Raw genomic sequence first — 144179 nt, forward strand, 5'->3', positions numbered from 1 at the left:
ATCCCATTTGCATTCATTTAATTGATTATTATAAATTCTCGGAATGGGGCTGCCTAAATATATGTTGTAAAATACAGAGATGGAGAATTCCCAATCCCATGAGTACATAGAAAAAAAACACTGATTTTGATATCCAAGGCATTGCCTGAGGAAGAAGTCTATCTCCACTAGAGAGAAAACTTGGCCTTAGCATCTCCTCTGACAATTATCCATTAAATCATCCCATGGAGTTGTTGGCCTTAGGCTATTTTCTTTCAAGGTTGTGTTTTTTTTTAATAGTTTCCCTTGCAGTATAAAAGTTTGCTTCCTATGTAAATGATGTCATTCAAATCCATCTTTCCAACTATAAAGGACTTTAAAAGTTGATTTAAGGTATTAGCAAAAAGAATCAATTCTTTTCCAAATGCTTCATGCATATCAAATGGGCAAGGTCTAGATAACCTTCACATGGTGAAGTTGCTTGGAAGAACTTTGATGTTTATCGCTGAATATGTTTCCATTCAATAGCACCAGGAAGCAATTCATGAATAACTTGTTCCCTCTGGGCAATACTATGTAAGATAAGTGGACTGAAAATTGTTTAGCTACCTCAGAAAGGAGACATCTTCGAGAAATATCTGCACACATGTAACACATGAGCACATGTATTTCCTTCAGTAGTAATTCTGACAGACTTTACAGCTAAGAACTTGTCCCTATCTGGTAATTCTTACAGACTTTAAGCAATGAAACATATTTGCTCTTAGCTCTATTCATATCCAAGTTTTCTTGGGGGAAGACTTAGGATACATTCAGTGTGGAAAAGCTCCATTTTTGTAACAAAAAATTTTGTTTACTTACTGAGAAGAGATATAGGGAAAAAACTCTCAAAAGAATTCCTGAAAGCTTAGAAATACAGTTTACTCTTTTGCAAGGGCACATAAAATATGAATTGGACTCAAAGCAAGTATTCATTTAAAACATCTGTCCCAAAAAACAATAACCCCTTTAAAAGGCACTTTGGAAATTATCTGAGAGGAAAATGTATCCATGGCTATGAAAATGCAAATGCACTGTAAATTTCTGTTTTGTTGGATTCCTCTCTTCCCAGGTCCAGATTCCTTGGTCCACTTACTGATAAATCAATCAATTGATCAATCAGTTTTATTCACTGAGTGCTTACTGATTGGAGAGCACTGTATTAAGCACTCAATATGACAGAATTGATAGACACATTCCCTGTCCACAAAGAGCTTATAGTCCAGTGGGGCCTCTCAGCCACCTCTTCTAAAAGAAATAAGCAACTGTAAAACATCTAGCATTGTGCCACTCTGCTTTAGAATGTGAAGGCAAAACATACCACGGATTGCACCTTCAGGGAAATGGATTTAGTGCTATTATAAAATCCCAGACACGTTTTATGGATTTCAGAGTGGATAATGACTGCAAAACATGGGGTTATGAAGTTGTGCTTTTTCCCTTAAAGGAGGGCAAATTAGGGTTGATTTTCCATAATGTCAAATTATTCAACTGCTAGCCCCTAACTTGTAACAATAATAACTGTGGGGAGCCCATAACAAGCTGCCTTGTTAGTAACTGTTTGTGATCCTGCTAACAACAAGGAACAGACTTGGAAAGGCACAGATGGGGTCTACCTGAGACAGGTGATTGCTGGTCTTTCGGGGTGGAGCATAGAGGGAGGTGTAACCTCTCCCTGTTCTACCCGGTAATAGGCCTGGACCAATCAATGACTGCTTCTTAGAGCCAGAGTTGTGACTCCTAAGGCAGATAAAAGTGGTCATTTTGAATTGTGAGGAGCCATGTGGTGGGTACAGAGAAGGCAGCACTGGGGTAGAAACACACAGAGAAGCAAGCATGATGAGAGAACTACTCAAAAGTAGCAGAAAGCAGCAGCACTTAAAAGCAGAAAGAAGAAGCATTAGCAGGTTGGACTCCTTTGACCACAGACTGGTATTGGACCTTGGTGGAGTAAGTGAGTATGTGTACATGTCACTCTGTTGCATGCTGGTAAAACTAAGTAAAAAAACTTTTAACAGTATTTTTGGTGATCAGAGATGTGGTTTGACTTCTACTATGAGTCACTGAGGCTCCCCTGGTCCAGGAAGGTCCTGCTTGGTACGAACCAAGGGCTCGTGATGATAAGAGTGCGACAGTAAGAGTGCAGAGATAAATCTGAATTCCAAGAATCACTAGATTTTATTCTACCTTTTGTTTCTGTAAAGGCAGACTGGACACAGACTTTTCCTGAGTGGCTCCTCTTGGGTTTTCTAGGTGGCAGGGTGTCTTAGAAATCTTCCTGGGACATTAATAATAATGCTGGCATTTGTTAAGTGCTTATTATGTGCAAAGCACTGTTCTAAGCTCTGGGTGGGGGGGTGCAAGGTGATTAGTTTGAATCACATGGCACTCACAGTCTTAATCCCCATTTTACAGATGAGGTAATTGAGGCACAGAGAAGTCAAGTGACTTGCCCAAAGTTGCACAGCAGACAAGTGATGGAGCTGGGATTAGAACCCATGCCCTCTGACTCCCAAACCCGGGCTCTTTCCACCAAGTCACGCTACATTAAGCAACCACCATAGCAACCCCTCTTTAAGAAAAGTTCCTCACATTTGGTAACAGAGGGAGGATTTCTGAACCATATTTTCTAAGTTCTTGAGGGCAGTCATAGACTTGCTTATTAATAGAGTGAGCTGACAAAGTGACATGAAAGTGGTGATGCCCAGAAAAACATTTTGGTTTTGCCTTTGCCTAGGTAATATTTTCCTGAAACCCAGCAAAACTAGAAAGGAAAATGAGCTACAGTCTCAACAAATAACCCAAACTAACACATTGGATTGTGAATGCAGTCAAAGAAGAAATGGGGACAGTTTCAACTACAAGCTGGCTAAGATGACTAGAATAGAATTGTTCAGTTGGACTGTCATGCCAGCTATGATTTATAGCCTACAGTATTAGCTGAAGAGGAAAACAGGCTGGCAGAAAGAACACTGTCTGAAAGTCTCACTTCATCATCATATTTGAAATATAAATATAATTCCACTTTCCACTTGACAAATGTCCAAATCAAGCACATTAACATTATAAGTATCTTGAACATATAAATATAAATCCATGGGTATAATATTTAATGTTCAAGATACTTATAATGTTAATGTGCTTGATTTGGACATTTGTCAACCCCCAAATGGAAATGGGATAAACATCTACTAAAAGGATCCTCCCACCCTAATTGATTCTTGTAGCAAATGGACAAGAAAAACTGGATCAAATTTTGAACACAGGATATTTTGGAGACCAAATTTATCAACTAGATGCAAACAACTCACACGATTGGATGTCAAGTACCTCCAGCCCCATTCCCAGTACAAGTTACAAACTGCATAATTCATCCATTTAGTAATGACTTATATGGAATAATAATAGTAGTTGCCAAGCACTTACTATCAATCAGTGATGAGTACTTAATATATGCAGAACACTATACTAAGTGCTTGGGAGAGTATGATCCAATAAAGTTGGCAAAAACTTTCCCTGTCTATTGGAAGCTCATATTGTAGTAGGGGAGACAGATATTAAATTATGGATACGTACATAAGTACTGCAGGATTGAGGGACAGGTGAATATTCAATGGTTAAAGGGTACAGATACAGGTGTTTAGGTGTTGCAGAAAGAAGGAATAAAATAAGGTGTTGCAGAAAATAAGGCTTAGTTGTGCAGAGTCTTGGAGGAGATGGGATTTTAGTGAGGTTTTGAAGGCGGAGAGAGTGGTGGTCTGTCCTATATGATGGGGGAAGGGGGAAATTCAAGACCAGAGAAAGGCAGTGGCAGGGGTCATCACCAAGATAGATGATAAAATAGATCAGGCACAGTCCCTGTCCCATAGATGTCTCATAGTCTAAAAGGGAGGGAGAATAGACATTTAATTCCCATTGTGCAGGTAAGGAAACTGAGGCCCAGAGCATTAAATGATTTGCTCAAGATCACATACTAGACAACGGTCCAAGTCGGGATTAGAATCCAAGTTTTCTGACTTTCTGGTATATGCTTTTTTCCATCAGGTGAGTGCCCACTGTTTGAAGGGCATTGCATTAGACATCTGGGAAATCACACCACAGAACAGTCATACCTTGCCTCGCTTCTCTCCTAAATTAGTGAGTTCTGACCTTGACCAAAGCCATTCAGCTGAATCTGGGAAAATTGGATGGACTCCAAATGTTGTAAGATGTCCAAAATCATTATTTTAATCCAAAAAACCCGAACTGCAATAAATATCCATCCATCAATCAATAGCATTTAGTATTTACTGGATGCCTATTTGTGCCTAGCATTCATTGATAGCAGTTCTCGTAGGGTTATTTGAGTAATTCCACATGCCCAAAACTATGGCTATTATTCATGAAATACCTTAGAAACAAAACATATAGGTATAAATCCAGGGAGAAAACATTCATCAAGGATTCCACAATGTGTCCCAGCAGGCATAAATGATTATAAATGTAAGCAGAACCAGGGCTCCAAACACCCTCACAATACATAAAATCTGAAGATATGTCATCTCTAGACTGCATGGTGGTTGGCACATAGCAAGTCTCAATAAATATCATTAATTGATTGATGGATTAAATACTGATAGACTCACAAACCCATACTGTACAATTATAGTCAATCTCTACGAGGAATTCATTTCAAATTAGTGACACCCAAATGATCCACCTACCGTACACAGCATCCAGTGCCAAGGAGGAAGCTGCTATTTCCCCAGGATTCCACCACCATCCACATCACTGTTACTATTGAAATCTGACTGCTAATATGGCCAAATCAAGCATGCTCTTCTTGAGCCTTGTCCTAGCACTATACTCATTGTGGGCAGGGAATGTGTCTTATATTGTTGAACTCTCCCAAGTGCTTAGTACAAAGCTTTGCACACAGTAAGTGTTCAATAAATATGCTTGAATGTTCTGCATACAGTAAGCATAGAACTTGGTGTTAGGTAGAAGACCTGGGTTCTAGTCCCCGATCCTCCACTAACCTCTGTGTGACCTTGGGCTAGTCACTAATCTCTCTGTGCCTTAGTTTATTAATTTATAAAATGGGAATTAAATATCTGCTTTCCCCAGAGGAAACTGAGGCACAGAGAGATTAAGGGACTGTCTCATGTCACACAGCAATCAAGTTCTGGAGCTGGAACTAAAACTCAGATCCTCTGATTTCCACTCCTGTTCTCTTTCCACTAATGGTATTACTTCTCAGGCTTTGTGTCTAATTTAATTATATTCTATCTACCCCAATTCTTGACACATAGTAGGCATTTAACACATTATTATTATCATCATCACTGTTAGCTAGCCAAGGTGGAAGCAAAAGCTGTTTGTATGAGCAAAGTTCAAAAAAGAAAATTGCTGTAACATGGTGTTGGAAACATAGGAGTAGGAAGGGAAGTTTTAGGTTGTAGGTAGCAGAAAAGTCCCAGGAACAAGGGAGAGAGAGAAATATGGGTGAAAGTCAACAGGGAATGATTTACAGTATAATTTTATTAGCATCAACAGTGGTACTTACTGAGTGCTTACTGTGTTCAAGCTACTGTAATAAGCTCTTGGGAAATTACAATTCAACAGAGTTGGTAGACACATTCTGTGCCCACAGTGAGTTACTAACCTATGTGGTCAAGGGTATTTCTATTTCTATGTAAGGGCTAGTGCTGCGGTGGAACCTAAAAAATATACCCTAAAATACAGCCCTTCATGATACATTAAGATTCTTGGGTGCAGGGTGGGGATGCCTAAGCAGCATCATGGAAGGTTCTTGAAGTCAAGCTTGTTCCTTAGCTAAATACATTCTGAGCATGTGTGCTCACAAATATATACCCCATCAAGAAGGAAAAGCGAGTACCTACCAGGGTCCCTTCTTGAATTTAAAGAGCCTCATTTGACTTGTTTATTGGTGCTCATTCCCAGGTGACTGTGGGAAATATAGGACCCCGACTGAGTCGTGAAAATAATTTTTCTTATTCTCATTAAGCCCTGACTTTACTTTCTTTCCCATTAGGAGCTGACATCTTCACAATTGTGCTCTGCCAATAAGATCTGGATTAAACAGTTGTGCCTCAAATACCTTATCTACAAAGTGGAGATTAGGAGCCCCATGTGAGACATGGACCATGTCCAACCTGATTACCTTGAATCCATCCCAGTGCTTAGTACAGTGCCTAGCATGTAGTAAATGCTTAATAAATAACAAAAAAACCCCAAAATGTTATTTTATTCTGAGATTGTTTTCCTCAATCATATTTATGGGTGTGCAGTGAAATGTGTGGCTGGGTTGTAGGTGAGGTGAGGTAGGAGGGGGAAAGATGATTGATTGCTTTAAAGCTGATGGTAAGAAGCTTCTTTTTGATGTGCAGCTGGATCATAACCACTGGAGGTCCTTGAGGAGGGGGGAAAAATGGACTAAATGTTTTTATAGAAAAATGGTCTGGGCAGCAGAGTGGGGAGAGACGAGACTCAAAGGTCAATGAGGAGACTGATAGAGTAGTTAAGGTGGGATAAGCAGTTGGCTTAGTGGAAAGAGCATGAGCTTGGGAGTCAGAGGTCATGTGTTCTAATCCTGGATCCACAACCTGTCAACAGTGTGAGTTTGGGCAAGTCACTTAACTTCTCTGAGCCTCAGTTACCTTATCTGTAAAATGGGGAGTAAGACTGTGAGCCCCACGAGGGACAACCTGATCACCTTGTATCCCCTCCAGCATTTAGAACAGTCCATCTCACTTAGTAAGCACTTAACAAATGCCATCATTATAATTATTATTATATGATAAATGATTGGATTAATAAAATAAGCAGTTTGTATGAGAACGAAAGGACAGATTTTAGCGATGTTGTGAAGGTGGAACAAAAAGATTTAGCGATTGAATGTGTGGGTGAATGAGAGAGAGGAGTCAAGAGTAATGCCAAGGTTTTGGGCTTGCCAGACAGGAAGGATGGTGGTAAGGTCAGGAGGAGGACAGGGTTTGGGTGGGAAGATAAGTCTTGTTCTGGGTATGTAAATTTTGAGGTGATGGCAGGCTATCCAAGTAGACATGTTTTGAAAGCAGGAGGAGATGCAGAACTGCAGTGAAGGGGAGAGATCAGGGCTGGAGATGTTGATTTAGGAATCATCTACATAGAGGTGGTAGTTGAAGCCATGTGAGCTAAAAAGTTCTGCAAGAGAGTGGGTGTAGATGGAGAATGAAAGGGAACCCAGAACTGAACCTTGAGGGCTGCCTACAGAAGGAGATGGAAGGCAGAGCCTAGGGGTGGAAGGCAGAGTAAAGAGACTGAGAATGAGCATTTGGGGAGATAGGAGGAGAATCAGGAGAGGACAATGTCAGTGAAACTGAGGTTGAATTAATGTTTCCAGGAGAAGGGGGTGGTGGACAGAACTGAAGGCAGCTGAGAGACTGAGGAGGATTAAGATGGAATAGAGGCCATTGGATTTGGCAAAATGGAGATGATTCCTGACCTTTGAAAGGGCAGTTTCTGTGGAGTGAAGGGGGTGGAAGTCAGATTGGCAGGGATCAAAGAGAGAACTGAAAGAGAGGAACTTGAGATTGAGGGTGTAAGCACCATCTCAAGGAGTTTGGAGAGGAATAGTAGAAGGGAGATGGAGCAGTAAGGGAGAGGGTGATGTAAACTCTGGTTTTCACTGCACTATCTGCTTCCAGGGAATGCAGCTAATAGAAGTCTGCTTGACCTGTTCTTCAGCGTGGAATTGCAGCGTGATGGTGGTAATAGCTGGGGCATAGGGCACCTTTGGAAGCTAGAGGTAAGGTTCATTGATCTGCCAACAATTTCTTTTTTTTTCTGGTCTAGGTCCAGCAACTTTTGAGCCTGATGTCACCATCAGTACCCCAGCAATGTTCTGTTAGTCCGTTCTTTAATGATTGTGTTTTCAGCACAAACCCTTCAATAGTTATGGTATTTAATGTTTACTATGGGCTATATACCTGTGCTCCCAGATTATTTTATCCTTACTTTACATCTGAGGAAACATAGCATAGAGAGGTGCAGTGACTTATGTCAGAGCAAGCCAGTCAGAGCAGGCTTGGACTAGTTCTGGGCTTTCATGACAAACAGGTTGTTTTGTTTTTTTTCACTAGGCCTCTGTTTATCCTCTCTTCTAAGATTGTAAATTGCTTGAGATCATTATCATTTCTCTCTCAATTTAGTGCTATATACCTGTGGCCTGCAATAACTACATGTAGATTGAACAGTGAGTTAGCCTTAAAGTCAACTTCATTCCTCATTTCTACTCATTTTCTTTTGTCTTTTTTCTTTTGTTTTTTTTCTGATCTTTTCTGTCACTACATCCTCGATGCTCTATCTTTCTGTTTTTGCCCTATCATACATGCACACACGCATAAGTACACTCACCCCTCTCTATTCTTTGGTCCCACCTGCTATCTGGGTTAACAAAGCAGCAATGGGAGGAAGCTGGTAGAATAGAGTAATATGGAAAAAAAGTTTATTATTAATAGTAATAATAATGGTGATGGTATTCATTAAGCACTTACTATGTTCTGAGCACTGTTGTAAGTGCTGGGGTAGATTCAAGGTAATCAGGTTGTCCCACATGGGGCTCACAGGCTTAATTCCCATTTTACAGATGAGTTTACTGAGGCACAGAGAGAAATTAAGTGACTTGCCCTAGGTCACACAGATAAGTGGCAGAACTGGGATTAGAACTCATGTCCTCATTCTCTTCCCACTAGGCCATGATGCTTCATGGAATGTTTCCTTAAGAATCTGTGTAAGAGCTCCAGCATCTTCAATGTTTTCTTGAGCGGAGTGGAACTACCACTCCTGTTCTTCAATGGCCTCTTACCCACCTTGCCATGCCCTGGATGGCCATAAAGGGAGCTTTGCCATCAATGGATATGTCAGTGCCAAAGCTACTGAGAGATGTCGTCTCTGGGCATAGCTGCCGTAGCGGGAGCAGGGTAGGGAAAGGAAAGAGGAAACAACAATTGCAGAAGCATGTAGAATATATATTTGCATTCTATTTTAAAACATATAATTTTCAATTAACTAAATGCTAATTCCCGTTAAGTACCACTGACATCTTCTTATGAAGAAGAATCCATAGTCCTGGAACATTTAATTGGACCTGAGCTATCAACATCTGCCCATTTCACATAAAGTACAAATTACAAGTTGTATTTTGACTGTAACAGTCCTGAGGTTCCATGTAATTTATTCCATCATTAAAAGGAAAACATCTTGCAATCTTAAACTGTTCGGCCCATACTCTTTTTTCCCCCCATTTCTTCCTGTTTCAGAGTTTATATTACTGGTTTTGCATCTGAAGAATCATCAGTGAAAATAAAATTATTATTTAAATGCTTATTTCATCCCCTATTCTCTGATGTCAAAACTGTTGTTATAATTTTAGGAGTAATAGAAATTATGTCTTGAGATGAATTTCCTGACATGCATGGTGTTTTTTCATTCTGAATGAAATGTGTGTTGTATTAAAATTTTTTCATTCTCATTCAAGTAGAATGGATATTTAATCTTTAATGAATATTGGAAGTGAAATACATATACATTTTAAATGTCAGAAGCGTAATTTAGCATCCTATGTGTAAATGCCCTGTCTAGAAAATAAAGGTTAAAGCAAAAATAGATCATTTTTAATGCTATTCAAGTTAAATCCTGTTACTCCATGTGGAGTTACCCAAAGTTCAGTAAAGCCTCATAGGGAAGCAACAATGGGAAAAGTGTCATCCAGCTTCCTACCCCCTTATTATCTGTTTAAAGCAACCTCATTTCTGTTTTAAGGCACAAACAGGCCAAGCAGGTGCCATATCCTTGTTACCACCTCAATGCACCCAGTTTCCTTGAGTCATCTGTGAGATATATTGGCAAGGATAAATGGCATGGCCACTAAACTCTCAGGTTTGTCCTGCTTGCCTTAAACAGCCTCCTATGGGACCCAGCACATTTTCTCTGCAAGAACGCTCTTGCAGAATGGGAATTCTTTTGCAAACTCTTTGAGGGTAGGAAATAGGTGTTTTGTTTCTGGTCCAAACACTTAGTAAATATTGCTGATTGATGTTAATGGATTGTGGTGTTTCTACCATGCAACTCAGGTGGATTGGAATAGAATGCTCCAGGATCTGTCAAGCATCTAATGAGTAAGACCCCAGGCAACCAAAATACTATATGCCAAAAGATAGCAATGGTCACCCTGATTCCCTTCCCAGAGAAGTAGGAGGATGAAAAGCTGTTAGAAATTCTCTGGGGTCGGGAAGAGTAGAGATTGGATTTGTGGGATAATAGAAGGGACCCTAGGACCCATATCGGAAGAGTCAGGGAGGTTGCAAGCAGGGTGCCCCTAACTGAGGTGAGTTGGGGGTCAGAGAGTTCACCAGTTTAAGGCATCACTTAATTTTCTCCTTCTTGAACCTCACGTCTGTTAGTTTTTCAGAGAGATGGGATGGTAGATTATTCATTCATTTATTTAGTAATATTTATTGAGCACTTACTGTGTGCAGAGCACTTTACTAAATAGACATGTTCTCTGTCCACAATGACCTTACAGTCTAGAAGTATTTGTTAGGCACTTACTATGTGCAAGTCACTGTTACAAGCGCTGGGGTAGATATAAGACAATTGGATTGGACACAGTCCCTGCCCAACCTAGGGCTCATAGTAGATTAGAGGAGTGGTTTCCAAGTTGTAAATTCACCATTTAGATCTGAAAAGCAGCGTGGCTTAGTGGAAAGAGCACAGACTTAGGAGTCAGAGGTCATGTGTTCTAATCCTAGCTCCACCTCTTGTCTGCTGTGTGACCTTGGGCAAGTCACTTAACTTCTCAGTGACTCACCTCAGTTGTAAAATGGGGAATAAGACTGAGTCCCACATGGGACAACCTGATTACCTTGTATCTACCCCAGTGCTTAGAACAGTGCTTGGCACATAGTAAGCGCTTAACAAATATATTTTTACTTTTGTTATTATCCTTGGAGTGAACTAGTAAAAATACACTTAAGCAGCAGGTTAGTCCTATTTGGGACTCCTTCCCTTTTCCCCTCACCTCTCTTAATATACTGTCAGACTGTTTTCTGACACTGTTTTCCCTCTGTCCTGAAACTCTCTTACCCTTCATATCCAACAGACCCCCACTCTCTCCTTATTCAAAGTCCAACAAAATTCCTTCTAAAATCATATCTACTCCAAGAGGCCGCCTGACTAACCCCACCCCATTTGCCCTTCCTCCCTCATCACCAGTTCATTTGGGTTGGTACCCCATAAGTTCTTCGATACCCACTCCAGCTAAATGCACTTATGTATATATCTTTTTACTCTGCCTTTCCTCTCTCAGGGTTGCATCTGGAGAGTTTCCTGTATTCTTTCAGGCTAGACTATAGGAGGGAGAGTCAAGCAGAGGCATATCCATTCCATTCCTAGCTTTGCCAGTGTCTAGCGAGTGGAAGGCAATTTGCTTCAAGTCAAAATTCCCCTTTGCTTGGCAACAGTGGCATGGAAGAGAGTCAGAGGTGGAGACTCAAGTTTACTGCATGGAAGGAGGCAATGGTAAATCACTTCCATATTTTTACCAAGGAAACACTATGGATACACTACCAGAATGATAACTGATGGAAGTGGGGCATTCTGGGAGAGATGTGTCAATAGTATCGCTATGGATCAGAGATGACTCGACGGAATAAGACGACTCTGCCTTTTCACCTTTCTGTAATTTATTTTAAAGTCTGTCTCCATCTCTAGATTATAAGCTTCTGTGGGAGGGATTGTGTTACCCATTCCATTGTATTGTACTCTCCCATGCACTTAGTACAAGGCTCTACTCACAGTAATCACTCCATACATACCAATGACTGATCTGACACAATTCTATCTTCCCTCTTATTCTTCTCCACAGTTCAACAGTATAGGTTATATTTTTCAAATATATGAAGTTAATAAAGACAGAATTATTTAATTTTCCCTTTTTAAAATTTTATGATTTTTTTAAGTACTTACGTGGAAAACACTGTTCTAAGAATTCTGGAAGGTTCTAGGTAATCAGGTTAGACACAGTCTGTGTCCCACTTGGGGCTCAGCCATAATCATTCATTCATTCATTCATTCATTCATTCAAGCAATCATATTTATTAAGCGCTTACTGTATGCAGACCATTGTACTAAGCACTGGGGAAAGTACATTATAACAATAAACAGACACATCCCTACCCACAACAAGCTTACAGTCTACAAAGATCTAATCCAGCTCTGCCACTTGCCTATGGCATCTTGGGCAAGTCACTTCACTTCTCTGTGGTTGTGTTACCTCATCTGTAAAAAGAGGATTGAGACTGTGAACCCCACATGGAACAGGGCCTGTGTCCAGCCCAATTTGCATGGCTTAGTGGAAAGAGCAAGGGCTTAGGAATTAGCGGTCGTGGGTTCTAATCCTGGCCCCACTTATCTGCTGTGTGACTTTGGGCAAATCACTTCACTTCTCTGTGCCTCAGTTCCCTCATCTGTAAAATGGGGATTAAGCCTGTGAGCCCCATGTGGGACAACCTGATGACCTTTTATCTACCCCATTGCTTAGAACAGTGCTTAGCACATAGTAAGCACTTAAGAAGTACCATTATTATCATTATTATTGTATCCACCCCAGTGCTTAGTACAGTGCCTGGCACATAGTAAGCACTTAACCAATACTATAATAATAAGTAATTCCCATTTACAGATGAGGTAACTGAGGCCCAGAAAAGTGAAGTGATTTGCCCAAGGTCATACAGCAGACAAGTGGAGAGCGGGGACTAGAATCCAGGTCCTCCTTACTCTCAGGCCTATGTTGTATCCACTAAGCCGTGCTGCTTCTATTCCTATGACTATAGTTTATCTTTTGTAAAGAGGATTTTGGCCCCCTTCAGCCCCTATCTTTTACTCCTTGCTGTCAGCCAGCCAACTAGTTTCCAATCTGGTTCTTTCTTTCTTACCATGTTCTTGCAATTCCAGCTTTCCCTTTTATTGTAGCCACCCAACCTCTGATTCAAGTGGACCATAATATGTCTATAGATAGAATCAGCAAAATGCCATTATAGTATCAAACTAATGATCCATCCAGCCCAGAATCACATCTTCTACCACTGCAATAAATTGCTCAGAGAAATTGGTGATGGCTAGCCTTTCCAACACCCACTCCAATGTTTAGAGATCTGTCACTTTAACATTCCTCACCTTTCTATCCAAATTCTAAACTCTCTACCTGGTTCCACATTTTGGAACACTCATACATGGGTTTATGAAAGGTCATCTTGAAGCCTCTATTTTCAGCTTGAATGAATTCCTCTGGAAATAAATCTACTGTATTTAGTGTGTGAAGAAGTGGTATTTTTATTTTTTTGGAACGAATCCCTTTCAAATATCAATTGGTGCCTTCATATCCTATTATAGAATTTTGTGATCAATTTCACATTTACCCATATACACCCTTAATTCTATTTTGTATACTTAATTATACCCATTCTGAGTTTTATCTCTCCATACTAAAATGTCCTAATCTTTTTCTATGATCATACAGGAGCCTGACCATGCCCATGATCATTTTAGTTGCTCTTCTATGTACTTTCTTCAGCTGAGTTACATCCTAAACATCTCTGAGATGTTTTTAAGTTTTGAATGCATAATATACATTGGAAACATGTTACAGTGTGAGAATCTTTGAGAATCAGTGTGATCTAGAAGAAAGAGTCCTTGCCTTGGGGTCAGGACCTGGGATCTAATCCCAACTCTGTCACTTGCCTGTTTGATTTTTGTGCAAGTCACTAATTATCTCTGTGGCTCAGTGTAATCATCAGTAAAAAGGGAATGAATCAATCAGTGGAATTTACTGAGTGATTACTATGTGCAGAGCAGCTTATTAAGAGAATGAGAGAATGCAAAACGAAAGAGTAACAGAAATGTTCCCTGCACAAAATAAGCACTGTTCTCCCTCTCTTACTCTGTGAAACCCATGCTGGGAATGGGGACTGTGTTTGACCTGATTATCTTGTAACTAGAACAGTGTTTGGAACAAATACCTCAGTTGCTATTACTATTACTGTTATCATAATAATCATTATTATTATTATTAATCTTATGGGTGGTGAAAAGATGTGTCCCTTCTTATGATGAATGTCTTCAAGCAGGAAATGTCATGCTCATGAGAAGGAGAGAGGGGAGGAGCAGCAGAAAGACAAGAGGTAGACGGAGGAACAACAGGAGGGGAGGCAAGTGGGGCAGCAGGAAGGAGAAACCCCAAGGACCCAGGAAACCTAAGCCATGGTAGAGACTGCCTCCCTTTCCTCTGCACCAAGTCTCTCCTTGACCCACTCATATCTGGCTTCCTCCCCCTTCACTCCACTGAAACTGCCCTCAAGGCTCAGTTCTGGGTCCCTTCTATTCTCCATCTACACCCATTCCCTTAGAGAATTTACTCACTCCCATGGCTTCAACTTGATGATGTCCAAATCTGCCTTTCCAGCTCTGATCTTTCTCTGTAGTCTCGTATTTCCTTCTACTTTTAAGCCATCCCTTCGTAGATGTCACACTGACACCTCAAACTTAACATGTCCGAAATAGAACTCTTCATATTCACACCCAAATCCATTCCTTCCACTGACTTTCCCATTACTTTCTCATTTCCCATCTAGACTGTAAGCTCGTTATGGGCTGGGAACATGTCTGATACTTCTCTTGCATTGTGCTCTCCCAAACACTTAGTACAGTGCTCTGTACACAGTAAGTGCTTAATGAATACTATTGATCCATTTGCACATAGTAAAAGCATGCAATAAGATATCAGTGATGCAATGATTGACTGATTACTGTAGAGAGAGCCACCATCCTCCCTGTCTCACAAGTCCATAACCTTAGCATTATACTCAACTCATCTTTCTCATTCAACCCACATATTCAATCTGTCACCAAATCCTTTTGGTACAACCTTCACAACATCACTAAAATCTGCCCTTTCCTTTCCATCCAAACTGCTACCTTGTTAATCCAAGCATTTATCCTAAACCACCTTAATCACTGCATCAGTCTTCTTACTGACCTCCCTGGCTCCTCTCTCTCCACATTTCAGTCCGTACTTCACTCTGCTTCCGGATCATTTTTCTACAACACCATTCAGTCCATGTTTCCCCACTCCTCCTACCCTTCCACCTCTAGATTAAACAGAAACTTCTTACCATAGGTTTTGAAGCACTCAATCACCTTGGGTCCTTCCTACCTTACCTTGCTGATTTCCTACTACAACCTCTGAGTTTGCTCCTCTAATGCCAGTGTACTTACTGTTCCTCAGTCTTATCTATCTCACCAATGACCCCTCGCTCACGTGCTGCCTTGGCCTAGAACTTCCTCCCTCTTCATATCTGACAGATGGTCACTTTCCCCACCTTCAAAGACATTAAAAGCACATCTCTGCCAAGAGGTCTTCCCTGTGCAGGCCTTCATTTTCTTTTCTCCCATGTGCCAAACTTGATGGAGGAATTTGCACCTCCATCAGCCCCATTGTACTTATGTTCATATCCATAATTTAATATTCCCATGAATATAAATATCTGTCTACCCCTCTAGACTGTAAGATCACTGTTAACAGAGAACATTTCTACCAATTCTGTTAAATTATACTCTCCCTAGTTCTTAGGGTGCTCTGCACACAGTAGATGCTCAGTAAATACAATTCATTGATTGACTGATAAAAAGAAGATCTTCCTAAGGGAGGATTTTAACTGAGTGATGGCATGTTGAGATTAGGCAACAACTAATAAGAATGAGAGTGATGTCACACAAGATAGCTAGAGGCAGTATGCAAGATAAAAAAGGAGTGAAATGAGCTTTTAAAGAAACTGCTAAGAAAGGCTGAGCTAAAGCTTAAAGCAAGAGCAAAGAACAAACAGATTGGTGTTTTTGATTCTCAGGAGAGGGTGGAGCTCCTAAAATTCAATCTAGGGGAATCTTGCCTCTCTGGATCATTCAATGGTCAAGACAATTTTAAACTTTGGCCAATTTGGAAGGGAATTCAGAAGAATAGCACTAGTGTGATGGAAGGGTAAGGAGCTAAAGAAGATATTCTGTAATTGATAAAAAAGGATATGAGACCTTCTTCAGTTTTTCCAAGACCAAATGAAAGAAATTTGAAAGGGGATCAGTGGGAGAGTTAAAGCTAGGAGATCTTGTTAAAACATCTTGTTAAATAAAATATATAGAAGCAACAGACTAGACCATCCCAAACTGACATATTCAAGGTAAATTCCATTCTGATCCTCCCATCTCTCCCATTTTCTCTACAACTTTTCAAACTTTCTCATTATCCATTTCCTCTCACATTCCATGCAGGAATCATGTTCTAGTCCCAGATCTTCCCACTTGTCCACTCACCAACCATATTATCCCCCAAAATCTTCTCTTGATCTTAGCAGATGGATTAAGGCCACACCATAATTACTCCTTTTCCAATAGAGAAACTCATTGCCCTTCCTTTTTATCCCTCCCCCATATTGAAAATATTGCCCTGTCAATATTAGGGTGAGACTCAGAATGTACTAGAAATGCTCAAAGGGAGGTTGTTCTGGAAAATGGAAGATGGGGTAAGAATAATGGGAAAGGCAATGCAGGAAGGGCAGAAAAGTCAAATAAAGTAAGGGAAGTCAGCTGTGCATTTAAAAGACCATTAAATGTACCATTGCATGTGATCAATTTAATAGATTGAATTTTTTAACTCGGTACTCCAAGAAAAAAATATTTGAGAGATCTTGTTTCTGATGTCAGTCAACCATTCTGCTGTCCATTTCGTGCCCCTGTTTTTCCCTTTTCTTGCCGTTCTTTTTGCATCCCTCCTCTGCCTGTTCTCCTCCTGCCTTTTCTCTCTTCTGCCTGGGACAACCACTCTGTCCACAATCTGTTGTGAGTTCTCTGCTTGACATCTGGGAGAGGATGAGCAAATTATCCTTCAAGGAAAAGGGGGAGAAAGTTTTCTTTCTACCTCCTTTCCAGCTCCATCCCTGAATTTGGCAGTCTTCTAGATTATTCTTATATGCAGGTTGTGGTTTTTGAGGCAGTCTTCCCATGGTGCAGGTGGAAGAGGGAGAGATGGAGAAGGAGAAAAGGGAGGGAAAAAGAAGCATGATAATATACTACAATTCTTTGTGTGATTATGGGGGCACTGGTGGCCTCTTGCCAGCTTCACCTGATCATAACTTGGTCAGTTGAAGGTTAACTTTCCCTCCTCTGTTGAGCAGCAGTTGTGGGCATGGGGCCAAGGCAAACAGAACTGATCCAGAAGGAGGATTGTGGGTGAGAGGAATGAGGCCTGTGTGGTCACAGGAACGATGTGGTCTTCCCATCCCCCAACTTCAGACCTTTTAAAACTAAGGGAAGTAAAATAATGAATGGTTGCATACATTAAAATGAATTTGATTTCTTTTTTTATCAATTCCATATTTGTCCTGCATATTAAAGACATAGGCTAGGCAAGAAAAAATGGTGCAGTAATATTATTCATGGACAGTTTTCCACTAAATTAGAAGGAAAAACATTTTGAAGGACTTTCCATGGTCACTGTTGCTATGGAAACTGCTTCCAAGATATGTCAATTTTTCATCATTTCTTCCTTTCTGGATTTTTCCCAATTAGGAATATGCTTTAGGTTGAAAAGATATCCCCATAAAAGTTAACCCAGTCAAAATATTATACACACATTAATAACTTCCTCCAGACTTTCTAAAAAGACTGATAGAACAAACAGTACAGGGAGAAAATTCCAGGAGTGACTTCTAAGTGCTGGCCACTCTTAGAGAATAAAAAAGAGAATGGGAGGAAGGACAGCATGGTAGAACAGCTTCAGTATAATCTCCACCCAAGGGGTAGGAGCAGGTTGAGCATATGCTCCTCTATAAAAACTGAATGCCACAAAGCAGAAGCCACATAGCATCGAGAAGTGTGGAGAAAGCCATTTACCCAAAAGGATTAATTCTTAACTCTCAGTTTTGTAATATCCCCTGGGCTGCTCAGTAGGTGGATCTACATGATGAAAGCATTAAGGTCTGGTTGGTGTAACCATCCATTATTTTGCTTCCTGAGGCTTTTAAAAAATAAAGTACACCCCTTAGCGATGCCGTGGACATATCTCTCCCAGAACTCCCCACTTATATCTGTAATCATAATAATAATAATAGTAGTATTTGTTAAGCACTTACTACATGTCAAGCACTGTTCTAAGTGCTGGGAGGGATACAAGGTCATCAGGTTGTCCCACGTGGGGCTCACAGTCTTCATCCCCCTTTTTACAGATGAGGTACCTGAGGCACAGAGAGGTTAAATGACTTGCCCAAAGTCACACAACTGACAAGCGGTGGAGCTGGGATTAGAACTCATGACATCTGACTCCCAAGCCCATGCTCTTTTCACTGAGCCATGACCGGCAGTGGATCCATAGAGTTTTCTTGGTAAAAATACAGAAGTGGTTTACCATTGTCTCCTTCTGTGCAGTAAACGAGTCTCTGCCCTCGACTCTCTCCCGTGCTGCTGTTGCCCAACAGAGGTGAGTTTTGACTTGTAGCAGATGGCCTTCCACTCCCTAGCCACTAGCCAAGCTAGGAATGGAATGGACAGGCCTCTGCTCAACTCTCCCTTCTGTAGTCGACTGGTAGAGTACTGGAAACTCTCCAGGTGTGACCCTGAGAGTGTTACATTATCATAACTTAGCACGAATTAAGACTTCTGTACATACTATGCATAATCATGACAAATGAAAAACTGGACTTATTTGCATAGCTGAAAGATCAAAGTGACCTTCTCGATCTGGTTGGTAATGTGAACAGGATTAATTTATTGATTTGAGTATTCAGGGTGGACTCATTTGCCCACCCTAAGGGACAAATTCCCCACCCCTACTTCTTTTGTTCAATGCCATCACTTTTATACTGGACATGCATGCTTACAACATTCTTTATGAGGTCACCATATCACCATATCACTACATGATATGTGACTGAGTACCATCTGGGTAATGTAATAATGTCATACAGAAGTTGTTCACTACTCTGATCCCAGAGCATTTTTCTTAGGAGAGAGGCCTGGCTCCTCAGTAACCAAAGAATGCCAGGTGTATGATGGCAGGGACAGGAGAATTCTTTAAAACCACTCTGCTGCCACTTCCCTAGCTATAGACTTGGCTGCCAATCAATCATGTGAGCACCTGAGTGTGAGGAACTATACTGATAATATGTTTCTACCTCAGTGCTTAGCACAGTGCTTTGGCATGTAAGAAGTTCTTAATAAATACAATAGATCATTAGTTACTGTTATTATTATTCCTCAACTCTTGGGAAAGTACACCAGAGACAAGACACATGTTTCCTGTCCTCAGGGACTGTACAATCTATTTAGGGAGACAAACGTTAGACAAACGTTATTTACAGAATACAAAAGCCAGAGGGAGAACAAGGATAAAGCAGGAAGTGGTAGAGACAAGTTAGAATAAAGCAGTCAAAAAATATTGTGCAGATTAGTAGATTCATTATATGCAAACAAATACAAAAATACACATGTAACATCAGTGCTGAAGACGAGATTAAAGGATCAAAGTACACAAATTCTAAAGATAGGTGCCTGGGAGAATTAATCAGGGAAGACTTCCCTGTGGGAGGTGTGATTTTAGGAAGGCTTTAAAAAAAAGGGAAGAACTGCAGTCTGATGGATCTGGAAAAAGAGACAGTTCTAAGTTTGAGCTATTGTACCTACTAAGCAGAAACTGTTCATTTTACCCCTCTCCATTTATAAGAATTTCATGCTCATGCTCTGGCAGAGACAATTTCAACTTTAAACTTTAGTCTTACCTTTATGAATGCTTTATTCCCAAGCACTGACATAAAGACACGCTGAAGAACCTACTCTGGAAATATTCTGACAATATGAAGTTATACAAGTGTTGCGAAATAAAACCATGACATTTTTCCACTGGTTTAACTTTAGTAAGCAAAAAAGCTTTCAGTGGTTTGACTTGACATTTAATGCTTTTAAACATGATGTCTTTCTGAATTATTTTAGGGTATGGCACAAGAGAATCTAGATCACAAAAAGTGGGGAAAGCAGTTATGAAGCATCCTATCTACGACATCAATGTCGTGGCTTTGTTCTCCCCAGAACCTATATATAGGTGTTGGGGAGAATATATATATATATGTATATGCACATGCACACACACACAAAATATTCATTCATTCAATCATATTTATTGAGCACTTACACTGTGCAGAGCACTGTACTAAGCACTTGGAATGTACAATTTGGCAACAGAGATAATCCCAACAACGGGCTCACAGTCTAAAAGGAGGAGACAGCAAAACAAAACAAGTAGGCATCAATACCTTCAAAATAGATAAATAGAATCATAGATATATACATATCATTAATAAAGTAAATAGAATAATAAATAATATATACAAACATATACAAGTACTGTGGGGTGGGGAAGGGGTATAGCAGAAGGAGGGAGTAGGGGAATGGGGAGGGAAGGAAGGGCAAAGGGAAAGGGAGGGCTCAATCTGGGAAAGCCTCCTGGAGGAGGTGAGCTCATATTTTGTGTGTGTGTGTATATTCACAAACATACATTTACATCCACACTCACATATACATATGTATGTACACACACACATCTGTATATGCACACATATTCACACACACATACACGTATATAGAATATATTATATCCATATGTAAATACATATATGCACACAGTCACACACATATATAAGTATGTATATGTACACATATATATTACACATATGTAATATATAATTATAATCTCTGGTAATTATGTGCTTAGAGAGGCAACTAACTTTCTGTTTATGAGGGTTATTCTTTTTTCAGTGCAGTTACAAGAAATGGAAGAAGTAGCCCAAAATAATTTATAATGCTTTCTAAGTATCTAACATAATATGAGAATAAATTTAGCAGAGTGGAAAGTCTGGGCCATTGTATTTGAATACAAAATAGTAGTAATAATAATAATACCATGATATTTGTTAAATGCTTACCATGTGCCAAGCACTGGCCTAACTGCTGGGGTAGGCACCATGAAAACAGATTGGTCTTTGTCCCTGTCCCACGTGGGTGCTAACAGACTAGAAAGAGGAAAGTGGGTATTCAATCCCCAGTTCATAGATGAACAAACTGAATCACACAGTGAAGCGAAGGGACTTGACTTGGCCAAGGTCACACAGCAAAATGGGGGAGCTGGAATTAGAACCCATGTGTCCTGGCTCCCAGCCCTGTGCTATGGCTGTGGTATTTACTGAGAACTCACTGTGACATGAAATCAATGAAGAGGCAGTTGGGGAAGATGTACTGTGGGGTAGATGTGAGATTAATCAGGTAAGACCTCCTAGAGAAGATGTGATTTATAATGACTTTTAAGATGGGAAGAGCAGGCAGAGGGAGGTCCAGGCATAAGGAAAGACACAAGCAAGAAGTCGCCAGTGGGACTGATGAGAATGAAGCTTAGTGAGTAGTAGAACAAAGCGTGACTACTGGTAAGTATTGGGAGAAATACAAGACAAGTAGAGGAGGAGAGTGCTGATGAAGTGCCTTAAAGTCAGTGAATAGGGTTTCCTGTTTCATGAGACAAGCAGTGGGGAACGAAAGTTGTACGTGAAATAGGGCAATGTGCACTGAACAATGCTTAAGAAAAATGTTTCGACCAGCAGTGTGAAGTATGGACTGGAGAGGGTGGAGGCAAGCAGTCAGGAAGGAGATAGATTCAGTAGTTAAATTAGTCAATCAATAGTATTTAATAATGTTGGTATTTGTTAAGCACTTACTATGTGCAGAGCACTGTTCTAAGCGCTGGGGTAGATACAGAGTAATCAGGTTGTCCGATGTGAGGCTCGCAGTCTTAATCCCCATTTTACAGATGAGATGACTGAGCCACAGAGAAGTTAAGTGACTTGCCCACAGTCACATAGCTGACAAGTGGCAGAGCCGGGATTCAAACCCATGACCTCTGACTCCCAAGCCCGGTCTCTTTCCACTGAGCCAGGCTGCTTGCTATGTGCTGAACACTGTATTAAGCTTTTGGGAGAATACAGTGAATAAGACACGTTCCCAGTGAGCATATTCAGTGTAGAGGAGGAGACAAACATTAAAATAAATTATGGACATGCACATAAGTGCTGTGGGGTTGAGGGTGGGGTGAAATCATCGGCTTAAAGGATATGGATACAAATGCATAGGTGAAATAGAGAAGCAGTAAGGACTAGTGGCAAGAGCATAGGTTTGGGATTAAGAGACTATGGTTTCTAATTCCAGCTCTGCCACTTGTCTGCTGTGTGACCTTGCACAAGTCATTTAACTTCTATGTGCCTCACTTACCTCATCTGTAAAATGGGGATTGAGACTGTGAACCCCACGTGGGGCAACCTGATAATCTTGTATCTACCCCAATGTTTAGGACAGTGCTTGGCACATAGTAAGCACTTAACAAACGATCATAATTTTTATTATTATTATTATTGGAGTAGGGGAGATGAAAGCTTAGGGAAGTCCTCTAATGGGCATGTCCTTCTAATTTCCCATTCCCCTATCAGCAATTTATTTTAATGTCCGTCTTCCTTTCTTGACCGTCATTTCCTTTGGGCAATGGATGGGCCTATCAATTTTACTGTATCATTTTCTCCCAAGCAGCTAGTACAGTGCTTGGAATCCAGTAAGTGATCAGTAAATGCCACTGATCGATTCATTCATGATCCAGGGAATTCATTACAAAGCAAATGAGTCCTTAAATTATTTTCTATTCCACTGCAGAAATTGGTCCATGAAATTACTAAGAAAATGACCCTTTGACATAATTCATTACTATGTGTTGCTGAAGTGTTTTAGGTGCATTTGCCCCCTTGGTTTTATGATTTTATTGAATGTATTCAAAGCAGAAAATCTGGAAACTCAAACTGTGTACCACTGTAAAAAAAAAAAAGATGATACTATATATTGGGTGATGTCATAAAAATCCACCATAAGTAATCTATCCATAAGTAACATATTCAAGTTGATGAATTAATGCCATGTAAAAAATAACATATCTAAACTTCATTTTCTCAAAATTTTCTCCAAGAATGCTTTTGGGTCCATAAGCAAGTTGTATGTGTCTAAAACTAATACTGCTCATGATTAAGACTGGGAAGACAGTATTAGAGTGAGTCAGTGGAGCAGTACAAGAAAGCAAATAAAAAGCCAACCAAATAAACACCTTTTAGATCCGAGTCATCTGGGGGGCAGAGAAGGGAGTATAGATTCCAGGGATTGGTTAGCACCAGACACCTACATTTCTGGTCTCCCTCTACTCCTAATGCCCATCTGATCTTTGCCATACTCCCCTAAAAAAGACAACTATGGATAGAAGCATGCAGACACTCAATATATTCTCACCTGTGCTCCTTCCTCCACTGAGTACTGCTCATTCACCCTCCACACCTCATCCCCCAAATCCCATTTTCCCAAACAACCAAAAACATTAAAACTATAACTTACTCAAACTTCAGCAACATTTTGTGCCTCCCCAGGAAGTAACAGAACTCTACCATGGAGGAGGCCAATGGTGTAATAAACCATTCAAAGATAATAATAATAATGATGGTGTTTGTTAAGGGCTTACTATGTGCCAAGCACTGTTCTAAGCACTAGGGTAGATACAAGGTAATCGGGGTGTCCCATGTAGGGCTCATGGTCTTAATCCCCATTTTACAGATGGGGTTACTGAGACAGAGAGAATTTAAGTGACTTGTCCAAAGTCACACAGCTAATAAGTGGTGGAGCTAGGATTAGAACCCATGACCTCTGACTCCAAAGCCCACGCTCTTTCCAATCAATCAGTCAGTGATATTTCTTGAGTTCCTACTGTATGCCAAGTACTGCACTAGATAACAGGGAGTGAAAATACAGTAGTTTATAGACACGAGCCCTGCCCACAAAGAACTCATAGTCTGGCAGGGAGGGTTGAGACAGACTTAAATGATTCTTAGAGAAATGGAGAGTGCAAGCATATGTACATAAGTGCCAGCTCTGCACTTGCTTGCTGGGTGGCCTTGGGTCGGTCACTTCTCTTGGGTTCAGTTTCCTCATCTGTAGAATGGGGATTCATACCTCTTTCCTCTCCTAATTAGACTGTGAGCTCCATGTGAAAGAGGAACTGTGAACAATCTGCTTATATTGTATCAACCCCAGGGCTTAGCACAGTCCTGGTCACATAGTAAGTGCATAACAAATATAATGATGAAAATAATAATAATAAATCATATTTATTGAGCACTTACTGTGTGCAGAGCTCTGTAATAAGTGCTTGAGAGACTACAACACAGTAAACACATTCCCTTCACACAATGACCTTACAGTGCTGTTCCTTCTGCTTGCCACTGCAAGATCTGCTAATTAAATAAATATTAAATAATATTAATTTAATACCTGTTTCACTAAGAGCTCTATCTCACTCCCCCTTTTCAAATACCTACTTTGAGTGTTTCCCCCTTTCCCCCTCATTCCCCAACACTCCCATTCCCAGTCAAAATTAATTTGGCTCTCACAGGGAGAAGCAAGCCTGTTTCCCTGCCTTTGGGTGGCTTCTTTGCTAAATATATTTTCATCTTGCAGTTTTCCCCAGAGCCAGATCTAGCCATGTGCTTGGCTGGTGTACTGCCTGGTCTTAGTTGTTCAGCAAAACACATAACCAGGACAAAACACCCCTGAGGGATCAGCCTAAATTCTAAACAGAAGGAGCCCATCAACACTTGGAAAATGCCTAGAGACCCTGGTTAGGTCCCCCAGAGGGGTATCTGGCTTTGCTAAATCATGGGAGGAGGCAGGTTCCACTCGGCTTTCGTTTTCTGTGAAACATTCATTGTCTGCTCAGAATTTCATATCTGTGTTGGGTATTTTTTTTAGGTACAAGTGCCTGGCCACCAGAATAAATTTGTCCTGCCCTCCAGGCACAGCACCAGTGTTTCCAACCAGTTATCTTTAACTCCTTCTAGGAAAACCCAGCTGTGAAGGAAAAATTGGGGAAACCTTCTTTCTGAGTACTACTTCAGTTGGGAAACAGATGTTCTAACACATTCTCTCTATAGCTATATCTCCACTATGGGAGGTGACAGATTTATCATTGTACCACCCATATGAAACTAAGCTTACTGCCGAAGTAGGTAGGTACTGCCCCAAGGACACTGAAGCTCCACTGATGGGAGAAGAGGGAATCCCAAGCTATCTAGTTTTACTTTTTTTTTCACTGCCATAAGCAGTGTGGTCTAGTGGAAAAAGCACAGTTCTGGGAGTAAGAGGATCTGGATTCTAATCCCTGCTTCTCCACTTGTCTATGTGACCTTGTGCAGGTCATTTGACTCTCAGTGCCTCAGTTGTCTCATCTGTGAAATAGGGATTAAATCTCATACCTGCAACTAAGACCATGAGACCCATATGGCACAGGGACGGTGGCCAACCTTATTATCTACCACAGGGCTTAGAACAGAGTATGACACATAACAACTGATTAACAAATACCATAATGATTATTAATTATTACCATAATTATTAAGTGCTATGGGGCTAAAGCTGGTGTGAGTATCAAAGTGCTTAAGGGGAACTCACCCAAGTGCTTAGGTCATGCAAAAGAGACAGGGCAGTTAGAGGAAATGAGGGTCAATTCAGGGACAAAGTCTTGGAGGAGATATGATTTAATAGTTCTTAAAAATATGGAAGGTTTCACAAATCTGTAGATAAATAAGTGCACAAAAGATAAATAAAGAAATAGAAAACAGGATCACAAGGGTCAATGTATCATTTGGGATATTGAGAGGCAGGGTATAGTAGTAACAACCACCCACCAGAATCCCTGCCTAATCTATAAAGCGGTAATGATGCAACCTTCTAGATGGCTATAAGATCTGTGCTAGCACAGAACAGTTCCCGGCATTATGAACAACTTTGCAGTGAGGTTCTCTGCTCTGTCCTCCATGTTCTTTGAACCTGCTGTCAAATCTCTTTGGAGAATAAGTGTGAACAAGGCTTGAGACAGGACTGGTGTGACAGAAATGGGGTAAGCAGGGTGGGACAATTTGTTTTCAGGGTTTACTGGTGGGGATCAGCACTGCGGGGATATCAGGGGTAGGTAACATGTCCTCCAATGTGGGGTGGAGGATGGAAACACATGTTTAAAGGAGTCATGGGTAGGGGAGAGGGAACAGGACTAGGAAAGAAAGGAAAAAGACTCATTTGACAGCAGCTGGCCACAACTGATTAATTTCCAGGGCCATGGATCTGATACCAAATGAAGCCACTCCTCTGGTATGGTATCCTTTCAAAGAAGAAAAATATGTGTTTTTTTTTTTTTTTTCCTCTCAGGAAGGAAATGTTCTTTTGAGAAGAACCAAGATAGCAAAATGAATATTAGAGGAAATAGACAATGATATTTGTATTCATTTGCACCATATCAATTACTAATTACACTTAGGGAAGCAGCATGGCTCAGGGGAACGAGCACGGGCTTGGGAGTCAGTGGTCATGGGTTCGAATCCTGGCTCTGCCACTTGTTAGCTGTGTGAATGTGGGCAAGTCACTTAACTTCTCTGTGCCTCAGTTCCCTCATCTGTAAAATGGGGATTAAGACTATGAGCCTCATGTGGGACAACCTGATTACCCTGTATCTACCCCAGTGCTTAGAACAGTGCTCTGCACATAGTAAGCGCTTAACAAATACCAACATTATTATTATTAATGCAAATGACCTTTCAGACTCTCAGTGGAAGCTAATTGCACACTTTGAGTTTTTCAACATTCCCATTTCTGAAGAAAAAAGGGGGAAGTAGGAGAGATTTAAATCTCTGCCGTTACCCACAGGTAGTAGCTGTCAATATTGAAGGCTCCTGGACCATAGGTACCACACATTCAAGTACCTGACCTTTAGGAGAGACCCTGTCCATGTGCCCTCAACCTAACACTTTTCAGTCACTGTATGCTGAATTCTAATAAAAAATAAAATATTAGTCCCCTAATGTTTGCTGATAAGCAAGATAGATTTAATTAAGCTCCTCAGGAATAATACTAATAATAATTGTGGTATTTGTTAAGCCATTACTATGTGCCAGGCACTATTCTAAGTGCTGGGGTAGATACAAGAAAATCAGGTTGGACACAGTCTATGTCCCACATGGGGCTCACAGGCTTATGCCTCATTTTACAGATGAGGTATTTAAGGCACAGAGAAGTGAAGTAATTTGCCCAAGGTTACAGAGCAGACAAATGGCAAAGCTGGAATTATAATACATTACCTTCTAACTCCTAGGCCCGTGCTCTATCCACTACTGCAGTGCTCAGTAGAAAGAGCATGGGCTTGGGAATGAGAGGTCATGGGTTTTAATCCTGGCTCCACCATTTGTCAGCTTTGTGACTTCGGGCAAGTCACTTAATTTCTCTGTGCCTCAGTTACCTCATCTGGAAAATGGGGATTAAGACTGTGAGCCCGATGTGGGACAACCTGATTACTTTATATCCCCCCCAGTTCTTAGAACAGTGACTAACAAATACCATCAGCATTATTATTATTATTATTATATTAAATATTGAACCTATGAACTACTTAAACGTCCCCCTGAAATCTGCCAAGCGAGCACACTTCCCCCCTTCAAAGCAGTACTGAGAGCTCACTTCCTCCAGAAGGTCTTCCTGGAGTAAACCCCTTTTTTCCTCAGCTCGCCCTCCCCTCCCCATCACCCCCACTCACTCCCTCTGCTCTACCCTCCTCACCACCCCTCAGCACTTGTGTGTATATATGTACATATTAATAATTCTATTTATTTTATTAATAATGTGTATATATTTACTTGTTTTGATATCTGTCTCCCTGCTTCTAGACTGTGAGCCGGTTGCTGACAGGGATTGTCCCTATTTGTCGCTGAATTGTGCTGTAAAAGCACTTAGTACAGTGCTCTGCACACAGTAACTGCTCAATAAATATGAATGAATGAATTAGTTTTTTCTTCTTTAATTAAGTTTGCCTCATATACTCATGGCCAATATCTGACTTTGTGAAAGCCGTCTGCTCTGTTTCTTGGTTTCCTAATTGGATGGGGGGAAAATTATTAAAAATGGTTGAATTCCATTAGAATGTAAAATAATGACAACTCTGAACATCTATGGGACTTCAAACTCAAAACAAGGTGAAAACAAATATATAAATAGTTTGATCTCTATCCCTGAAATAACATATCTTTCATTTAGCAAGCTTACAACCTGTTAAAGACAGCTTGAAGTTGAGCAGATGATATGAAAATAAAATAAAAATATAATAAACCATACATAGGAGAGATAGAAAGCAATTTGTGTTAAAAGACCCTCAAATGATATTTTAATTTTTGAGGAGCATAGACTTCGTTTTCTAAACTGGGATGATTCAATTATGTATATAATAGTCAAACCTCCTTCAGAAATAGCCTCTTAAAAACTATTCCTGTGGTTTCCCATACAATTATGTGTAACCTTTAGTTAAAAATATATCTACTAAATGATTAAACTTTTGCCCCTTAAGAATGAATTCACACAAATTCTTAGGATGTGTTTAACCTTTCTAAAAGTAAACCACAGTCAAAATATGAACATATAAAATATTTTTCTACTTTATCACATATCTCTACAACAGGATTATACAGAGAAGCAGTTGACTATCACTGTTACACCACTGAGTCCACCAAGCCCTTAACAATAATAATAATAACTGTGGTATTCGTTAAATTCTCCATATACACTTACTGGGGTGGATACAAGCAAATCGGGTTCGACACAATCCCTGTTCCATGTGGGGCTCATAGCCTCAATATCCATTTTACGGATGAGGTAACCGAGGCCCAGAGAAGTGAAGTGATTGGCTGTAATCACTCATCAGAAACGTGGAGGAGCAGGGATTAAAACCCACAACCTTCTGACTCCCAGGCCAGGAGTTTAATGTTTAGAACTGGGAGGTGGACATTAAAATAAATTACAGAAATGTATAAATATTCTGTGGAATTTAGGAAGGGTATAACTCAAATGCTCATAAACATACACATTCAAGATCATAGGCATCCCAAAAGGGAGAGGAAGTATGGAAAGTGAGAGCTTAGTTGGGAAAGGCCAGTTGAGGACACATGATTTTTTAGTAAGGTTTGAAGGTGGCAAGAGTGGTATTTGTCAGAGATGAAGGGGAACGGAGTTCCAAGCTAGAAGGAGGATGTGGACAAGGTGTTCACAGTGAGTTAAGTGAGGTGAAGTTCGGGCTGGGTTGTAGTAGATAATCTGGGAGTTCAGGTAGGAGGGGATTGCTCATCTTTGTTCAAATCACTCAAATTTCTCCTTGTCCTATGCTCCCTCCCTCCCATATTCCTCTAAACAGGCTCAAACTTTGGCATCCGGGGGCCATGGCGATGACAAGAACTTCTTAGACCTTATTCACTCTGGTTGAAAACCTATCTCAGTTTTGTTTTTTTGTGATGGGGCAGAGGGTAACAATGAGAAGGTTGTTTGAAGTAATTAAAGCTGTTGTTGTTGTCTCATTGCTTCTACTTCATTCAAAATTACTCTTTTTGACCTTCTACCATCTGGATTTCATCTTCTTCACTCTGCAAAGTATGACCTGGCTAAGGACTCAATAATCTATTTTTATCTAGATCCAATAACCTGTTTATTCTCTTGATACTTCTGCAAGCTATAAACTTACAGGCCAACAAACTTTACTATCTCCAGCTGTAGGCAGACACTGATTGTGGAAACATTCAGGCCCCTATTGGAGGCAGAGTTAAGGTCAAAGGGGAAGTAGAAGATTGGTGCCATCTGTACTTGGAACGACATCACCCAATGGCATACACTGCCCAGAACAAAATAGTCAAGTTTAATCTCATGGGGGAGAGTTGAGGAGTGAAGTGGAGTGAGAAAACATTTTCTGCCAACAGGCTAAATAATCTGCTACAAGGTGATAAAACAGTGAGTTAATTTCAATAGATCTTGAAAGTTTATGTGGTTATTTTTGTAACTATTGAAGATTGCTTGTATATCTGTAGCAGTCTGTGCATTGAAACCTATATAGTGTGAAAGGCTTTGAATCCAGCCTGCTTTTTCTTTTTTTAATCTCCTGATCTTGAATGAAATTTCTGTCTGAATCTTGAACTTTGGGTGACTCAAAGGATGGTAAAGAAGGGCCATGACTTCTTCTCTAGTCTTTCCACTTCTAATCCTGGCTATCTCATCCCCTACACTCAGAGGAAGAAATGAGATCCCTTGTGTATTGTTGGGCTAAGACTGTTATTAAACAGAAGAAGGAAGTCGCTGTTGAAGAGGGTGCCTGGATCCAAAACTAAGGTGTCACGTTGATGAGCTATGACTCCCTTCTGATACACAAGTTGGAAAGGATTTTTCAGTAAGGATTATGAGCTCTTGCCCCAACAACAACAGGTGAGGCTGGAAATGTACCACTTGCTTCACAGGTGGCAATGTTTGAAGAAAAGATCCCCGGTGAAAACTGATCTCCTTTCTACCCTGAAGTAATAGAGGCAGTGTGGCTTAATGGAACAAGCCTGAGGCTGATAGTAAGGGAACCTGAGTTCTAATCCCACTCTACCATTTACCTGCTGTGTGACCCTGGGCTAGTCACTTAACTGCTCTGTGTCCAGGTTACTTCATATGTAAAATGGGTTTTCAATACCTGTTCTTCCTCGTACTTAAAATGTGAACCCTGACTGGAGCAGGGACTGTTCCTGACCTGAATACCTTGTATCTACTTAAGCACTTAATACAATGCTTGGCACATAGTAAACACTTAAAATACTGTTATTATTATTATCATTAATTATATGTTGGCATGCTGATTTCCTCAATCTGAAGAAGGTTAGGGTCTGGAACTTTCTTTTCCTTCTGCTGCCTAGCCATCCTCATCCATCCTCCCATGCTGCACCAGAGTTAAAGGAAAGTCTGAAAGCCACCCTGAACTTCTGCAACCCAACTACCACTATCCAAGTGAGAATAGTAGAGAGACCCTCTGAACAGCTTCATTTCCACCTAGGTCGTTCACTCTCCCAGTGGTTTGGACCTCTGGCAAAGTCCTTCACATTACTCCTGGGAGGCAATCCTGACTCCAGCCCAGCCAACTAAATACAGCCATTTTTTAAAAATGGCATTTGTTAAGTGTTTACTATATGCCAGGCACTTTACTAAGCTCTGGGGTAAATACAAGCTGATCAGGTTGTTTGAGGTCCACATCCCACATAGAGCTTACAATCTTAATCTCCATTTTACAAATAAGGTAACTGAGTCACTGAGACCTGCCCAAAGTCACACAACAGACAAAATGGAGGAGTTGGGATTAGAACTCATGTCCTTCTGACTCCCAGGGCAGTGCTTCCCATGCTTTTTGCCCCTTGCTATTATGAAGGTAGGAGCCAGTTTGACTTCCAGTCCATTATTAGAAGGTGGGTCCATTCTACTCTGAATGGACATACAAAAATGCAGCGAACTCATTGTGCACCTCTGGAAAGTTCTTGTGGTTTCTTGAAGTTGGCATCTGACAAGTTGAGTGGACCACCCAAGAGATTTTCAGCACTATATGAGGGTTTGGGATGATAACTTCAAATTATACCACATCCTCTGCAATGGTAATGTGGGAATTACATCATCTACAAAAATTTATGGTGAGTAGAATTATCCAGACTATCTGGGTATTCAGATTGTCTTTGATCATGTACATATATTGAAAAGTCAATACACTTAAAGTAATGAGCTTACCAAAGTGGGGTTGTTTTTTTAGTTTTTTATTTCCTAAAGTAAATGAAAAGAACAGATTTTGGGTGAAGTGTAGGAGGAACTCCTAATTAGTCTGTGCTAGGGGAAACTACATAATAGAACAGATTTTGTAAATGTAAAAATCTTCAAGTATGTAAGAACTGTAGTTTGCTAGGTTCAAATATAAAAAAACAAGTTGCTCAGTAGTTTATTATTAGAATAGGTTATTCTGTGTTCCTAGAATGTTGTTAAGATAACGAAAAAGCCCATATAATTCTCTAATTTAAACAGTGAACATTCATTTCTGTCAAGTAATAACTATACTTTTTTTTTGGTAGAAACTAGTAAATCTATGCCCCAACACAATTAACTTGACAAGAAAATGAATAGCTCAACTTACAACAGTTCTATTTGGCACCTTTTTTTTTATTTAAATTTGAGAAAAAAGAATGGGCTGAGTAGGGCCCCTTAAATATGCCATCCTATGAAAAAACCCTGTTTAAATTCTTAAACATTTCCTGATTATTTTTTTATTTATGGAATATGGGTAGTAATGGATATTTATTTTACTACCAAACTACTGAAACAATACAAATGAAATGTTTTTATAAAGAAGTTTAAATGGGCTTCATAGTTGTCTACTCCAACTTCTAGCAAAAGACATTTATTTTCTTAAACAGTACTTTAAAAGATATACTCAGAGGAAGATCATTTTGTTCCTCTAAAGTCCTAAAAGTCTGATTACCTTACTGCTTCATAAATTCTTCAGCAGCTTAGTTTAACATGGTCTTACATGTCCAAAACAGAACTTCTTATCTTCCTACCCAAACCCTGTCTTCCCTCTGAATTTTCCCATCGCTATAGATAGCAGCACTATCTTCTTGGGTCACAGGCCTATAATCTTAGTGTTATCCTTAACTCATATCTCTCATTTAACCCACATATTCAATGTTACCAAACCATGTAGGTTCAAACCTTCGCAACATGGCTAAAATCTGTCCTTTCATTTCCATTCAAACTGCTACCACACTAATCCAATTACTTGTCCTATTCTGCCTTGATTACTGTATCAGCCTCCTAGTTGACCTTCCTGCCTCATGTTTCTCCCCACTTAAGCCTATTCGTCACTCTGCCACTGAGATCATTTGACTCTAAGCTATTTAGTTCATGATTCCCAACTCCTCAAGAACCCAAGGGAAGCACACTGGCCTCTTCATTCTCAACAACCGGAGGACCTACACACAATTTAAAAATCTCCTCAAGGAATCTCCAATCCATACTTCACTCTGCTGACTCAGATCATTATTCTACAAAAACATCCAGGACGTGTCACCACATTCCTCAAAAAACTCCAGTGATTGCCCACTCACCTCCATATCAAACAAAAACTCACCATTGGCTTTAAAGCCCTCCACCACCTTGCCCCCTCCTACTTCACCTCATTTTTCTCCTTCTACAACCCAGCTTACACACTTCGTTCCTCTAGTGCTAACCATCTCACTGTGCCTTGATCTTACCTATCTGACTGTCGACCCCTCTCCCATATCCTGCCTCTGGCCGGGAATGCCCTCCCTCCTCAAATCTGACAGTCTATTTCTCTCCCCCCCCCACCCTCCTAAAGCCTTATTGAAGGCACATCTTCTCCAAGCGACCTTCCCAGACTAAACCCCACTTTTTCTCTTATCCCATTCCCTTCTGAGTCACTCTAACTTGCACTATTTGCTCTTCCCACCTCTCAGGCCCACAGCACTTATATACATATCTGTAATTTCATTTGTATCGTTGTCTGTCTCCCCATCTCTAGACTGTAAGCTTGTTGTGGGCAGGGAATATGTCTGTTCATTGTTGTATTGTACTCTCTCAAGTGCTTAGTTCAGTGCTCTGCACGCAGTAAACATTCAATAAATATGATTGAATGACTACTGTCCCTGTGCCCCCCTCATCCCCCTCCCTCTGTCAATTCAATACAATTGTATTTATTGAGCACTTACTGTGTGCAAAGCATTGTACTAAGCACTAGGAGACTACAGTATAACAATAAACAGACACATTCCCTGCCCACAACAAGCTTACAGTCTAGAGAAGGAGACAGACATTGATATAAATAAATGTTACAGATATGTACATAAGTACTGTGGGACTGGGAGGGGCAATGAAATCCCTCTATGTGACCACACAGCTCCTCCCGACAAATCTGTCCTGTTCCTCCACAGAGACTTCCGATCTTTTGACCCCATCAAATTTTCTCAGGTCATCAAGCCATATTTAACCTCTACACAAACTACCTTCCCCTGAGAAGCAGCATGGCTCAGGGGAAAGAGCACGGGCTTTGGAGTCAGAGGTCATGGGTTCGAATCCCGGCTCTGCCACTTGTCAGCTGTGTGACTGTGGGCAAGTCACCTAACTACTCTGTGCCTCAGTTACCTCATCTGTAAAATGGGGATTAAGACTGTGAGCCCCACGTGGGGCAACCAGATTCCCCTGTGTCTACCCCAGTGCTTAGAACAGTGCTCTGCACATAGTAAGCGCTTAACAAATACCAACTTTATTATTATTATTATTATTGATAACCAAAGTGATGCTCTCAACATCACCCTCTCTACTGAACTCAACTCATTACTCTCCTATCCCTTCATCAGTCTCATGCCCCTGAACTACAGTGCCTGGATTGCCTCCAGAGCCCATCTCCTTTGTTCTTGTGCACAAGCTATAGCGCGCTGCTGGTGGAAATCTAGATATCAGATCATCCTTGTCCATTTCAAATTTATCCTTGTTTTATTTAAATTTTCCCCCTCCTCTGCCTGCCAAAATTTATTTATCCATCCTTGTTGACACTAATGCCCATTGTTATCACCAGTTGTTCTATGATGTTGGTATTTGTTAAGCGCTTACTATGTGCCGAGCACTGTTCTAAGCGCTGGGGTAGACAGGGGAATCAGGTTGTCCCACGTGGGGCTCACAGTCTTAATCCCCATTTTACAGATGAGATAACTGAGGCACCGAGAAGTGAAGTGACTTGCCCAAAGTCACACAGCTGACAAGTGTCCAAGCTGGAATTCGAACCCATGATCTCTGACTCCAAAGCCCGGGCTCTTTCCACTGAGCCACGCTGCTTCTCGTTCTAGACAGTTGACTCCTTCCTCCAACCCCCTGTCTCCCCACCTCCCCCATCCCTTGCCCATAATGACCTGGCCACCTACTTTATTTAGAAAATTGCAACTATCAATTCTCCCAGCCCCTCCCTAGTCCCCCTATGTTTCTCTTTCAACACTCACATCTTTCCCAGCAGTATCTCAAAAGGAGAACTCTTACCTTTTCTCAAAATCCACCACACCCCCACCTGCCAACTGACACCATCTCTTCACACCTTACCAAAACTTGTGCCCCCTCCCTTCTTCCCTCCTTAACTGCCAACTTCAACCTTTCACTCTCCAATGGCTTCTTTCAAACATGCTCATGACTCCCTTAGTCTAGAAAACTCCTCCCTTAACCCCATGGCTACCTCCAGTTATTGCACCATCTCCTCCTATCACTCCTCTCCTAACTCTTTGAGCGAGTTGTCTACACCTGCTGTCTCATGTTCCTCTCCTCCAATTCTCTCCTTCACCCCCTTCAGTCTGGATTCCTTCCCCTTCATACCACAGAAACCTCTTTTTCAAAGATCAGGAATGATCTCCTTTTTGCTAAATCCAATGGCCTCTATTCCATCCTAATCCTTCTCAACCTCTCAGCTGCCTTCTACAATTTCAACCATCCCCTTCCCCTGGAACAATTATCCAACCTCGGCTTTAATGACACTACCCTCTCTTGGTTCTCCTCATCTCGCTGTTCATTCATTCTCTGTCTCTTTTCTGGGCTCCTCTGCCACCCACCACCTACCTGTGGGTGAACCTCATGGTTCAGTTCTGGGTCCCCTTCCATTCTTCATTAAATCCACTCCCTTGGAGAACTCATTTGCTCACATGGCTTCAACTACCATCTCTAAGCAAATCATTCCCAAATTTACATCTCCGGCCCTGTTGTGTCCCCTCTGCAGTGTCTCATTTCCCCCTACCTTCAGGACAATTCTACTTGGTTGTCCTGCCACCACCTCAAACTTCATATGTCTAAAACAGAACTCCTTTTCATCCCACCCAAACCCTGTCTTTCCCCTGACTTTTCCATCATTATAAATGGCACCAGCATCCTTCCTGTCTCACAAGTCTGTACCTTTGACATTATCCTTGACTCCTCTATCTCATTCAACCCACATATTCAATCCATCACAAAAAATGATTTTTTTCAATCTATCACAAAAAATAGAAGCAATCTGCTCTTTCCTCTTTATCTAAACTGCTACCACATTAATTCAAGGACTTATCATATCCCAAATTGATTAGGGTATCAGCCTTCTTGCTTCCCTCCATGTTTCTTGTTTCTCCCCAATCCAGTCCATACTTCACTCTGCTGCCTAGATTATTTTCCTACAAAAACGTTCAAACCATGTTTACCCACTACTCAAGAACCACCTGTGGTTGCCAATCCACATTTGCACCAAACAGAAACTCCTTACCATTGACTTTAAACCACTCAACCACCTTGCTCCCACCTATCTCACCTCACAACTTTCCTACTACAACCCAGCCTATACATGTCACTCCTCTAATGCCAACCTACTCACTGTACCTCGATCTCATCGTTTTTGCTGTCAACCTCTTGCCTCTGGTGTAAAACACTCTTCCTCTTCACAAACAGTAGACAATTACTCTCCCCACCTTCAAAGTCTTATTGAAGCCACATATCTTCTAAGAGGCTTTTCCCTTACTGAGCCCTCTTTCCTCTTTTTTCACTCCCTCTGTGCCACCTTGACTTGTTCAATTCATTAATCGTCCTCCCCCCTAGCCCCACCGCACTTATGAACATATCTGTAGTTTCATTTATTGATATTAATATGTCTCCCCTCTAGATTGTAAACTCACTGTGGGCAGGGAATGTGTTATTGTTATACTGTACTCTCCTAAGTGATCTGCACACAGTGCAGTGATCTGCACACAGTAGGCACTGAATAAATTAACTGATTTACCATCTGCTTTAAGGCACTCAAACTCCTTGGCCACTCCTACCACACCTCACAGCTCTCTTACTACGACCCAGCCTGCACACTTCGCTCATCCCATGCCAATCTACTCACTGTACCTCAATCTCCAGTCCTGATCTCTGTCCCTCCCGGGACACTTCCATTACCTCCTGCCTTCAAGATATCTCTATTTGGATGCCCTCCCGTTACCTCAAACTTAATAGGGCTAAAATTGAAGTTCTTACCTTCCCTCCCAAGCCCTGTCCTCCAGCTCACTTTCTCATCACTGTTGATGGCACCACCATCCTTTATGACTCAAAGATGCATATAACCTCAGTGTTATCCTTGACTTCTCTCTGTCATTCAACCAACATATTCAAGTCGTCACTAAAGCCATCAGTTATACCTTCATAACATCACTAAAATCTGCCCCTTCCCTCTCCAACCAAACTGCTATCACGTTAATACAAGCACTTACCATATCCTGCCTTGATTATTATATTAGCCGCCTTGTTGACCTCCTTGCTACCTCTCTCTCCCCATTCCAATCCATACTTTACTCTGCTGCCCGGATCATTTTACTTCAAAAACGTTCAGATCACATTCCCCAACTCCTTGAGAAACTCTGGTGGTTGCCCATCCACCTTCACATCAAACAAAAACTCCTCACCATTGGTTTTAAAGCACTCAATCACCTTGCCCCCTCCTACCACACCTCACTATTCTCCTACTACAATTTAGCCCTTTCACTTGGCTCTTCTAATCCTAAACTTCTCACTATGCCTCGATCTCATCTATCTCCCCACCAACCTCTCAACCACATCCTGCCTCTGGCATGAAAACTCTCTCTCCTCATATCAGCCAGATAATTTCTCTCCCCCATTTCAAAGCCTTATTGAAGACATATCTCCTCCAAGAAGCCTTCCCTGACTTCCTGTCTTCTCCCACTCCTTTCTTCATCTCCCTGATTTGCTCCCTTCATTCCCAGCCCCACAGAATATATTCATATATCTGTAATTTATTCATGTATTACTCATGCATATGAATATCTGTCCTTCTAGACTGTAAGCTCGCAGTGGGCAGCAAATGTGGCCGTTGTTTTATTGTACTCTCCCAAATACTTAATACAGTGCTTTGCACACAGCCCTTTAAAAATTAAGATTGAATGAATAAATCCCATCTATCTTGCTGCCAACCACTAGTCCACATTCTGCCTATGGCCTGGAATGCCCTTCTTCTTCATATTCAATAGACAATTATTTTCCCCAGCTTCAAAGCCTTATTGAAAGCACATCTCTTCCAAGAGGCCTTCTCTGACTAAGCCCTCATTTATTCTTCTCCCATTCCCTTCTGTGCTGCCTTGACTTGCTCTCTTTATTTATTCCCTCATTCGAGCCCCAGAGCATTCATGTACATATTTATAATTTTATTTAATCATAACATTGTCTATCTCCCCCTCTAGACTGTAAGCTCAATGTGGACAGGGAATATGTCTGTTATATTGAACTCTCCCAAGTGCTAAGTACAGTGCTCTGCACATAATCATCACTCAAATATGATTGACTGACTGATTTACCATCAACTTTAAGACACTCAATCTACCTTCCTACCACACAACTCACCAATCTCCTATTACAACCCAGCCTGCACACTTTGCTCCTCTAATGCTAACTTACTCACTGTACCACCATCTCACCACCTGTTGACTTGTTGCCCACATCTTATCTCTGTCTTGAAACACATCTCCTTCATAAGGCCTTTCCTGACAACTCTCATTTCCTCTTTTCCCCCTTTCCTGTCTTCTAGTTGCCCTGATTTGTTCTCTTTATTCATTCCTCCCTCAGCCTAACAACACTTATAAATAAATTATGGAAAGGTGCATATTAAGGTCTTGTCTCCTCACTGTAGGCATGTAATATGTCTAACTCTGTTATAATCTCCCAAGCATTTAGCACAGTGCTTTGCTCACAGTAAGCACTCAAATGCACTTGTTTGATATTTTGTCAATCCTAACACCTCAAATTATCTTTGTGTAAAGTAACATAGCCTAGTGAGAAGAAGAATGGTCTAGTAGATAAAGAATGGGCTTGAGAATCATAAAGACCTAGGTTCTAATTCCAGCTCCACAATTTGTAGGCTGAGTAATCTCTGTGTTTTAGTTTCCTTAGCGGTAAAATGGGGATTAGGATTGTGAATCCTATGTGGGACATGGACTGTGCCCAACCTGGTTAGCTTGTATCTACCCCAACTCTTAATAATAATGTTGGTATTTGTCAAGAGCTTACTATGAGCAGAGCACTGTTCTAAGTGCTGGGGGAGATACAGGGTAATCAGGTTGTCCCACGTGAGGCTCAAAGTTAATCCCCATTTTACAGATGAGGGAACTGAGTCACAGAGAAGTGAAGTGACTTGCCCACAGTCACACAGCTGACAAGTGGCAGAGCCGGGAGTCAAACCCATGACCTCTGACTCCGAAGCCCAGGCTCTTTCCACTGAGCCACGCTGCGCCTGGCCCATACTAAAAACTTAAATAATCTCAAATATTTCAGTATTCTTAGTTTTGAGTTTAACTGTGCAGTGTATTGCTGAATATAGCAATAAATAATGCAGAAATAAGGTCCATGTTTGCATTGTGATTTTTGGAAAAAAGCCTGTGAGACCCATTCTTACCCAGGATTGCACCATGGATTAGACAGGAGGTCAGGAGCACTTTAAGTAGTCTTACATGAACTTCTGATTGAAGTTGAAACATTATTTGCAATTTCTACTTTTTTTTTCCTCAAACTGAACTTTACCATTCTTGTCTAGCAACAATAACTCATGTACTGGTCTTTTAATCTGCACTCCTTTCTCTAAATAAAATTAAGTCAATAAATTCTCTGCAGATACCCATGGAAATGAATTAATGAACAATTAGAATTCCATGAGGTTTGGCATTTTAACGATTGGAGTTGGGAGCATCAGTAATTGAAGAATTGTTCAACTTAGACATTCTTTTCTTTGGTTTGGCTTTTTTTTTTTAAAAAAAAAAAGCAACCACAAAAAAGTCCTTTAAATTTGAGAACTTCAAGTCTTAGGAAGGTAGTGACTCTACATTGGAAGCTGAAGGGAATTTAATTTTACTCATTACAGACATTTTTCTCCTACTGCTTCTTCCATGTCACCCTTATACTTGGATTTGTATCCTTTATTCACCCCCACTCCATCCCACAGCACATATGGGCCATAATTTGTTTTACTGTCTGTCTCCCCTTTTGATGGTAAGCTCCTTGGGTCAGGGAACATGTTTAGCAACTCTGTTATATCTTATTATCCCAAGTGCTTAATACAGTGCTCTGCACACAGTAAGCATTCAATAAATATTAGTAAAAAAAAACCCAAATCTCTTGTCCCTGAGGTGCTCATTTTCAGTGTTTCCTGAGGAAGATCTGAAATCAATTGATCAATCAGTAGTGGCAGTAATATTAAGCACTCCTATATATATAGCACTGTACTAAAAACTTAGAGAATAGTTTAAAACAAGAGAATTGGTTGACATGATCACTCTATCAAGGATCTTACAATCTATTTTAATGTCTGTCTGGACTCACTAAAATACAGATAGAGAAAGTGACAGAGTGGGGCATCAAAGTGCTTAGGAGATACAGATCCAAGTTCCTAGGCAAAGCTAATGGGAGGGTGAATGGAGTGGGGAAACTAGGATTTGGGAAAGCCTCTTTTAGGAGATGTGATTTTAGAAGGGTTTTGATGGTGGGAAGAACAGTCATCTGTTGCATCTGAAGATGGGAGAAAGATCCAGGACATGTCCCATGTGGGCTTGGGGTTGGCAGAAAGACAAGCAAGAATAAGGATCAGTGAAAAGGTTGATATTAGAGGAGTGAAGTGTGGAGGATGCTGGGTTATAGTAGGAGATGTAGGAGGTGGGGGGCTGATTGCATGCCTTATAGATGATGGTGAATAGTTCCCGCTTGATGGATGTGCAAACACTGGAAGTATTTGAGGAGTGGGGCGATGTGCACAAAATGTGTTTTCATAAAAATGATCCAGGCAGCCTAGTGAATTATGGACTGGAGTGGGGAAAGAATGGAGGCATGGAGCTCAGTGAGAGACTAATGCAGTACTTGAGGCAGGATAAGTGCCTGGGTGAGTGCAGTAACAGTTTGGGTGGAGAGGAAAGAATTCATTTTAGAGATGCTATGAAGGTTAAACTGACAGGCTTTAGTGACAGATTGAGAGTGTGGGTTGAATGAGAGAGATGAGTCAAGGATAATGCCAAGGTTTCAGATTTATGAGATATGAAGGATGGTGGTGTATACAGTGATGTGGAAGGTTAGGGAGTGGGGATGAGAATTTGGTTGGGAAGATGAGTATGAGTTGTCAGTGGGACATCCAAGTGAGTTGTTCTGAAAGCAGGAGGAAATGCAAGACTGCAGAGAAGGAGAGTGGTAGCACTGAAGAGTAGCTTCAGGAATCATCAATATAGAGATGGCAGTTGAAGCTGTGCAAGTTAGTTCTCTAAGGGAGTGTGTGTAGCAGAGAATCGGAGGGGCTTCAGAACTGAATCTTGAAGGACTCCCAAAGGAAGAGGATGGGAAGCAGAGGAAGGGATGGGGACAAACAATTTTGTGGATGTTGAATTGGGCATAGAACAATGAGCAGCCAAGTGAAAGATTAGAGGCTCACAAATTCACTTGATAGAATAAAAGAAGGGAGATAGAAAGCAGGATAATGCCAAAGTTATGGATTTATGAGACAGGAAGGATGGTGGTGTTGTGTGCAGTGTGTGGCTTAGTGGAAAGAGCATGCTTGGGAGTCAGAGGTTGTGGGTTCTAATCCCAGCTCTGCCCCTTCTCAGCTGTGTGACTTTGGTCAAGTCACTTCACTTCTCTGGGCCTCATTTACCTCATCTGTAAAAAGGGAATTAAGACTATGAGCCCCACGTGGGACACCCTGATTACCTTGTATCTACTCCAGAGCTTAGAACAGTGTTTGGCAAATAGTAAGTGCTTAACAAATACCACCATTATCATTATTATCCAGATGACATAGAAAGATGGGGACAAAGAGAAGAAATGAGATGACAGTGTCATTGAAGCCAAGGTTAGACAATGTTTCCAGGGAAAGGGTGTGGTGCACAGTATCAAAGGCAGATGAGAGGTCTAACAGGATTAGGAAGGAGTAGAGGCCATTAAATTTGGTAAGACGGTGATCAGTAGTGACCTTTCTGAGAAGGCAGTTTCAGTGGAGTGGAAGCCAGAATTTTAGATTGTAAAGCCCATGAAGGACATAGACTGTGCTTAATTCCCACCTGCATATTCTCTCAGGGCTTAGTACAGTGTTCTGCAAACAGTATGCATTAATAAATACTATTAGTACTACAGCTAAATTGCAGGCAGTCAAGGAGAAAGAACTGGAGAAGTGTAGGCAGCAGAAAATCAATTTTGTCCTTTATGATCACTTCTGTTCACATGACTCATAGAAAACTTTAGAAGTCATCTAGGTTGGTTATCAGCTTTCGTAAGCAATTCTTTTGTAGGAGTAAAACTGGAAATCATAATGTTATGACTGAACTAGTAAATTCTCCAGTTTTTTCTGCAATCAAGGAATAACGCAGCGAGAAGACACAAAAATAAGGGTCTGTTTTACGGCCTCTTGTCAATCTGCATTCACTTCTGGAACAATGCACATTGTTGTTTTGTGTTTTTTGTATAGAATGTGACTGCAGAATTAGGTAACAATATAGGTCTGAATGCAGCATTTTGTGGTGGAAAGAAGAAACGTTTGTGTCAAGCACATGCTTTCAGCTTATTATTTCCCACCAGGCAGGCAATGTTTTTGAACGCTGACTGTATGTATGCACTACATACAATAGAAAAAGGCATAATACTAGTCCTCAAAGAATTTGTAAGGACTAACACTCATCAACTTGGAGTCTTAAATAGAATATCCTGTACTCTCTGGTGCCTGTCTACCACTGGAACTAAACTTATTGTGGAAGGAAGCTTTCTGGTCAATTCATTTCCCTTTCTTAGTGGTGAATTGGAGACTACAGATGATGGAGTGTGAAGGTGGTGTGTGTTTCCATGGCAGGATGACCTGGACTAGACCACATGCTGCTAGGGCTGCTTAGTCTTTCTCCCCTGTCTTGCTCTGGCAAGGCGCATTGGTGGTCTCTGGGTGCTGAGAGCCTCGGGTGGTGTAGCTTGGAGGTCCAGTGAACAGTGACAGTTTACCATCTCCAAATTCACTAAATCATCTCTTTCTTCCTTGCTCCGTTGAAAATAAACTCAAGTCTTTTCACACTTCCTAAGACCTCCTTTTGAAAACTTTAATTCTTCCTTTTGCTCTTCCACTAAAGCTAAAACAAGGTAATCACTTTCCTTCAAAACCTTTCCCTGGCTCGCTATTGCTTTCCCTGTCAAATTGCCATTATTTTAGAGTTCGAATTGCTCCACTATTCCACTTCTGCCTTCATATTCTCTGTCCTACCTCTGCTTTCTTATATCCTAACTCTGCTTTCTTATACTTGTCTGCTCATTATTTACATCAAACCCCATTTCAACATCCACAAAAATGGTTCCCTCCCCTAATTTAAGATCCAGCAATACTTTATCAAGAGACTTCCCCAGTTAAAATATAGGCTGAAATAAAAACACCCATCTGTACTTGAAGAAATACAACCAAAACAAGATGAAAAATCAAAATGACCATCCAGTTTCTTCCCATATATCCCATTAAGCCTATCCTTTTTCTTTCCTCTTTATTTTTAATCTAGCTCCTCTCAGGATATAGCAAACTAGCCAACTAGGGTATAACCTAACCTGGCTTCAGACAGTAATTGAAGTACACTATTGCTTTGGCACAGTAGAGAGTCTTCTGAGCCTCCGAAGACAGCAATCATTTGGAATCCTCCAAGATGGCGCCAATCCCAGTTGATATCAATATGGCTGTTCTGCATGTGCATAAAACCCTGTTATTCCTCACTCCTTCCAATGCTACTCATGAGTGATGTATATCTACCTCTCCCCTACCATCCCCTAAAATACTGTCCTCCTCTTCTGCCCCAAATTCCATGACTGTAGGAGCCACTCCTTTCTCTCCTCCTGCTTCTAAACTGTCCCTTGAAATAGTCTCTACAAAAGTTTGTAGTTGTATTTTATTCAGTGAATTCTCTCCTCCCTCTTTCTCCCTCACATTCCAGAGGGGCTGAGGGGATGGTTTTCTGCAGAGCTCTGAAAGGGAAAGCATGGTGCCTGCCACCCAGCCCTCTGTACCTGGGAGAGAAGCTGTGTTGAAAAGAAAATGGGTGCTGATCTGTGGTTAAACAGCACCAACCAAGCTCCCAACACCCTTATTGCTGCATCCCAGAAATGCTACATCACAACCCACACTCCCTGGGGTCTAATAGCTCCTCATCTTTCCAGGGTCCAGTGGGTTTGTCCAGGCCTGACCCAATGGCTCAGGTCAACTAGCAGGAACCCCATAGAGTGGTCCCTGCTGGTACAAACAGCCAGTGCAATGTGATGTCATTATGTGGTAAGCACTGCATGATGTGACTACATGAGGTCACATTAGGGATGGCCTGCTAAGGTCTAAGCAGCGTGGCTTAATGGAAAGAGCATGGGCTTGGGGGTCAGGGGTCGTGGGTTCTAATCTCAGCCTTGCCATTTGGCAGCTGTGTGACTGTGGGCAAGTCACTTAACTTCTCTGGGCCTCAGTTACCTCATCTGTAAAATGAGGATTTACTGTGAGCCCCACGTGGGACAACCTGATTACCCTGTATCTACCCCAGTGCTTAGAACAGTGCTCTGCACATAGTAAGTGCTTAACAAATACCAACATTATTATTATTCTCTGGGCCCCTTACCTCATCTGTAAAATGGGGATGAAGAATGTGAGCCCCAAGTGGGACAACCTGATTACCTTGTAGCTATCCCAGCACTTAGAACAGTGTTCGGCATCTACTAAGTGCTTAACAAATACCATAATTATTCTTTTTCCTTCAAGGCATGCTTCATCCTGGAGCCAATCCTGTGTATAATAATTATAATAATAGTGTTTGTTAAGCGCTTATTATGTATCAAGCACTGTTCTAAGCTCTGGGTAGATACAAGATAATCAGGTTGTCCCACATGGGGCTCACAATCTTAATCCCAATTTTTCAGATGAGGTAACTGAGGCCCAGAGAAGTTAAGTGACTTGCCCAAGGTCATATAGACAAGTGGCAGATCTGGAAATAGAATCCAGATCCTTTTGCCTCCCTGGCCTGTGTTCTGTCCACTAGGTCATGCTGCTTCCCTTATGATGGACTGGTTCCCCAAATAATAATAGTTACGGTATTTGTTAAGCACTTACTATGTGCCAACCAATGTTTTGGGGTAGATACAAGGTGATCAGCTTGTCCCACGTGGGGCTGACAGTTTCAATCTCCATTTTACAGATGAGGTAACTGAGGCACAAAGAAGTTAAGTGACTTGCCCAAGGTCACACAGAAAACAAGTGGTGGAGGCAGGATTAGAATCCACAACCTCTGACTCCCAAGCCCGTGCTCTTGCCATTAGGCCATGCATATAGACTCCATATGGGTAGGAATCAAGGAAGTACTAGAGTGGAATGACCACACTTGCTGATTTGTCAATCTGAGCCACCTAATGCCAAGCTATTTGGGCTCCTTAGGGTCCCCAAACATTTTGACACTTAAGAATTTTATCTTAGATAGTGAACATCATGTAGACAGGCATTTTTTTCTGATCTAATGATTCAGTAAATACCCTGGTGCTTTGCATAGAATACACCTATAGTAGATGTCTTAATGAACTGATTAATAAATTCAAGACCACTTCTTCCTGGACTTAAAGTTTACTTATCCAAACTTCAGATTTGAGACACTGAGACATACAAAGAGATCTCATTCAACTTCTTGCATGACTATTCAGCGTCAGTTGGCAAAATAAGATCACAAGCAGTGGGTTCTTGGGACATAGTCCACCAGAATGGAGACAATGAGAGAAGCAGTGTGACTCAGTGGAAAGAACCCAGGCTTAGGAGTCAGAGGTCATGGGTTCTAATCCAGGCTCCGCCACCTGTCAGCTGTGTGACTTTGGGTGAGTCACTTAATTTCTCAGTGCCTCAGTTACCTCATCTGTAAAATGGGGATTAAGACTGTGACCCTCACGTGGGACAACCTGATTACCTTGTATCTACCCCAGCGCTTACAATATTCAGCACATAGTAGGTGCTTAACAAATACCAACATTATTATTAATATTAATATTGCACCTCCCAGAAAGATGAGATGATTATACAATTAATTCATTCAATCGTATTTATTGAGCTCTTACTGTGTGCAAAGCACTACATTAAGTGTTTGGGGGAGTACCCTATAGCAATTAACAGAAGTATTCCCAGACCACAATGAGTTCCCAATCTGGAAGCACAGAGGCAACAACTGCACCTCCCAGCAAAGGTATGATGAGATGAGTTTGGAGAATGGATCTAAGTAGGCTCCCCAAATATCTGATTTAGGGTGTAATGGCATAAACATGAAGAGGGAAGACAAGATAATTGTTTCATAATCCAAAGGAACAAAAACTCAAAACAGTGTGTCATAACTATGAATATTTGACAGTGGTTGAGGCAGTGGCTTTTACCAGACTTTGCTCCTCAAGTCACAATGCTCTATCCCTCTTGTATATATCACTGTCATGGTTTTTATTTCATAAAATTCATTGTGATATCGAAGTTCTTCTGGTATGCCAATCACTCTACTAATTGCTGGGGTTGTTACACCGTAAGCACATTGGATACAGTCCCTGCTCCACATGGAATCTCAGTCTAAAGAAGAACAGGCTTCTATTACCCATTTTAATAGAGGAGGAAACTGAGGTACAGAAAAGTTAAATGACTAGTCCAAGATCACACAAGAGGCAGGTGTCAGAGCCAGGATTTAATCAATCAATCGATGGAATTTTTTGATCACTTACTGCGTGTTAAGCACTTGAGCCCAGGATGAGGACCCAGGTTTTGACTTTCAGGCCTGTGCCCTTTCCACTAGGCCATGCTGTTCCATCCTTCCTTATGTTTGCCAGCTGTTACCTTTCTACTGTCCTTTTCCATGTTTTTAGAATTGTGAGCTCCTTGAGGGATAGGGACCCTGCCCAATTTCTGCCTGACTATTTTTCCCATCAATTTTATAGTCAGGTGATTGTATTTGAGTGCTTACTGTGTGCAGAGCACTATACTAAGCACTTGGGAGAGTATAATATAACAGACATATTCCCGGCCCACAATGAGTTTATAGTCTAGTACAGTGCTCTGCACCAAGTAAATTCTTAAGGAAGACTTTATTACTACTTTAATACTCAGAATGAGACAGGATTGTCAAGACATGATTGAAATTAGAAATAGAATGACTATTTTCTAACAGAAACTTTGAGAAAAGTATAATTCACAGGAGAAAGGAAAATGGTACCAAGCACTGCAGATAGCAAATGCAAGTTGCAGTCATCACAGTCACAAAAGTGCTTAATACAATGTTTTGCATGCAGTAAGCACTCAATAAATACAGTTGAATGAATTAATGTAAAAGGGATGCTTAGTCATCCATTGATCTTATATCACACCTGTATAAATTTACAATGGAAAAATTAAACACAATATATTAAATATTGAATTCATGTTGATTTCCAAGTGTAGTACATCTTTGTCTATTTTGAAAACTGATCAATGTCAATTTAGGTTTAACAGCAAAAACACATGGATTATAGAAATACAAAACTTTGAAATGGCTAATCATGCTCTTGGGCACATTTTATCTAGGGTAGAAATGTTGAATCAATAGTTTCCAAAGCTTTTTTTTTCTCTCTCCCACCTGTTCTAAAAGTGATGTATACTGGGTTGAGGAATAGAAGGAATTTATTTTGCTTCAGGTTTTTACTACTGAAAATTGGGGGTGTATAATGGATGAGGCTTTCAACCTTAAGTTTAATGGCCCTAAAGGACCTCTTTAACAAATCTGTTTGCTCGAAACCCTGAAGACAAAAATTGCAGATCACAAGTAAGAAGGATGAAAAAGTACTAACAGGTGCACAGTCTTCTATGCTCAGTGGTATCTACTGAACACTTTTTTTGAGAGCATAATAGAGTTGATAGGCATGATCCCAACCCCCAAGGAATTTGCATCCAAGTGGAGGAGTTGACAGTGAGATTGAGGAAATATCTTCCCAAGTTCTGAGGGTCTGATTCTTACCACAAAGCATTGTAGCCTAGAGCTTAAACCAGTGTTCTTCAACTAGGGTACTCTGTTTCCTTGTGAAAATCAGACCCTCAGAACCAGGGCTGGATTCCAATCCAGGATCAGCCACTTCCCTGCAGTGTGACCTTGGACAGGTCACTTAATTTCTCAGTGCCTCGATTTCCTCATCTGTGAAATGGGGTTTAAATACCTTTTCTCCCTCCTACTAAGCCCCTGTCCCACGTGGAGCTTACAGTCTATGTCACCCAGTGCTTAGCATAGTATTGCCAATAGTAATTAGATAATTAGAGAAGCAGTGTGGCTCAGTGGAAAGAGCATGGGCTTGGGAGTCAAAGGTCATAGGTTCTAATCCAGGCTCTGCCACTTGTCAGCTGTGTGACTTTGGACCAGTCACTTAACTTCTCTGTGCTTCAGTTCTGTCATCTGTAAAATGGGGATTAAGACCCTGAGCCCCTGTGGGACAATCTGATCACCTTGTATACCCCGCAGCCCTTAGAACAGTGTGTTGCATATAGTAAGTGCTTAACAAATGCCATTATTATTATAATTATTAACATTTTTTCTTCATCTTCTTATGCATATTCATCTTCTTATTCTCCCACCAGCAAACTAGGGTTCTGTGTGGAACTTTCCACCTCAGCAAATAGAACAGTCTAAAGCACTTTTCTTCTCATCCCACAGCCATTTTAGTTCTCTCAGTGCTTTATAGGGGTAGGGCTGGAGAAGAGTACACATTCCAAAGGGGCCTCCAGACCAATTTGGAGGCCACTTGGAGGAAAGCATTTCCATTTGGCAGTATCTACTGCTCGAAGAATCCTAGACCTGGAATTTCTGTGGTCTGGGACCACTCAGATTCATGAGACAATTCCTTTGAATGGACTCAAATGACATTGAAGAACGTTAGATCAGTGTAGAACTAATTAGGACTAAGTGATATCAGTGTTCTAAAAGAATGCATGACCTTTCCTGGGAACAGGATCTGTCCATATGGTGGCTAGAGACACCTTGGAGAATTAAGGTCCTATAAAAAGAGGTGTCACTAAACTGATAGGAATTGGGATTTGTAACTAAAGCAATTATGCATATACAGACATCTTTGGGTCTTATGTTTCAACGTTTATTTTTCCAGACCATTAGTATTACCAATTGCAACTCTTATTTTCTTCATGGTCATGTATGTGTATGATTTTATGTTTTAGATTGTAAAATTATCTCTATCAATCATTTATAGAGTGCTTGCTGTTGGCAGAGAACTGTACTAAGTGCTTGGGAGAAAACAATGTAAGAATGGGTAGTCACGTTCCCTGCCCAAAACAACCTCTCTGCCATTGTATGTCTTCAACTTTTACTTGTGCACTTAGGATAAATGTGTTCTGCATATAGTAGGGCCTCAAAAAATATTGCTGAGTAAATAATGTATTACAATTTTAAGTCATTTCCCTCTCAGTAAGAGTGTCTACTATTAGTCTGCATTAAGTATAGGAAGTCAGACCTCCACAGTCCATTAATACAACATTATTTAATAGCTCCCACAATCACCCTATTCCATCCTATTGAACACAAGTTCCAACAGTTAATCCAGAACCCCTTGGAGGTGAGTTCTTAGGGTCACCGAGTCTAATGGATTGGAAACACCACCAGACTGGACCTTCCTTTAAGTTTAATTCAGGAACTTCAAATCAGGGTCCATCAGATAGCATCCTCAGCCCCAGTGTCAACTATGAGGCATAACACATACACTGAGAAGAGTTGCTATTATGTCTTCTAGAATGTAAGCCTGTTGAGGGCAGAAAACATGTCTTCCAATTCTGTGACAATGTACTCTCCCAAGTGCTCGATATAGTGCTCTGGACACAGTAAGGGCTTAAAATTATGACTGATTGATTGTCCCAACTGCAAGGAATGCTAGCAAAGACCAGACCTATTTAGATACACTCAGACAACTGGGCAATAGCTCCCACAGCAGTAGATTGATCACCCTTTTAGGCTCCACTCTTGATCTTTAGTTCTGTACTTGTTTCCATCCACACTGTTCCAGACTGGATTGGGATTTAAGAACTGTTAAGTTAACAATAATAATAATAATAATGTTGGTATTTGTTAAACGCTTACAATGTGCAGAGCACTGTTCTAAGCGCTGGGGTAGATACAGGGTAATCAGGTTGTCCCACGTGAGGCTCACAGTTAATCCCCATTTTACAGATGAGGTAACTGAGGCACAGAGAAGTTAAGTGACTTGCCCACGGTCATACAGCTGACAAGTGGCAGAGCCTGGATTCGAACCCATGACCTCTGACTCCCAAGCCCGGGCTCTTTCCACTGAGCCATGCTGAGGAGGGAAACGGTTAACCTGTGTAGAGTCAGGGTTTGGGGAAGAGATGTTCCCTCTCCAGGCATGGCAGGGGGAATGGTCACCAATGATTAGGACTGAGACCAGTCAGGAACAATAGGAGCAAACCGCGTGTTCAGTCTTTTACCAAATCTGTAGGTTCTACTTTGTCAGCATCCAAGCTGCAACCATCCTGATGCAAGCACTTATGATTTGCTGCCTTGACTACTGCATCAGATTCCTCACTGACCTCTCTGCGTCCTGTCTCTCCCACACTCCAGTCCATACTTCATTCTGCTTTCTCATACCTCCCCTCTTCTCAAAAACCTCCAATGTTTGCCCATCCATCTCACAACAGATAGAAACTCTGCATTGGTGGCTTTTAAACACGTAATCTGGTCTCCCTGCCCATATTAGCTAGCTGATTTCCCATCCCAGGCCCAAAGCACTTATGTACATTTCTGTAATTTGTTTATATTAATGTCTATATATATTATGAACTTACGGTTCATCTAGACGCTGAGCTAATGATAGGCAGGGACTGTTTCTCTTCCTTGTTGTAGTCTACCAAGTGCTTTGCACACAGTAAGTGCTCAATAAGTATGAATGAATAATAATAATTGTGGTGTTGAAGTACTTACTATGTGCCAAGCCCTGTTCTAAGTGTTAAGTCCCTGTGCCCATAGAAATCATTTTTCATGGTCTCATATCCCCCCATACAACCTAAAAATCTACTCTGCAATTTCACTCAACAGGTGACTTAGAAATACCCTCAAATTTAAGTAAAACTCTTGGTGAGTTATTTCTTCATAAAGCTCTGCACCTCCTTCCTTTATCCTCTTTTGAAAAAGCATTCACAGTTAGATGCAATTTTTGCTCAGCAAGGCAAAATTGATGTTTCCCAATACCTCAGGCTTTTAAGCATACATTTCCTATTCAATCGAAATAGCAGTTGTTTCAAGAGAAGACATAGAGTTTTGCAGGTGTCTTACCTACTGTTTGATAGGCCTAGCAGGTTTTAACAAAAGTATGAGGTTTTCCTTTGTTGTCTTGGTGCCATGATTACACGTTTTTTCCTTTCTTTTCTCCAAAGGTCAAATCACTACATCTCCTAAAACTTGTTCCGTAAACATGCTATATCTCTATTCTTATTTCAACCAAAGAACCACTCATACTCCTAAAATACCCAACTCTTATACCCAGTTTTAATTTTCAAATGCTTCCAGAATGTGTTACACAACTCAGAGGTACTGTTTTCCAGAGAATCCATCAAATCCTAAGCTCACTGAGGGTAGGAACCCTCTTACTGCTATTAGACTGTTCCAAGTACTGAATACAGTGGATCCTACATGAGCAAGGTGGCAATCATGTAAGTTAATCAGTAGTTATTTATTGCACCTACTGTGCACCAAACACCATATCAACTGTTTGGAAGTGTACAGTAGCATCTATGATAGCTCCCTTCAAGGAGTATACGGTGTAGCGGGAGAGAAACACTACTGTAATTTAGAGATAATAGAAAAAAGGAAAATTGGGTAGATAATAATGCTGGTATTTGTTAAGCGCTTACTGTGTGCAGAGCACTGTTCTAAGCACTGGGGTAGATACAGGGTAATCAGGTTGTCCCACATGAGGCTCACAGTCTTCATCCCCATTTTACAGATGAGGTAACTGAGGCACAGAGAAGTTAAGTGACTTGCCCACAGTCACACAGTTGACAAGTGGCAGAGCTGGGATTCAAACCCATGATCTCTGACTCCCAAGCCCAGTCTCTTTCCACTGAGCCAGGTTGTAAGGGGTAGCGTTTAAATCAATAAAGAAGATATGGAAAGCTATGTACCAAAATTCTGTATGTGTTTGTGAGCCCACGAGTTTGTTGTTGGAATAGTAAGTGCTCAATACTTATCATTGACTGAAGTGCTAATGTGACAGTTGATTAAGGAAAGATATAACTTGTAGGCAGCAGAAATTAACTTGGAAAACTCTGTGATATGGGATTTTCAATAGAGATTGGAAAATGGGGAGAAAGGTTGTCCATTAGATTTGAAGAGGGAGAGAGAGAGAGAGTTCCAGGTAGGAGAGAAGGAATGTGCAAAGGGCCAAAGTCAAAAATGATGAAGCACAGTGAGTAGACAAGATTGAGATGAATGGAGAGTGCAAGTTGGAGCCAGTAGAAGCTGAGTGGATAGGTTTATGATGGGGTGTCTCTCTTAAGGAAAGTACTTTTATGGCCCACCCCTAACCCCATAGCACTTATATATCCTTCTACTCTGTCACTTTTGTTGTCTGTAATCTATTTTAATTATTCTGTCTTCTCTAAACTGTAAACTCCTTGTGTCATGGAACATGTCTACCAACTCTGTTGTATTATACTCTCCCAAGTTCTCAGTAAAGAATTCTGCACACAGTAAGTCCTCTGAAAATACCACCGATTGATTAATTGAAAGATGAATCTTACTCCCAAAAGGCATGACTGAAAACTTATAGAGAGGAATTGGTCATAGTGTTACTGACTCTTGCAATGCCACTCTCATTCCTACTTAAGCATGTTTCTGCTGGGGTACCAAGGGCAAGAGAGAAAGAAGAAATACAACACAGGGTAAAATGCATATGTAGTCTTTGTCCATATTAACCTGTTATAGGCAGAAGTTGGACTAAGGATCAAAAGATTCTCTTTCCTATGAAGATGTTCGATACACTGGACCAACCGCAGGGCAGAATGAATTAGTAGAAGGGAAGAGTTGACTAAGTGCTTAAAAGTTAATGGTCAGAAGATTCTTCTTGTTATGGAGAAGCATGGGCAACCATTAAAAGTTTTTGAGTAGTGGAGAGATGTGCAGAATTAGGCAGCAGAATGAAGTTTGGCCTGGCAAGAGGATAATATGGTGTTTAAGGAGACCAGTGAGGAGGAGGTGACAGTAGTAAATCCTGGAATATGATAAATGTCTTGAAAGGTGGGCTAGCTATTTTGATAGACAGGAAGGAATGGATCCTGGAAATGCTGGGGAGGAAAAACCAACAGAATGTAGCAACAGATGGAACGTAAGGTTGAATGAGGGAGGTGTAAAGGATATAGGTAGGCTGTCTGTGTCATCTGTGATGTTGTCAACTGTGGTGGAAAAGTTAAATGGAGGAATGGCTTGAGGAAGGAAGATGAAGCATTGAGGGTTAGACATATTGAGCTTCTCTGTTCTTATTCAATTAATTTACCTGGGAAGAAGCCCCATCCATCCTTCCTAGCCCAGTCCTTCTGGACTCACTCACTAGCCTCCTCTGTTCTAGGTTTATTTTCCTAACTTCTTGTTTTTTGGGTCTACTGGGTGGCTCTCACTGCTGTTGTTGCTACTGTTGCCATTATCCTTTAGGGGAGACAAAATCAGGGGGTGGAAGCCAAGGCATGGGGCATGCATGGCTTAGGGATAGTAGGCAGTGGAGGAGGAGGGGAGGATTTAGAAATGGAGAGGAGAGAAGAGGGCTAGGCAGTGAATATTTGAGGCTCCTTTATGCCACCAACACCACCTGCTCTTCCTTGGGACTTCCTGTCCAGTCTCCCAGACTTCACAGTCTTATGGTGGGTGACCAAGGTGTTCAGTTTGGCCTCAGTGAAGGAGGTCATTGCAATCGAGTTGTGGAGAGAACAATAGAATGGATTTGGAATGGAAGGGGGCATGAAGAAATTGTGGGGTGTGGGCATTGGGTTGGGGGTTAGTAAATGTCTCTTTATTGTTATATTGTACTTTCCCTAGTGCTTAGTACAGTGCTCTGCACACAGTAAACATTCAATAAATAAGATTGAATGAATGGATTAATTTAGCATGCAAAAAAACCATGAACCCTAGAGCAGATGAAGGGACTGGAACACTATAGGTTCAAAACCCACCTGGAAAGTAATCAGAGAGAATTATTTGGAGACTCTTAAAACAGAAAAAATTGAACCTCCAATAGGAAATTGTAAAATATCATGTATGTAGTAGGCACTTGATTTTTATTCCTTGATTCTGGAAAATCAGCCAGATGCACCTAGGTCTGGTGAATTTGAAAAAAAGGAGCTCCAGGTAGGAGAAGATTAGAAGCAGATGAGAAAAAATAAAAATAAAACACAATGGGAAGGTATGTTTGGGGTAAAATTGGGAAAAGACTGGATACATAGGGGAGAAATAATTCATTGTTTATCTTAAAGCTCATGATAAAGTCTGTCTGCTTGATGTGAAGAGGATTGAGCAACCATTGGAGCCTACTGAAGAGATGTATGCACAGTGCTTAGAAATAAATGACCTGGAGAGGAGAGACACTGATGGAGTCAAAGTCAATATGCTGGCAGTTTGCGTGGAGAGAAGGGACACTTTCTGGCAGTGTTGGGAAGGATTTGGTGACAGGCTATTATGGGGGTGAGGTGGGGAAGTGGAGTGAAAGACAGGGGTGGAAGGATGAAGTTCAAGGTTAAGAGCCTGAGAGACAGGGAGGAGGTAGTTGTGTTGACTGTGATAGGAAAGTTAAGTGGGTAAGATTTGGGAGGTGGAAATTTTTCAGGGAGTGCTTTCTGGAATATTTTTAAAAGAAGTGCTTCTAAAAATAATAGTATGTGTTAAACACTTGATCTGTGCCAAAAGCTGCAGTAAGGTCTGGAGTAGGTGCAAAATAATCAGGTTGGTTACAGTCTCCATCCCGGAGATCAATAATTTAATCGGTTTTATAAGTGAGGAAACTGAGGCACAGAACAGTTAAGTGACTTGCTCAAGTTGAACAGCAGGCAGGTGGCAGAGCTGGAATTAGAACCCAGTCCCACTGACTTCCAGGACTGTTCTCGTACCACTAGATGAGGCTGCTCCTCAGCTTTTGCAGATTTCTCTTTTCGTGGCTCCTAGAACTGTGTTAATACCTTCTCAGGCCTCCCTTGAACGCTTCCTTGAAGTCTGTTTATGTCTCTTCTAGACTGTAAGATTGTTGTGGGTGGGCACTGTGTCAACAGAGAAGCAACATGGCTTAGTGGAAAGAGCATGGGTTTAGGAGTCAGGGGTCATGTGTTCTAATCCCAACTCTGCCACCTGTCAGCGGTGTGACTTTGGGCAAGTCACTTAACTTCTCGGTGCCTCAGTCACCTCATCTGTAAAATGAGGATTAAGACTGTGAGCCTCACGTGAGACAACCTAATTACCTTGTATCTACCCCAGTGCTTAGATCAGTGCTTGGCACATAGTAAGCACTTAACAAATACCAGCATTATCATTATTATTATTATTATTTATCATGGTATTGTAGTCTCTGAAACACTTTCAACTGAATGAATGAATGAATTTCCAGGAAGTAATCATTTTCTATATGGCTTTAGCAATCAATCAATGGTATTTATTGAGTTCATATTGTGTGCAGAGCACTGTACTAAGCCTTTGGAATAGTACAATGGACACATTTGGTAGAAACATGTCCTGCCCACAAGGAATTTACAGTCTAGAGGTGAAGACAAAATTTAAAATAAATTACAGATATGTGCATAAGTGCTTTGAGGCTTTGAGTCATATGAATATCAAGTGCCCAAAGGCTGTAGTCTTCACAACCTTTTGGTTGCTTTGGTTTGTGAGCTCGAATGGAGACTAGAGAGTCAGAGACTGCACTAATTGCAGAATAGCTTAGGTGGATTGAACTGCCCCATCACTTCTGGGCATGTTCCCAAATGGCTGAGCACTGATGGCAGTTATGTGCCACATTCCTATGCTCTGAGCAGGGTGGGCATGCATCCCCTGTGGACATGCATCCTCTGGGATCAGGAGACAAGAGATCTGTCACTTTCCTCCTGTGTATCTTGGGCAAATCGCTTAATTTCTCCATTCTTCACTTTCCTCATCTGTAAAATGAGGGTGATACTTCTTCTCCTTCTCCCTCAAACTGTGGGACATGGACTGTGTCTGATCTGTTTATATTCATTCATTCAAATGTATTTATTGAATGCTTACTGTGTGTAGGCCACTGCATTAAGCACTGGGAAAATACAATTCAGCAGTAGAGACAATCCCTGCCCACACCCGGTTTACAGTCTAGAAGCGGGGAGACAGACATGGAAACAAGTAAACAGGCATCAATATAAATAGAAATACATATTGTATTTACGTATGTGTATATATATGTATATATCGAAATATATATATATATATATATATATATATATCAAAACAGGCATCAATATAAATAAATAGAATTATAGCTATGTACATATATAAGTGTTGTGGGGAAGGGGGTAGAACAAACGGAGGGGTTGGGGCAATCCAGAGGGGAGGGAGAGCTGAGAAAAAGGGGGACTTAGTCTGGGAAGGCTTCTTGGAGGAGGTGAGCTTTCATTAAGACTTCAAAGAGATGAAGTGTGATTGGTGGATTTGAGGAGGGAGGGCATTCCAAGCCAGAGGTAGGATATGGGCCAGGGTTCGATGGCACACAGGCAAGAACAAGGCACAGTGAGAAGGTTAGCACCAGAGTGGAAGTGTGTGGGCTGGGATGTAGAAGGAGAGAAGGGAGGTGAGGTAAGAAGGAGCCAGGTGATGGAGAGCTTTGATGCCAATATTGAGGAGTTTTTGTTTGCACTAATTGTTAATAGGAGGTTAATAGGCAACCACTAGAGATTTTTGAGGAAGGGGGGTGACATGCCCAGAATGCTTCTGTAGAAAGATTATCTGGGCAGCAGAGTGAAGTATGGACTGAAGTGGGGAGAGGGAGGAGATTGGGAGATCAGAAAGGAGGCTGATGCAATAATCCAGTGGGATAGAATGAGTGATTGTATCAACATGGTAGCGGTTTGGATGGAGAGGAAAGGGCAGATCTTGGCGATGTTGTGAAGGTGAGGCCAACAGGTTTTGGTGACAGTTTTGTTTTGTTGTCTGTCTCCCTCGTTTAGATGTTGAGCTCATTGTTGGGCAGGGATTGTCTCTGTTGCCAAATTGTACATTCCAAACACTTAGTACAGTGCTCTGTACATGGTAAACACTCCATAAATATGATTGAGTGAATGAACGGATGAATTGGATGCGTGAGGAGAATGAGAGCAGAGTCAAGGGTGACACCAAAGTTGCAGACTTGTGAGATGGTAAGGTTAATAATGTTGGTATTTGCTAAGTGCTTACTATGTGCAGATCACTGTTCTAAGCACTGGTGTAGATACAGCATAATAAGGTTGTCCCATGTGAGACTCACAGTCTTAATCCCCATTTTACAGATGAGGGAACTGAGGCCCAGAGAAGTGAAGTGACTTGCCCACAGTCACACAGCTGACGAGTGGCAGAGCCGGGATTCAAACCCATGACCTCTGACTCCCAAACCTGGGCTCTTTCCACTGAGCCACGCTGCTTCTCTAAGAATGATAGTGCCATCCACAGTGATGGGGAAAGTCAAGGAGGGGACAGGGTTTGGGAAGGAAGATAAGGAGCTCTATCTTGGATATATTGATTTTTAGGTGGTAGGAGAACATCCCAGTAGAGATGTCCTAAAGCCAGTAGGAGATACAAGCTTGGAGGCAGGGAGAGATAACAGGGGAGGAGATATAGATTTGGATGTCATCTGCATAGAGGTAATAGTTGAAGCTGTGGAAGCGGATGAGTTCAACAAGAGATGGAGAGTAGAAAGGGACCAACAACTGACCCTTGAGGGGCCCCTACAGTTAGGGGATGGGAGGTGGAGGAGGAGCACATGAAGGAGACCGAGAATGAACGGCCAGAGAGATAAGAGGAGAACCAGGAGAGGATGGAGTCAGTGAAGTCAAGTTTGGATAATGTGTTGAGAGAAAGGGGTTAGTTGACAGTGCCAGAGGCAGCTGAGAGGTCAAGGAGGATTAGGTTAGAGTAAGAGCCTTTGTATTTGACAAGAAAGGAGATCATTGGTGACCTTTGAAAGGACAGTTTCAGTAGAGTGAAGCCAGATTGGAGGGGGTCCAGTAGTGATTTGGAGGAGAGGAATTTGAGGCAGCTAGTTTAGATGACCTGTTCCGAGAGTTTGGAAAGGAAGGGTAGGAGGGAGATGGGGAGATCACTGGAGGGGCTGTGGGGTCATGGGATGATTTATCTGCACCTGTAGTAGGAATATAGTATGCCATTAACAGATATCACAATTATTATTATTATTCTCCTTAATCCCCTGCCTACCATTCCTATAGCCAGAAATAGGCTCGGTGACTTCAAAAAAAAAAATAATAGGATCATGGATGAAAAGGACTTTAAGGAATGATTTAGTCCATTCCCTTGCTTTCATTTCCACCACTTCACTTTGATTAAGGAGATAGGCAAATGCATTTTAAGATTGCATATTTCACTACAAATTTGTTTCATTAATTCCCTTGATGATGATAATGATGGTATTTAAGTGCTTACTACGAATCAAGCACAGTTCTAAACACTGGGATAGATACAAATTAATCAGGTTGGCACACTCTCTGTCCCACATGGGGCATATACTCTTAATTCCCATTTTCTAGATGAGATAACTGAGGCCCAGAGAAGTTAAGTGACTTGCCCAAGGTCATACAACCGGCAAGTGGCAGATCTGGATTAGAATCCAGGTCCTTCTAATTCCCTGGCCCATACTTTAGTTATAGTGTAGTCTCCCAAGGGCTTAGTACAGCACTCTGCTCACAGTTAAAACGATTGAATTATTCAGAAGGAAGACTAAACACCACAGGAGTAGTTAAGTCTTCATGGTCCTGGCCACCCAGGCTTTAATAATAATAATAATAATAACGTTGGTATTTGTTAAGCTCTTACTGTGTGCAGAGCACTGTTGCAAGCGCTGGGGTAGATACAGGGTAATCAGGTTGTCCCATGTGAGGCTCACGGTTAATCCCCACTTTACAGATGAGGTAACTGAGGCACAGAGAAGTGAAGCGACTTGCCCACAGTTACACAGCTGACAAGCGGTAGGGCCAGAATTCGAACCCATGACCTCTGACTCCCAAGCTCAGGTTCTTTCCGCTGAGCTACGCTGCTTCTCATCTATTCAAAGTGGAAAAGTCCTTAACCACAACTCCAAAGCCACAGATAATAAAACTTTCAGAAAAACTAGGACTGTGGCGATCCCTGTGACGTGCACATTCGGTCATTGGTGCAAATGAATGGTAGCTGCAATGGGTCATTGGTGCAAATGAATGGTAGCTGCAATGGGCTTCCGGGCAGGGAATAGGCTTCCTTCCAGGATCCAAGGAACCACTGCCAGAAGAGGCAGCTGAAGGGTGGTCTCTGGGCCTGTTGAGTCAGGGTTGGACCCTGAGACCTGGCAGCTTTTACTCAAGAATCCCCTGTTGAATGATGGGCTGGCTGGCTGGCTGTGGCAGAGAAGGGACCAAAGGTGCTATCAGGCCCAAAATGGCCAATTTGGTACCTGAGATTATATTAGAGGGTTCGTGTGATGGGGCCCACGAGGGAATGGTCACCAACCTTGGTCTGAAACTGGATATTTTAATATAAGCACGCAGTCAACAGAAAATAAAAAAAGGTTCATCTATAGCAGCAAATAACAGCCCCTGTCTAAATCAAGCATAAAGTTCTCCTGCCAAGAGATGTTCAGGTCCTTAACCTGAACCTCTGCTCCCCCTCCACCCTTTGCTCCCTCTCCCTCCCCCCTTCATCTCCCCTCAGCTAAACCCACTTTCCCTCTGCTCCTCTCCCTCTTCCTTCCCCTCCCCTCAGCACTGTGCTCATTTGTATATGTTTTTATTACCTTATTTATTTTGTTAATGAGGTGTACATCCCCTTGATTCTATTTATCGTGATTACGTTGTCTTGTTTTTGTCCGTCTGTTTCCCCCGATTAGACTGTAAACCCGTCATTGGGCAGGGATTGTCTCTATCTGTTGCCGAATTGTACATTCCCAGCGCTTAGTATAGTGCTCTGCACATAGTAAGCGCTCAATAAATACTATTGAATGTATGAATGAATGAACGAGTAGGACCGGCCCGGCAATCAAGCTTTATACTAAATTTGTTACGGTTACATTGAGCTTCTTCGGAGTAATGGCCCTAATCTACTAATTATCGTTCCATTGTCTTCTGCTCTTAGAAGATAAACCGCCCGGCCCCCGAGGGTGTGTCAAAATTTAGTCTTTGCTTAGAGCCTTTCGGTCTGGCCCACCTGTGATCACAGGAAGCAATAAACCTAAGGTCTTTAAGTTTAACAAGGTGTTTGTTTACTCGAGGTGAAAACCGCAGGCTTCAAGTGGCTGAAAGTAAACCCAAAGTCCCACTCTGCCCCGACTCCTTTTTTTTTAATGGCATTTGTAAACGCTTACTATGTGCCAAGCACTGTTCTAAACCCTGAGGTAGATACAGGTTAATCCAGTTGTCCCACGTGGGGCCACACTTTTAATCCCCATTTTCCAGATGAGGTAACTGAGGCACAGAGAAGTTAAATGACTTGCCCAAAGTCACACAGCAGGCAAGTGGCAGAACTGGGATTAGCACCCACGTCCTCTGACTCTCAAGTGCGTGCTCTTTCCACTAATTCAAGCTGCTTCACTAGCAGTGCTGAATAATAAAGTTGGTATTTGTTAAGCGCTTACTATGTGCAGAGCACTGTTCTAAACGCTGGGGTAGATACAGGGTAAGCAGGTTGTTCCACGGGAGGCTCACAGTTAATCCCCATTTTCCAGATGAGGTAACTGAGGCACAGAGAAGGCACAGATAGACTTGCCCACAGTCACACAGCTGACAAGTGGCAGAGCCGAGATTCAAACCCATGACCTCTGTCTCCCAAGCCCGTGCTCTTTCCCCTGAACCACACTGCTTACATCAGCCTTAGTTCACTGGAAAAACTGGCCAGTCAATTTGATAAGCCTCCTCAAACGGCGAAATTTTAAGGATTTCTCCAAGCAGAGGGATGACTGTCCCTAAAGTCAGAGTTGCTTCATGGTAGCAAAGTGATTACCTTCTTGGGCTCGGCTCTGCTGTGTTTAGGGAATAAAACCCATAGGATGTGATTTAGACAGTTACGCCAGTTTTAACTAGGGCAATAAAACCAAGCATTGTTAGCACTGTTTGCAAGAATATCTGAAGGCTGAAACCCCGGTTTGGGGAGATTTTGGGTTTTTTTTTTGTTTGTTTTGTTTTGTTTTTCTCATATGCTCCCGAGGCAAGGCTGTTTGGAACCCCAGTGGTCCTCAACCTCCCTACAACACAGCACAGAGTGGCAGCATGGCCTAGCAGAAAGAGTTTAGGTATGGGAGTCAGATTATCTGAGTTTTAACACCAATCCTGCCACTTTCCTGCTGTGTGATATTGGGTGAGTCACTTAACTTTTCTGGGCCTCTGTTTCCTAATCTGTAAAATGGAGATGAAAAAACTGTTCTCCTTCTTACTTAGGCTGTGAGTCCAATATGGGATAAGCACTATATCCAACCTGACAAACTTGTTTCTATCTGGCACAGGGCTTGACACTTAGTAAATGCTTAATAAATAACATAATCCTTATTAATTATTTTAAGGCACTAACCATAGTCTAAGTACCAGGGCACAGAACATGAACACTTAATTTTTCAATAGTTTTAAATCAGGCATATTCCCCTGTAGTCAGATCTATCACATGACACTTCTCAGCTTTGTTCTAGAAACTTTTCTTTGATGATTTTATCAAAGATTATTATTTGGTTTCAAAAAGAACCTTGGTAAAACCAAGGCCAAAATACGTCAAATTAGCAATACTCTTCAGAGTTATTTCTTCAACAGTACATTGGGCTCACTTGACTTAGTACTTTCATTAGGAAGAGGGTATTCTTTCATTTGTTTATATTGGTTTTTCAATATACAATTTGACACTGAAATGGTTAAGGGCAATACAATAGGTCATCTCTTAGGAAAATTTGACTTCCATCATATTCTTCTTCCATTTGATTTTATTTAGTTTATGAAATGTATTCTTTTTTTCCATTTTATCCCCTCTAGATTTTAAGGTCCTTGTGCACATGAAACGTGTCTACCAACTCTGTTGTACTCTCCCAAGCTCTTAATACAATGCTCTGCACACAGTAAGGGCTCAATAAATACCATTAATTATTCCAGGATTCCTAATAACCACTGAGTGCACTGAAATAAGGGTTGAGAGCAAATTAACAAGTGATTATTCAGTCATTAAAATGTTCCCATATCTTCAAAATAGTAATATTAAATACTTAACTTGTAAAGCACCTTACACAGATTGGGAAATAATAGACAGGTGAGAATTAGACCCACACCTTGGTCTTCAAGAGGTTCACAATCTGAGACCATGCAATAGATTGCTTTAGGTGAAAATACTAGACAGAAATGATTTTATATCTTAGGGATCATCTCCATATTGCCTTAAAACCTCAAGTAAAACTTAAGGTAGGTATTCCCTTACATTTCAAAATGAATCCAAAGATTGTTTAATGGTTAGTGTCAGTGCACTGAGTAGTGAGTTAACATGGACTGAACAGTTTTGTAGAAAAATGATTTGGGTGATAGGCTGCAGTAAGCAGAGCAGGTGTTCAGAAAAGAAGCTGATAGAGTAATCAAGGCTGGATAGGATAAGTGCTTGGATTAAGGTGGTAGCAATTTGGATGAAGAGGAAAAGGTGGATTTTAGTGATGTGAAGGTTGAACCAATATGATTTGGTGACAGATTGAATGTGTGGGTTGAATGAGAGAGATGAGTCGAGGTTATGGGCTTTTGAGATAGAGAGAATAGGATATTTCTTAGAACCTCCATGATTGAGCTCAATAAAATTGGAGCATTACATACTTTTTTTTTAGTCATTCATGGGGTCATTTATTCAGTCATTAGTATCTATTGAGTACTCTGTTGCAGCTATTAGACACCTAGGCACGCCATTTGATGTCAAGGCAGTATTTGAGGAGCTATTTTTCAAAAGCATATCAGTGGCCACATACTAATGTGGAGAGTTGAGAGCACATAATAATAATGGTATTTAAGTGCTTACTATGTGCTGAGCACTGTTCTAAGCACTGGGGTAGTTACAGGTAATCAGATTGTCCCATGTTGGGCTCACATTTTTTAATATCCATTTATACAGATGAGGTAACTGAGGCACAGAGAAGTTAAGTGACTTGCCCAAGGTCACACAGCAGACAAGTGGCAGGGTCAGGATTAGATCTCACTCCCAAGCCCGTACTCTTTCCACTAAGCCACACTACTTCTCACTTCTCCGTGGTTCAAAATGGTTCAAAATGTTCTAATGCCCAAGACAGAAAATAGAATGCAGGAAGAAACAGTTGGTGTGTGGTGGGAGTACATTATAAATTATGTTGGGCAGTTGCTAAAGTGTAGACATGACATTTAGACATTGGTGAGTTTTCATCACTCAGGAGAGAGAGATGTTTAGGGCCAAGTGGTAGGGTGCTTGGGCTCACTTGACCAATTTAGAGACAGTTCCTAGATGGCTTATTGTATACCACTTTGGGTGTATTGTACTCTTCAAAGGGCTTAGTGCAGTGCTCTGCACATATTAAGTGCTCAATGAATACCATTTATGATGATGATTAAATATTAAAATTGTAAAAAGAAAGTTTAAAGTATATTGTGTCTTTTGGGAGATTGACAGAGTATGGTGACAATTGAGGATCAAAGTCCACACCTAAAAACAGGTATACAAGACCATAATCAATTAATTGTATATATGTCCTTCTCCTGACTTTCCCATATCAGTAAACACTGCTATCCTCTCTTTCACAAACCCATAACCTTGGCATTGTTCTATAGACTGTGTGAACTCAATATGGGACAAGGACTTTGTCCAACTTGATTAATTCATGTCTACCCCAGTGCCTAGAACAGTGATTGATACATAGTAAACACTTAACAAATAGCATGGTAATAATAATCCTCAACTCCCTCTCATTCAAATCACATATGAAATCTGATATAAAATTCTTTCAGTTCTACCTTTACAACATCTCTAGAATCTGTGATTTGTCTCTCTAACCAAATCCTACCATGCTGATCCAAGGACTTCTCTCCCTCACTTCACTTTCTCTCTCTCCCTCTACCTCAGTTATGTACTTGGATCTGTACACTTTAAGCACTTTCATTCAATAGTATTGAGCGCTTACTATGTGCAGAGCACTGTACTAAGCGCTTGGAATGAACAAGTCGGCAACAGATAGACAGTCCCTGCCGTTTGACGGGCTTACAGTCTAATTGGGAGAGACAGACAGACAAGAACAATGGCAATAAATAGAGTCAAGGGGAGAACATCTCATAAAAACAATGGCAACTAAATAGAATCAAGGTGATGTACATTTCATTAACAAAATAAATAGGGTAATGAAAATATATACAGTTGAGCAGACGAGTACATTGCTGAGGGGATGGGAAGGTAGAGGGGGAGGAGCAGAGGGAAATGGGGGGAAAAGAGGGTTAAGCTGCAGAGAGGTGAAGGGGGGGGGCGGTAGAGGGAGTAGAGGGAGAAGGGGAGCTCAGTCTGGGAAGGCCTCTTGGAGGAGGTGAGTTTTAAGTAGGGTTTTGAAGAGGGGAAGAAAATCAGTTTGGTGGAGGTGAGGAGGGAGGGCGTTCCAGGACCGCGGGAGGACGTGGCCCAGGGGTCGACGGCGGGATAGGCGAGACCGAGGGAGGGTGAGAAGGTGGATGGCAGAGGAGCGGAGCGTGCAGGGTGGGCAGTAGAAAGAGAGAAGGGAGGAGAGGTGGGAAGGGGCAAAGTGATGGAGAGCCTTGAAGCCTAGAGTGAGGAGTTTTTGTTTGGAGCGGAGGTTGATGGGCAACCACTGGAGGTGTTTAAGAAGGGGAGTGACAGGCCCAGAACATTTCTGCAGGAAGATGAGCCAGGCAGCGGAGTGAAGAATAGACTAGAGCGGGGCGAGAGAGGAGGAAGGAAGATCAGAGAGAAGGCTGACAAGGTAGTGTAGCCGGGATATTACGAGAGCCTGTAGCAGTAAGGTAGCCGTTTGGGTGGAGAGGAAAGGGCAAATCTTGGCGATATTGTAAAGGAGAAACCGACAGGTCTCGGTAACGGATAGGATGTGTGGGGTGAACGAGAGAGACGAGTCAAGGATGACACCGAGATTGCGGGCCTGAGAGACGGGAAGGATGGTCGTGCCATCAACGGTGATAGAGAAGTCTGGGAGAGGACCGGGTTTGGGAGGGAAGATGAGGAGCTCAGTCTTGCTCATGTTGAGTTTTAGGTGGCAGGCCGATATCCAGGTGGAGACGTCCTGGAGGCAGGAGGAGATGCAAGCCTGAAGGGAGGGGGAGAGGATGGGCAGAGATGTAGATCTGTGTGTCATCTGAGTAGAGATGGTAGTCAAAGCCATGAGAGAGAATGAGTTCACCAAGGAAGTGAGTGTAAATGGAGAACAGAAGAGGGCCAAGAACTGACCCTTGAGGAACTCCAACAGTTAAAGGATGGGAGGGGGAGGAGGCGCCTGCGAAGGAGACCGAGAATGACCGGCCAGAGAGATAAGAGGAGAACCAGGAGAGGATGGAGTCCGTGAAGCCAAGGTGAGATAAGGTATGGAGGAGGAGGGGATGGTCGACAGTGTCAAAGGCAGCAGAGAGGTCAAGGAGGATCAGAATGGAGTAGGAGCCATTGGATTTGGCAAGAAGGAGGTCACGGGTGACCTTAGAGAGAGCAGTCTCGGTAGAGTGGAGGGAACGGAAGCCAGATTGGAGGGGGTCCAGGAGAGAATGGGAGTTATGGAATTCTAAGCAGCGATTGTAGACAACTCGTTCTAGGATTTTGGAAAGGAAGGGTAGTAGGGAGATAGGGCGATAACTGGAGGGGGAAGTGGGGTCACGAGCGGGCTTTTTTAGGATGGGGGAGACGTGGGCATGTTTGAAGGCAGAGGGGAAGGAGCCATTGGAGATTGAGTGGTTAAAAATAGAAGTCAAGGAAGGGAGGAGGGCTGGGGCGATGTTTTTAATAAGGTGAGAGGGAATGGAGTCCGAGGCGCAGGTGGAGGGGGTGGCACTTGCGAGGAGGGAGGAGATCTCCTCTGATGTTAATGCAGGGAAGGATGGAAAAGTAGGGGAGATGGTTGGTGGGGGTAGGGGAGAGGCGGAGGGGTGACTTTGGGGAGCTCAGACCTGATTGTGTTGATTTTTGTGATGAAGTAGGTGGCCAGATCATTGGGGGTGAGAGATGGGGGAGGGGGAGGAACAGGGGGCCTAAGGAGAGAGTTAAAGGTCCGGAACAATTAGCGGGGGTGACGGGCATGGGTGTCGATGCGGGAGGAGAAGAAGTTTTGCCTGGCGGAGGAGAGGGCAGAGTTAAGGCAGGAAAGGATAAATTTGAAGTGTGTGAGATCGGCTTGGTGCTTGGACTTTCACCAGCAGCTCTCAGCAGCTCGAGCATAGGAGCGTGGGAGGCGGACAGAGGAGGTGATCCAGGGCTGTGGGTTAGTGGAGTGAGAGCGGCGGAGGGAAAGGGGGGCGAGAGAGTTGAAATGAGTAAAGAGGGTGGAGTTGAGAGCGGAGACCTGATCATTGAGAGTGAGAAGTGAGGACAGGGCGGCAAGGTGAGGAGAGATGCTTTTGGAAAGATGGATGGGATCAAGAGAGCGGAGGTCTCTGTGGGGCAGCAGTGAAGATTTGCAGGGGGAGGGAGTGTGAGAGATGAGGCAGGTGAGAAGGTTTTCGTCAGAGAGAGGGATTTCAGAGTTGGTGAGGGAGGAGATAGTGCGGCGGTAAGGAGATGACGAGATTGCTATTCATGTCCCCTTCAGCCTCATGGCACTTATGCATATACTCCTTTACCTTCTCATTTCCCCTATCTGTAACTTAATTTACTGTCTCCCCCAGTAGATTGCAAACTCCTTGTGGGCAGGGATCATGTCTCCCAATTCTACTGCACTGTACTTTCCCAAGGGCTTAGAGCAGTGGCTTCACATAGTAAATACTCAATAAGAAGCAGAGATTGATCGACAAGTAAGGAAAATGAATGAAGGTAGGATAGCTAAGTAGCTGCTATATAGTGAGTTGAAGTATGAGAAATGCAACAAGAAAGAGCCAAGTAAATATTCAGGATAGTGAAACACAGTCTCAGAAAGGTGGTTCAGCAGTGTAGGAATGAAATGCAGCAAACGTGTTCTACAATATAGTGGTCAGATGTGGTTGTCTGTCTGAGAGGGGTTGTTCTGCCTTGTGACGATGATGAGACCAAGAAGATGATAATAATAATAATAATAATAGTAATATTTGTTAACTACTTACTATGTGCCAGACACCATACTTAAGTGCTGGGGTAGATACAAGAAAATTGGATTGGTCACGTCCTTGTTCCATATGGGGCTCAGGTCTCAATACCCATTTTACATAGGAAACTGAGGCACAAAAAAGTGAAGTGGCTTGCCCAGGGTCACAACACAGATACTGGCAGAGCTGGGATTGGAAGTCAGGTACTTCGGACTCCCAAGTCCATTGCTATCCACTGGGCAATGCTGCTTCCCAACTACCCTTGACTAAGTGAAAGATGTGGCAAATGACACTTCTTTTGCAAAGGACAATATTTAAATGCACAAAGTGAAATGTGGACTAAAATCCATTTATTAGTATTTTCATCCACATACTCTCATTTGAATAACTTCATTAAAAATGGAGAACTTTATACATGTCTAGATATATTTTGACAATGCCACAATTTGTTTATTAAGAATAGGAAATTCAGAGGAATAGGCCTAGAATAGGGCACTTACCAAATACAGAATATCAATTAGCTGTAAACTTTATTTTGGAATTTTTCAGATTACAGTCAATCAGTCAATTGCATTTGAGTGCTTACTGTGTGCAGAGTATCGTAATAAATGCTTGGGAGAGTACTATGTAACAGAATTGATAGACACATTCCCTGCCCATAAAGAATTTATAGAAAAATCTACTGAAACCTAAAAGTTAGATCTAATTTACATTTTACTTATGTCTGGAATTAACTGAGGCTGTTTGAATCCATTTAATCTCACATCATGTTCTTTTCTAAAGGTAACAGAGTCTGTTAATATCCTTTTCCTCTGTTAGTTTAAAATAAAATTTTAAAATGTTCTTTTTAGAATGGATGTCAATGCTTATAGTTTATCACTTTGATTCAAGTGTTTTATCAATTTAAAAGTTCAATCCAATGTAGAAATGGTTGAAGAATTACATTTTTATATTATGCATATTAGATCTGGAAGCAGGGATGAATACCAATCATGCTTCATTTATCTTTGAATATTTAAAAATATCTTAGAATTGAACATGTTTAATTGTTTGGAACGTTAAACTATAATTCACAACTGACCATTTCTTGTATTAAAATGCACATTTCAATTAGATATGCTTTTCATAACACTGGTATATAACACTATATGAATTTTAATTATTTTTCCAATGAAAATTAAACATCTCGTGGTTCTTCTGTCAGTGAATTCTCACAGCATGGGGTCTCTCTAAATAAACCCTTTGAGAGATGTGTTGGCAAGTTGCAGTAGGAAGCGCTTAAATTAATGAACGCTTTGCCACAATTTTACTCTCTTAAAGGTTTAAATTCATTATTTTCCAAAAATTCCTTTATTGCACAGGAATCCATCATTAGAATGTCCCTGATATGCTAAAAAGGTACTGTAGGAGCAAGGGAATCTGGTCATTTAGTCCTGGAAAACTTCAGCTGCTTTCAAATGGCAAAAATAATTATCGAAAAATCCAACTAAAAAAAGTATTCCAAAACTCTTGAAGTAAAATTCAGTTCTGTCAAGTGGTTGAATTGCCAAAATGTTGAGTGCTTGGATTCTAGAGGACTGGAGTGTGCTTGGCTGGGTTCTACATTCTAAGAAAAGGGAGTGAAATGGACCAAGCCTGAACCTCTTGAGGGCAGAAACCCTGTCCAAGCACGGGGATGGATGCAAGCAAATCTGGTTGGACACAGTCTATGTCCTACATGGGGCTCACATTCTTATTCCCCATTTTAGCAATGGGTTACTGAGGTACAGAGAAGTTGTGACATGCCCAAGGTCACACAGCAATCACTTATGTACATAACTGTAATTTATTTTTTTACATTAATGTCTGTCTCCCCCTCTAGACTGTAAACTAGTTGTGGGCAGGGGATGCACCTGTTTATTGTTATTTTGTACTTTCCCAAGTGCTTGGTACAGTGCTCTACACACAGTAAGTGCTCAATAAATGCAGGTAAATGAATGAATTAATCGATCAAGTGATAGAGCCTGGATTAGAACACAGGGCCTTTGACCTCCAGGCCCAAGCTCTTTCCGCTAGTCCTAGCTTCATCACAGTTTCCCATGAACCCAGAAAAGTTCTCTGTACACCAGGTGTTTGGTAAAAGCAGTTTCTGATGATATTTGAAATGAAAGGGTGACACTGTGTTCCTTCAGGGAACCTACAGTCCCTATCTTTTATACCACTACTTTAATTTGAGCCTGACTTTCCTCATCCCATTGCAAAGACCTTCTAGTCTCCTGCTTATTCCATTCACTCCGTGATGACTTCTCCACCCCATCCTGATTTCTCCTGAATGGTTGAAATCTGGACATTTCCAACCGACTGGAAGAGATCTAGGGATGGGTGATTGCTGCCTTTACTAAAGGAAACAGCCTACATTTGGTACTGTGAGCCTGCTGTGGGCAGGGATTGTCTCTATCTGTTGCTGAACCATACTTTCCAAGCACTTAATACAGTGCTCTGCACACAGTAAGTGCTCAATAAATACAATTGAATGAATCTAGCAATGTGAAATTTACTGAATCTATAAAGAATCCAAATCTCAAACCTAGGGTCCCAGGTTTCCAAAGATAATAAAAACAGAAAATAGACTAAATTAAAGATGAAATGACAGATAGTGATGATGTGAGACCACAGAAAATTTGGGAGGAGAGGACAAAAAAAAAAAAAAGAGGATAGTTGCAGGGAATAGGGTGGGGAAATGTGTGGAATTTTGGAAAATAAGTGGCTGTAAAAAAGGTAGGGTTAATTAACAGTCAGATTCTGGGTATGGGCTAAACAGTTGTGGTTTCACAGTCATTGATTGGTTTGAGTAACCTTGCCATTTGCCTTCAAACTTTCAGGTTATATTTTTCAGCTGACTGTTAAATTAGGTGCTGCTTTTTCATAGACATATTGCAGATTTGTTCAGAAATGGCTTTAGCACAAGATGAGGTGTTAACTACACCCAGGAGACACTGCTAGGATACATAAAGCAATTACCTAAAGATAATAATAGACCCCTGACAAGCACACAGAGCTTCTGTTTGTTACTTCCTCAGGCTTGGGCTCCAAGGCAGAAAGGTGAGCCCCAGGCTGTTGTCACCATGGAACTGACACTGGACCCTGCTCCCTACCTTTCTATCATTATGTGTTGTGTTGCTTCCCTCAAAGCCTACACTCTCCCTGGGTTACTTCAGAGCCCTGTGCATATAACTTTTACTGCTGCAGGATTTCCCTAGGCTGCTGCATGATTTTCCTCATTCCTTCTTCTGCCACTCCAAACAACAGACTGAGGTGAGCTCCACACCACTTCTTCAGCTCTGGGATGTTGAGAAGGAAGTCTGAGTCACATTGTCATTCTTGCAGTCTGAGATGAGCCCTGCAGCACAAAGCAGTTTTGCTTAGTGGAAAGAGCCTGGTTCTGGGAGTCAGAAGGACCTGCACTCTCATCCTGGCTCTGCTACTTGTTTGCTGTATGGCCTTGGGCAAGTCACTTCTCTGTGCCTCAGTTCCTTCATCTGTAAAATGGGGATTAAGACTGTGAGCCTCATGTAGGACAGGAACTGTGTCAGCACTTAGAACAGCACTTAGTAAGTGCTTAATGCACACCACAGGTAATATCATTATTATGATTATGTGGTTTCAAGCTGCTTCCACAGTGTCAACACCACTCCCTCTTCGTCATCCCCTCTCCCATGCAGTATAACCCAAAGGACTGAGCCCTGCCGCTGCTGCGGAACACCTCCGTGGTACGTTGGTACCTCCATACCCACATGCTGCACTGCCCACTAGGCATCCACTGTTGGATGTCACTCCCTATCCCCTCACACCTTGATGACAAGGTACAGTGGTGTGTCCCTCAGACTCTGCCCCAGAGCGCAGCAGAACCCTCCAAACTCTGCCCCATCATAGCTTGCAATTGACCCTAGCACCCCGCGTTTCCCAAATTCCTTGGTGTTTTGGGAGTGCCTCCTTGACTCCCCTCCCCTTTGTGTCAGTGTGACTCCAAGATGCAGGTCGGGTCACAGGGAGGAGATAGAGAGACCATTGGAGGAGGGTTCGAGCGCAATGAACAGGCCAACTTCCTGCTCAAAGTGAATAACCAAGGAATCCAACTGACAGCCTTAAGACTAATGATGTTTTGTGCTAGAAGGGGATTATCTTTAGGATAATAATAATATTGATGGCATTTGTTAAGCGCTTACTATGTACAAAGCACTGTTCTAAGCACTGGAGTGATACAAGGTGATCAAGGTGTCCCACATGGGGCTCACAGTCTTGATCCCCATTTTACAGATCAGGTAACTGAGGCTCAGAGAAGTTAAGTGACTTGCCCAAAGTCACACAGCTGTCAAGTGGTGGAGCTGGGGTTAGAACCTGTGACCTCTGACTCCCAAGCCTGGACTCTTTCCACTCAGCCACGCTGCTTCTCTAATGACCAAGGGAAACTGTGTCAGCTAAAGGTGGGCTTATACAAATAGACAGATGTGTTAAAACTCTGTGTGGAAGCAGCCTATTCTCAGTACCTGGAGGGGTGGCCACTTTGAGTCCTCCTGTGAAGTGGGATTAAAATTGTCCAACTTGGAGCAACCTACTATCTCGGCAATCCCTGCACTATACCTCTCTGGGAGCGGAAACACTGTTCTTAACAATTTTTCCAGAAAATAATTCACAATATTTTCCATTCTCCATACACCTTATCTCCCATACACCTCTTTAGCTCACCTACTTTTCCTCTACCTCTCTTTTTTCTTCATTTCTCTGACTCTCTCCTTTCCTATATTACTGCCTGTCTTTCAACCCTTCCTCTTCGACCTGCAGCTATTGTCCTTTTGGTTTTCCTGATCCTCCCTCTATTCCCTTGGATAGTCCTCATTCTGACTCACCCAATATGTACCAATTTCCATTCTCCCCTTCCCTCTTCCAATCAGTCAGTCAGTGAACTCAGTGAGCACTGAAGTTTTCCCTGTCTTTTGTAACCGATTCTTCTAATCTGCATGACCCTTTCTTTCTCAACTCATTTCCCTTATTCATTCATTTGTATTTATTGAGTGCTTACTATATGCAAAGCACTGTACTTATTTCTCCCCGTACAGATACTCTTCCTTTCCATACTTACTTTCACCTACCCCAACCCTAGATCCACTTCTCACTCTTTTCCACTCTACCACTACCACCACTCTCCACTCCTGCTCCTGCCAAATAATTTCTTTTAGGCTATGTTTGTGTTTTCTTGTGAAGGGAGGACAATATTTGCAAATTCCAGTTCCAATATCTTGAATAATGACACTTAATAAGTGCTTAACAATTCCACAGAAAAAAATTTAAAAAAATCTCCAAATCCACTGCCTCCAGTGTTTTCCAAATATTTTGGAATATATTTTACCCTTGTAAAAACTGGATGCAAGCACATGATACATACTGAGAATGGAGTCAGATCATAGGAATATCTGAAAAAGAGTCTTGGAAAAAAATGTATCCCCTGAAAGGTCCTCAGTTTTGGTACTAGATCTTTATAAGAGATTATCTGACTTCCTATGTGATAGAAGTGGAGCAAACCCTTGTCAAATTTCTTGAAATTAAAAAAAAAAAACACCTTGGTCTATCTGGTCTACATTTTCTAGAGTTCAAATGCTTAAGTGCAGTTCATAGTTCTCTAGAGCATCATTTAATGGCAGACACCAACATAAACTCTGGAATTTTCCCTTTCAGGAGGGGTCACTCTCTAGGCCATGAATGACAGTAATCCCATGGGACATTAATAGAGGCCTCATTGTTATTCACCTTTCTGTTTGACAATGAATAATACTAAAAAGAAATGTGATATACTGAAAATGCAGAAGTAGAATTCAGTTATCTTGCATAAGATCATGCAAGATGCTTGAATTCTAGGGTGCCTCATCTCCCTCTCAAAAATAGAAGTAACAATATTTTGTCCTGACCTACTATATGTAAAATGATTTGTAGGTGATTGAGGTGAGATTTACATAATGTTGAGACCTGGAACTTTTATGCAGAATACTCAGAAAAATCATGAAATTTAAACACTTGCACCATTTATGTAAATGGATTTATTGTCTTGGGAGAGCCTAACTTCCATCACAATATCTTAGAAATGAAGCAAAATCCTATCACATTTGCATCAAGACTGGAAATAATAGAATTACTATCTGGCAGGAAAGATTTTAACGATGTACCAATATCTTAAAAGTTTTGACTACCCCATTATGAAGTACTTAATAACAATAATAAAAATTATGACATTTGTTGAGCACTTACTATGTGCCAGGCACTGTTTTAAGCCCTGGGATGGATACAAGCAAGTGAGATTGGGCACAGTCCCTGTCCCACGTGAGTCTCAAAGTTTCAATGCCCATTTTACAAATGAGGTCACTGAGGCACAGAAAAATAAAGTGACTTGCCCAAGATCACACAGCAAACAACTGATGGAGCAGGGATTAGAACCCAGGTCCTTCTGACTACCAGGCCAATGCCCTATTTACTAGGCCACATTATTTCTGAATTTTTATTTTATCAAATAAGTATTCAAATGGATTTAACTACCAAAGGAGTAGGGTTAACCAGGTTTTGCCATGACGATTGGCTTTTTTTTTTTTACACCAAATCCACAAGAATCTAAAAAAACAAATAGTGAGAAAAAAGTAAGGCGAAAACACCATTCAAATTCTTAAATTTTGTGAAGAATCTGAAGTTCAGAGGCTTTGAACTGAATTTCATCATGTTTCCTCTGACTGTTAAAATGGATCCCTTTTCGTCACACTGTGAAGACAGAAACCTCTTCATTATTAGACATTCTTTCATATTCATAATTTAGAGGAGGAGACAAGTTCCACTAGTGAAAAAGATCAAGAAAGAATTGACAGGATGAAAAAACAGTAAGTAGAGTGCAAAAGTTCAAGATGCCAGTCGTCACATAGTAAATGCACAGACGTACAACTCAGGGGATTCTCATATATTTGCAATAACTCTAACTTATTGGATTCTTTTATTTTATAGATTTTATGAACATGGCCATATCAGTGTGAGCAAGGTGGCATCTCAGGGCACAGAGCTGAGTGGGAAGAAATATTGGCAGCCTGAGGTTGTTGGATGGATTTGAAATTAACTGACTTCTCTGGCAATAACTCCTACTAAGAACTGAGAGCAGGACAAGGAGCAAGTTCAAAGAACAGATTATAGCAGAGGCAAGGAGCTATGCACTCTATCCAATAATAATAATGATTATGGTATTTAAGGGCTTATTATGTGCTAGGCACTGTACTAAGTGCTGGGGTGGATACAATCAAATGAGGTTGAACACATTCCCTGTGCCACATGGGGCTCACAGTCTCAATCCCCATTTTACAGATGAGGTAACTGAGGTTCAGAGAAGTGAAGTGATTTGCCCAAGGTCCCACAGCAGACAAGTGGAGGATAAGGATTAGAATCCATGACCTTCTGACTTCCAGGCCCATGCTCTCTATCCATTACATCATCCTTGGCCTGCCATGTCAGTTCCCAGGTACCATCAAACTGCTTTTATGGCCTCTTAAACAGGCACAATGGATGCACATTTTCTATGTTGCCTCTAGCAAAAAGATGCTTAATTAAGGCCTTCCTGTTTAAAAATCAGTATAAACGGCAGTGCTTCTTTATCTCCCATTCCAGGTGATCAACTTTGGCATTTTTCTGTATTTTCTTGAGCTACAGCTATACTTTCCTAGAAACCTAAACGTCTCAACCAGCGTCCACATGAGCACATTAGTACTTTCAAGGGAGAACAGATGGTGTGTGTGGGTGTAGGTGGTACATTTATTTGCTGAAGAACTTGTCTAGTCACCTTGTTTCAGTGAAACATTCTGTAGAAATCAGTTCATCCAATCACAGCGTGGGTAGTAGTTGCAGTTTCTCTTTGTTCAAAATCTGCTTTGATTATTGAACCTGCACAACTTTGATTGATTGTCAGTTTGAGAAGGCAGGGAGCAAGGAGATGTGAATTAAGGTACAGTTAATGAACCTGAAAAGAAAAATGGCAGAGAAAGGACAGTAAAAGACAGGCAGCAATGTAGAGATCCCGGGTGCAAAAATTACCCAAATAAATCAAAATTTCCAGAGACAAAACAGACTGTACGGCCTCAGTGGAGAGAGAGGTTGCTTCCTAGAGCAGAAGCTATGTGGAAATACCAGAAGAAGGAGGTTCTCTTTGCAGGAAATACATTAATACAGTTAGAAATGCACTTTAAAAATGTGTAAATGAGTAATGGATTTTCAGTTGTCGATTAGTTTTTTTTTTTCAATAAAAATGGCAAAATCCTATCCGGGCTTAAAGGTTTGAATGAAAACAAAGAACAGAAAGAATGTTGGTGTTTGCAAATTATGTTCTTGGCTATTTGTGCAAATATATATTTTGCCAAGTGCTTACAAGGAGGAAAAAAAAAATGATTTCAAGTCCTAGTGATCAGCGCAATATAACAGTGTTCTGTTGGGACTCTGCCAAGGCATATAGACCAGCCTGATGGGTAGCAATCAAAAAAGTGGTTGCTCTCAGGAAAATGTTTTGCAAATACTGGGATGCCAAGTGGCAGATCTCAACTGTTGGCCTAGCAGAGAGCAAACACATTAGCACAGCAAAGATTCATCTTTACTTATAAACAATGTGGGAAAGACTGTGTCATTGGCTTTATATCCACACTCAGATATTAGATTTGGATGTCATGGTCATTTGTCATTTCCAATTATTTAATTTATATTACACTGTATACTAAATGCTTAGGTGTGTTAAACGCTGTCCCACACAGGAATCACAATCTAGAAGTATGGAGGACAGAAATATTATCCCCAATTTACATTCAAGCAGTTTTTACAGTGCTCTGCACACAGTAAATGCTCAATAAGTACGACTGAATGAATATGAGAAAACTGAGGTACAGGGAGATCAATTTAATCAAAGTCATGTAACTGACCAGGGTCAGAGCTTGGATAAAACCCAGGTACTCTGTCTCCCAGTACAGTGCTCTTTTCTTTCTGCCATTTCTTTTATTTTAGTGTTTGTCTTCCCCTATAGACAGGACCATGCTGCCTCCATAAAAAATGAAAGAAATATACACATATACAATGCATATGTATTTCACTTTTTCCTTAAGTTTTCATTTGAATTATTAGGTTGCTTTATTTCCCCTATTAGTTTGAGTATACTCTTCTTCTGTAGCTCCTAGTAATAATAATGATGATGATGACATTTGTTAAGCGCTTACTTTGTGCCAAGCACTCTTCTAAGCACTGGGGTAGATACAAAGTCATCAGGTTATCCCACCTGGTATAATGCTCGACAATACTGGCTAATCAAGATATTTATTTTTTGATTGGCTGATATTTAGAAAACTGGGATTTATCTAAATAACACTTCACATATTTATTGAGCACTTATGGGTGCGGAACACTGTATTAAGTGCTTGGGAGAGTACATTATATCAGAGTTGAGAGGCACATTCCCTGTCCACAAGGAGCTTAAAGTCTAGAGTATGAAAAAGATAGATATTAAAATAAATCACAGAAATGTACATAAGTGCTGTGAAGCTGAGGGTGGGTTGGACAAATGTTACAAATCCAAATATGGGGGCTATACAGAAAGGAGCAAGGATAGTGAAAACGAAGCCTTCTCAGGAAATGTCTCTTGGAGGAGATGTGATTTTAATAAACACTGGATAACCCAGTTTAGGTAGTAAAACAAATATTCCATTCAACTATAGTTGTTCCTTGATTCCATTTCATTGTATACTAAAACTGTTGTAGTATCCAGTTTTCCATCAGGTTGCGAGACCTAGATCATCAGATGGCACATCCAACTTCTTAAGACATTCTATCAACAATGCTTTTATGCCAAATTCAACTTCAACATAGCATTTCTAATGATGAGAGAAGCTTCAATAAATGGAGAGTCCCATTCCAACAGACCACCACTCTCCCCATCAACAAAGCCCAACTAAAATCACATCTCCTCCAAGAGGCCTTCCTTTTCTAACCACCCCCATATCTGCCCTTCATGCACACATTTGGGTGCGTATCCCTTAAACACTTTGATATTTACCCCACAGCACTTACATATGTATTTTCATACTCTGCCATTTCTTTTATTTTAGTGTTTGTTTCCCCCTATAGACAGTAAATTCTCTGTAGTCTAGGTTCATCTCCATCAACTCAATTGCATTTTCCTGAATGCTTAGTGAGCACTGTACGTGCTCAGTAAATACCACTGATTGATTAATTGATTGGTCTCACTTTACCGTAGAGGAATGAGCACAGGAATCGGAGACCAAGACCTATGTTCTAATCCCTGATTTTCCACTTGTCCATAGTGTAATCTCAAGTAAGTCACTCCACCTCTCAGTGCTTCAGCCTCTGAAAATGGAGAGATTAGTACCTGCATTTCTGTAACTTACAGGGATGTTGGGAGTGTAAAATGAGATAGGTGATGTGGAATTTCTTGGAAAATGCTAATCAGTGTACAACTCAAGGTATAATTACTTTCCTTAATTGAGTCTTCCCCTTTGCATCTATCAATCAATTAATCAGTGGTATTTAATGATTGCTTATTACATGAAGAGCACTGTTTTATGTGCTTGAGAGTAGAGTACAGCAAAATTAGCAGACATACTCCTGCCCATAATGAGTTTACAGTCTAGAGAGGAAGACACACCTTATTATAATTATAATGTATAATTGAAAGATATGTATGTAAGGGTTGAGGGGTTGGGGGTGGCGTGAATATCAAATGTCCAAAGGACACAGATCCAAGTATGTAGATGAAGCAGAAGGGAGATAGCTAGACTGTAAGCTTATTGTGGGCAGGGAATGTATCTACTAACTCTGTTGTTTTATGCTAACCCAAATGCTTAGTACAGTGTTCTGAACCCAGTAAGTGCTCAATAAATACCACTAGGTTGATGATGAACTGACCATCTATTCCACAATGTGTACCTGTAAATTTGGCCATTTTTCCCCACCTTCAACTTCACTCACTGTTTTCAAGGTTGCCTTTTGGTCACTAATTTTCTCAAAGTTTTTGAACAAGAAAAGCAAAACCCCTTCATGATTGATGTGCTCCAGCTGTTATATGAGCTGTTGTTATATCCCTATAGTTTGTTAAACTGTCTTGTTTGCAAATATGCTGCATGACCTCTTTAAATTATTTATTCTTCCTTCCCTAACTGCCTAGTTCCAGTTCATCTGCATAATTTACTATAGTATAGTCCCCATGCAGGTTCTACCCCAGGAACTTGTATCACAAAAAACATTGCCACTTTTTTTATATCATGTCTTTCACCATTCATTCATTCATTCAATAATTATTGAGCGCTTACTATGTGCAGAGCACTGTACTAAGCGCTTGGAATGAACAAGTTGGCAACAGATAGAGACAGTCCCTGCCGTTTGACGGGCTTACAGTCTAATCGGGGGAGACGGACTATACACTTTGGATAGAACACTTTAAAAAATTAGTGAACATTCAAAAATGGACATCTATCCAGATATAATCCAATGTGATTTCAGAAAAATAATTCTGTATATTTTGAGGAATTATTCAAGGCAAACCTAAAACTATAACTTTCTTTGATGTGGGCTTTTTCTAGGAAATAAACCTTGTTTTATTGAACTATATTATGGTGAACTGACTGTATTATTAACCTCTTTCTTCATGATCTTGGGTCGTGTTGACATTAGTCAGAAGGACCTGTGTGCAAATCCTTGCTTCACTATTTGTCTGCTGTGTGATCTTGGGCAAGTCATTTAACTTCTCTGGGTCTCAGTTACCTCATCTGTAAAATGGGGGTTGAGACTGTGAGACCTTTGTGGGACAGGGACTGTGTCCAACCTGATTATCTTGTATCTACCCCAGCTCTTAGTACAGTGCCTGGCACATACCAAATGCTTAACAAATGCTAAACAAGATGATGATGATTATCTTTAAGTATTGCTGCACTGTTTCCCTCCAAGTGCCAATGTGCCAAAATTTTCACTGAGGTTTTGGTGTTTTCTACTTCATTGCTTATTTATGCATGATATCCAATTAAAATAACAGCTTCTTACACACTTTCCTTATCCATTTTGCATGTTATTTCACATAGCATACTGTAGGCTAACTGCTTTCCCTGGTGCACTTGTTATTTTAGAAAATATCTTACTATTATTTAGTGTAAATAATATGAATGATAATATTGCTTATCTTAGACATATATCAATTTTAATGATTATGGTATTTGTTTAATGCTTACTATGTGTCAAGTACTGTTCTAAGAGGTAGGGTGGATACAAATTAATCTGATTAGATAAAGTCCATCTTCCACCTGGAACTCATAGTCTAAACAGGTGAGAGAACAAGTATTTCCCCATTTTAGAGTTAAGGAAACTGGGTCATATATAAATGAAGTGATTTACCCAAGGTCACACAGTAGGTAAGTGGTGGAATTGTAATTTAAAAACCAGATTATCTGATCCCATGGCCACACTGCTTCCCATGCATTCTCACCCATGACTTCAACTACCATCACCATGCAGACAATTCCAAAATCTACATCTCCTGCCGTGCTCTCTCTCCTTCCCTGCAGTCTCACACTTTCTTCTGATTTCAGGACATCTCTACTTGGATGTTCTACCAACACCTCAAAGTTCACTTGGCCAAAATGGAACTTCTTATCTTCCTGCCCAACCCTTGTCCTTCCCATGATTTTCCCCTCACTGTGGACAACACCACTATCCTCCCTGTCTCGCATGGCTATAATCTTAGTGTCATTTCTCTCATTCAACCCACACATTCACTCTGTCACCAAATTCTGTCGGTTAAAGCTCCGCAACATTGCTAAAAGCTACCCTTTCCTTTCTATCTAAATTGCTACCAAGATAATCCAAGCACTTCTCCTATCCTGCCTTGATTACTGTATCAGCCTCCTTGCTGACCTCCCTGCAGTTCATTCTTCATTCTGCCACCTGGATCATTTTTCTACAAAACCATTCAGTCCATGTTTCCTCACTCCTCAAGCACCTCCAGTGGTTCATTCATTCAATAGTATTTATTGAGCACTTACTATGTGCAGAGCACTGTACTATGCACTTGGAATGTACAATTCAGCCACAAATAGAGACAATCCCTACCCAATGACGGGCTCACAGTCTAACCACCTCTGTATCAAAAGAAACTCCTTACCAAAGGCTTTAAAAAACTAGATCATCTTGGCCCCTCCTACCTTACCTCCCTGATTTCCTACTACAGTCCAGCCCCCACACTTCACTCCTCTAATACCAAGCTACCTACTCCTCTATCTTGCCACTGAACTCTCACCCACACACTGCACCTGGCCTGGAATGCTCTCCCTCTTCATATCTGACATTTAAAACCTTATTAAAAGCACATCTCCTCAAAGAGACCTTCTCTGATTAAGCCCTAACTTACTCTTCTCCCCCTCCTTTCTATGTAACCTTCGTACATGGATTTGCACCCTTTATTCACCCTTCACACAGCCCAACATCACTTAAGTATATATGCTTAATTTATGAATTCATATTAATGTCTGTCTCCCCCTCCAGATTGGAATCTCACTGTAAGCAGTGAACATGTCTACCAATTCTGTTATATTGTGCTCTCCTAAGCACTTAGTACAGTTCTCTGCACACAGTGAATGCTCAAAAATATGACTCCTTCATTGATTTTCATCTGCAAATTCACTGACTTATTTAAGAAGGTAGGCTTTTCATTTGTATTGATATTGTAAATGTTTGAAATGACTATCCTGAGTGAAGTGTAATTTCCTTATGAGAGCCTGGAATGTTTCACCCCATTATCCTGTACTTTCCAAGAGCGTAGTACAGTAAGTACATCAAAGCAATCAGGCACTCAGTACATGCTGCTACTTCTTCAACTACAGGTGAAGATAATCTGTTAAAGTACAAGTCTGAGATAGCAACCAAAACTACATCCTAGAGAACAGTTATCCTTTTGGGTAGTGAGTGAATGAGGTTTCTTGCAACCACTGTTTGCAAAAAAACTTTTATGTGCATATGGGCTCTGATGAGGTCCAATCCATTTTGAATGATATTTTTCATTCAACCTTTTCAGGTAGATCATGTTCCTTCTGGCTTCAAAATAGAATAGCTGAAAATTCATTCTTATTTCTCAATTTTAAGGTCAGTGGAATGATCAAGATTACTGTTTTACACAGTTCAGGGAATGAAGAATATTTTATTTTCCTCTCAGAGGTTACATCAGGCACAATCCTTCTTCTCTCCCTATTTGGCTGGAGAAGTGGTGGGAAATAACTGCCTTAAGAGGTAATGTGATATGGCACAGAAGGAATCCCTATTGAAATGCCACACTGTCTGGCTTCTTTTCTTCCTACAGTTAGGGTCAGAATGTTTTTTTTTTTAACAAAAGGAGAGCCGTTAAGCCCACGATAAATATGACATGCTCTCAGACAGTCCCTGGCAAAATGGGATTTGGCAATCTAAAGTTTTTCTGGGCACTAGCTCCATTTCCCAGTCTGATATTTCATACTTTTCTGCTCACTTGTTGTTCAGGACCCCAATAAAATACTTCTCTCGAAGTTCCTTGGGAATAGAGAAGCAGCATGGCTCAGTGGAAAGAGCATGGGCTTTGGAGTCGTGGGTCATGAGTTCGAATCCCACTCTGCCACTTGTCAGCTGTGTGACTGTGGGCAAGTCACTTAACTTCTCTGTGCCTGTTACCTCATCTGTAAAATGGGGATTAAGACTGTGAGCCCCACGTGGGACAACCTGATTCCCTTGTGTCTACCCCAGTGCTTAGAACAGTGCTCTGCACATAGTAAGTACTTAAATACCAACATTATTATTATTATTATTAAGTCCAGGGGACTGGACAGAAGGAAGGAGAAAGCTGCTGAAATTAAAAGTAAGAAATTGGCAAATTGAAGTTGAGTACTCAAACTACCTGGGGCTTCTTTGTTGAAAGAAACCTCTGATTCTTGAGCAGGTAAAGCATTAGTAGTGTCAGAACAAATGTTTTCAATCAAAGTCTTTCGGCATTCCATTACACCACGGAACTCTCAGTGTAATTGCAAAAATATTTTTCCTGATTTTTTTAAACTAATTTCATAGCCTCCACATCTGTATAAAACATATGGAAAAATCTTGCTATATCATATATCCATTTAAGTGAATGTTTTTGTGCTGTTAGTGCATTTTATATTTCAAAAAAAAGGCATACATTGCTGCTGGTTCAACCTTTTCCTACCTTGCTCTAGCAGAACAGAAGTCCTGGTTAGAATGTCAGGATAGGAGGGTGACGAGACTGTTTCCAAAGTGCCTAGGACAATGCTCTGCATATAACAGGTACTCAATAAATGCTGATAGGTAATGTACTCTTCACAATTGGACTGTAAGGACAGTATAGGACACCTTATGTTTCAGGTAAATTATCAGTTCACCTAGGTTTAAGCATTTATGGGTCTAAGTGCAATGACTAAAAATAAAAGTAACCATACTGTTAAAAATATTGATGATTATTTTCTTTTTGACATGCATGTTTTTAGTGAAAGAGACACAGAACTGAGTTTACAGATAGAGGGAAAACTTAGCTGGGTATTAAGTCTGTAGATATTTGCTGCTTTAAATCTTCAATACTTGTATAGATAATGATATTCAAAATGGACTCTAGACTATGAGCTCACTGTGGGTAGGGCTTGTCACTATTGCTGTATTGTACTTTCCCAAGTGCTTAGTACAGTGCTCTACACACAGTAAGCACTTTATAAATAAGTTCGAATGAATGAATGAAAAATAGTAAATTCTATTTTGCACAAACAAAGCTTAATATGGGAGACATCAGAGTAAGCCACATCCTCTATAGTTTCTTTCAATGCCTAAACATGTGCACTGAGAAACAATATGCTAAACTACCATGTCTTTTCAATACAGCATATTTTAATTTGCATTGAGATACTCTGGAACAGAGCAAGCACTGGGTTCAAATCTATGAGCCATATAGATTTCAGTAACTAAATTGGCACTGATACATAGGAAGAGAGGAACTGATACATCCACATTTTTTCCCCAGATTTACATTAGCACTTTCAAAAACCTGGATTATTTTAATTTCAAAACATAAGAATTGTCAAGCCCTTCATCTGACCCTGAGTGGAAGGCATTCCTTTTTGCTCAGAGTCCTCTGTTTATGTTTCAGAGGGATGTTTTTGCTAGCTATAGCTAGCATATATAATGTACATTTCCCTATTGCTGTCACTAGCCCTGTTGATCCAGTCAGTGTGAGGAGCACTGCGTTAGGAATCAGCACCCCTTGAAATTCTAGGCCTGATCTGCTTGTAGCTGACTAACTTGGATGAAGACCCCAAATTCACTTAACAAAGTTCTTCATTCTTTCTCACCTAATAATAATATGACAACATTAAGTGTCAGGCACTGTTATAAATTCTGGGGTAGATAAAAGTTAAACAGGTCAGACACAATCCCTTTCCCATAGTCCCTTTCCCGAGCTAAGTAGGAGTGAGAACAAGTATTGAATCCCCATATTACAGTTGAGGAAACTGAGAAACAGAAAAGTTGAGACTTGACCAAGGTCACAGAGTAATCAAGTGATAAAGCTGGGATTAATCAATCCTTCAATCAGTTAATGGTATTTGAAAGCTTCCTGTGTTCAGGACATTTAACTAAGTACTTGGGAGAGTAGTTAGTTGTATTTAGAGAGTGCTTACAGTTTGCGATACACTGTACTAAGTGCTGGGGAGAGACATATTTCCTATCCACAAGGAGCACACAGTCTATAGGGGGTAGATAGATATTGATATGAATAAAATTACAGTCCAGTAGAGTTGGTGGATACATTTCCTGCCCTCAAGAAACTTAATGTAAAGTTTTACCTATTTCTGCCTCCTACTTAGACTGTGAGTCCCACGTGGGACTTGACTGTCTCGTTTCTACCCCAGCACTCAGTACAGTACTTGTCATACAATAAGTGCTTAACAAATACCGCAATTATTTGTAGGGAAGACAGACATTAAAATAAATGATATGTAGATGAATACAGTAAGGTGCAAGTGTTTAGTACAGTAGTCCTCACACAGTAGTGCTGAATAGATATCATTGATTTGTTGATTAATCTTAGCATATTATCTTGGTGAAGGCATGATTAAAGTATTCATAAGTACTTGGGTCTCTGGTGCTTTTGTGAACATGATCCTGCGAAGTGATACCCTGGACTATCAATCCTCCTTGCTTTGGGTTCTATTCTGTTCTCTCCTCTGAAGTGGGGTGGGGTGTGAGGGAGTGAAACATCAGTGCCTTTACAATTTTAGGATGTTGGGCCTGGTGGGTGGGGTCATGATTCTGACTCTTCAGACTTTGGACTTGGAACAAGACTCTTGGGCCCTGAGGATCAGAGAACCACTCTTTTAGCCATAAAATTATGTAGCTAATACTATTTTCTATGGTAATTGTTAAGCATTTACTATGTGATAAACACTGTTCAAAGTAATGGGTTAGGTTGGAAACGGTCCCTGTCGTGCATGGAGCTTACAGTCTAAGTAATAATAATAATGATGGTATTTGTTAAGCACTTACAATGTACAAAGCACTGTTCTAAGCGCTGGTGGGGATACAAGGTGATCAGGTTGTCCCAGGTGAGGTTTACAGTCTTAATCCCCATTTTACAGATGAGGTAACTGAAACACAAAGTTAACTGGCTTTCCCAAAGTCACACAGCAGACAAGTGGTGAAGCTGGGATTAGAACCCATGACTTTTGACTCCCAAGCCTGTGCTCTTTCAACTAAACTACACTGCTTCTACTAGGATGGAAAGCATATATTTGATCCCCATTTCATAATTGAGAAAACTGAGGCACAGAGAAGTTAAGTGACGACCACAGTCACACAGCAAGCAATTGGCAGAGCTAGGATTAGAACCCAGATCCACTGACTCACTGGCCCATGTTCTTTCCACTAGGCCATGCTGCTTTTTGTCCTTATATTCATGGGTGTTTTTTTCTGTTTTTGTTTTTATTATTTTTTTCATTATTTCATCTTTCTTTTCATGTTTGTTTCCTGCCTTTAAGTCTTAAACTGTGAGGCCTTTGATGGCCAGAGAACAGTGTTTAATTCTCATCCATTTACTTTTTTCCATGGTTTAGGACTGTGCCTTGCACATAGTAGGTGCTTGATAAATACTGTTACTACCTCCAGGGACATAACATTCCACAACATTCCTCAAATATCAGTGTTTTATCACCCCAAATGTAAAAAAAAAACCCAAAATCTACAAAAGAACCCAGGGCTTGTAACTCCCAGGCCAGTTCTCTTTCCCCTAGGTCACACTGCATCTACATGCTTGTTGTACATGGTGTGCCACAGTGGAAACATAATTGACAGGGAGGAGAGAATGTGAATGGTACTGCACAAGTCAAGCCATCAATTTTATTGAGTGCTTACTGCTTGTGGAGCGCTGTATTAAGCACTTGGGAAAGTAGAGTAAAGCCGATAGTCACAATCCCTGCCCAGAAGACATTATAAATTATTCCTCCATGCAGGTTTTCATTCATGAAGTCTTAGGACTGAGGCTCACCTATCATTGCTGATGGGAGACTCCATAATCATCGTTGCCACCTGTCACCCCAATTTCATTTTGATGAAACTACTGAAGCCCCTTTCTGTCCCCTGTTCCCTGATGGCCTTTTCATTTTCTGTCTGAAGGATTCCCTATGGCTTTGCAGAATTTAGGACTTTTAAAATTTTGCACTGAAAAGGAACTCTGGGAGAACAAGGAAGAAGAGGGAAGGGAAAATTTGAAGTTCTGGGGTGTGACTCTGGGGAACAGGTATGGGCACAAATGAACCTTAGGGGAAGAAAAATAATAAAGAGAAGCAAGGAGAGTGGGGATTGGAGGCAAGAAAAGAGCTATAATTTCAAATTATTTACCTGGTCAGTTAGTGTCAATGATAGGGAGATACGTTATGTTTGCTAGCAGGAGTAGTATTACCATTTTTTGAGTGACTACTAGATGCACTGCGCTAAACTAAATGCTTGAGAAGTACAAAGCAAAGAAGGCAAGCAGCCACTCACAAAGCACTTCCAAAGATGTCATGGAAAATTTCTCATTACATCTTTTCTCCCCAGGTCAGCCACATATGCTCCTCACTCCAGATCTTCCTCCCAATAGTGCTCTCTTTACTCTTATCTCTCCACAGATAATCTCCTCTTTTCGCTAACTGAAACTCTAGTAATTTTCCTCCTAAGGTACAAAATTGTCTGTCAGTGGTAACTGTTCTCAGTACAATCCGACAATCACCCCTATAATACACTTTTATTACTGGGTTCACCTTCTAACTTAAGATGATTTGGATCTTTTGAAGCTTGTTTAGCCCTCTAAAACTTTAACTTGTAATTCATTTGACTTCAATAAATATGAGAACAATTTAATAATATAGAAGTATCTCTTCCCTGAATTTTACATATTTGCTAGCTAAGCTTTTGTTTCTATACTACAAAGCACCACGATGTTTGCTGATAAGAAGCACAATAATAATTGGTGATTAATTTGGTAGAACTTTATTTTTAGCTCAACTGTCACCAGAGGATTTTACCAGAAATAGGTTAGTGTGGCTTAGTGGAAAAATCATGGGCTTGGGAGTCATAGATCGTAGGTTCTAAACCCAGCTCTGCTACTTGTCAACTGTGTGACTTTGGCTAAGTCACTTAGCTTCTCTATGCCTCAGTTACCTCATCTGTAAAATGAGGATTAAGACTGTGAGCCCTTTGTGGGACAACCTGATTACCTTGTATCTTCCTCAGTTCTTAGAACAGTGTTTGGCACATTGTAAGCGCTTAACAAATGCCATTATTATTATTCTTAAATGGCATCCGGCTAAAGTAAGCTCCATTGAGTCTACCAAAATGAAACCTGCTTGACTCTCTGCTTTCTGTTGCCTGAAGCTTTGGTGGAAGTACCACTGAGAAGGTGCCATACTGAAGGTAAGATGCAATAATATGATGTAGACCCCCAAACATAGACTTTTCCCCTCACACTGTTGGATTAAGATGATTCTCCCTTGTTCAGTATCTATGTGGAATTCCCTCCATTTTCTTCTAAAATCCATGTGGTAAAATTTGACGCCAACACAAAATCAGATTCTAGCCATACTGAAGGAAAGGAAGGAAAGTGGGGGTGGGAGGCAAAAAAACCCCACTATAATTTTAAATTACATACCTGGTCAATTAGTAGTAATGATAGGAAGATATGCTAGGTTTGCTAGCAGGAGTAGTAGTAATAGCATTTTTTGAATAGCTAGTTAGTATTGTCCTATCTTCTATATGACTGAGACATGGAACTACCACACAAAGATCTTTAACAATAGATCCTGGAACCGAGTCAGTTTGTCAACATTGGGGAATGTTCAACACATTGCTTGTTTGCCAGTCAGACCCCATGAAGAGAAAGGGTAGCTTATGACATTGGGCAGCTGTGGATGTTAAAGTGAGGTGGGGAGATGATGAGAGAGTAAAAGAATAGTTTGAAACACTCAGGTAAGGATCATATGATACAGTGGAATCAACAACAGTTGAGGCTGTGACAACTAGGCCCCTAGACCAAATACTCTGAGCCCATTGCCCATCCACTTCCATTATTAGTATCCTGCTCACTTCCCTTCCAATAAAAATAACCACAGAAAACCAGGAAGGAGAGTATGTGCCCAATATGTGAACCTTTAAAGAAAGTAAGTACTCATTAAATAAAATTGATTGATTGGTTAATAGGCCTCTTTCTCATCTCTCCCATTTTAACATCTTGTCCTTCCTTCATCCTGAAGCTCCTTCTTTCTTCAAATTCACCATAGAAAAGCCCTTTTCAATTCATATCTCCTCAAAGAGAGTTTTCCAAATTAGTTTTTCCTCTTCCAGTTTTGATACTAAGTCAGAGTCAAGTCAAAGAAGACTACTCACAGCCTCTGGGTCTAAACATAATTATAGTTTACTAACACTCCACACTGCCACAGGCAAGATATGGAATAGCCCAACTCCACTGATGGAATGACCCCAATCTTTTCTAGATTCCTCCTTTTTACTTAGTTTCCCCACCCTTGTCATGATGCCCCTTCCTTAGATTCCCTCCCATGAATGTCACTATTTGGTTAAGGGTCAGTTGCTACAGTTTGAACTTTGTGTCATTTTATTATATTCTTGTGCTTCTTGGACCTCCTATCTAGCTATACCTCTTTATTTTGCTAGTTTATCAAATGAATTATTCTACTGTTTTCATTCCTTTGATTGGTTCACTGTCTTTCACCTTGTTTTTAACTGTCTCAAGTGCTTTTGGAGTTTCTTTGTCCTCACCAACACTTCTCAGGATATAGTCCCCAAACTACCATTTCAGGACTTATGTGCCAATTGTATGCAGGACTACTCATAAATACTCATAGTATTTCTGTACATATCTTACCTGATTACTTAAGCATCTACTTACATACATAATTACTTTTTCTTTAACCTCCTATGTGAAAATGATTTGAACATATGTCTGTGTCTGAACTTTGCCTATGGAATGTCTGTGGGCAAGTAATTTAACCTCTGAATTAGTCAATCAAATTCTCAAATTCAACAATTGTTCTTTCTCCCCATCTGCAAAGTTTTATTGAAGGCACATCTCCTCCAAATGGCCTCTCTAGACTAAGCCCCGCTTTCCTCAGCCCCGCTTTCCTCTTCTACAGTCCCCTTCTGTGTCATGCTAACTTGCTTACTTCTTCCTCCCGCCCAACCCCACAGGACCCAAGTACATATTTTTAATTATTTATTTGTATTGATGTCTGTCTCCTCCGCTCTAGACCGTAAGCTTGTCATGGGCAGGGAATGTATCTGTTTGTTGTATTGTACTCTCCCAAATGCTTAGTACAGTGCTCTGCCCACAGTAAGCAGTTGTTATATGCAATTTAATGAATGAAGTTCCTTTCTCTGTATCGGTTTCCTCCTTTGTAAAATGTGATTGAAATACCTACTTACCTCTCCATATCTTACATGAATTTTGGGAAGACAGCAAAAAATAATATGAAAACACCTTGGAAAATTAAATGCTCCACAAAATCAAGTGATACAGTAAATCCTTCTAAAGTATATTTGTATATGTTCACATATACTCTGAACATGAAGCCCTTGGACCAGATATGACAAATTTCACTTAACAGATAAGAAATCTTTGTAGATGACAGTGCTTCATCTAACTCTCACTTTCCAAAAGGCGCATTACATCATTTGAAATGAGTTAAAATACGTAAGATTTGTAAGCTGGATTTTCTTGATTTTAAATTTAGGCTGTACTGGCATCTCGACACCCAAGGAAAGAGCACAAATTTTCTGGGTTTCAATGCAGAGACTTTTCTTCACATAGCAAGCTCTAGGAAACTGAATTTCTTTAATATATTGTATTTCATAAAAGCAAAACCTTTTTCCAATGTACTTTCCCTAAAGCAGGTACCTAGGGCTAGAAAATGGCACAACCCCATACAAGGGAACATTTATTTAGTCATGAAACATCCTTAGATTTACATTTGACCTAATGTCCCAAATTACAACTAACCTACTTGTCCTCATCTATTTTTTGATTTGTTACATAATTTCTTATAGACATGTCAACTTTCCACTAAGTTTTTTCTCTGGGAGTTCAGTTTTCTATATTTGCCAAAATATTGTCTTCTTGGGTCAGTCCAACATGTCTTTGGATTTATAATGCAAAATTTTAAAGTAAGAACATTCAAGATATAAGGAATTATTGTCTGTTTCCCCATCTAGACTGTAAGCTCATTATGGGCAGGGACTGGTTCTGCTAATTCTGTTACTATGCACTATCCCAAGTGCTTAGTACAGTGTTCTGAACATACCATTGATTGATTGATTGAAAGGTGCTGAAGGACTCTTATTGCTCATACCTAAATTACCTTTGTTTATTACTGTAAGCTACCTTGTTCATGTTTACTGTTGCCCCTTCTTCAGAAACAGTGTGGTGTAGTGGATAGAACATAGTTCTGAGAGTTGAAGGTCATGGGTTCTAATCCTGGCTCCACCACTTGTCTGCTGTGTGACCTTGAGCAAGTCACTTAACTTCTCTGGGCCTCAGTTACCTCATCTGTAAAATGGGAGTGAGACTGTGAGCCCCATGTGAGACAGGGACTGTGTCCAGACCAATTTTCTTGTATCCACCCCAGTGATTAGTACAGTGCCTGGTGCATAGTAAATGCTTAACAAATACCATACTTACTATTATTATTATTCAGTTTTCAATTCTGGAGGTGCTACCGCCCAGATAAATACAACATATTAAAGTAATGAATGTGACTGTCATTCCTGCAGTAGAATTAAGTACAATGTAGGGAGACAGGTTAACATAATCCAGGAGTAACACACTAAATCATCTTAACAGAAAGCTTTTTTCCCCCATTTAATTTATTAAATTATAATTTTTAAATAATTTTCAATTATACCAATGAATCTTTATAATTTCACATAACTCACCATTTCATATGGTTAAATGAAATTTATTTTTAAAATACTCTAATGTTTCAAAGACATTAACAAAATGTTCCTCATATTGTTATTTCTCTGTTCCTGCTTTGGAATCCACTTATTTTCAAACAAAAATAATTCCACATTTGCTAGTGTTAAATTCATTTTACCTTCAGTTTGATTTAATTTTTTCAATCCAAAGTCAAACCTTTATGAAGTTTAATGACAATCCCATCCACAAAATGCCATAAGATATCCCAAATGTAATGAAACAATCACTTAGTGTTTTTTTCACTTCCACTCCATTTTTCACAGTGAGTGATCGTGAGTTTACACAAAATAAGTGAAATGGTAACTGGACAGTGGGAGCCAAGTAGCCAACCAAAATAACTCAGTTCATTGTCCCCAAAACATGCTTTTCATGGATTTAGACCATTTAGGAAGAAGCCAAATCAGTTAATAGGAATAATAATAATAAAAAAGAAATGTACTTTTATTGATCAGCCCACTGGATGAAATAGGTTGTACTAAGCACTTGGGAAGGTAGAATGAACTTAATGATAGTGATGATAATAGTAATAGTATTTGTTAAGTACTTACTATGTACCAGGCACTTTACTAAGCTCTGGGATTCGGACACAACAGTCCCTGTCCCACATAGGGTTCACAGAGTTACCCCCCCATTTTACAGATGAGGTAACTGAAGCACAGAGAAGTTAAGTGATATGTTCAAGATCACATAGAAAATAAAATGGCTGGAATTAGAACCCAAGTCCTCTGACTTCAAGACCCATGCTCTTACTCCCCATCCTCAACCATTCCCATGAAATTGTTAGGAGGACTTATGGAGTGATGCCATTTTTCTTTATAATTGAATTCCCCACAGGTTTCCCTTCCCTGCCTCTGGTTCTTTTTCAACCTCACCATGGAGAAATATCAGGGTATATCCAACATCCTCACAGTGGCTCACAAACTTGATCTCTGCTTTTAAAATCCTTTTGCTGAATAACTGGACCTACTCTAGACCCATATAAACTTGTCCAAAATCATTTCTTCCACAGATAGTCTGTGTACTTCTATTTATTTAAAATTGTTTGTTAAATGCTTGCTACATTACCAAGCACTATACTAAGCACTGGGTTAGATACAGGCTAATCAGATTGGACACAGTCCACATCCCATGAGGTACTTACAATCTCAATCCCCATTTTACAGATAAGGCAACTGAGTCACAGAGAGGGACAGTGACTTGCCCAAAGTTATAGAGCTGACAAGTGGCAGAGTTAGGATGAGAGCCCAGATCCTCTGACTCCCACACCTGAGCTCTTTCCACTAGGCCACTAGGGATAAATTAGGTCTGTTTATTAGATGCTGCCCTAAGATAATTGATTATCTCATCAATTTAGGATACATAGATTATAAAGAGTTTTATACACTACAGAAATATTGCAGATGGAGGTGTTCTGGGAGGCATGTGTCCAAGGTGTGGCTGTGGGTTGGAGATGACACAATGGCATAAAACAAGACAATATCAAGATGAACTATTCTGGTACCTCCAGTTGGGAGAAGAATTCATTAGCTCACGGATGTACATTCTCATCAGTAAAAGTGTCAGATAGTGGTATGGTCAGTCAATAGTATTTATTGAGGACTTATTGTAATAATAATAATAATTGTAGTATTTAAGTGATTATTAAGTGGCAGGCACATAGTAAGTGCTGGGGTACATATAAAATAATTGGGTTTGTCACAGAAACTATAATAATAATAATGTTGGTATTTGTTAAGCACTTACTATGTGCAGAGCACTGTTCTAAGCGCTGGGGTAGATACAGGGTAATCAGGTTGTCCCTTGTGGGGCTCACAGTTTTAAACCCCATTTTACAGATGAGGAAACTGAGGCACAGAGAAGTTAAGCGGCTTGCCCAAGGTCACACAGCAGAGTGGGGATTAGAACCTGTATCCTCTGACTCCCAAGCCCGGGCTCTTTCCACTAAGACAAGCTGCTTCCCATAAAATTACAGATATGTACACAAGTGTTGGGGGCCTGGGAAGAGGGGTAAATAAAGGAGCATGTCAAGGTGATGCAGAAGGGAGTGGGAGAAGTGGAAAGGAGGGCTTAGTCAGGAAAGGCCTCCTGGAGGAGATGTACCTTCAATAAGGCTTTGAAGATGGGAAGAGTACTAGTCTTTCAAACACGGAGAAAGGGCTTTCCAGCCCAGAGGCAGGACGTGGGGGAGAGATTGCTGGTGAGGTAGACATTAAATACTAATGAAATATTAATAACTTTTTTTGGAAACAAAAATGAAACTATGATTTTCTTGGGAAGCAGCAATCCAAACTCATTTTTTTCAAGTAGGATAAAGTCAATTGTGAATATAGTTTGCATAATTTTAACTGAAGCTTTACATTTGCTGTCATCTCTTATACTGATGGACTATAATGAATCTTTTTTTCTAAAGTATTTTACTGTCAAAAATGCAACTAGGAGAGAATAAATGCTAAGGGAGAGAATATGTGAATGAAGGAGGTAAGTGAAGTGTGAGACTAAAGAAAGATCAGAAGCTCATCTCATTAGTAAAGAAAGCATCGCCTTGTAACTCAGATAAAATCTCTTTTAGCATGCATTTTTTAGTTGCATAGAGCTTTACTTTGTATTTGAAAATGCCACCACTGTCCATAGACTCTACCTGTGTCAAAGGAGGGGCTAAAATTAACTTTTCACTACCAAGGGTGCACTGCACCTCTGAGTCCAAAAAATATCATTGCTGTTACATTGTTACATCTACCACATAACGACACCTATCTATTTCTAATCCATCTCTCAGTCTCCTGATGGGTTTGAAGCCTTTGTAATGGAGCAGTAACTGTATCACAGCTGTGATTTGCCAGCTGTCTCTCTGCTGCTGGCGTCCTTCGGCAGTCTGCTGTTTTGTTATGTAGTTTTAGTCAGTGCTTCACTATGTTTTCAAAACAATTGTTTTGACATCCTTGTTTCATTCATTCAGGCATATTTGTGTGCAGACCACTGTACTAAGCGCTGGGAATGTACAATTCGTCAATAGATAGAGACAATCCCTCCCCAACAACGGCTCACAGTCTAAACTAAAGTCTAAAGTTTCCTTGTATCCCATTTCAAATCCTCATTCAGCAACTGTTTAAAGAATACTTAATCAGGGCTACAAGGAAATGGTTAATCAGCAAGCATTTTGAGGAGTTGCTTACCTTTCTTCAGTTTTCTGGTAGATTTTATTAAGAACTCTCTACTCTAATCTTCATCTTTCTCTTTGAATGGTGCTTGCATCTTGATGCTAAATCCACTCTGTTCCAGGGGCTTTCTGACAGAAAGTTCATGAGAGAACGTTTTGATAAATTCCTCTCAAAGTCACTGTTGACTGTCTGTTTGAAAATTTGTTAAGAAGGAACCCTGCCTTTGTCCCCTTTTCTCTTCCTCCCCACCATTCCTGTGACTTTCTTGGGACTTTTCCTTAAGCAACCTGTGTCTCTGTTATCCATGATTTTCTCTACATTCTATAATAACCAGTATTCTTTTTGCTTTTATTCATTTTTCTCCAGTCCCCAAATGATAGAGTTTGATATGGCTACAGTGGAGGTAAGATCTTTCCTCTTTCCTCTCCTCCTCCTTGGCTGCTGTTGCCACAATTGATCTAACAGCGTGCCTAGTGGATAAAGAACAGGTCTGGGAGCCAGGAGGACCTGAGTTCTAATCCCTATTCCACCACTTGTCTGCTGTGTGACTTTGGGCTAGTCACTTAACTTCTCTGTGCCTCAGGTTACCTCATCTGTAAAATGTTGATTAAGACTGTGTGAGCCCCCTGTAGGACACAGACTGTGTCCAAACTGGTTAGCACAGTGTCTGGCATACAGTAAGTGCTTAATAAATATCATTAAAAAAAAAACACCTAAAACAACACCAGCCCCCAACCTTGGCAGCTCCATAAAGCAGAGTCTGCTGGGTGCCAAAGGGGCTATGACAGCTGGAGCAGCAGAAGTTTCAGCACAATTGAAACTCTATTATAATTATGAAAATTTTGAATATCAATCGATGGTATTTTCTGAGCATTTTGTGCAGATCACTGTACTATGTTGAAAGAATAGAATCCATATGGATTCCTAGAATAATGGAATAACAGGGAGGCAAGTTTGGTGTGTGAAGCGGAAGATCATGGAACCTAAGGGGAACACAGGCTAGTTCATGGAAAGAGCACAGAATTGGGAAGGGTATTAAAGGACCAGTATGGTCTAATGTGGATTCAATGTCTGTTTTCCCTCTTACTTAGACTGTGAGTATCATGGGAGCCAGGGACTGGAACTTGATTATCTGGTATCTACCTAAGTGCTTAGAACAGTGCAGGACTTATAAGTGCTTAACAAATATTATTATCATTGTTATTAGTATGCAGCTAAAGTATACCTATCTCTTTTCCTAATCTCCAATTTAAACATCATACTTTGTCTCTAATCACATTATCACCACACCCAGCAATTAAAGGAACATTTCACATAGTTCAAGTATTATAAAAACCTTCAGAAATGGATTTTGACAGTTTATCTTGAAAATGACTCATACTTTAAAGATCAGTGATATATCGTTAACAGGCAATCAAACCTCCATTTAACCAATGACTGAAACAATCAGGGACTGTTAAATGGCTCCTTTTTATTTTAATGTTTGTTTTCCCTCATTATGGTCTAACTTCTTTGTGGGTAGGGCTATGTGGTTTCTTGGGTTTTTTTCCCACAAACACTTAGCATAGTGCATTTCATTCAAAGGATACTCAATAATGCAATTTCTACTAGCAAAATGTTCTTTCAGAAAGTGACATGAGATCTAAAATGGCATGAGATCTAAAAATGGGTAAGGAGTAAGAGGTAATAAGAAACTCACACATATGAGCTGTGTCTTTTACTATACTTTCCTATATTCCTTGTCAGGGCTCTACACACAATTAGCTGCTTAAGAATTAAATAAATGAGCAGTTAGTCAAAACACTTACAAACACAAGTTCTATGTTCTATATGTAAAATAGGGATGCATATTTACCACCTGTACCAAAGATGTGATAGGGGTAGTTAACAGAGAATGGATCTTATATTAACTTCTTTCTGGAATAATGTTACTTTTCCCATTTGATGTTCACTTCAGTTCTCAGAGATGAACAATTTGTTGTCAGAATTTCCCTAGTTCACAACAGACATTTGTGAAATAGCTTTGGAAAGCACATGTAACATTTGTAGACTTGGATATTATTAAGACAATGATAACTGATTTGGAGTTCCAAATAAAAAAATTGAGAATAACCTTATATTTAGGTACCTGTCTCTGAGACAAGGTCAAAAATGTGTATGTCATTTTAGATGAAAAAACCATAAGAAAATGTGAAGTTAAAAACCACATACTAAATATGTTAACTGATATAATCCGCTACATAGTCATTTGGCAGTAGATGAAGGAACAAGCACAATGAGTTCATATTTATGCAAAAACATACATACAGATAGGTTTTCACAGATACCCAAATATTGGAATATAGATGTTGATGTTTGTGCACACACCCAAGAGGAAGCATAGATCTCTGAAAATATGGTTATCTGATTGACAGTGCTGACTATATCCTCTTTCTTGGCTACCCTGACAGACACCTACATGATAATCATTTACCATATGCTAGTTTCTCAATGTAGAAAGGGTTTTAGGAAAACTTCTGTTGGCTAGGGTTTTCTCATTACTATTCAGCTCTTCATTCATCATAGTTGCACCATATTAAACACCTGGGCAAGTTCAGCAGCTTAGCTCCTTGTGGACAGGAATGCAACTACCAACTCTATTTTATTATATTCTTCCGAGGGCTTAGTACAGTATTCTGCAAAGTAATTGTTCAATAATACCATTACCTCACATTGATTGAAATACAAAATTCTATCTACAAGGATTTTACACCCTAGGAGTGGAGAGCGATATCAAAGTATTAATTAGTGGTCCAAGGAAACTGGCTGTCTCAAAACAACAATGAATTGTTTGCAGACCTTAGGTATTAAGTCATTCTATTTTTGTCATTGCTATTATTCCACTGACTTTCCCCACTTTGTCTACCTATCAATCAATGTTATTTATTGAGTGCTTACTCTGTGCAAAGCATTAAGTACAATATAACTGAGTTAGCAGACACATTCCCTGCCCACAAGAGTCTAGGGGGGAGACAAACATTAACATAAATGAATAATTTATAATATATAATTCAAAGTTATGGACAGAAGTGTTGTGGGTTGAGGATAGGGAACATATCCAATACCCACAGTTTATAGATCCAAGTGCGTAACTGACGCAGAAGGGAGAGGGAGTCAGAGGAAAAGTCGGCTTAATTGGGAAGGCCTCTTGGAAGAAATGTGACTTTAATAATGCTGTGAAGGTGGAGGAGAGTGCTAGTCTGGCATATATGGATGGGGAGGGAGTTTCAGGCTGGGGGAATATGTGGGGAAGAGGTCGGCAGTGAGAATAGACGAGATCAGAGAACAGTGAGTAAACTGGTGCTAGAGGAGCTAAATGTGTGTGTTGGACCATATTGGAGATCAGTGAGGTAAGGTAGGATGGGCCAAGTTGATTGAATGCTTTAAAGCCAATGGTAAGGAGTTTCTGTTTGATGAGGATGTGGATGGTCAGCCATTAGAGGTTCTCGAACAGCAAGAAGACATGGACTGAACATTTTTTTAGAGAAATGATAGGTGCAGCAAAGTGAAGTATGGACTGGAGTGGGGAGAGGCAGGAGGCCAGTGAGGAGTCAAGACAGGATAGGATAAATGCTTGGATTAACATGGTAGCAGTTTGGATGCAGAAGACGTAGAACTGAAAAGAGTTGGTGACAGATTGAGTATATGTGTAGAATGATTGAGATGAACGGAGGAGAACGCCGACATGGACATTGTTACATCACCTCTGAAGAATGAAGATGATCCCAGCCTTGTCACGGAGAAAGAGGGAATCTGAAAATGGCAAAACAACTTCAATATTCCCTTGAACATACTGTCTTTGAAAATGAGATTCTTCAGAAGAATAGAAAATGTAACACAATGTGAACACATGCAGCTCATTCAACTACTGAAGAATTTTCCATGGTCGTAACAACCATGGAAAAATGGCAAAGCAGCTGGGCCTGCTGGTCTACCTGCTGAAACCTGCAAGCATGGAGTGGCCATGCTGTTTGAAAGTTACACGGTTTTTCTTAAACATATGCATCATGAAGAAAGGCCTGTGGACACAATTTTGAAGCACCCTAGATCCTCGGGAAGGGCACTGAGCAGTACTGAGACCTCTGAAAAGTTTTTCATATACCTTACAAAGGCATTTGACACCATTAGTAAACCTCAGTTCTGGCAATTAGTAAATATGTCAGTCTTCATAGCAAACTGACCTAGGAGGAAAGTGATGAAAATAGCAATTGATGGACTAACGATACTTCTGAATATCAAATAACTTTATTCTACTTTCTGGTTATGTTCTATATAATAATAATGGTATTTGTTAAGCGCTTACTATGTGCAGAGCACTGTTTTAAGTGCTGGGGTAGATACAGGGTAATCAGGTTGTCCCACATGAGGCTCGCAGTCTTAATCCCCATTTTGCAGATGAGGTAACTGAGGCCCAGAGAAGTGAAGTGACTTGCCCACAGTCACATAGCTGACAAGCGGCAGAGCCAGCATTAGAACCCATGACCTCTGACTCCCAAGTCTGGGCTCTTTCCACTGAGCCATGTTGTTTCTATATCCTCTTTTAATTTCCAAGTATTTATGATTGCCATTTTTTAGGAAAAGAAAGTAGGTTAAAGAGGTCATTTGAATGGTCACCCTGTTCCCTATTTCTGTAGATGCTCTAAAGTCAAACAATTGCCATTGTTATATGAATGCTTAACGTATGCAGGTTTCTCCCCTAAGCACTGGGGAAAGTACAGTAGTGGTGGTAGGAATAAGCCTTGTTCTCAAGTAGCTTTCAGTCTAATGGGGGAATGTTTCTTTTCCCTAAAGGTTTTGAAGAATACCCTATGGTAGACAAACTCTGGACACAACCTGGCTGAAACAAAATGTTGAGTTGTGTCTAGACCAGTGCTGGGACTACCCAAGGTAAAGTCTGGAGGTGGTACAGAAGTTCCTCAGCCACTCCAGTTAATGACTTTGACTTTGAAGCAATCCCTTCAAGATGGGGTATCTGGGTTAGCCCCCGGAGCTGTTCCCGAAGGTGAGCTGACCAGGATACGACAGGCCCACAGAGATCCTGGGAAATGGAGGGGCAAGTACCCCAGGAGGACTTCTGTCCATGGTTATAGGAGTGAGTCATTGAACAGTTCAGAAAGCTCATCAGGAAGCTCCTATGAGGAGTGATCTAGGAGCAGCAGTCAGTCCTCCCTGCTCTTTTCTATCCTCTCACTATACTGCCACACTGTACATTTAGGCTTCTATGGTTTTTGGAATGTATTATTAAGAACGTCTCATAAATCAGTCAATCATATTTATTGAGAGCTTACTGTGTGCAGAGCACTGTACTAAGTGCTTGGGAGAGTACATTTAAACTCTGTGTTACCCCTATCTTTCCATCACTATAGATAGCACCAATATCCTCCCTGTCTTACAAGCTCATAACCTTCTCATGCATTATTCTCAACTCATCTATCTCTTTCAACATTCACATTCAATCTGTCACCAAATCCTTTTGGTTCTACCTTCATAATGTTGCTAAAATCCCTCGCTTCCTTTCAATTCAAACATTCTACTATACTGATCTAAGCATTTCTCATATCTGCCTTGATTACTACATCAACTTCCTCACTGACTTCCCTGCCTCCTGTCTTTTGCCACTCCAGTCTATATTTCAGTTTGCCCTGATCATTTTTTTCTAAGAAGAGACTCAGTAAATCATGTGAAATCCTTCAAGATCACATGATCTTGTGGTTTATAATGGCTACTGATCAATTGACTCACAGTTTAAATTATTAGTCACCCAATCGTTTGAACAGGGGTGGTGCCGGGAAAGAGGGAGGTGGTACTTGGGAGGAAGGAACCCAGGAAAACCATGGGTGTTCAGATTGTCCTAAAGGGACTCATGCATGTATTTTCCTCTGTTGTTCCTGGTAATTATCCTGGGATCTAGAGTAGCGGCTGGAGCAGGACACCTCTGCTGTCCTGACTCATCAGCCTGGGCTGGGATAGTGTTTAGAGAGGGAAAAGCTCCTGCAGATCCTGGCCAGATGTCCAACTCCCCATTCATTGTTCTGGGTTCCAGAGCAAGGAAAACAGGGAAGCCGGATTCACCCACATTTTCTTTTTCTTAAAAAAAAAAGGGGGGGGGGCAAAAATAAATCCTGATATGACTTTTCTTTTCCCTTTCTTGAACAGACCTGTGGCAGAGGAGGCCTGTTCCTCTCCCTCCGCTGGATTCTGCTGCCCCACATCTGGCCAGAGATGACCCTTTGAAGGGCCATTCCAGAACTCACCCAGTGTACACACCAGGCCCGCACAGGTGCAGGTATCAGTCCAGCGTCAGATTGCATGATATGACTGGCTGTAGGAGAAGGAGAAGGTGCCATGTTGGAACATAGGTCAACACCCATGGCTAGGGATTGGTAGAACTGAAGGATTTCCAGATCATCAAAAGCCAACCAAATGCCTCTTATGCAAATTTCACCCTTTCACAAACCCTTCCTGAGAAGACATCTATCTTTGACCATCAAGGATACAATCCTTTTCCCTACAGATTATCTATAATTTCCTTTCATTCAAAAGAATCAACTTTTTTCCCCTCTCATATCGAGCAATTAAAACTTCTATCCTTGTACACTGTCAAACATTTGTAAATTCTGTCCTTGTACATAAAACTCTGTCCTAGAGTCCCACTTTCTCCCAAACCTTTGACTCTTGAGACAGACATGCCAAATGTTCTTGCCCAAATCATGTCACCACAAGCTCCTACTTTACCCTTACCCAAATCACTTGCTTTTGATAATTTTAAATATGTTCAAAGGCAGTTTGATAATGTGCTGTTGGATAATGCAGAGTTAATTACAATCCTATCTTTGCAAAGTTTAGAATTTTCATAGAGATACCATACACTTAACATATTAGCAAAAACAAAACTGCCCTGTAAAGGGTACTGCAGACATTATATATGACAATGCTATTGATCATGTGGAAATTATATTTTCAGTATTCAGTACTTTCATGCAAATGAACTACTGTCTCATGCTCATTTATAGAAAACTCCAGTCTTTCCTACTGTTGTTGGTAACAGAAAATATTCTCAGAGTTCTACAACCCTATACATGCCATGCTTGACATTTCGTTATATAACAGATGCTCAATTTCTCTATGTAAATTATTAACGGCAGCATCTCTTACCAGCTTCCATATCTTCCATATGCCACAGGTTGCAAAGTTACATTCTTCCATCTGTCACATCACATGGACCTATTTTCCTTTCTAGTCTCTTATTATATTATTTCAATATGCTGCTGTTAACTGTGTTTATAACATGCTTTTTTTTTTAAAAAAAATCATTTTCACACCATTTTAGATTCACAGGGCAAGGACACCAGAAATAAAATTGAACATATTTTCTTCCTTTTTTTTTTTTTTGGCTACATAGGCTAGCCTATGATTTCCTCCCCAGGAAGGGATCCATGACTATAAAATTGAATATTGAAATGACTAACCAGATAATTCAGAAACATTCAGAAAATAGAGACAAATGTTTATTTTCCTGAATAAATCCAAATAGTCATCCTGATTGTAGTTTGTATTGAAATGAGAGTACAAGTAGTGTGTGGCGTAGTGCAAAGATCCTGGGTCTAGGTGTCTGAGGTCTTGGGTTCTAATTCATTCAATAATATTTATTGAGCGCTCACTATGTGCAGAACACTGTACTAAGGCATTTGGAATGTACAATTCAGCAACAGATAGAGACAATCCCTGCCCATGGACGGGCTTACAGTCTAATCGGGGGAGACAGACAAAAACAATAGCAATAAATAGAATCAAGGGGATGTATACCTCATTAACAAAATAAATAGGGTAATAATTGGCTAATAATTCTGACTCTGCCCCTTGCCTGCCATGTGACTATGGCAAGTCAATTAACTTATCTGGACTTCAACTCATTCATCTGAAAAATGGGGATTCGATACCTGTTATTTCTCCTACTTACAAGGGGATCCCCATTGGGATCTGATAATCTTCTATCTACCCTACAGCTTAGTACAGTGCTTGGCACACAGTAATTTAACTAATACCATCACTGTTAAAATGATCAATATATCAACCTGCTTCTAACCAGTTCTTGCTGTGTTTCCCTTGTATGTTTTATGTTATACATACCTTTTCTAATCAGTCTTGGTTCTGCTGTAGAATTCATTTATTTTGGGTAGGTGCCAGCCAATCTTGACATTAAATACAATGGATGAGAATAGAATTCTGTTTTTTCAACATAGTATTTCCTAAACTCCTACTACCAATCTGTTTTAATAATTTAGTAAATGAATAAAAGATAATCCACTTGAATAATCTCCATAAGAATATATATACATATATATATATACACACACACACATATACATGTGCATATACACATACAATGTGCATTTTGATTTCTTTTTGTAGAAAGGTAAGAATGTAAGCTCAGAAAAAAATCAGAGGGATAAAAGGGCCATCTTCTCAACCCACTTTCATTTAAAGCTTCATCTTACAGTGTTCAGGGAAAGAGATTCCGTGACTTCTCTCAATAGGTTCTCAGTCCTTCTGACTCTATAGGTCAGCACTCGTTAAATAGAAAGAAAAGTAGTTACAAAATCAGTAAATCCAAACTAGATAGGCCTTGCACAATACATTCAGCAGCAGCGATGTGCCCTAGAAAGGAAACAGGGAGGCAATAGTGACTAATGGATCATGGTGTTAAGTAGAGAGGAGATAAATGCTTTTGCCATAAAGAGACAGGGTAATAATAAGATTTTTATTAATTGTATAACCACTTAGGCTCAAGGAAAGCTCAAGTCATGCTCTTAAAAAGGGTGGGAATTATTAAAAAGATTGTTTTAACATTTTTTCTCCCAATCCCACAAACAGAAAACCCTCCTTCTGATTAAATGATTCGTTTCCCACTTAGTGAAAGGGGTGATGTGATAAGTGTTACAGACATGGTGTAACATGACTGCATTATTACTGATTATTATATCTTATTGTTCTGCTTGCATATAGATGGTGGTGTTGGAACCATGCCAGGTATTAAGTTTGGCATTTGGGATAGGACTTGTTCTTAGAAACATCAAGAGGGTTGTATACAATTCTTTGAATCTTAATACCTTGGCATGTCTTTCAAAGACCATATAACCATTTTTTCTTTAATAATATCTCTTAAGCACTCACTATATGCCAGGAACTGCACTATTCCCTGTGGTAGATACAAGATAATCAAGTGTACATGGTTCCTGTCCCACAAGGGGCACACAGTCTGAATTCTCATTTAATAGATGAGGTAACTGAGGCACAGAGAAGTTAGGTAACTTGCCCAAGGTCATAGATCAGATATGTGGCAGAGTGAGGATTAGAACCCAGTTCCTCTGACATAATAATAATAATAATGGTATTTGTTAAGTGCTTACTATGTGCCAAGCACTGTTCTAAGCAATGGGGGGAGATACAAGGTGATCAGGTTGTCCCACGTGAGGCTCACAGTCTTAATCCCCATTTTACAGATGAGGTAACTGATGTCCAGAGAAGTTAAGTGACCTGCCCAAAGTCACATATCTGACAAGCGGCAAAGCTGACATTAATAATAATAATAATAATAATAATGTTGGTATTTAAGCATTTACTATGTGCCGAACACTGTTCTAAGCGCTGGGGTAGATACAGGGTAATCAGGTTGTCCCGCGTAAGGCTCACAGTTAATCCCCATTTTACAGATGAGGTAACTGAGGCACAGAGAAGTTAAGTGACTTGCCCACAGTCACGCAGCTGACAAGTGGCAGAACTGGGATTTGAACCCATGACCTCTGACTCCCAGGCCTGTGCTCTTTCCACTGAGACATGCTGCTTCCACTTAGCTTAGCTGCTTTTCATCCTTTTTGTTTATCCTTGTCTGGCTACACCTTGCTGAAGGGTGATGAACTTTATTATTCATTATGGCATTTATTAAGCTCTCTTAGAATTTAGTGTCATTCTTCAACACTCTGTCCCCAGTGGCAAGCTTTGGTTGTGTATAGCTTAGCTAGTGCAGGGAAGTACATGCCTCGATGTTCTTCAGACTAAGTGTCAACCTAAAACTCTCTGCTGATTCTGAGAATTGGTTCATAGTATGATGCATTCCATATTGTCTGTGTGCTTCTAGACCACAGTCATGAATCATACTATAATCCATATATGAATGATTGAAGAATTATTTATGATACTCACAGCATCAGATACTCTGACTTCCTCTTCTCAGAGTCCTTTTTGCTATTAAAAAAATGATAAAAAAGGGTATTTAAAAGGAATAAGAGGGAATCTGTGCAAGGCTTAAAGTAAAATGCTACATATGTCTTCCAGAGAGTTTTCAGATTCCGATTAAATGGGTTTTCTAATAAATAATATTTAATTGGAGTTACAATTTGTAAGGAAGAATTGCAGGGCATATACTAAAGATTTTGGGTTATAACTGCATGCTCCCGAGCGTGTGCGTACACACACACAAACACACACACACAACCAAACACACTGATTGCCTTAGAGATGCAGAGATTTCTTATTGTTTCTTGGGATCAGACCTCAGAGTAGGAGGGCATTTTACTGCAATTATATGGCTTTTGTTTGGAAAAAGGGTTCAATTCATAAATTTCCAAAGTCCTTCTGCTTTTAGCTTATTTTACTACCACTGATGGTTACACAAATGTAGAGAAACTTATCATGTTTTCTTAGGTCAAGCTATAAGCAGAATGCCAAAAATCGCCTTTTCCCAGAGTCAGAGAAACAGCAGCCAGAAGCCCAGAAATTGGGCTCATCACATCTCCTTATGAAAGTTTAGGTACTTATTAGAAGTGGGTGTATCAATCAAACAAGCATCCCTGCAGCACATGTGTATATATCTGTGTATATTTGTAGTTTATTTATATTAATGTCTGACTCCCACTCTAGACTGTGAACTTATTGTGGACAGGTATGTGTTTGTTGTTATACTGTACTCTCCCAAACACTTAGTATAGTGTTTGCATTCAGTAATCTCTCAATAAATACGATTGAATGAATGAATGCATATTTATTATTTACTGTATATAGAATATTGCCCCAAGTGCTTCAGAGAGTACAGTACAGTGGAGTTGATAGACCCTTATCCCCTACCCACAAGAGTTTACAGTCTAATAGAGGAGCAGACATTAAAATTCATTACTGACAGGGGAAGCAGACAGACTGTAAGGATATACACGTACGTGCTGAAGAATTGTGGGGAAGGGAGTAAGTATCAGTGTGCTTAAGAGGTGCAGGCTCTTGACACTGAAGAGAGGGCGAATAGTATGAGGAAATGAGAGGTTAGTCGTGGAAAGCTTCTTGGGAGAGAGATGATTTTATTAGGGCTGTGAAAATGGTGAGAATGGTGGACTGCTGGATACCAAGGAGGAGGGAGTTCCCCTCCATAGGGAGGCTGTAAAAAAAAAGGGGTCGATTATGAGAAATACAGCATTGAGGTACAGTGAGTATCTCGTTGGCATTTCAGGAGTGAAGTGTAAGGGATGGGTTGTAGTAGGAGATGAAAAGGTTATTTAAGAGGGGGAGAGAGGATTGAGTCCCTTAAAGCTAAACAAACAATCAATAAAACAATTAACTGTGTCTATTGAGCACTTAAGTGTAACCGGAACACTGTACTAAGCCTTTAGAATAATACTCAAAGACAATAGTAAGTTTATGTTTGCTGTGTTGATGGATTGGCAACTACTGGAGTTTTTCAAGGAGTGGAGAGCAGTGTGGTCTAGTGAAAGAATGTGGGCCTAGGAGTCAGAGGACCTGGCTTCTGTCTGATCTTGGTCAAGTCACTTGATTTCTCAGGGGCTCAGTTATAAAATGACTGTTATAAAATCTATAAAATGAATAAATTCAACTCCCTCTACTCAGACTGTGAGCCCAAATGGGAAAGGGACTATGTCCAACCTGATTAACTTGTATGCACTCCAGCACTTAGAAGAGTGATTGACACATTGTAAGGGCTTAACATATGAGATAAAAAAATTATCCTAATGTTATCCATAGGAATAGATAGCTAATGTTGTCTATCATCTATTTATCATATCTATCCGAGAAAGTAGATGTACAGGTGAGAAGCAGCATGGTGTAGTGTATGGAGCCATAAGGTCATGGGTTCTAATCCTGGCTCCGCCATTTGTCTGCCGTGTGACCTTGGACAAGTCATTTAACTTCTCTGGGCCTCAGTTATCCCATCTGTAAAATGAGGATTCAGGCCGGAAGCCCAATGTGGGACAGGAAGTGTGTCTAACCCTATTTACTTGTATCCACTTCAGAGCTTTGTACAGTGCCTAGAACAAAGTAAGCACTTAAATACCATTATTATTATTATTATTATCCTGAATATCCTCTAAATATACTCATTTTCATTGGCTTTATCTTTCTAACAGTAGCTCTAAACCATAATCTTTACATCAAATATCTCCAGTCACATTTATGTATCCTTATTCATTAGGATAGCCAGTCTGATAACACATTTTCTTCCTGGATACAAGTATAATTTTCCTATATGCACTAGACCAGATCTCCCTCTAAGCAGTGATGTTTCTGATATTATCTGCTTTTGCTTTTTACTGAGTTTGCCGTCCCCTATTTGATCTATTCTATTTTTGTGGGTTTACTTGAGAGGGTGAATAATAATGACGAACAGAACTTAATTTCTTTTTTTTTTTTTCAGAAATGGAAGAATAAGTACCTGAAGTAGGAGTTTAGACTGTGGATTGTGGAAAAAGAAATCTCAAACTTCTGTGAATCTTTCAGTTTTAAAAACACTCATCCATCCACCTGAACCTTTGGGGATTTTGCACAGACCTAATGAAGCTTAAAAACAGCAACTAAAAACCCTCTTTTGACCCCTTTCATTTCTGTTTTTTAAATCATTCTAGAAAGCCAGGTGACATACTGCACATTTGAAAGGTCTCGAATGAAGACTGTCACTGTCCTCCAAGCCCAGGTCATATGAAAGAATCTTGTAATATTTCCATTTTTGTTGAATTCTTGCAGTGTTTTTGCTACACCATAGAAGGAAGCTGATAAGATAATGGCTATGACTGCATATACTGGGTAACCTGATAAGTAACTCTCCTGAGCATTCTAGACTTCAAAGTATTTCAGTATTTGTTTTGATAAAAGATGAAAGGATCAAGGTTCAAGTTTCTGATCAAAGGCACAGGAGATGATGCCTCTTGATAAGCTTCACTTGTTAGACTGTGAACGTTCAGACTGTCGAGTGGCCAGTAGAGTGATGTCCATGAAGGGGGGCTTGGAGAGAAAAGATGACTGTGGCACTTAAGGATAGAAAATTGGGAAGTGTTCCAATTAACCACCCATTCCTTTACAGCAGTATTGTCAAATTTGCATCTTTGGGATCCCACTTAGTTTATGAGTTACACACTTCACTGATATTCTAAAACTTGTGTTGCTTATATAGTACCTGCAGTATTACTTTTCCTCCTATGAAAACAGATGTTATTTTGCCTGCTCTTCAGTCTCCATTGGGAAATCTGAAGACAAGGCAATTAATAGTATTTATTGAGCATCTATTGTGTGGAGAGCCTTGCAAAATTTAACAAACTCTACTTTGTCCTTATTCTCTCCAATCTTTCAGCTGTCACTGACATTGTGGACCACCAGCATATCCTAAAAGCACTATCCAATACTGTTTGTTTTGTCTGCCTCCCACTTGTTAACTGTAAGTGTTCTTTTAGGTTCAGTTCTGGATCCCTTTCTCATAATATACACTCATTCCCTAGGGCAACTCATCCATCCTCTTAATTCAACTATCATTTTCACATGGATGACTTCCAAATCAAACCAGTTGAAACTGCTCTGCAGTCTCATATCGCCACCTGTTTCCAATCAATAAATGAATCAGTGGCACGTATTGAGTGCCTACTGTGTTCAGAACACTGTACTAAGCACTTGGTAAAGTATAACACAACAGAATTGGCAGACACATTCCCTGCCCACAGTGAGCTTACAGCCTAGAGGAGGAGAAAGATATTAATAGAAATTAATAAATTATGGATAAGTACATAAGTGCTATTAGCCTGAGTTATGGGGGAATACCAAACACCCAAGGGGCACAACAGATCCAAGTCCAGAACATAACCATATGGATGTCACGCTGGCTCCTCAGGCTCATGGGTCAAAACCGAATTCTTCATATTTCCTCCCAAACCTAATTCCTCTCCTTCTCCTAACTTCTCATCACAAATAACAACCCCACAATGTGTCTCCATCCCTTGATGTCCATGTCATTACCCTCCACTCCTCCCTCTCTTTCAACCCCTATATAAAGTCAGTAGACAAATACTTAGGGCTTTTCCTCCAAAGAAATTCCAGAATCTCTCTCATTCTACAAACAGCCATCACACTGGTCCAGGTACTGGTCACATCCCAACTTAACCTGTTTATAAACCTCCTCCCTATCCTTGATGCCTCAGGTATCACCCCCTCCAGTCTATATTTCATTCTGCTGCTCAGGTTGGTATTTTTTCTTTCTGTTTTGTTTTACGTTAGCTGTTAAGTGCTCACTAAAGTATCATTCTGTTCATGTGTCCTCATTCATCTTAAACCTCCAACTATTATCCATTCCTCTCTGTAATGAACAGAAATTCCGAACCATCAATTTCATTCATCTTTCTCTCCACTACTTGTCTCACTCTTCTTTCACTGCATATCAATTTGCACACACACTTTCAATCTCAAGGTAACCTATTCACTATCACATTCCCTTCTCTCTCACCACTTGTTCATACCTTGCCTTCTTTCTATAACAGCCTCCCCTTCATATCTGACAGAACACTACTCCCCATCTTCAAAGCCTTTTGAAATCATATCTTCTTCAGGAGGCCTTTCCCCAAATTTGTATCCCCTAACGGCTACTTCAGCTCTTTAGAAGTCATTGCCTAACGAACTTGGGTACACATGAACAAGGAAAAGTCAAGAGCAAAGAATTAGTGTCAGTCTTATTGTACTCTCTCAAGTACTTAGTACAGTACTCTACACACAGTAAGCATTCAATAAATAACACTGATTGATTGATTTAGAGATGAGGATAGAGCACAGTGTGAAGATATGTTTGAAGAATGTGTCAGATTTAGGCTGAGAAATGGTAGTTGTAGATGTCAACTAAGAAAGAAAGGGAGATCTGGTAGAGAACCTTCAATCAATCAGATTTATTGAAAGGCTACTGTTGTTATTATTATTATTATTATTATTATTATTATTACATTGTTAAGCACACAGCCACTGATCAAAGCACTTGGGGTTGATACCACATTTATTTGTATCCATCCCAGTGCTTAGTAGTAATAATAATAATAATAATAATAATGATGGTATTTGGTAAGTGCTTACTATGTACCAAGCAGTGTTCTAAGCACTGGGGTAAATACAAGGTAATCAGGTTGTCCACATGGGGCTCACAGTTTTAATCCCCATTTACATAAGAGGTAACTGAGGCCCAGAGAAGTTAAATGACTTGCCCAAAGTCACACAGTTGACAAGCGGCGAAGCCTGGATTAGAACCGCTGACCTCCGACTCTTAAACCCATGCTCTTTTCACTAAGCCACACTGCTTCTTAGTACAGTGCCTGGCATATAGTAAGCACTTAACAAATATAATAATTATTATTATTAGAAGTTAATCAAGTTGTACACAGTCCCTGCCCTCCCTAAGTAGGAGGAAGAACACTATTCAGAGCATTATAATAAGTGGTTAGGAGCTAACAGCAGAGTTAGTAGATGCAATCCTTACCTTTGAGGAGCTTAAAGTCTAGCAGGGAAAAATAAAACCCTAAACTAATTTACAGATAGGAGGATGAAGTGAGCCCCTATGCCTGTATTAATCCAGTCCCACCCTGAGAAGCAGCATTGACTCGAGCATAGAGCATGGGTCTGTGAGTCAGAAGGTCCTGGGTTCTAATCCTGGATTTGCCATTTATCAGCTGTGTAACCTTGGGCAAGTCACTTAACTGTCCTGTGCCTCACTTAACTCATCTGTAAAATGGGGATTAAGATTGTGAGCCCCGCATGGGACATAGACTGTGTCCAACCTGATTAACTTGTACTCTAGTGCTTAGCATAGTGCTTAGAGAAACAGCATGGCTTAGTGGAAAGAGCATGAGCTTGGGAATCAGAGGTTGTGGGTCCTAATCCTGACTCCGCCACTTGTCTGCTGTGTGACCTTGGGCAAGTCACTTAACTTTTCTGTGCCTCAGTTACCTCATCTGTAAAAATGGGGATTAAAAAATGTGAACCCTATGTGAGACAATCTGATTACCCTGTATCTACCCCAGCGCTTAGAACAGTGCTTTGCACATAGCGCTTAACAAATACCACCAATTTTATTTATTCTTATTTTATTGCTGAACCCCTATTCCAGTTCTTCCCAAATTGCTAACACTATTGGATGGAATTGAGAAATTAGGAGATTTTAAGCCATCTTGGTGATTATTGGGTCAAAAGGAAAGGTCTGATATGAGAAATATTGCTGGAAAAGAAACCACAGGACTTAGTTTCAAACTGAATGTGAGGGTTAAAAGCCTGTGAGGCATCGTGACAACCAAGTTGTAGATTTCCAGGATTCAGCATAGTTTTGTAATTGACAAAGATGGAGAAGTTAGGAGGAAGAGTGAGTTTAAGAAGTAAGAAGAGGTGTTTGGTTTACTCGCTGGTGCTGTTGGAATTGAAAGTGGTACTTTTAGATCCCCATGCTACCTTCCAAGAAGAAGGACACTGACCAAATTTCATTACCTTGTCACATAATAATACTCCCCCACACACCTCAGGATTACCCCATAAATGCCTTACAGAGAAACAATTACAAAATAAGGCAATCAAAGCTCATGTCTCCACTTAGGATTTTTTTTTTCAGTGTGAAGATATAACTGAATATTATAAACAACCAATTAGAGTTGAAGACATGAATGTGGTCTTGTTTCCAAAAAATCCCACCTGTACAACACTCTGAGGTTGAAGATAAAATAGATGGCTTCTGGAATAATTAGAGGAACATAAGGTAAAACTTAAATATATTAACATTTCATCTGTTCACTAGTGGGAAAGTTGCTTTCAAAAACATTTTATTGAAATATAAGTATACCACAGTGCCAAAAGTGAAATAGTCCAGGTGAGGGAGAAAGTTTTTGTGACCAAGGAAACACAATTTAACAACGTTTCTGGGAGTTATACTGCTTTAACACCTTAGGTTACATCTTTTCTTTCTTACAGTGTCTTTTAGTATTCTAAGGATAAGAGATCACCTGATTAAACAATTGAGTGACTCTCTTGTATGTTTTTCCTCATTTCTCTGTTTCAACAGAGATTTGGAGGTCTTCTCAATATCTGTAGTAGCTTTTCCTTACCCTGCCATGCTTCTTAACTGCAGTGATATTACTTGTTCCAAAAATGTCTAGTTTAAAGGAAATTATGGACATAGCTGTCATACCAGTGACAGTAGAACATTTAAAATCATTTAAAATCATTTTTAATATTGTGCACATAGCCCTCAAGTTCTGCAGCCAAAAAAAATACACATTTGAATAAACTTTGTTATGAAGATACAATCTATGATAGACTCTGAGTTTAGTAGAGCGATGTCAATTTGTACTAAGGGACATTAACAAAATCACAAAATGAGCATATATCTCAGTTTTTTCTTGAACAATACCAGATGTTTATAAGCTGTCTGTGGCCATTTGGTGAAATACACAGAGATGTTCTGGAACTGAGTTAAATGGTGATTGGGCCTCCTTGCTTACACCTTACCTGTGGTTGGTCTAGAATCTTCTTTAGGGTCATATATTTTAGCCCTTTCCCCCTCTCTAAGCGGCAGAATATCTCAAGGTGAAGATCCCAAGAGGATTCCCTACTACTTTAATCAATCAACAATTGTATTTAATGAGCACTCACTATATGCAAAGGACTGTACTAAGTGCTTGAGAGAGTACAGTACAGTAGAATTAGCAGAAAAATCCCTGCCCTCAATGAGCTTGTATTCTAGAAATCACACAGGTGATTGATGGCCCCTTTTCCTGGGTCAGAACTGGTGGAGGAGAGGTTTTTAAGGCAGGGCTCCCTGTGCTGGATTTATTCCACAATTTAAACTTGGCCTTGTCCACCAAATCTATGAACTTTAATACAGTGCTCTGCCCAACTTTAGCACTCAATGAATATCATGGAATGAATCTGGATTTCAGTTTCCATGTCAGCATTCTGGAATAGCATTGCATCCAAGACTGTGAGGTGAGGGCAGGGCTGATGGGGGTGGAGGAATGGGATATTAACCCTACAATTTCTCTCACTACACTCCTCCTCCCAAAACAGTTATCAAAAGGGACATGAAAAAAGTGTAAGTTGGGATGGTGTACCAATTTTCAGCATTATTTTTATTATGTTTTGAGTTATGTTCTCATTGTGTTCATTTAGTGGAGTTCAGCAAAGAAAATACATTCCAGATGCTTCATGTTAATTAAGCCAAATAGAAGAAAGAGAAAACAATCTAAGTGAAGGCAGTGATTTACTGATAGCAGAATAAAATGTGGAAACAGCCTTTTAACTGATGCGAGCAGAGACTTTAATTTCTAATTCCTGCTCCCTGCATCCTCAGGCAAAAGTCATCCAACCGGTCACTATCAGCACAGCTATGTATATAGGATTATTTTATGTATTTAATTTTCATCTTTTGTTCTGATCATTTGTACCAATATGCTTTTTTATTATATCTTGAATATTGTATATTTGACATTTTATGTCAACTTCTCTCCAATTAGATTGCATGTTCCTTGAAGGCAGGGTCCATTGTCATTCACTTATTCTTCTCAAGCTAATGAATGTACTCATTTTCATCTCTCCTGATTAGCTTGTATTTATGCCAGTGATTAGTATGGTATCTTCAAAATCTAATTTTTTAATAGTATTCATTAAATAACTATTATGTACCAGATACTGTTCTTAGTGCTGGGGTAGATAGAAGGAAATCAAGTTGGACAAAGCCCATGTCGATATGGGACTCCCAATCTTAATCCCCATTTTTCAGATGAGGTGATTGAGGCACAGGGAAGCGAAGTGACTTGCTCAAGGTCACTTAGCAGAAACGTGGCAGAGCCAGGACTAGAACCAAGTTCTTTGGACTCCCAGGCCAGTGCTCTATCTACTAGTCCTCGCTGAGCAGTTGATTGCTATCCCCTATACTTGATTGCTTCCTGCTTTCTGTAATTCATTTTTGTGCATATCTTCTCTGTTATTTTGTAAGCTACTTGAGGGCAGGTATCACATTAAATAAGGGGAAAAGTTAGAGAAGCAGCATGACCCAGCATGAATGACCTAGAGAAACAGCATGAGCCTGGGAGTAAGAGGACCTGGGTTTTAATCCCAATTTTGCCACTTCTCTGCTGTATTATTCTGGAAAAGTCACTTAACTACTGTGCGCTAGTTACTGAATCTGTAAAATGGGAATTAAGGCTGGGAGACCAGTATGGACAGGGACTGTATCCAACCTAATTATCTTGTGTCTACCCCAATTTAGTATAGTGCCTGGCAAATAGTATGTGCTTAACAAATGCCATTAGAAAAATTTCCATTGTACTCTCTCAAGATGGAGCTTGGGAAGTACCATGGCCCAGTAGAAAGACCATGAGGCTGCAAGTCAGAGGACCAGGGGTTCTTATCCCAGCTCTGCTACTTGTCTGCCCTGTGACCTAGAGCAAGTCATTTAACTTCTCCATGCCTCAGTTCTTTCATCTGCAGATGAGGATTTAATATCTGTGCTCTCTCCTACTCAGACTGTAAGCCCCTTGTGGTACATAAGGTATCCTCTTGGGTCTCCCTTAGCACATAGTAGAGTATTTGGGACATGATAAGTGCTTAGCAAATTCCACAATAATTATGTGCTCTAAACATAGATATTCAATAAATTATTTTGATTAATTAGGTGCTGGGTACACTGCTCTGCACTCAGTAGTTGCTCAGTAATGATCTAAAAGCACATTCTGTAGTTGGCTGTGAGGATACACAGATGGAATTTAAGTCTTGAGCCCATCCCAAGACTCTGACAATTAAATGTGTTCAAAAATTTTGTATACCAGCAAATAAATGTTCAGTAGTGTGATTTAGGATCTCTTCTCAAAGGAAGAAAATATTTTTAGGGGACAATTTGCTTTATCCTAGAAAACATATTGCTCTTTTATGGTTACCAACAATGGTACAATGTGAACATCATCTAAAAGCTCTACTAGCTTCCCTGTCTTCAAAATTAGGCCATATTGGGTTTGCCAGTGAAGGATTTCAAAAGGATCCTGAAGCTGAATTGCCTATATCAATTCACCTAGAGACAATGTCTATTTAAATAGGTTGAGGCTGCCAGGCTGTGACAAAGTATCATACTATGGCTGAATCTGAGTGAAAATAAAACATTTTATGTTTGTGAGAAAGAGAAAATAAAATTACAAACCAATTTTTTTTATAGCACAATACCCCTAGATTCATTTTTAATCAAAACAAGGAACATTGGAAACATTGTTTGCTTTTTAGTAATATTTCAGGATGAACTAAATATTGACTGATTTGCATCATGCAGACCTTTTTTTTTTTTTGGACAGGGGAATTTGTATGTGGGCAAATTCCCTAATGGTCAGCAAGCCTACCCCAATACTAAGGAAGCTGCTACATAAAAGTATTAAAAGGCTTAAACAGTATAGTATATTGGAAAGGGCAGAGCTCTGGTTGTCAGAAGGCCTGGATTCTAATCCCAGATCTGTGTGATTTCAGGCAAATGACTTTATCTCTTTGGGCTGCAACTTCTATTTCTATCTCTATGCTGGAGATTCCAAAAATCTTTCTATTCAGCCCTGATCTCTCTCCCTCAACAGTCTTGCATTTCCTCCCACCTTCAGGACAACTCTCCACAATTGTCCCACCAACACCTCAAATTTAACACTTCCAAACAAACCTTGTCATCTTTCCTCCCAAACCCTTTCCTCCCCCATTAAACAATACCAACATCCAACCTGTCTCACAAGCCTGTAACTCGTTCATTCATTCGTTCAAGCATATTTATTGGGAGCTTACTGTGTGCAAAGTACTATACTAAGTCCTTGGGAGAGTAAATGTAACAATAAACAGACACATTCCCTGCCCTCAACAAGCTTTGGAATTATCCTTTACTCATCTCTCTTATTTAACCCACATATTCAATCTGTCACTAAATCCTGTCAATTCTACCTTCGTAGCATCTCTAAAATTTCTCCCTTCCTCTCCAGCCAACCCACTTCCACGCAGATCTAATCACTTATTGTATCTTGCCTTGACTACCTCATCAGCCTACTCACTGACTCCCTGCCTGCTGTCTCTCCCTGCTCCAGTCTTTATTTCACTGCTGCCAAAATCATGTTTCTAATGATTCAGTACACATCTCTCCAACCTTCAGTGGTTGCCCAACTATCTCTACATCAAAAAGAAACTCCCCAGCATTGACTTTAAGGCACTGAAACAGCTCTGCCCTTACTTTGGTGATTTCCGACTACAGTCCAGTCTGTATACTTCACTCTTGTAAGGTCAACCTACTCCTTGTGTCTGTATCTCATTTATCTTTTCCACTGAACCTTTGCACATGTCCTCCTCCCTCTAGCCTGAAATTCCCTCCCTCTTTATTTCTGACAGATGACCATTCTTCCCACCTTCAAAGCTGTTCTAACATTACAACTCTGACATCTAAGCTCTCATTTTCCCTATTTGTTATCCCTTCTGTGCTGCTTATGCATTTGGATCCAAACCTTTTCAACCCACTTCCAGGCTCACACCAGTTAAGTACATATCCTTATTCCCTGCCATTTCACCTATCTGTGAAGTCTTTCAATATCTTCCTCTCTCTCTAGACTGTAAACTCCTGTGGGCAGAGATCCTGTCTACCAAATCTATTGTATTCAATTCCATCGCAGGTTTAGTATAGGTTTTTTTTGCACAGTAAGTACTTAACAAATATGTTTGATTGATTTTCTCATCTGGAGATATTTATTAACTGCCTTTTCTACTCCAGAGGGATATTGTGAAGATAAAAATGAGACAATTGATGTGAAAATGCTTTGTCAAAATAAAAATGCAATCCAAATTCAAGGTGGCATATTGTTATCACCTAAATCCACTATTCATTTAGATCCTGAGAAGTAACATGAATTGCTCTAGTTTGGTGCTCTGTCACATCCTTCCAGGGATACGTATGATACCTGTGATCAATAAAAGACCTGTGAAATGTTGATTTTTCACATTCATTACAATTATACTCAGATTTCCCCAAATGTGTGTTTTAGGAATTAAAACTGTTTGAAATTTAGGGAATATTCTTCTAATGATTTGTCTTTAACATGGCAGTGCAGTGTTAGAAAAAATGGTTGTGCACATTTTCCACAATAGGTTTCTTTTTTGTATTTTTTTAAGAATTCAATCCCAGTGTTAAAGAAATCTACATGAATGTCAAACACCAGCTTGTGTTTCTGTGCTGGAGTTTTGAATGCAGAGTATTTTTCAAGAAAGTCACATTTGTTATTTTTCTTTAAAAATTCCATGCATTCAATTCTTTGTTTTTTAAAAGTTTGTTTCCTATCAATTAATCAATGGAATTTATTGAGCACTTATTGTGTGCAGAGCACTGTACTAGGCACTTGGGAAAATACAATGCAATAGTGTTGATAGATGAGATCCCATCACGCAAGGGGCTTGTAGTCTATCTGGGGAGGCTGACAGTAAAATAAACTATAGTTAGGGGAAATAGTAGAGTAAATGTATATATGTTTGGTGGGTCAGGGGTGAGTATTAAAGTGCTCATCCTGAAATGTATGTAACTCCATTCAGCTTGTAGTTCAAAAACAGCATGGAGAAATAATAAAAGGAGCTCAAAAAGTAAAATATGAATCATTGGCAATTTTTGATAAAAAATTCACTACTGCTTTTAAAACCCAAAGTTCCATGGGACTTTAAAACCTATGAGTCTGGGGCATAGAAAATAATAATAATAATAATGATGGTATTTGTTAAACGCTTACTATGTGTGAAGCACTGTTATAAGCGCTGGGATAGATACAAGGTTATCAGGTTGTCCCACTTAGGGCTCACAGTCTTAATCCCCATTTTACAGATGAAGTAAATGAGGCACAGAGAAGTTAAGTGACTTATCAAAGTCACACAGCTGACAAGTGGGGGAACTGGGATTAGAACCCATGACCTCTGACTCCCAAGCCTAGCTCTTTCTATTAAACCATGCTGCTTAGATTTTATCATCATCAGCAGACAAACCAAAAGTAAAAAGTTTATATATCTGTGTGTGTATGTATAATATATAGTCTTTATATAAAATACATAAAGACTCAATACCAGTGATTCCTACAACATTCAAAAAAGGAGAGCTTGCAGTGCTTTCATTTTTATCACTATCAATTCTTTTCTATATGTGCTCCCTGGGATAAGATTGCATTTTAGAACATTGAATTGACTCATGTGGAGTCAATTACCTTTGTCATCTTCAAATTCATGTCAGCAGTCTTCCTGTTGAATATACACGGTTTGAATTACAATTTCAATCACCATAATTACATTTCACTTCAAATTTACATTGGTTATCCAAGTTCTTAGAGAATCTTTGATTGGAATGACATGAAATGTGGAACTATAGAAAAGCTTCAAAAATGCCACCATAACTTAAAAAAATGGTAATTGCAAATGTCAATATGCTCAGTAAATTTGTTAAGACTGTCCTTGTTTCAGAACAGGGTAGTGTCCTCACCCTGAGACTTGAGAGCTCCAAAATATGAGTGAGGACTCAAATTCAGCAGCCTCCAGTGAGAGCAAAGTAAAGGGAAATACTGGGAACATCAGACTGAGAAATCTACACAACCCTCAAATTCCTAGAGAAAGGTAATACATGGTATCTTACATGTTCTACTCTTTGTTTCAGGTTCAGATTCTGAGAAGGATGGGGGATATTCTATAACACTACTTGATCTATTTGCTCTCACTTCTGCAATGCTGAAGCACTTGAATCTCTTTAAGTACTTGATATTCATCCCATCTTAGACCCACATCACTATATATATTTGTGTGTGTGTGTGTGTGAATACACACAGAGACATATATATGTAATGTATTAATGCAAATACACATATATATCCCTAATTAATTTTAATGTCTGTCTCCCCTCCTATACTGTAAGTTCCTGTGGGCAGGGAATGTGTCTACCAACTCTGTTGAATTGTACTGTCCCTAGCACTTAGTATAAAGCAGGAGCTCAGTAACCAGTAGAGAAAACAGCAACCCCATGATTGGGACTAGAATTACATAATTACATGTAATGTCTGTCTTTATATGAAAATCCTCCATTTCTAAAGATAAATCTACTGAAGAGAAATCCTATTAGTGTGGCTGAAAAGACAGAAGCACACTGACAATACTCCACATTGAGTGTACCTAAATCAATCAATCCTACTTATTGAGCACTTGCTACGTGCAGAACACTGTACCAAGCACTTGGCATATTGAGAATAACAGAGTTAGTAAACATGCTACCTGCCTACAAGGACATGAGAGTGTAAAGGAGATGCTGCACTGATACATTTGGCCCAAAGTGTCTTCTTCGTTTAATGAATGTGGTTTAATGTTTGTGGGGTCTCTATTCCAGGAGGCATTTCAATTGTTGTTACTTCTGCCATATTTGCTGTCCACCAGTATGAGTGCATTATCTCAGGGGTCTCACAGTAGTCGACTGCAGTGTTTCATCATTGTTTGAGACTGCTTCACTCAGTCTTCAAGATGTTTGACACTGCTCTCCCTACTTGTCTGTGCCTTCTATAGTAATGTGGCATCTGGATCTTAGTAAACAGTTGTTTAAATCAATGACTTGCCCTTGCAACTTTCTTGCTTAACCAATCAATATTCAAATTGCTTTGGAACAATTGAAATAAACGACTATAATGCAAGGCAAAAGCATACCTAAACTTATTTCTTGCCTTGCACAGGTCTGTGACAAAAAAACGTAAATTACATGAGGTATGGAAGGATGGTTGGACATAAAATTCTGCTGAAACTTTATTGACTGTCTGACATTCTGGGAGTGAAGATTGAAAATTGGATTGTTTAAGCATAAAAACTGTAAACTCTACAAATCATAGCTGGAAAACTCCACTAAGTGATTTACAGTGGATGGCTACACTTGCCAGTCTCTAAATGACAGATCATAAAATGGCATTGGCAGGGTTAAAGCATGGTACAGTTTGGGTTACCAACAAATCAGGTTAGGTAGAGACAGCAATGTACTGATTCTGCACCAGGGAAAAGTTTTGCTTATTTGGAAAAAGAAAAAGTCTTTCATGTGTCTTAACAAAGCAGGTGTTATAAGTGAAGGTAATGGGGAAAAATAAAGGGGAACAGCCTTACAATCTTTTAATTGATAAATAAGTAGTATTTATTGAGTGTCTACTGTATGCAGGGCACTATAATAAGCACTTGGGAGAATACAAGAGAATTAGTAGACATGATCCATGACCGCAGTAAGCGTACACCTTTACTTCCAAAGTATACACTTGCCCCAGTGCATTGATTCTGTTCCCACCGTGAATCCTCTTTCTTCCAAAGTATGAACTTGTTCGGGTGCAACACCCGTGTTCCCAACCATTACAACCCTCTCCCTTTTTGTGGGGGGCTCAGACTATCACCTCATCTCCTTGATGACTTTTCTTGTTTGGGACCATTTAACCCTAGTCCATAAAATGCTCTGCACCTCCTCTGACTTGGGGGCTCATTTTCTTTTCTTCCATCACTCAGGGGTCTATCTTGCTTATAATTCTTATTACCTTTTTTCCAAGTAGCCTCTACTTATTAGGCTCCTAATCAGGGAGTAGGTGTGGAGTGGGAGGGAACCTTTGTTTTCTGGTAGGTTAGGGTTCCTGACTAGTCATTTTGGCTACTGCCCCTTTTGACTGTAAGCCTTTTGTGGTCAGGGAAAACTCCAGTAGTTGCCCAGCCACCTCTGCATCAAACAAAAACTCTTCATTGATTTTAAACCACTCCACCACCTTGCTACTCCCCTACTACAACTCAGCCCATACACTCCACTCCTATAATCCTAATATTCTCACTGTGTCTCAATCTCACCTACCTTGCCCCTTCACCCATGTCCTGCCTCTGGCCTGTATTTCCCTCCGTCCTCGAATCCAACAGACAATTACTTCCCCTCCCTTCAAAGCCTTAATGAAAGTTCATCTCCTCCAGGAGTATTTCCCTAAGTACCCCCTTTCCTCTTCTCCCACTCCCTCTGCATCTCCCTAACTTGCTCCCTTTGTTCTTCCCTCCCTCCCAGCCCCACAGCACTAAAGTACATATCTGTAATTTATTTATTAATATTAATGTCTGTCTCCTCCTGCCTGCCCCCCACCAAGACTGTAAGTAAGCTCACTGTGGGCAGGAAATGTATGTGTTTATTGTTGTACTCTCCCAAGTGCTTAGTACAGTGCTCTGTATATAGTAAGTACTCAATAAATATGATTAAATGGATGAATGAATACCAACTCTGTTATACTATACTCTCTCCCAAATGCTTAGTACAGTGCTCTGGGCCCAGTAACCAATCAGTAAATGCAACTGAATGGTTTTTTGATGGCTCATTTAGTGTTGAAGCCTGGCTTCTCTAGAGACCATGGGGTCAGGTGGCTTTGTTTGATGTGTTTGGTTGGCTTCCTGGTGTTTCTTTTTCTTTCCCCTGTTTTCAGAATTTGTAAATAATGTGTATCTTTCTCCCCTGTGATATTTGAGGGCAGAGAGATCATGTGTACTTACTCGTGGCTCAGTGGCAAAGAGTACGGGCTTGGGTGTCAGATGTCACGGGTTCTAATCCCGGCTCCACCACTTGTCAGCTGTGCTACTTTGAGCAAGTCACTTTGGCTCAGTGGAAAGAGCACGGGCTTTGAAGGCAGGGCTCATGAGTTCGAATCCCAGCTCTGCCACTTGTCGGCTGTGTGACTGTGGGCAAGTCACTTAACTTCTCGGTGCCTCAGTTCCCTCATCTGTAAAATGGGGATTAAGACTGTGAGCCCCACGTGGGACAACCTGATTCCCCTGTGTCTACCCCAGCGCTTAGAACAGTGCTCGGCACATAGTAAGCGCTTAATAAATACCAACATTATTATTATTATTATTATCTCTGGGCCCCAGTTACCTCATCTGTAAAATGAGGATTAAGACTGTGAGCCTCACCTGGGACAATCTGATTACCTTGTATTCCCCCCAGCACTTAGAACAGTGCTTTGTACATAATAAGCACTTAAATGCCATTACTATTATTATTACTGTTATTATTACTCTCCCATTCACTTCATACAGTGCTCTACATTCATTCAATATTATTTACTGAGCACTTACTATGTGCAGAGCACTGTACTAAGCACTTGGAATGTACAAATCGGCAACAGATAGAGACAGTCCCTGCCCTTTGACGGGCTTACAGTCTAATCAGGGGAGACAGACAGACAAGAGCAGTGCCAATAAATAGAGCCAAGGGGAAGAACATCTCATTAAAACAATAGCAAATAAATAGAATCAGGGTGATGTACATCTCATTAAACAAAATAAATAGGGTGATGAAGATATATACAGTTGAGTGGACGAGTACAGTGCTGAGGGGGTGGGATGGGAGGGAGGAGGAGGAGAGGGAAAGGGGGGAGAAGAGGGTTTAGCTGCAGAGAGGTGAAGGGGGTGGGTAGAGGGAGCAGAGGGAAAAAACGGGGGAGCTCAGTCTGGGAAGGCCTCTTGGAAGAGGTGAGCTTTAAGTAGGGATTTGAAGAGGGGAAGAGAATTAGTTTGGTGGAGGTGGGGAGGGAGGGCATTCCAGGACCGCGGGAGGACATGGCCCAGGGGTCGACGGCGGGATAAGTGAGACCGAGGGACGGTGAGGAGGTGGGCGGCAGAGGAGCGGAGCGTGCGGGGTGGGCAATAGAAAGAGAGAAGGGAGGAGAGGTAGAAAGGGGCAAGGTGATGTAGAGCCTTGAAGACTAGAGTGAGGAGTTTTTGTTGGAGTGGAGGTTGATAGGCAACCACTGGAGGTGTTTAAGAAGGGGAGTGACATGCCCAGATCGTTTCTGCAGGAAGATAAGCCGGGCAGCGGAGTGAAGAATAGACTGGAGTGGGGCAAGAGAGGAGGAAGGGAGATCAGAGAGAAGGCTGACACAGTCTAGCTGGAATATTACAAGAGTCTGTAGCAGTAAGGTAGCCATTTGGGTGGAGAGGAAAGGGCGGATCCTGGCGATGTTATAAAGGTGAAACCGGCAGGTCTTGGTAACGGATAGGATGTGTGGGGTGAACGAGAGAGACGAGTCAAAGACGACACCGAGGTTGCGGGCCTGAGAGACGGGAAGGATGGTCGTACCATCCACGGTGATAGGGAAGTCAGGGAGAGGACCGGGCTTGGGAGGGAAGATGAGGAGCTCAGTTTTGGTCATGTTGAGTTTTAGGTGGCGGGCAGACATCCAGGTAGAGACCTCCTGGAGGCAGGAGGAGATACGAACCTGAAGGGAGGGGGAGAGGACGGGGCAGAGATGTAGATCTGTGTGTCATCTGCGTAGAGGTGGTAGTTGAAGCCGTGGGACCGAATGAGTTCACCAAGGGAGTGAGTGTAAATGGAGAACAGAAGAGGGCCAAGAACTGACCCTTGAGGAACTCCTGCAGTTAGAGGATGGGAGGGGGAGGAGGAACCTGTGAAGGATGATGAATGACCGGCCAGAAAGATAAGAGGAGAACCAGAAGAGGACGGAGTCCGTGAAGCCAAGGTGAGATAAGGTGTGGAGGAGAAGGGGATGGTCGACAGTGTCAAAGGCAGCAGAGAGGTCAAGGAGGATTAGAATGGAGTAGGAGCCATTGGATTTGGCAAGAAGAAGGTCATGGGTGACCTTAGAGAGAGCAGTCTCGGTAGAGTGGAGGGGACGGAAGCCAAATTGGAGGGGGTCCAGGAGAGAATGGGGGTTAAGCAATCCTAAGCAGCGAGTGTAGATGACTCGTTCTAGGATCTTGGAAAGGAAGGTTAGTAGGGAGATAGGGCAATAACTGGAAGGGGAAGTGGGGATGAGAGGAGGGTTTTTTTAGGATGGGGGAGACATGGGCATGTTTGAAGGCAGAGGGGAAGAAGCCATTGGAGAGTGAGTGGTTAAAGATAGAAGTTAAGGCGGGGAGGAGCGCAGGGGCGATGGCTTTTATAAGGTGAGCGGGAATGGGGTCCAAGGCGCAGGTGGAGGGGGTGGCACTTGCAAGGAGGGAGGAGATCTCCTCTGAGGATACTGCAGGGAAAGATGGCAAAGTAGGGGAGAGAGTAGGGGAGGGGGGAAGCAAGTGGGGGAGGGGTGACTCTGGGGAGCTCAGACCTGATTGTGTTAATTTTTATGATGAAGTAGGTGGCCAGATCATTGGGGGTGAGATATGTGGGAGGGGGAGAACAGCGGGCCTAAGGAGAGAGTGAAAGATCCGGAACAATTGACGGGGGTGACGGTCATGGGTGTTGATGAGAGAGGAGAAGAGGTTTTGCCTGGCAGAGGAGAGGGCAGAGTTAAGGCAGGAAAGGATAAATTTGAAATGTATGAGGTCAGCTTGGTGCTTGGACTTTTGTCAGCAGCGCTCAGCAGCTCGAGCATAGGAGCGTAGGAGGCGGACAGAGGTGGAACCCAGAGCTGTGGGTTAGTGGAGCGAGAGCGGCAGAGGGAAAGGGAGGCGGGAGAGTTGAGATGAGTAGAGAGGCTGGAGTTGAGAGCAGAGACCTGATCATCGAAAGTGGAAAGAGAGGAGGGGGGCAAGGTGGGTAGAGTTGCTTTTGAAAAGATGGATGTGTTCAAGAGAGTGGAGGTCTCTGTGGGGGAGTAGCAACAATTTGCAGGGGGAGGGAGTGTGAGAGATGAGGCAGGTGAGAAGGTTATGGTCAGAGAGAGGGATTTGAGAGTTGGTGAGGGAGGAGATAGTGCAGCGGTAGGAGATGAGGAGGTCGAGGTATGACCGAGTCGGTGAGTGGGCGCGATATGGTGGAGCAAGAGGTCGGCAGAGTCGGGGAGGGATAGCAGGCGGGCGGCAGAGGAGTCATCGGGTACATCCATGTGGATGTTGAAGTCTCCAAGGATCAGAGTGGGCAGAGAGAAGGAGAGAAGGAAGGTGAGAAAGGGGTCTAGGTGGTTGAAGAAGTCAGAGGTGGGACCAGGAGGGCGGTAGATGACAGCAACAAGTATCTGGAGGGGCTGGTAAAGGCAAATGATATGGGCTTGGAAGGAGGGGAAGGAGAGGGAAGGGGGAGGAGGGATATCAAAGTCCGGAAGCAGCAGTGGGGTGAGAGGAGGAAGCCGACGTCTCCTCCCTTTCTGGTAAATCCGGGGGAGTGGGAGAAAGAGAGGCCACCACTGGAGAAAGCGGCGGAGACCGTGTCTTCGGGAGTGAGCCAAGTTTCCGAAAGGGCGAGAGGAGGAGAGAGCGGGAAAGGAAAAGGTCATGGATGAAAGGTACAGTGGGCCCTCGATCAATCAATTAATCAATCATATTTATTGAGCACTACTGTGTGTAGAGCACTATACTTAAGTGCTTGGGAGAGTACATATGAAGATTATTGAATGACTTTGATTTTCAGATGCTATTTCCCATTATTTGTATTGTTTCACTTGCATGTTGAGGAATGGGAAATACAAAGAAAAAGTATACATATACATATTTCTATTTAGTAATGTCAGTATTTTAAAGCAAATGATAATGAGTTAGTATTCAGATGTTGACATTTAAAACAGTTTTCATTTAGCTTCAGTCTTGTCTCTGAACAAAGGCCAGAAACTTTTCTTAGTTCAGGGATAAATTTCAGGCTTTCTATTTTAAGTTTTATGGGGTAAGATGTTATGGAAAAACCCAATGAACCATATAGTGGGGGTTCTTCAACACCATTGTTCACCTGCTTGAAGATTTTGTTTACTCTTTTGGGTCTCCCATTGTGCTACTTACTACAGAGTGCACTCCCAAGGAATGTCACATCTGTTCCATAATCATATTTTCAGAACTTTGGAAAATGAAATGCTCCTATCAGTCTTTTCACAACTGTATTTCCCAGCTGAATATTGAGGGATTTAGGACTTTGATAAAGGCTCACACCACTTGGAAATTCATTTGAATCAATCATATTTATTAATAATAATAATAATAATGGTATTAGTTAAGCGCTTACTAAGTGCCAAGCACTGTTCTAAGCGTTGGGGTAGATACAAAGTTATCAGGTTGTTCCACATGGGGCTCACAGTTTTAATCCCCATTATACAGATGAGGTAACTGAGGCACAGAGAAGTGAAGTGACCCAAGTGACACACCTGACAAGTGTCAGAGCCAGGATTAGAACACACGACCTCTGTCTCCCAAGCCCGGGCTCTTTCCACTAAGCCACACTGCTTCTCAATGAATTTAATGAGCACTTACTGTGTGCAGAGCACTGTACTACATGCTTGGGAGAGTACAACATAACAGAGTTGATCGACACGTTCCCTGCCCACAAGTAGTTCAGTCTAGAGGGAACTCAGGTAGTACATTCCACAAATTGCTTCCAAACATAGATTGAACTGGGCAAATCTTCAATATGCAAGTGATAAAGAGTGAGTTTTAAGTTTCAGACCATGCAATTCATTTCATTCATTCATTGGTTATTTATTAAGTGCTTACTGAGTGAAAAAGCATTGTAATATACACTGGGATTAATACAATAAAGGATAAATAGCACTCTTTTCCAGGCCCTGAGGGGCTCACTAACTCACAGGAGTCTGGAAAGTTGATAAGAAGCTGGTGGTTAAATTGTCATACTGTTGAGGGAAAGGATCAGGTCGAATAATTTTATTGCACTGGACTCTCCAAAGAGCTTAGTACAGAGCTCTGAACACAATAAGCACTCTATGAATGTGATTGATAAGGATAAATTTAAAATGAAAAGACTAAAGAAGGATGAATTCCATTTCTTGGGTTAATCTGGTGTTGAATGATGCTCCAGCTTTTTTTTTAGTTATAATAATAAAAATGATCATATTTCTTAAGTGCCATAGTAAGTGCCAGGTACTGTTCTAAGCACTGGGGTAGATACAAGGTAATCAGGTTGGACAAAATCCCTATCTCACACAGGGCTCACAGTCTTAATCCCCATTTTACAGATGGGGGAATGAAGGTACAGAGAAGTTAAGTGACTTCCCCAAGGTCACAAAGCAGACTCGTGGTGCAGCTGGGATTAGAACCCATGACTTTCTGACTCTCAGGCCTGTGCTCTACATCAAATGCTTACAATGTGCTAGGCACTGTTCTAAGCACTGTAAAATGAGATACAAGTCTCTGAGGCACAGAAGAGTTAAGTAACTCACCCAAGGTCACACAGCAGACAAGTGGCAGAGCAGGAATTAACATCCAGGTCCTCTGACAGCATGGCTCAGCTTGGGAGTCAGAGATCGTGTGTTCTAATCCCAGCTCCATCACTTGTCAGCAGTGTGATCTTAAGCAAGTCACTTAACTTCTCTGTACCTCAGTTACCTCATCTGTAAAATGGGAATTAAGACTGAGAGCCCCACATGGGGCAACCTGAATACCTTGTATCTCCCCAAGTGCTCAGAACAGCGCTTGGCACATAGTAAGCTCTTAACAAATACCATTATTTTTATATTTTAAAAATTTTTAATATTTGTAATTGGTATCCATTGATAACAGAGCTAACAGAGATCCAAGATAGTGTGGCAGTTGTGTTATCAATGGATACCAATTACAAATGTTTAAAATGCATTATTTACTAAGAAATACTTTTACACAGTGTTCATTTGTTCCCCATGAGGTGTTACTAACCAGTGATACGTTTCAAAGAAATACATGTAATACATTAATTCCCTCCAGGATTTACCTTTATAAAGCCTTTCTATGGCTTTTTTGCCTTCCAAAATATTCATTAATTTCATCTAGCCTAATAGGTGCCATATATTGCTTTAATTGTTTTTCACCACGTTCCATTTAAGCCATAATTTCCAATTGAATAATTGGCACAAAACAATTTATGAATAACTGGGATTTGCAGAAATGCAACTGCCATGATATGGGAAAAATACTGTTATATTTTAAATTATATATTTAAACTATTTATTTTCAGTTAGAAAATCACAACCTTAATTTAATATCCAAGTCCCTGGATATCAATGTCACTGAACACAGGTGGCTCTTTGTCTTATGACATTTCCAGCAATATTAAAAGTGACCAAACCTCCTGTGAGTAGCCCTAGGCATGCTGCAGCCTGAAAGGGGTTGAGGATGTCATGGAAAGGATTTAACCAGAACACAGTTTCATTTGGGATTCTCTGAGTGTATCCTACAAAATGTGTGTGATCCTGCCCCTTTACATATGACTATCTCTTCCAACCACCACGTATACATCCAGATATTGCTCTGAGATGACCAGCTTTGACTGTGATAAGTCCGGTCTCTGACCTAGAAGTCAAAGGTCCTCAGCAAGATAGAGATATATTTCTCTATCAGCATCTCACTATATATATCTCTAAATAGCTGACACACAAGTAACACGAGCTCTGAGCTCTTGTGCTAGTTGCTCTCAATATTCTGGTAGTGTTAACCACTTTATAGAAATTCCCCAGGGGGAATCGCTTTGCTAAAAGCACAGATACTTTTTCCAGCAGAATTCACCAGATGCAAGTGAATTCTCTAGCTGGGTAATTAGGATACAAACAAATTATCTGGAGAATTACCTGGCTCTATTGTATCACCGCAGTCTTGAAAGACAAGTCAGTAAGCAAATATGATGCTGGCTGCCACCTCACATATCTGTTCATGCTTTCTCCCTAGTTCATATTGTTGAAAATCACAAACTTACCTTTTCTCTTGTACACCCTCTTCCTCTTTGTCCCAGGAGTCTCTAACCTTGGGGTTACTTCTAGTCTTCACAGCCTTTCAGATCTCTCATTCAAATTAACTGCTAAATGCTGCCAATTCTTCTTCCAAAATATTTCCTGGATCTGGCCTTCCTCTCCACCCAAGCAATCCTATTACAATTAAACTACTGCATTTTCCCCTCCCTTTCTAATGGTGGAGACCCCCTGAGAAAAGAAAGGCAGAGTAGGGCCTGTGAGCATGGAAAAAACCCCAAAATGTCAAGCAAGGCCATCCACTCCCTCCCCTTGCCTTCCCACCCCCAAGTCTTTTCCCCAGTATGGCAGTGGGAATGTGGGTGGAGCTGTATGGCTCAGTAATAGTTGTTGGGCAGATTGGAGAGTGACCCAGCTGAGGAGCAGATTCCCTCCAGGTAGCATGGCCTAGTGGATAGAGCAAGGGCTAGAAGTCAGCAGGACTTGGGTTCTAATCTCACTTCACTTGTCTGCTGTGTGACCTTGGGCAAGTCACTTCACTTCTCTGTGCCTCAGTTACCTCATCTGTGAGTCCCATGTAGGATAGGAATGTGTCCAACCTGATTACCTTGTAACTACTCCAGTGCTTAGTACTGTGCCAGGCACATCCTTCTTCTCTTTTTCTTTCTTCCTTCTCCTTTTTCCTTTTTCTTCCTTCTTTGTTTTTTATTCTTTCTTCTTCTTCCTTCTTCTTCTTCTTCTACTTAAAGGGGGTAGGGAGTTTATTCTGATGTCATTTTGCTGAAGTCTTGTTGCAACACTGAGGGTGACACCACAGAATGTGGCTGGAGAAAAATCAATTGTATTTCAAACAGTGTCATTTTTTGAACACTTATTTTGTGCAGAGCAGTGTTCTAAGTGCTTGAAAAAACTCCAAATGGCAGTTCATGCCTAAGATCAGGCCTGCTACCTGATACTATAAACTCACTCTCTAGACTCTAAGTTTGTTGTGGACAGGAACATGTCTACCAGTTCTCTTATATTTTACTCTCCCAAGGTCTTAGTACAATACTCTGCACACAGTAAGGGTTCAATAAATACCATTAATTCATTGATTGACTGATGGATGATTCCTCCCAGGTGACTGAAGACCCTCCCAAATCTTTGAAGAGTATGTAAAAAGCCATGTATATAATATAAAAACAGATTAATGAAGCATGTGCTGTTAACATCTTTTCCAATGCTAAAATATTACAGCTAAAATTTTTAGTTTCTGTTTCAGGACAAAATCCTGGTGTGGGAGAGAAAGCTCTCTGGGGATCATGTTCACATTCACACATACTGGATTGCTTTTCCACTGGGGAGTATCTTGGGTGATAAATTTCACCCAGTGCATATGCTGCAGGTACACAGCGAGTGCCCTGAGGAGGATTATGTAGGCACCACAGAGGCTGATTTACTTCTGGACAAAATCAACCCCCATTATAAAAAAAAAGACAAACCTTGACTTAATGGACAGTGGATTCCACCTCATTTTCAATCAAACACAAAGGAATTTTCAACCAATTCTTTCAATCAGAGTAATCACAGTTATTTTCATCCCTTGTGATTGCTTCGTAGGGGTCTGATTGACCTGGAAGAGGAAGAGGGGGGCCGGGGCATTAGGTGAATGCAATTGCTCAGGGATGTAGGTGACTTTCTTTGGCAGTCTCACTAATCCCTTATTTCCCCACCCTTTTCATCCTCACTTCTGTATTGTCCTGCACTTCGGTAGTCACCCTTCCTCATCCCCATCCCCAGAGCCCTTAAGCACATATCCTCCTACACTATTTCCCCTATCTAATTATCTGTGTCCCCCAAAGATTTTAAACTCCTTGAGGGCAGGGAGAATATCTACCACCTCAGTTTTGGATTATACTTGGGAGATTATTGGTATTGTAATCTCCCAAGCACTAGGCACAGTGCTCTGTACACAATAAGCTCTCCATAAATACCACTGTGTGGTTTATTCATTGATTGATTAGTCTCCTGCCAGTCCATCTGGACTCTGGGGACTATTCCTGAGAATTGCAGAGCAATATGAATGGGCAAAACAGAGTTAAGGGTTGGAACATTGAAAATGATCTCTAACAGGATATGTTGATAATTTAGTTCCCCATTTTACAGGTGAGGAAACTGAGACACAGAGAAGTTAAGTGACTTGCCCTTGTTCATAAAAGAGACAATTGAAGAGCAGGGATTAAAACCCAGGTTTTAACCGTGTCTGTTATATAGATATTAGGTGCTCAATAATCAATCAGTGGTAGTTTTTGAGTGCTTAGTGTGTGTAGAACACTGCTTTTTTAACAGTAATTAAGCTTTTTTTTAACAGTATTTGTTAAGTGTTAGATTGGATACGATCAATGTTCCATATGAGGCTCACGGTATTAATCCCCATTTTATAGATGAGGTAAGTGAGGCACAGAGAATTTAAGTGCCTTGCCTAAGGTCACACAGCAGACAAGTGGCAGAGCTGGTATTAGAACCCAAGTCTTCCTGACTCCCAGGCCTGCAATCTATCCACTAGGCAACACTGCTTCTCAAGGTTACAGTTTAATTTGAAGTGGGGCACAATAATGATATGGCTACTGGCTAATGTGTACCAAACTCCTTTGTGACTACAGCAGTAAAAATGACACATCCAAACCCAAGGAACAGTTTGGGTAAAGAGGTAGGGCATGCCAGAAGCAGCTGGGGACAGCTTGAAGGATCTATCTTGTTGAAGGATGGAAGGGTGGCAATAAAAGGAATGATTTGGAAATGGTTGGGTGGAGAAAGGGTCTGGGAGAGGAACCCAAGTCACTTTTCAGGACATAAACTATTTAGTAACATGCATGACATTGTGCATCCCTGGCCGTAGACTGCCATTCAGAATTTTTCCTCTGGAGTACTCCAAGTAAAATTTCTCTCTCTTTTGTGGTGCCATGGTCAAGTATTCAATGATAAATCAGCAAGCTGGCATCAGAATACACTTTTGGCCCACTGGGAAACTCTTACAGCTCAACTCTTACTGCTCAGCTGCTACTATTTGCAGTCAGCAGTGTTCCAGAGGCTCATACACAAGAAAACATGCAAATACTTAGGAATCATTTTGCAAATACAGCACAGAACTGTGGTGAGACAATAAATCTGAAGAAGACAGTGTGGTGAGCCCAGAGCAAGCTGTCTTATTAGTGACTGTGTTCCCATGAACAAGGAAGAGACTGGTGAAGGCACTGATGTGCTCTACCTGAGACATGTGATTGGAGGCCAGTGGGGGGTGGAGTATGGAGGTTGGTGGGACTTTCTCTCCTTGTTCTACCTAATAATGGGCCTGGACCAATCAATGACTGCATGTAGAGCCACAAGATGTGACACCCAAGGCAGATAAAAGACTCGTTTTGAACCGTGAGGACACACGTTGAAGCATGCAGAAAGGCAGAAGCAGCAGAAGCAGCACTGGGGCTCTCTGAGGCAAGCAGACAGGCATGAAGCACTGAAGCATGCAGAGGGTAGCACCTGGAACAGAAACAGCACAGAGAAGCAAGCACTGAAGAAGCGAGCAGCAGAAGAGCAGGACTTGAAAGCAGCAAAAGGCTGCAGCATTTGGAAGCAGAAAGAAGCATCATTGGCAGAAGAGGCTCCCTTGATCAGCAGACTAGTATTAGACCCTTGGTGGAGTAAAGTGAGTGAGAGTGTGTATGTCACTCCCTTGCTCATTGGTAAAACTAAGTAAAAAACTTTCCACAGCAACCGTGGTGGTCGGTGGTGTGTTTTGACACTATTACTTGTCATTGATACTCCTCTGGTATAGGAAAGTCCTGGTTGGTATGAGCAGGGGATTTGAGACACACAGAGGCTATGTATCAGCCCTGTAATGAGAGTCTACAATATAAAATAACAGACATGTTCCCTTTTGTGTTGACCCTTCACTTGGATTTGCTCCCCTTTCTTCTCCCTCAGCCTCAGATACTTACATATAGATGAGAAATTTTCATCAGCAACACAGAACTCAAAGCAACCACTGAATTCTGCTATTTAGACAGTTTATTGTCCCATGTTAGAAAACAAAATAGGGTCAGCATGGCCTTTGGATAGAGTGTGGTGAACACAGGAGCATCAAGCTCCATACTAAGAGTCTACAAGGCTATTTCCAACCTTCCAAATAGCCGTGGGAACGAGAACTAGTGTTGTTAATAATAATAATAATGTCGGTATTTGTTAAGCGCTTACTATGTGCAGAGCACTGTTCTAAGTGCTGGGATAGATACAAGGTAATCAGATTGTTCCAAGTGAGGCTCACAGTTAATCCTCATTTTACAGATGAGGTAACTGAGGCACAGAAAAGTTAAGTGACTTGCCCACATTCACACAGCTGACAAGTGGCAGAGAGGGGATTCTAACCCATGACCTCTGACTTCGAAGCCCAGGCTCTTTCCACTGAGCCACGTTAAGCACATTTAGCCTCTTGAGTAATTTTCATCAACATCATCCTGAATCCTACTCTACATCAAATGGCAGGACAAGATTGTCTAAAATGAAATTCAGCTCACTAGCATCAAAACAATGCTCACAACTACAGTGGTCCCCTGGTTTGGACATGTAAGGAGGATAGAAGACAGTACAATGTGTTGTATAAGAAACAGGAAGGAGGCACATGCAATGTTGGAAGGCAGAAAATGATGCAGTAAAAAGCAGTCTTAAACAATGAAACATAGCAGTGATCTGTTGGGCGACCACAGCAGTCGAAAGTTGAAGCTGGCCTGCTAAAATTAATGTTATTCTCCTAGATCAAAAGCTCCATGAAAATCAGGATACAAGGAAGTACTTGTTGAAAACAGGGAGAGAGGTCTGATATAGGGACAAAACAATAAAATAATGAACCGACCTCTCACTGCAATCCCTTTTCCACATCCCGCCTCTGGCCTAGAACGTCCTCCCTCTTCATATGTGACGTACATTACCCTACCTTCAAAGACTTATTCAAAGCATGTCTCCTCAAGAGGTTTTTCCTGACTAAGCCCTCATTTCTTCTTTTTATTCTCCCTTCTATGTCGACGCTTCACTTGGATTTGCTCCCCCTTCCTCACTCCTCCCTCAGCCCCAGGCACTTAAGTACACATCTGTAATTTATTCATTTATATTAAGGGCTGTCTCCCCATCCAGACTGGTAGCTCATTGAGGAAAGGGGATGTAGCTACTGACTTTGCTATATTATACTCTCGCAAATGCTTAGAACAGTGCTCTCCACCCAACTTCAATAAATATGATTGATTGGTTGCTTGACTGAAGCACCATCTTTATTTGTGAGCAAAGCAGGAGAATATACCCATCCTACATTGCTTTTCTTAGTCACAATTGCAATAGTGATAAAACCAGCACTTAGTGCTTGGCCCATTGTAAGCACTTAACAAATAATATCATTCATTCAATAGTATTTATTGAGTGCTTATTATGTGCAGAGCACTGTACTAAACACTTAGAATGTACAATTTGGCAACAGATAGAGACAATCCCTGCCCAATGATGGGCTTACAGTCTAATCAAAGCATCATCACTGAATTAGGAAGACTGCTCTGTGTGTGTGTGTGTGTGTGTGCGCGCGCATGCATTATGTATGTGAGAATGTGAATGGCCATGTAAACTGCGAGGTAGCTAAAGCAATAATAGGCACTGTGATTAGTCCTGCCCCTTTTAGAATCATAACTAAAATGTTATTTTTTTGACTGGAATACTTAACTGCCCTTTTAGTTGATTCTGGATGATGGTTTTTTAATAAATAGGGAATAATACTGAGTGTACTAATTTCTAGGCCTATTCATCAATCAGTGGTATTTATTAACTGCTTACTCTATGCAGAACACAGTATTAAGCATTTAGGAGAGTATAGCACAACAGAGTTAGTAGACACATTCTCAGTCCACAACAGTAATGTTACTATTCATTCAGGACCTACTAAAGATTAACGTGGTATCCAGAAGACTAAAAAAATTAGGCAAATTATAGTTCCTCAAATACAGGGAATTCAACAAATAAATGTTTTGAAAACAACAAAAAAGGCTTACATGTCAGGGTATGTTGCGTGTGGGTCCCTATTTTTAAGTGTAGGACTCTTTGCATGATGAAATTAGATACCTACTATTTTGTAGATCAAGATAAGCCAAATTGAGTTTTGATTTCTTTCAACTTCATATTGTTAGCAATGTTAATTTTGTCTATTGCACAAATGTGATAAACAGAAATTACCTTCATGAATTTAATTGCAGTTTGAGTAACAAAGTAATCCAAACACATTGTCCTTTCATTTGGAAAATGACTATTTAAGCTAAGTCTTCCTGAACAAACACAAGACCCATATGAGAACTGTAAAATGGCCCCATGTCAGGGCAGACCTTGATTTTCCCAGAAACTACTGTAATTTTTTTCAGGATTCAATAAGATAAATTCAAAGCATATTTTTGAGTAAACAACTCAAATATGCCAAAAATCTTCTTAATTAAAAACAAAACAAGAAACTATCATTGCCTTCTGGTGATGGTAAATAATTTAGCAACAGCAGCAAAACATTATGAGGGAACAAATTTGAAAATGGAAGATATTTAATACAAAATTATATATTTGAAGTATTGTAATAATCACAAATGTTATTCGAAGACGTACTGATCCTCAAATGTAATAATAATGAAAACTTCCACTTTTTCATGTCCATTACTTCCAAAATTCATAGTCCCAGGGGTTAGTACAAAATAAAATTTCTCTATATTTCACCATTTTTCATAATGGGGCAAAATTTCCCCAGCGAAACACAGAAGCAGCTTGGCCTTAGTGTACAACTCTTAGGCCTGAGAGTCAAAAAACCTATCTGGGTTCTAATCTCTGCTGGCCACATGGCTTGCTGTGTGTGACCTTGGGCAGTCATTCTTTCATTCGGAAAGAGCACGGGCTTTGGAGTCAGGGCTCATGAGTTTGAATCCCAGCTCTGCCATTGGCAGCTGTGTGACTGTGGGCAAGTCACTTCACTTCTCTGTGCCTCAGTTCCCTCATCTGTAAAATGGGGATTAAGACTGTGAGCCCCTCGTGGGACAACCTGATTCCCCTGTGTCTACCCCAGCGCTTAGAACAGTGCTCTGCACATAGTAAGCGCTTAACAAATACCAACATTATTATTATTATTATTATATTTATTTAGTGCTTACTGGGTGCAGAGCACTGTACTTATCTCAGTTTTCTCATTTGCAAAATAGGGAATACATACCCTATCTCCCCTAGACTGAGTGCCCCATTAGGGACTCACTGGCATTAGCATCTTATTTCTACCTCAACACTTAATACAGTGTTTTGCATATGGTAAGCACCAAGATCCACCTTATCCTCTCCACCCAAACTACAACCTTGCTGATACTTCTCTCATCCTATCCGGACTGGATTATTTCATCAGCCTCCTTTCTGATCTCCCATCCTCCTGTCTCTCCAGTTTATACTTCACTGCCCAGATTATTTTTTTGCAGAAACACTCGTAGTTGCCTATCAACCTTTGCATGAAGAAAAGCTTTTCACTCTTGGCTTCAAAGCTCTCCATCACCTTGCCCCCTCCTACCTCACCTCCCTTCTCTCCTAACCACTCACCTCCTCACTGGGCCTGTTCTCACTTGTCCCGCCATCGACCCCTGGCCCACGTCCTACCTACCATGCCCTCCCTCCTCACAGCTGCCAAACTCTCTTCCCCCCTTCAAAGCTCTAGTGAGAGCTCACCTCCTCCAGGAGTCCTTCCCAGACTGAGCCCTCCCTTTCCCTCTGCTCCTCCTCCCCTCCCCATTGCCCCTACTCCCTCCCTCTGCTTTTCTTCCTTCCCCTTCCCACAGCACTCATATATATATATTTGTACATATTTATTGCTCTATTATATTAACGATGTTCATTTAACTATGGTTCTATTTATTTATTTTAATGGTATTGATGCCTGTCTACTTGTTTTGTTTTGTTGTCTGTCTCCCCCCCTTCTAGACTGTGAGCCCATTGTTGGGCAGGGATTTCTCTCTCTGTTGCCAAATTGTACTTTCCAAGCGCTTAGAACAGTGCTCTGCACACACTAAGCGCTCAATAAATACGATTGAAGTAATAATAATAATAATGATAATTTTGGTAATTGTTAAGCACTTACTATGTGCCGAGCACTGTTCTAAGTGCTGGGGGCGATCAGGGTAATTAGGTGGTCCCAAGTGGAGCTTACAATCTTCATCCCCATTTTACAGATGAGGTAACTGAGGCACCTAGAAGTGAAGTGACTTTCACAAAGTCACACAGCTGACAGGTGGCGGAGCCGGGATTAGAACTCATGACGTTTGGGTCCTAAACCCGTGCTCTTTCCACTGAGCCACACTGCTTCTTGAATGAACTTTTTGAATGAACGAATGAATTTACATACCGTAATTATTGTTATGGACATCATTATCATAATTAAAATAATAATAATGAAATTTAAGTGCTTACTATGTGCAAAGCACTGTTCTAAGTGTTGGGGAGAATACAAAATGATCAGGTTGTCCCACGTGGGTCTCACAGTCTTAATCCCCATTTTACAGATGAGGTAACTGAGTCACAGAGAGACTCAGACCCAAAGTCACTCAGCTAACACGCGACGGAGTGGGGATTAGAACTCTCGACCTCTGACTCCCAAGCTCGTGCTCTTTCCACTGAGCCACGAAGAGGGGAGAATCCCTCTATAAAATGTAGTTAGATACGAATGAGGATAAAACTAAAGTAATCGCAAATTTAGATGGAAAGACATTTCATATAAGAAAATTGCAGGCAGATGGCACAGAAACTGATCAAAACAGAATACAGGTGACAAGAAATTGGAATGTTCCAAACACAGCAAAGACTTACCCAAGGCATTGGGCGTATATGAATTTCCTGTATAATATATTCAAAATCTAGCACAACGAACACCACCCTTAACACTTTCACCTCCCAAAAAACTAAACCCATAAAAATATAGACTGACTTTGGGAGAAACATAGAGAGTTTGACAGGTTGAAATAATTTAGTTTTAAATAATTTACACACTTTTTCTTTAGATACAGAGATAGATTTCAGGAGATACTTCTAATTAAGGACTTTGGGCAATGTCCATGTCGATAGGTTTCTAGATTTTAAGGTGGAGACCTCTTGAATATGCATGTAGATCAAAGACAATAACCTCATTTCCATGAGACACTCATTTGATCAAGGGGGTGACCATGTTAGTGAGGATGCCTTTCTTTTAAACTAACTCTGAAACTCATTTACATGTGTTAGCCCACTAGCAGGCAATTTATCTAAGTAATTATCATGTCAACAAGAGCTTTCCTTTTCGTGTTTAATGTAATCAACAATGCTAAAAAAGACAGAAGTGTGTGAAGCTTTGAGAAACTACTTGGAGTTGTTCTAAAGTTTTAATTCGACTGGAAAACTTTATACAAAATGGCATATTGGTAAATTCCGCATAAAATAACGCAAGAATCACTATATGAGAGGAAGATGACTAATGAACTGATTAAAAATAAAAATGATAAAATACCTAAATATTCTGCTACACATAAAACACAACATAAGAAAATGAACTGATGTAATGAGAGAAGAGTTATGATATTTTCTTTAAGAAAAAAATCTGGCAGTCGATTAATTATTTCAAGAGAAAAATGCATACTGTATCATTAATTTCCCGGTGTTCTACAGTCTGCCTTCAGATCTTAAAATTTCTGAAGATGGTTACTGACTTGATTTATTTTCCATATCTACACAAATCAAAGGCAAATTCTGTTATAACAAAATATAATAAAATAAATATACATTATTATTGAAATTGTATCCGGAATTCACACTTTAAAACGGACCCCCTCATCTTTCAACAAGCTCATTAACAGGAGAGGGGCAGATGGTGACCTTCCTTTGACCGCCGACTGAAGTATAGTGTCCTGCACAGAGTAAGCATTCAATAAATAGGACTGAACTGAAAGAAAGCCTTCTCCAAAAGAGATATTCAGGCTGATGGAAAGTGTAATTAGGATTTTGACAATAAACTTTTCATTCAAAAGGAAATAATTTCATTTGAAATGCAAGTAGCTGGTGGGTACCTTGCCATGGCTTTAAATACAACTGCTGCATGGATTTCTTCCAAAACTACCTCACTTGCCAGAATTCCTCTCCTCCTCTGCTATCTCATAAATTGTCCTGTTGGCAGGCCATCTATATATGGATGTCCCACCAGCACCTTACGTTCCACATATCCAAATTGGAATTCCTCATCTTTTCTCCCAAACTGCCTTACTTAACTTTCCCATAAAAGTTGACATGACACCACCATCCACTGTATCTCTCAAATCCATAACCATGGCCTCCTTTCAAGTTTCAACCCACCTACTGAGTCAGTTGCTGAATCTGTCAATTCTCCCTCCACAAAATCTCCAGAATCTGCTCCTTCATTTTAAGCCAAATTGCCACTATACTTGTCCAGGAATTAGCAAATCCCAGACTTGACTAATGATTATATCAGCCTCCTCACTGGTCACTATCGCTCCAGACTCACCCCTTTCCTGTCAGTACTATGTTCTTCTAAACCAGATTGCTTTTCTATTGTCCACAAACATTTCATGCAGGTAAAACTTGTAAAATAAAAGCATGTAAAACTTGTAAAAACATTTCATGAAATACAGAAAATTTTTGCAGACAGTACCTATTAAGATAATCCATTGATTATTGAAATTCAGAAGGGATATGTAGAAAAGATACTTTTGCTACTATTTTTAGAGATTTAGTCATTAGTTAAATGAGGAGTGTTACCTAGTGGATAGATTATGGGCTGGGAGTCAGAAGGACCTGGGTTCTAATCCCAGCTCTGCCACTTGTCGGCTCTGTGCCCTTGGAAAAGTTAATTTACTTCTCTGAACCTCAGTTACCTCATCTGTTAAATGGGGATTTCAACTGTGAACTCCATGTGGGATATGGACTGAGTCCAACCCGATTTGTCTGTGTCCACACCAGTGCTTAGTACAGTGCCTGGTTAATAGTAAGCACTTAACAAATGTCATTATTATTATACCATTCTTATTATCAACTTTTCTATGCCTCAGTTACTTCATCTATAAAATGGGGATTAAGACTGTGAGCCAAATGTGCAACATGGACTAGGATCCAACCTGATTAGTCTCTATTTACCCCAGAACTTAATACAGTGTCTGGCACATAGTAAGTGCTTAACAAATACCATAAAAAATCATTATGGGTAATAGATGAGATATTATGAAATAAATTACTCACTTTGAGTAATCCCTCTCTTTACCTCTGGTCTTAATAAACAGATATCCAAAAGAGAATTCCTCATCTTCCCACTCAAACCCTCTCCTTCCCGATACTTTGCCAGAAAAGCAAGCAACACCGCAATTCTCAGTCGCCCAGTGTGTTATCCTTGACTCATTTCTCTCATTAAAAACACATATTCAACCTGTCACCAATTCTTTTGGTCCTACCTTCAAAACACATCTAAAATCCACTCCTTCCTCTCGATCCAAACTGCTTCCATGTCCAAGTGCTTATCATAGTCCACCTCAACTACTGTATTAGCCTTCCTGATGACCTCCCTGCTTCCAACCTATCAATTGAATTCATTGATATTCCAACCTATCAATTGAATTACTTTGTGTATGAAGAGTTTGGGAAAGTACAACGTAACAGAGTTGTCAGACATAGTCCTTTTCAAAAGGAATTTACAGTTTGAGCGGGAGACCAGACAATAAAGGGGGAGACCAGACATAAAAATGAATTACAGATTTGTACAGAAGTGCTGTGGGGCTGAGGATGGAGTGATTAAAGAGCACAAATCCGAGTGCTAGGGTGACTCAGAAGGGAGAGGGAATAGAGGAAATGAGGGCTTAGTCATGGAAGGTCTCTCGAGGAAATGTGATTCTAATGTAAATCTGGTGTGGGCAGGGATTATCTCTCTTTATCACCGAGTTATACTTTCCAAGAGCTTAGTACAGTGCTTGCATACAGTACGCACTCAATAAATACTATTGACTGAATGACTGAATGAATAAGGCTTTGTTTAATCAACTGTAATAATAATAATAATAATGTTGGTATTTGTTAAGCACTTACTATGTGCAGAGCACTGTTCTCAGCGCTGGGTTAGACACAGTGGAATCAGGTTGTCTCACGTGGGGCTCACAGTCTTCCTCCCCATTTTACAGATGAGGTAACTGAGGCCCAGAGAAGTTAAGTGACTTGTCCACAGTCACACAGCTGACAAGTGGCAGAGCTGGGATTCAAACTCATGACCTCTGACTCCAAAGCCTGTGCTCTTTCCACTGAGCCACACTGCTTCTCTAGGATATAAAGGGGGAAGGAGTTCTGGGACAGAGGCAGGACATGGTCAAGAGATGGGTGGTGAGATGGAGGTACAGTGAATAGGTAATGGTACACCACTTCTGCATTTTTACTGAGAATACTCAGTGGATACACTACTGGAACGATTGCAGATGGAGGTGGGGTGTTCTGGGAGAGATGTTGTCATGGTGCCGTTAAAAGTCAGAGACGACTCAGCAGCATTAGACAAGACAAGCAAAATTAAAATAAACTTTGCCCTGAATTTTTAAATTGGAAATTGAAATATAAAGTCCCAATTAAATAGACCTATCCAATTTGCCTCATGTGAAAGGAATGAAAAGATCATAGAACTAGGCAATGAGAGATTTGGTTTTCTTATCCTAGTTGTCATTTGCTTACTTTGTGACCTTCGGCAAATAACTTCACTTTGCTTCAGTTTTCTGCATATGTAAAATGGTAATGAAATACCTGTTTTTTCTCCCCACTAGAGCCCCATGTGGGACAGTGACTGTATCTGATCTATGCCAGTGCTTAACATAATGCTTTGCATGTCGTAATCATGTAACAGCGTGGCTCAGTGGAAAGAGCACGGGCTTTGGAGTCAGAGTTCATGGGTTCGAATCCCGGCTCGGCCACTTGTCTGCTGTGTGACTTTGGGCAAGTCACTTAACTTCTCTGTGCCTCAGTTCCCTCACCTGTAAAATGGGGATTAAGACTGTGAGCCCCACGTGGGACAACCTGATTCCCCTGTGTCTACCCCAGCACTTAGAACAGTGCTCGGCACATAGTAAGCGCTTAACAAATACCAACATTATTATGTAACAAATGCCACAGTTAATTATGTGACTTTTGTGGCAATCTTAGTTCTCTTGAATATGTACCAATCACATTCAGCTTCAAGATAGTGTATCTACCAAGATAGTGCATCTCTCTAACTCTCAGGATGGTGAATCTAATCTGTCAGAAAACACATATTTCAAAATATATCAGCCAAAAATAATTTGAATGAAAATCTGGATTTAAAATTGAGTTTTTCTGTTTTTCACATTATTTTCTAGGATATAAAATTAATACATTTTCAGTGAATATGAATATTCAGCAAAAATAACCAAGGTACACAAAAGGTAGAAAGAGCCTCTACATTCCTATTTAGTACTTCGAGAATGTAAATGTATTTAAAGTCAGCATATTATTAAAATACTGTACCAATAAAATGGATAAGGAATGCTATTTGTATACTACTTACTTTTCCACTCATTTATTCATCTACTCATCTTTCCATTCTTTTGTTACCATTAGCCATGTCCTTGTTTGCTTGTCCTTTCCTTTAGAAACTCCTTGAGGTCCAGTCTCACATCTTAATAATAATAATTATGGAATTTGTTAAGTGCTTACTATGTGCCAAGCACTGTTTTCAGCACTGGGGTAGGTACAGGGTAATCAGGTTGTCCCACGTTGGGCTCAGTCTTAATCCCCATTTTACAGATGAGATAACTGAGGCACAGAGAAGTTTATCAAGTTGCCCAAGGTCACACAGCAGACAAGTGGCAGAGCTGGGTTTAGAACCCACATCCTCTGACTCCCAACCCTGTGCTTTTTCCACTAAGCTACGTTGTTTATCTAATCTTATGCTTTTATTGTACTCTCCTCAGTGTTTAGTATAGTTCTTGGCTCCCAGCAGTGCTCTCAATAAATAGTATTGATGATGACAGTGACGATCATGATAAATGTCATTGTTGAATAACATAATCTTTGTACCTGGATAACTCTTTTTCCCCTTAACAGTAAGCTTAGATGTACATATCTAAGAGAAAATCCATTTACATAACCCTGCCAGACACATGTGTGACTCTAACCACAAATGGCTAGAATTACTGCTGAAAAAAGCAAGAGCAATCTTTTCTATTTTGTTTTGTTTTCATTTTTTAATCTAAGAAAAATAGTTGGTTATGCTAACATTTGTGCTACATTTTTATCTAAGAAAATATTGCTCCTTCTTCAATTAAAAAAAAAAACCCACAGTATTCTTTCATTTTCCATCAAACTGTGGTAGAATGTGTTTTCCAGAAAATGTTGAAATAAATAATGAGTTCAGTTCTCTCTTTGCCAAGGGAAGATCAGGGCAGATTTCCATTAGGTGGAAATGTCTTTCTCCAGCATCTCTACCTTGCAGCTGTTAGTTCAAATTCATTCACTCAGTTGTATTTATTGAGCCCTTACTGTGTGCAGAGCACTGTAATAAGTTCTTGGAAAGTACAATACAGCAATAAAGATAGACAATTCCCGACTATAATGGCCTCACAGTTTAATGCTGGCCCAGATTGAACCCTCAATTTGGGGATGATTGTCCCAAGAAATTTGACAACCCACATAACCAACATTTCTTCCTATTGTCTGGTGGCCTGTTTTCATAGCTCCTTAAAATAAGTTTAATTGTAAGTGTTAAACCCACCAGAGACAGTTATCTAGCCAGGGCTCTGCTACTTATTTCATTCCATCATATTTATTGAGCACTTACTGTGTGCAGAGCACTGTACTCAGTGCTTGGGAGAGTATAATATAATAATAAAAGGACAAATTCCCTGCCCACAATGAGCTCACCGTGGTCACTTGATCAAAGCCAGAACTCACAGTGGTCACTTGATGAAAGCCTGAACAGAATGGGAATTTTCTTTTTTCTCTTTGTCCCTGAAAGGCATGTTATCTGAATACCAAGGGTTAGAATTGGGATGAAAGGTTGGATTGAAATACTCTCTTAATTAGGAATGCATACTTCACAGTGAGATTTTGAGACTATATTGGAAAAACTTAGGAAGAAAGCCACTCAATAAGGGAATCAGTATCACTCAAGAATTAGTTATTGAAAGAACCTGGATTTCAGAACACCTGACTCTAAACCTGATTCAGTAACCACTTAAACCTAGTTTCTTACAAAGGGAAGTTACCTTGAGTGCTTTTCTCAAGACATATTTCAGAGTTAAACTATTTTATCCTATTTACTTAATTTAATTTATTGAACATATACCTTAGTGATATCTTTATAATTAACTCAGTTTGAAATTAGAAAAAAATAAATTCTATTTGAAGTAAAAAAAAAAAATCTAGCATGAATTCTATGTGTTCTCACTCCTAAGATGATTTGAAACAAAATGTTCATCACTGGTTCAGTGGTATTTATTGAGTGCTTATTATGTGAGGAGAAAGTACAGTGCACTACAGTTGGTAGACACAACCCCTGCCAACAAGAAGATTACACTCGTCTGGTGAGCTTACAGTGGACAGCAGCAGAGAGTATTATAGTATTTTGTGGACAATGCCTATAAAAGATGAGTCATTAGAAGAGTTATAAAAATATAGAAAAATATATTACAAATGGAAAAATGGAATGTAACGGAACTGCTGAGACACATTGAGGGCTTATTTTTTTCCATGTAAAGCTTATTAAATTTTGGGAAGTCTGAACTCAAAGAGCTAAATTGAACTTTGTCTCCTCATTGATTCATCATATAGTCAAGAGGTCATGTGGT

General features: G+C 40.6%; 1 long non-coding RNA gene across 2 annotated transcripts; it reads left to right on the plus strand.

Annotated features, from left to right (window-relative positions):
- The first annotated feature begins 29935 nt into the window (after positions 1–29935).
- Positions 29936–107268, plus strand: LOC114811356. 2 transcript variants are annotated; one of them, XR_003759045.2, is made up of 4 exons: positions 29936–30025; positions 99179–99389; positions 100544–100673; positions 107085–107268. It is a non-coding gene; the product is annotated as an uncharacterized LOC114811356 (long non-coding RNA). The 2 variants fall into 2 exon arrangements; XR_003759046.2 differs by having other exon boundaries at positions 99179–99274.
- The last annotated feature ends 36911 nt before the right edge of the window (positions 107269–144179 follow it).

The sequence above is a fragment of the Ornithorhynchus anatinus genome, chromosome 4 (genome assembly GCF_004115215.2).
Source record: "Ornithorhynchus anatinus isolate Pmale09 chromosome 4, mOrnAna1.pri.v4, whole genome shotgun sequence".
In the NCBI taxonomy this organism is placed as follows: Eukaryota; Metazoa; Chordata; class Mammalia; order Monotremata; family Ornithorhynchidae; genus Ornithorhynchus; species Ornithorhynchus anatinus.